Below are 122,495 nucleotides of genomic sequence, written 5' to 3'. Positions count from 1 at the left end.
GGATGTATGGGACTGATCATGACGCAGGAGTGTACAAGACGGATGTATGGGACTGATCATGACGCAGGAGTGTACAAGACGGATGTATGGGACTGATCATGACGCAGGAGTGTACAAGACGGATGTATGGGACTGATCATGACGCAGGAGTGTACAAGACGGATGTATGGGACTGATCATGACGCAGGAGTGTATAAGATGGATGTATGGGGACTGGTCATGACGCAGGAGTGTACAAGACGGATGTATGGGGACTGGTCATGACGCAGGAGTGTACAAGACGGATGTATGGGGACTGGTCATGACGCAGGAGTGTACAAGACGGATGTATGGGACTGATCATGACGCAGGAGTGTATAAGATGGATGTATGGGGACTGGTCATGACGCAGGAGTGTACAAGACGGATGTATGGGACTGATCATGACGCAGGAGTGTACAAGACGGATGTATGGGGACTGGTCATGACGCAGGAGTGTACAAGACGGATGTATGGGGACTGGTCATGACGCAGGAGTGTACAAGACGGATGTATGGGACTGATCATGACGCAGGAGTGTACAAGACGGATGTATGGGGACTGATCATGACGCAGGAGTGTACAAGACGGATGTATGGGGACTGATCATGACGCAGGAGTGTACAAGACGGATGTATGGGGACTGATCATGACGCAGGAGTGTACAAGACGGATGTATGGGACTGATCATGACGCAGGAGTGTACAAGACGGATGTATGGGGACTGGTCATGACGCAGGAGTGTACAAGACGGATGTATGGGGACTGGTCATGACGTAGGAGTGTACAAGACGGATGTATGGGGACTGGTCATGACGCAGGAGTGTACAAGACGGATGTATGGGACTGATCATGACGCAGGAGTGTACAAGACGGATGTATGGGGACTGGTCATGACGCAGGAGTGTACAAGACGGATGTATGGGACTGATCATGACGCAGGAGTGTACAAGACGGATGTATGGGGACTGGTCATGACGCAGGAGTGTACACGAGGGATATATGGGGACTTGACGCAGGAGTGTATAAGATGGATGTATGGGGACTGATCATGACGCAGGAGTGTACAAGACGGATGTATGGGGACTGATCATGACGCAGGAGTGTACAAGACCGATGTATGGGGACTGATATAACACAGGAGGGTACAAGACGGATGTATGGGGACTGGTCGTGACGCAGGAGTGTACAAGACGGATGTATGGGGACTGGTCGTGACGTAGGAGTGTACAAGACGGATGTATAGGGACTGATCATGACGCAGGAGTGTACAAGACGGATGTATGGGGACTGGTCGTGACATAGGAGTGTACAAGACGGATGTATGGGGACTGGTCATGACGCAGGAGTGTACAAGACGGATGTATGGGGACTGATCATGACGCAGGAGTGTACAAGAGGATGTATGGGGACTGATCATGACGCAGGAGTGTATAAGACGAATGTATGGGGATGTATGTACACGGGAGATACAGATGTACAGAAGATGTGTGAGTACTCTCACGATGGCAACATTCATACCAGATGTACTCACACATATGTACTAATATAGCCATGTGTTTTTGTATTTGTTTACCCTAATATGTAAGGGAGTGTCAGCAAGTATACTGCACATTCTTTTGGATAAATTGAAGCGGTACATGGCTGGGCCTGGCACGCACTCCTGCCGCCAGAAATGTACACTTTCTTTCAGGTCTTGGTGTCGCTATCCAAGTGACCGTCGTGAGCAGGTATGAGAGAGAGAGAGAGAGAAGAGGTATGCGAGTGGGGGAGAGAGAGTGTGTGTGTGTGTGTGTGTGTGTGTGTGTGGTGCTGTCAGGAAGAGAGACGAGAGTCACTAGCTCTCCTGGATCTGTGGGTGTCTCCTCATCCGGCCAGGCTGGTGGTGTTTATTTACTCTGGTTTGAGTGAGTTTCTCGCTGGATATGTTTGATTGTCTGTGCTGTGTGTGGCGCGAGCCGTCTCAGCTGCTTGCCGCGCGCCGGCCGCACGCTGACAGACAGACAGACGCCTCGCCTCAGCCCTGGCCTGTGTTATAGGCAAAAAGAAACTCGATTGTGAGGCGGATTCGACTCTCCTTGAAACGAAACTTGACGTTATGACGGAATAGGGATCACCCTCACGGATTTCCGGTCGTCATAAAGCCGTTAAAAATCGGCAAGGTCGTTTTAGAGCCGACAGACCGGCAACATGAACGAAGAGCAAGGTGTATTCTTTTAAAGCAAGACGATAGTTTGAGTCCTGTTAGCGTGTTGGCGTGTCAGTGGCGTTCCAAAAGATGATACGGTGTTTGTTATTCCCTTTTAGCGTAAGGCTTGAGCCAGAGGTTGAAGACTCAGGCGGCCCCAGGTGCTCGCTGGCTCCTGAACGCGCGTCAGGATGCTTCATGCCGTGTGTTGCACGCTGTCCAGCTGACGTGGACATCATAAAGCAGTAGTATACTAGTATACCCTGTCCCGTGGCGGGTGGTGATGAAGGGCGTATTGGTGGTGCTCCCGCCGCCAGCTCTGGCCCGGCTACTGTCGCCAGAGCGCAGTTCCCGCCTTTACCTCCTCCCGTCAGGTTACTGGTGCCCAGGAGGAGCTCTTCAGGTAACCTTTGTGGTGGCGGAGTCCGTGGACGGCCGCCCGCCTCACACCTCCACGGGTCGCTCCTTACCTGTGGTGGGTGCCGTGTCCTCACCACGTTATGACAGAATTGAGGGCATTGCTCAAACGTGTATTGCGTTCCCGTCGCGCGTGCCTCAACCTCCCTACAGAGGTGTCAGCGCGTGAACAACGACCAACATGTAGAAATACTGACCTTCTGTAATGTGGTCATCCTGTGGAGGACCTCCGTCGTGATCCGTCGGCTATATCAGCGCCGAAGCTTATCCTCCAACGCTAGCTAGTACGTCGTCCAGAAACCTACTCCTCACCCAGCACCATCGTGTCTCAGGCGACGACTGCAGGAGCGCTGAGGTAATCCGTAATTCGTACAGCCGGCCACTACCACCAGCCCAAACAATGGTTATGTGTAACAGGAAATTTTTCTTGGATCCTCTGGTTCTCCCTGTATGGTGCTATGTCAGACCAGGCCATGCACCGGTAGTGGTCGTGGTTATGGATATACATGGTCATGTCTTGTAAGGTGGAGGACATGAAGGACAATAATGAATTATGTATGCGATTTCGGGCTTTTGAAACAGCGTGTTATATTCTGCTTAAACAGCGCATCGGTAGTCATAGGAACAGGGAGAAGTGAATGTAAGTTGAAATAGTTTTAGTGGCATTGAGGAAGACAACAATTGATGTGTGGCCAAACCCGGCCTTCTCCAGGGAGGGGGTTCGACCAGATGACTCCAGGTGTGTGTGTTGGATTGGCCAGAGGGACCCAGCTTGCCCTGGGTTGGGTAGTTTGATGAGCCCAGCCCAGCCTTCCCCTTGGGTGTGTGTGACCAGAGGGGCCCAGCCTCCCTCTGGGGTAATGTGGCCAGGTGGGCCCAGCTTGCCCCTGGGGTGTTTGTGACCAGACAAGCATAGTCTCCCTCCGGAGGGGTGTGGCCAGATGAGCCCAACCTCCCACTGGGTGAGCGTGGCCAGATGAGCCATACCTCTGCCAGTGGTCTGTGTGGGCAAAGGAGTTTAGCCTTCCCCTTGAGAGGTGTGTGTGTGTGTGGCCAGTGGATGCCTTGGTAGGGTGATGCCCAGCCCTCGCACGGAGAGCAAGACTGTGGCCGCAGAAGAGGAAGATCGTGTGTGTGTGTGTGTGTCAGAGTGACGACTGCTGGCCAGAGGGACAACTCGCCTCAACCCTCTCACATCACTTCGTTCCGGCCTTCGTCTTATAACTCTGGCGTAAGTGACGACACGGCTTTACTTCTTTCTCCGGTAACTTGGATCTGTTTGTTAATTAGCGCTTCATCTTTGCCTTCTAAAGATGACAGTAGGGCTGGTGTTTGGGGGAAGGGCTGTATTGGAGTATGGTAGTGACCTGGGCGATAGTGAGGGAGAGAGGACGATGTGTGGCGGAGCTGGGGGGGCCATGCTGGTTTACGAGCCATTCCGTGGCTGGTGGCCGGGATTAAGAGTGAGCAGTGCGGCCACCAGCTCCACCGCCACTCTTTTGACTGCCATTACCCATGCTTAGTGGTCCTTAACCCCTCTCACTAGCACAAGGGTCACCTCATAAACAACTCCATCACTCTTGGTGGCTGCCACCTCTCCAGCGGCGGCCTGGTGCCGCACCGCCACACACTTCCCGCCGTCATCACCCCTCTACCCACCATCCCTTCCGGCTCTCCGTTTTACGGGGATAAGTCACTATTTCCAGAATGGGAGTTAACCTGAGACAAGATGAATATGGGGTGGTGAAGGAGAACGACCGTAGTAAAGCAACTTCATGTTGTTAAGGAGACTGTGAGCAGCCGAAGGAGGTCGTATAACGCAGTGGGCGACTCGGTACGAGCTAGGCAGCGAGTCTTTGGTGATGGCTCCTGGACGGGGTGACCTCAGGTCGTTGTCAGTTCGTAATGGTCCTGAGTGCCTCAGTCCTGAGTGTTGGCCCTGAGTGCCTCAGTCCTGAGGCCTGGCCCTGAGTGCCTCAGTCCTGAGTGTTGGCCCTGAGTGCCTCAGTCCTGAGTGTTGGCCCTGAGCACCTCAGTCCTGAGTGTTGGCCCTGAGTGCCTCAGTCCTGAGTGTTGGCCCCTGAGTGCCTCAGTCCTGAGGCCTTGCCCTGAGTGCCTGAGTCCCCAGTTCTGACCCAGAGTGCGTCCTGAGTCCTGGCCCTGGGTGCTATCCCTTAAGGTCAAGAGTGCTGGGCCATCGTACCTCATGGTCGCGTCATCATGCTCAAGGAAGTCGAGAAAACGTCCAGACAGACATATGCGGACAAAACACTTCATTGTCTTGTTTCTCGCCTAGATCGTAGGGTAACTGTTACCTTAATCAGTCATTGATTAGTGGTTCCAGGACCACTTTCTCGAAGGACGCTGGATTTACTTCAGGATCTCTTTTCCAGTAGCTCCTGCACCGCTAAGACGGCGCTACTTCCCGTCGCAAGGAAATGACGGACTTCTTCAGAGTGTGGAGTTCTTTGGCAAGAATGTACTTACTTCCTGTGATAACAGTTCTCACCAAAGGTCACTCTCACGGGGTAACGTCGAGCTGGCGGAGAACACACACAATGTGATCAAGAACTTCTAAGACTTGGCTTTTCTTTTATAGAATAGAGTACATACATTTTTGTCATGGTGCAGAAACCATCGACCCTATTTATACAGCTGATTGAGGTTTTTTTTTCCTAACTTAATCCCTCAGTTTACTGTCAGACTTAGTTTACTGTCTGACCCTTCGTACAAATTGCGTGCAGGTGGCGCCACTTGTAATTGACACTCATCACTCGACCCATGTCAAAACCAGGCCATAACTAACCACCAACCTCCAGGTAAGAATATAATGCTTACCCTGGACTCATATTGCAGCGACCTGTGCTTGCAGATGCCCCAGCCCCAAAGAAACACAACAGTGACAGAACATGTACCCGCCATAATGACCCGACAGGCACATAACAACCGCCCTCTCAACACGGTTTTAAGCAGTCACCCCATATATCCATCTGAAACTCCATTCCCCAGACATATACGAGTTATACTTTCACTTCTACTCTCAGGACACCATCCATATGTATTAGTAGTATTATATAACCCCAGGACCCACCATCCAGGGGCTCCTGCAGCTTCAGCGCTACGCCACACTCAGTAGCAGGGAGAGGATGGACTCCTTTGAAGCGTTTGACGCGACTGTATTTTGTTCAGCTGACAGCTTTACAGCCTCGCTGAAGAAAACCTCACTCGCGAGGTGATATCAATTAGGGATAGTTCGGTAACACCCTCCCACCCACACCCACAACGTAAAACACGGTTCATTATATCTTGCCCAAGACGGAGCTGCACACTGAAGACACAGAACACTTATTGACCTGCAGTCACCCATACACAGACGTTCACAACACCACGCTCCATGACCTGTTGTGTCACACACACACACACACACACACACACACACACGATAAAATGGTACTAATTACTGTTCCAAATAAATAAATGCAATGAACTTGCTCTTGTCATTTCCGTCCGGATAAAACAGCATTATTTACCGGTCCCCGAATAAAGTGCCCGTTAGTTACTGCTCTCCGGTTAAAACGACCGGTAATGACCGCACATCGGATAGAGCGTTAGTTATTGACAGCTTTTCCGGATAAACTGCTAGTTACTGACCAGCTCCCGGGTAATTCGCCGTATGATTAACGTTGGCCAGAGAACAGGCTACCCTGGGCGATGATGCTGGTCGGTACGTATCCTAGGACGATGATGCTGGTCGCTACTCCCTCGTCCAGTGAAGGATTGTGTAAATGGTATGGATAAAAAAATATATGGTCTGTTGCCTGAAAGGGCGAAGGTTGGTAGCTGTTCGTCTGCCAAATCAAAGCTGTTATAAAGGAGGAGAAGAACATCTGTAAGGATGTAGGACTCGGTTGTGTGGTAGTGTGGTGGTCAATGCCTCCTGGCTGTGGTATATGCCCGGCTGTCATATACGTGTAAGTCAGCGGTGGCAGGGGAGCTAACCCGTGTAATTTGCCACGCACCACCACTGCATGGGAACTGCCTCCTTACTTTCCCTGCCCCACGCCCAGCCCCACATGCCAACACTCCACGCCCGGTATTACTGCCAGCACCCCACGCCCGGTATTACAGCCAGCACCCCACGCCTGGTATTACAGCCAGCACCCCACGCCTGGTATTACAGCCAGCACCCCACGCCCGGTATGACAGCCAGCACCCCACGCCCGGTCCTTTACTGCCAGCGCCCCACGCCTGGCCCTTCTACCAGCACTTCAAGCCTGGTCCTTCTCAGCATTCAACGCCTGGTCCTTGTACCAGCACCCCACGCCTGGCCCTTCAACCAGCAACCCACGCCCGGCCCTCTACCAGCACCTCACGCCCGGTTCTTCTACCAGCACCCAATGCCCGGTTCTTCTACCAGCATCCCACCCATTCTGCCACCGCCCCACTCCTGGCCCCAGCCTTCTACAAGAGCCCAACACGTGACCCTCTCACCATTGCCCCCGTGCTTGGCTTTCGTCGCAGCGCCCCACTACCAGCTCTCCATTCCTTTCCTTACAACCAGCACCTCGCGCCCGGCTCCACAAGCACCACCTCTACGCCCAACCCTCCTATCTGTGCCCTACGCCTCGCCCTTGAACAGTGCCCCATGCCCGGCCGTTATACCGGCGCCGCACGCCTGCTGCCACTACCAGCCTTAAGGTCCCAGCTCAGCCACCAACTCCCCACCTATCACTGACAGTGTCACAGTTATTCATCATCCTTGACAGATGAGGCTACGTTGGTTATGAAGACTTCATCAGTAGACGACTCAGAGAAACTACAAAATGACATAGTCTTCCCGTGGGCAACCGAAAACATGCTTATCAACTCCTCCGGTAGGAGTGGAATGAAGAAGTTAAAAGCCTTGAATCCTGGACGGACACAGGCTCTTGTCTTATGGCGATATGTTGTGAAATGCTTTTGGGGAATAATGTTTGACGACCTTACCCTCAGCAGCAGTTGGTTCTTTCAAAAAGATGTCAGGGTGGATCTTGCGGACTTTCAAGACGGTAGAGGAAATACCAGTGATGACGTGCTTCAAGGCGCAAACACTCTAGCGAATAGAATACTGCTGCTGTGTACTGTACTGACATCTTCCAAAGCTGGCGATGTTGCAGTTAGAAAATATTCAGAGTTCATTCACGGTTCGTATTGACGTGATAAAGGAGCTGAACAATTGGAAACGACTGAAGTCACTGTGGCAGTACTGTGTGGAACGCAGACGGGAGAGGTATATCATCATTTACTCTTGGAAAATCGTAGAAGGTATGATACTCAATTGACACAAAAATTAGTTTCCTGTTGACTAAAATATTCTCCCAGAAAATCAAAAGATGCGATAAACATAAAGGGGAGAGTCAATTAAGCATGCGGGGCCCAAGACTATTCAGCAGTGCCTGACGGACATCATAAACACTTTGGCATGCACGATGGGGTAAAATAAGAAGGTCTTTGAGAATTGTTTACCAGGTGCACCAGACCAGCTGGCCTCTGATAATAAAATGTGCCTGCGGGCCGCTGCTTCGAAGACCCTAGGCGATCAATGTCCCAACTCGCAACTTTGGACTCAGCTTGAGCTGTACGGGTCAAAGACCTCCGAAGTCTACGCCTGCTCTTAATCCGTATAGTCGAGTCTTTCTCACCGGCAGGACAGTGTACCATAGCAGAAAAATCCCCTCCCTTCCTCCCCCGGCTCAGAGTGATTATGCCCTGTATTCTGGAGAAGCAGTGTCTCACCCCAGGCCCATGGGTATGCTCCCAGCAACAGATTGCCCCGCTCAGCACAGGTGTGTCCCCATAGGAATGAAGTGGCCCCTCCTAGCACTGGGGTAGTCTTGCCAGTAGGGTATACCTCCCAGCAGCGGAGGTTCCACCACCTCTTGCTCCAGGGTTGGCCCTCCAGTGGCACCGGGCTATGACTCCAGCAGTGGTGTGGTCCGGCACCAAGGCACACGCCGAGAGCGAGAATGCCCTACCTGCTCTTAGATAACCCTAGTGATAGACTGACTTCTCTGGTGCTCCAGTAACTTCTTGAAGCACCGGATTCCGTGGCATTAGTACCTCCCAGTCCCCTGTTGTTAGGGCTTGTTCTCCAGTGGCAAGATAGCTTCTCAGTGTGAAGATGATCCCCTCCACAGCGCGAATTGGAAGACTGGCAGCCCAGTATAAGGGGATCCCTCCTGCAGAGCGAGAGTCCTTCAGCGTGAAAGTGTTCCTCAGCAGGGGAACTTATCCCTAGCATAGAGTGTTCCTCACCGGGGGGACTTACCTCTGCAGCAGGTTGTTCCTCAGCAGGGTTACGTCCCATGAGCTTGTTCCTCAGAATGGGGAACGTGCCGTGGGGGTGTTCCTTAGCAGGGGAGCGTACCCTAGTATGAGTGTTCTTTGGCAGCGGCAAGAATCCCCTGCAGAAGGGTAATCCTCCCCAAGGGGTACGTCGCCCCAGCAGGAGGGAGGGAGGGTCTGTCCCCGGCAGAGGGACGACCCTCAGTAGGAGGGTGAGGAGGGCAGGAGACAGAGGCGGCCGGGGGGACGTATTGTGTGGTCGTTTATGAGAGTGTCCGGCGGGTTACGAGCCATAACCTCTCTTACGGCCTCCTACACCACCTTATAAAACCCACAATCTTCCCCACCACTGCTGCCCGCCCTAGTCTATGCACACTTTCTCATCACCTTGGCAGCTGACTCGCAACACTTGGGACAACGACGCTTGTCTGGAGACGATGTACCTCCCGCCCATTAACTCCCTGTACACATGAAGGGCTCCCCCAGCCTCCAAGAGATGTACAAACTACCCCATGAAATTCATCGTACGCTCTATTCTCCGCCACCTGACGCCGATCTCTCGTCTGATTTGCCTAAATTTACGCATCTGGGGACCTGGTGAACGATGCATATGTGGGGGTGATCCGTCTCCGAGGGCGGGTTGGAGGAGACAAGTGATTGGCGGAAACCAATACGGCCATCATGTATTTTATCCTGCAGCGGGTGTCATTGGGGTGATCACGCCCTGATTCATGGCCTCCCCTCGCCTCCCAGCCTAACCCCCTTCCCCCCCTCTCCGCCTCTCGTCCATATCAACCGACTTTTACCCCGCCATGGGATAGCGGTGGGAGCGTTCATGTTGAGGTAGGGACGCCAAGCCTTTTACACCTGACACTTGTTGGAGTTGAGTCAAGTACCTCACGCCTCGCTACGTATTGTTCCGTGGGGGGGTCCAGTTCCTTGGGTGTGGTGAGTCTCGACCTGCTGGAGACGTTGTCATCGGAACTGTTCTCGTCTTTAGATCTCGTCTTTAGATAACAGCCGGCGCTGTGGAGGTGTTTGGAATGGGACGTGTGGATAGACTCAAGTATTTGATCGTCATATGGTCGGTGGTCGTGGCCGCGTATGTCCGGCTTCCTCAGCCAGTCAGCCAGGGGCCTCTCCAGTACCCCCCAGCCACTGATGATGACGCCGTTGTGACATGACTTTGCGTTGTATTTTTCCTACACAGTCCTACTCATGCGACCCGAGGGTCAGATATGGCGAGCGTGCTTGTGGACGTCAGAGATTTGCACACCAGACCCATACTCTTCGAGCTCCCTCCGAGTGACGGGCAATAGCCCGTGAACTGGGGGCTCAGGTAGGCCTTAAAAGAGAAAGGAAAAAGAGGCCTAGGCTCCAGTCTCATTCTGGAGAGCTGGTAGACTACTGAAAGACCCGGGCGATAGATGCTTCCCCTTCAAGAATGCAGAGAATATACCACAAATTTATCGTTATGATTTTTTTGACAGAACATTATCGTATACCTGGGCGTATGTAAGGCATCATCCGACATAATTCAGGCCAACATGGCTATAGAGTACGACAACTTTTATTATTATGAAGATTTTTATTGTAATGGGAGTTACTAAGCCGGTTCCAGATGAGGAAAATGTAGACGTTTGTGGAAACAGACTTCGCAAGGGGCCCTCGGCAAACATGACCATCTTGTGAGTCAGGAGACACGAGATGTTAGCGATCATAATATCTGGCAGTGTTGTTGGCTGGATCCCACGTACCTCAGTAAACAAGCCCCACACACTTTGAGTGTTCGTCACCGAGGGGTCAGGAGGAGCCTTTTGCCAAAGGTGTTATTTCGCGTGCTCCTGAGGGTGAAAGCGTGTCTTCATAAAAGACGGAGTGGAGCTGAATTCGTCTGTCAGAGATACAGAACAGCTCCGCTTACGTTGTATAGTGGATTTATCGGTTGTTGTCCAAGTGAACAGAAATTTCCGCTTCCTCCAACGAAAGAAATTGGATATCTGTGAAGGCAGTCGACCCCGAGCGGAGTATTACACACGTATATGATTACTATAAAACAACCGTACCTCATCTATGTCATGCCAGATTGGCCACAGTAAAGCCATATTAAGATGCCACCAGTGTGAGTGATGCGTGAGGTGGTGTCGTGAACCAGTGCAGGAAGGTCGTGAGGCAATCCAGGCGAGTCTTTAAGAAGGTGTTAGTGCACCTGTCCATGAAGGTCATGAAGAGGGTGTTAGTGCACCTGTCCATGAAGGTCATGAGGAGGGTGTTAGTGCACCTGTCCATGAAGGTCATGAAGAGGGTGTTAGTGCACCTGTCCATGAAGGTCATGAGGAGGGTGTTAGTGCACCTGTCCATGAAGGTCATGAGGAGGGTGTTAGTGCACCTGTTGCATGAAGGTCATGAGGAGGGTGTTAGTGCACCTGTCCATGAAGGTCATGAGGAGGGTGTTAGTGCACCTGTCCATGAAGGTCATGAGGAGGGTGTTAGTGCACCTGTTGCATGAAGGTCATGAGGAGGGTGTTAGTGAATGTATGAAGGTCGTGAGGAGGGTGTCAGTGAATGTATGAAGGTCGTGAGGAGGATGGCAATGAATGTATGAAGGTCGTGAGGAGGGTGCCAGTGGTTGTATGAAGGTCGTGAGGAGGGTGCCAGTGGATGTATGAAGGTCGTGAGGAGGGTGGCAGTGAATTGAGGTCGTGAGAAGGGTGTCAGTGAATGTATGAAGGTCGTGAGGAGGGTGCCAGTGGATGTATGAAGGTCGTGAGGAGGGTGCCAGTGGATGTATGAAGGTCATGAGGAGGGTGCCAGTGGATGTATGAAGGTCGTGAGGAGGGTGCCAGTGGATGTATGAAGGTCATGAGGAGGGTGTTAGTGAATGTATGAAGGTCGTGAGGAGGGTGTCAGTGAATGTATGAAGGTCGTGAGGAGGATGGCAATGAATGTATGAAGGTCGTGAGGAGGGTGCCAGTGGGTGTATGAAGGTCGTGAGGAGGGTGGCAGTGAATGTATGAAGGTCGTGAGGAGGGTGGCAGTGAATGGAGGTTCGTGAGAAGGGTGTCAGTGAATGTATGAAGGTCGTGAGGAGGGTGGCAGTGAATGGAGGTTCGTGAGAAGGGTGTCAGTGAATGTATGAAGGTCGTGAGGAGGGTGGCAGTGAATGGAGGTTCGTGAGAAGGGTGTCAGTGAATGTATGAAAGTCGTGAGAAGGGTGCCAATGAATGTATGAAGGTCGTGAGGAGGGTGGCAGTGAATGGAGGTTCGTGAGAAGGGTGTCAGTGAATGTATGAAGGTCGTGAGGAGGGTGCCAGTGAATGTATGAAGGTCGTGAGGAGGTTGGCAGGGAAGCACTTAACAGGTGAATGACCAGTGTATGTACTGTTGCCTCGTAGATCTTCTTAAGACGTCATCATGACCCGGTTCGGACACTTGTGTTTGAAGCCTGGTAGGTACGTGTGCTGTGTTATCTTGCTGACCTCCCTGAGTTAGGTTAGGCCGTTGGCTCTAGTGGTTATTAGACATGAACCTCAAGTGATATTTATGATAATCATCTCAAGATAAATCATTCTTTTTGTGTCTAGCATTGACATTGTTGACTGTGTTTGTTGTTGCTGTGTTAAAAAAGCTTATCATACCATATTTATTCCCTCGTGAATTATGTTGTTACATATTAAGTAGTTTTAGTGTTAAGTAGTGTTAAGTATATCAGTTTATAAGTTTGAGGGTTTTTTTTTTGGTATGTGGCAGGGAGATGATGGCCAGTTCTGGTTAATGATAAAAGTTCCTTCCCACCCATGTTCTTAATGTCTTATCATATTATTTTGTTATTTTATCATCTTCCTGCCATTGTACCTCAGCCTCTTGTCTTATCACCTGACGCCATCATTATTTGATAGTATATCCATGATGAGATGTGTTCTTCCCCCCCATCTGTACAGCCTGTTGGGCACCACTCAGTCCACCAGGGTCGACGTCAAGAGGTTTGTGGTTGTAGTAAGTAGCTAGTAAAGTGGTGGAGGCAGCGAGACGCCTGGTGGACTGAATTTCAGTCCCGAGGTTGCACAACTGCCAGGTCACCTGCTCTATCCCGCTGTTATTTACAGGAGACGTCGCCGAAATTTCAGCAAGCAGGCTTCTGAAATTCTGAATGAATATTTCTACTCCAACCTGTCAAACCCGTACCCCTCTGAGGAGGAAAAAGAGGCCCTGGCACGTCGGTGTGGCATTACCGTGAACCAGGTACACCTTTCAACACATCACCAGCATCACCCACCCACCATCACTGTAGCCACCACCGTTCTGGCCGCCCCACACCAATCACCCCCACCCCGTCACTCACTACCGCCCCACAACCAGCTACTAGCACTCATGCTAAGTGAATCATCCGGGACGGAATTTCTTGTTTTATCCATTACGACTCTCTCTGTTATTTCCATGTGGTGGGGGTGGGCATGCATGGGCACCTGGATGAAGGGAAGGGGGGGAGGGTGACTGGCTGCCACAGCGGCCCTCACCTGCCCCCCCACTGTGTCCCCTGGCCCATACCTGCCTCCTGCCGCTCACCGCCTCATACATGCACGACATCCCTTTCAAGTGTCACATCACCTGTTGTTTGTTCGGTGACGTTAATAATGCTCCCCAGCGGGATATAGTGTATGGTGAGGGTGAGTGTGTCGGCAGTAGCAGGTGTGGTGGAGGGAGGGTGTTGGGCGGTGGTCTCCGGCATGCGAACACCACCACCTGCCGCTGGCCGGCGTGACGGAGACATGATGATGACTTGATGCACTACCGACCTGGCTGGGTGTAGAGCTTGAGCAGCCCCGGCCGCCCTCCTGCCGCCGCCTCCATACTGCCTTCAGGCTGCTGCTCACTAACTCACTCTGCCCTTGGCCAGCGTAGCAGCTGGACTTGAGCAGCGGCAGTAGCAGCAGCGGTAGCAGTAGCAGCAGCAGAAGCAGTAGACGCAGCAGCAGTAGCAGCAGCAGCCGCTCCCCCCACACGCCCCGGTGTGGGCGTGAGTCGTGTGGGCGGCGGCAGAGGGGCGGCGTCGGAGTAACGCTTGGTGGACGGTGTTGTGGCGCTTTGGTAATTCGTTGTCACCCTTCCCTTAGCTTTTTATTTTTTTGGTCAAGGTGTTTTTTTATGGCTGTTCTCTTTCAGGCGCAAAAGACGCAACTTTTCCAAACAAGCTACAGAGATTTTGAACGAGTATTTTTACTCGCACCTAAGTAACCCCTACCCTAGTGAAGAGGCCAAGGAGGAGTTGGCACGGAAGACCAATATAACAGTGGCTCAGGTAAAGAACGTAACGTTCCCGTTCACTCTCTTGCAGGAAACGAAGACGAAACTTTAGTAAACAAGCCACTGAGATCCTGAATGATTACTTCTATTCCCACTTGTCCAATCCCTATCCGAGCGAGGAAGCCAAGGAGGAACTGGCGAGAGCGTGCGACATCACGGTCCAGCAGGTATGCAGCCGGGCCCCTCTGACACCCGTGGGCAGCGCCGCCCCAACACCCGTGCTGTCCAGGTGCTGCACCACCTCTACCTTCAGCTTGTAATACAAGGCAACCCACGGGTGTTGGAGGGGGACCCATCCAGCCAATCGGGCAGCCAACAGGCTCTGGCAATAGAACCCTCCACCACTGTCACTTAGGCACAGTCATGCTCGGACCATTCTATTTTGTCAGCCAATACCCAGCTACACAAGGTTGAGTTATTTTTGTTTTACTTAAATGTTTGCCTGATGCACGCCATGTGGAACAACTCATGGTTGAGTGTTGGCCGTGTCCTTGCTCGTGTTGGGTGCTGGCTTGGGACACATTTTCCGCCTAACAGCGCCCCAACAAGAGAAAGGTCTTACCACATGGAAAGAGGAAGCTCTGGTGTAAGGCTGCCGTTTGCCTCTCCTATTTGGCATTCAGTTCATATCCTGCTGCGTCGTGATGCCACGTCTCAGGTGAAGGCGTGCCGTATCCACCTTCACTAATCCACTAACCCGCGGCACGCCTGCCCTGCGCCTGCTCCCGGAGTATGCGTTTTCCAAAATTGTCCGCACACCCGTCGACGCTCACTCAGTAGATGATCAGCCACTCAGTCTGCCACCCACTCACACCCCCCCAGCACGCACGTGCCAACCGAATGTGGGTCGCAGGCAGCTCTTCATGTTCAGACTGTTACCACGAAGGTGTGAATGTGGGCGTGGATGTGGAATGTGGGCGGATGCTTTTTGGGAGCGCACTGCTCCGCCTGCTGGCTGCTCATGTGGCCTGTGCGTCCAACCGTAGTGTGCTGTCAGTGTCTCTCTGTGCTGGCAGTGGCACACCCCCTGCGCTGTGCTTCATCATGTGGGCTGCCTCCTGGATGTGGCTGGCCCTTCGCTGTGCGCGGTGTTGGGGCCGGCGCACTCACTCGCTGGTGTCGCAACCCGCCTGATGCCCCACACCTGCAGGTTCTCCTCTACCAACACTACAGTGTCAATCTGTGATCGCTTCTGCCACTCCCGTTTTCCTAATGATGGCCGAGATCGCTTTTTTTTAGAGCTCCTGCTCAGCCAACTTTCTCAGCCCTCCTGTAATCGCGCGACAACTCGCACCTTCACTTGTCCCTCAGACAGTACTCACCACCTCATGGGTGTGGACGCCGGAAGTCGTGGCACACCATCCCACTCGCCTCAGACAAAAGAAATAGAAAACAAATATGCTGTATAAAAAAAAAAAAATCTCTGTAGGTTGGGAATTCCAGCCAGACTCCTAGCTTGTATGTGCCTGAGTGCTAGTGATAATATGTAGTCTCGTTTTGCACATAATGATCAGGCTTGTTGTTGTTGTTGTTTTTGTGTGTATATGCTTACCGCTGCTTTCATTTTGGTGCTGCTGCTGCTGCTGCTGCTGCTGTATTGCCATGCTACAGCCTCTGCTCAACTTTTCGCCCTTGCCATGACTCCCATCTCATTTTGCCTCTCTCAGTACCTTCCACCTTCCCTGTCAACTGACAGTGTGTGTGTAGTTAGTTGTATACCATGCATGCCAACACTGCACCTGACATTCATTTGCTGTATTTGTAGTGATCATTTAGTGTTGACTAATCTTGTATTAACACCCTTCATTTTGTTATTTAATATGGATATATTGTTCATTTGGTGCGTTTTAATGATGCAAACAGATGTCTAAAGCTCGGGTATAATGGTTTAGCAAGAGCATGACTGTAACCTAAACTTGTTTGTATAACGGTGGCTTTCCGGTGGAGTGTCGAGTGTGAGCTATGACCATCCGTGTACCCTCAGGTATCCAACTGGTTCGGTAACAAGCGCATCAGGTATAAGAAGAACATCGGCAAGGCTCAGGAGGAGGCCAATCTGTACGCTGCCAAGAAAGCTGCCGGTGAGTATTCAATACGTGTCGTTTGTGCTCTTTACTTTACTCTCTTTATACGTGTGTGTGTGTGTGTGTGTGTGTGTGTGAGAGAGAGAGAGAGAGAGAGAGAGAGAGAGAGAGAGAGAGAGAGAGAGAGAGAGAGAGAGGTGATGTAAGCTAGCTCAGCTTGCTCTTTGAAGTGTATGACGTGGTCTTCGAACTCCTGTGAGATACCTAGAATATAAGCACTACAGTGAACGGTTATGTACACCCTGATCAGTGTGTGGTAATGAGAGTTTATGTGAGTACGCGGGAGCCCTGATCTAACTGGTCAGCACCACGGGGGGCGTTCACAGGCAGTAGAGGTGTTGATGTGTGTCACCGGTACCATTTTCTACATCATTAGATATTGTTTAGATGCGTTGTGCCCAGCCAGCTGGTGTGGGCAGGAATGCATTTTTATACATTTCCAACATCCTGTATTTTGCCCAACCGGCTGGTGTTGGCGCGAATATATTTCTTATATATTTCGAACATCGATCCCACATCTTGACAACCTTCCCAGAGATTTTACCACAGTTTTTGGGCAGAGGAAATTTGAAGGGGAAAAAAAGAGAACATTCCTCCAGAATTATGTCTTGAAACTTCGTGTAGCGGATCACCGATCCTTTAGAACGTATCCGAAATCAAATGTTGACCGTCATGTGAAGTCATTTCGTTTTTGGTTCATAGTGGATGAGAGTTGCAGTGTTAACGGGTAATACAGGAGGTGGTGCACCTCTTTCTAGGGTGACGTAGGGAGTAGAGCAGTGTTATACAGTATCTTCCTAGACAGTTCTCTCTAATAACGTGTCCATGTTGGGCTGTTTCCTCCTCTCGTTGCCTAAGGCAATAATACAGTAATGTGTTGTGATTTTTATACTCGGCTTATCCCATTTTATGTCACGGTGAGCTCTGAAGTTAAAGTACAGTTATTGAAATTCCTTGTGTGACATTTACGATTGGCAGATTTAACGAGACGAGAGAAATGTTCGTACAAGGTATGTGTACCCAGGTTTGGTATAAGTCGTAAAAGATGAAAGAAGTAAAACATTTCATTCACCAAAACGACTGTTTTATAACAAACAACACATGTTTATGTTGCGTATCTGTTTTACAGATAAGATTATTGTGAGGTAGAGAGAGATTTTTGTTTGTATTTAGTTTTTAAAAAGCCTGGATCGTGAGTGGTGGTCCTCTGGTCTGAGCAGCTGATCACTCTCCCAAGCAATCATCACCTACTGACAGGTACTGGAGGAGGTGGGTGAGTGATGCCGGAAGGACTCGAGGGGAGGGGGGGCCACGGTTGAACAAAATTATTTTTAAATTTCAGGTGCAGCTACCAGTCATCAAAGCACCTAGGCATGGCGGGTTTAAAAGATAATTTATTTAAAACGAACGCCTCGACCACGTAAAATAATCTTGATGTAATGGCACAAGGTATGAAACATCTGAGGGAGTGAGAAGGGAAGGAGAAGGAGGGTGAGGTGGGAGGGAGGAGAGGAGAACAGCCGCGCCTTCCTTGGTGCGCCTTATGAGTTGGGGCCGGGCGACAAGTGCATTCAATGGTCGGGGCGGCGCTCCACACGGCCCCACCGCCGCCACCCTCGCCACGCGGTTAGCGCCACTAGAGCGTCCTCACCCACGGCTCTTTACGGAGAGACAATCATCCCCGAGGGGTTGCCTTACGCCGCCCTCACCACTTCAATTATTATACTGCAGTAACTCGGACGGCAGAAATTAAGTCCACGCTGCAGTCGTAGGCATCTTCAAGAGAGGCATCATTAAGACAGTTTTTTCCATGTATTTCCCGCATAAGGGATGACCCTTGTCTGCCGAACAACTGGGCGCCAGTTATTAACTTGTACGATTTAAGGTAATACCAGAAACGTTAAATAGCACAGGAGGTGACATGGGAATGTCTGAAGCAGCAGTTAAGGTAGTGGTTCCCTTAGTTGTGTTTGGGAACGGCACCTGTTGGCGGCCGCGCCCGTAAACCACATAGCACTATTTACACAACATCCTGGCGCGGTATTTTTGCAGGGCGCACTAGTTGTTATGTGTAATGTATTTCCTGCGACGGTGGCCGTGGCTGTTGTGCAGGTGGAGTGTTTTTGTGTGGGAAGGTGAGGGGAGTAACAGCGGTCCGGGTGCCTGGCTTAGGGGAGGAAAGATCTATATAACATACGGTGTTGTTTAGTGTTACCCCGTGCAACATGGCTACGCGGGACACAGCGAACAGCGATGAAGGAAGGGTAGTAGACCATGGGTCCTGTCGCGGGTAGATATCCTCTTCTAGGCCAGGTCCTGAAGAGAAAAATAAAAGACAACATAAGAGAGAGAGAGAGAGAGGGGGGGTTCGAAAAACGGTGTGAAGACAAAATAAAAGGGTTGCTATATGGTTATGTAAGGAAGATGTCAGGTTTAGTTCGCCAGCTTAGTTGAAACTGAGACAAAATAAGGCCAGCTCTCATGTCATAAAAGTTTATATTTAGTGTTGAAGTTAATTTAATTCTGTGGTATTTCTAAAGTGCTATAACCTAGCGGTAATTGAGCGCTTTTTACCATGAAAGATATGTATAAAATCTTCAAACTTTTCACACACACACACACACACACACACACATATTAGTTCGTGCTACCGCATTGAAGCCTTCCTTGTTGATGCTTCATCTCTATTGCGAAGGGGTTCAGCTCTTCAGCAATATTGCAATACCTTTTTGCAAGCCCTGCCTACTGTAGACAGGAGTCCACAGAGGCTTGCGGACAAGTGCAAGCAGTAGGACAAAATTATCATGTATTGTCTACCAGTTAATAAGCAATCGAAAATGAAATGACAGTAGAAATTATGACAATTTTCAATATCAAAATCGTTTATACCGGAGTATTGAGGAAAATATTTCACATGGTACAAGACTTACAAAAGACCAGCCTCTTTCCTGGCTCATTTACACTTACTGGCGAATCTCTTCCAATCGTGGAATCTTGCTTTAGCAGCTAGAAGCTTAGTTTTGCTGTACAGTGAAATGCGTCTTTGACCTTTAAGTACGACTTACTTCTCTGATATTTTTTTCTTTTCCCACGGAACTTAAGATGTATTACACCTTGTTGTAAAGGATTTGGGAAGTGGGCAGGGCTCTGGCAGACATTTGTCTCCGCTGAGATCTTAGCTGTTGAAGTTGATCTTGTAGCACTAAGTATATTTATTTGCCCATGCTAGAGAGGCCTTCCATATAAGAATCTAAGTCTCCCTGAAGATTCTCATAGGAACCATATCGTTAAGAATGTATAAATTTAGTTCGATCCTCATATCGAACAACAATCGGCACCAGTGTCACGATGTACCCGCCGCGCACATCCACAGCTGCGTTTGTTTGTATCCTGGCGACCAAATCTTTACTTTCCGAGATTCAAGCATAAATCATGCCGCGTATTAAACATCTTTACCCATTTCTCTTCTAAAGTCGAGGAAAAGAATGAAATAAAAAAATGCAATTTTTCAAATCCTCTTTAATGAAAAATTAAATGGAAGTACGTAATTCTTCTTCGCGATTGCCAGTCGTTCATCTTGATACTTCCTCTCTTCAGTAGTCATCTGTATCCGAGATCTGTCTGTGTATGTCTCGAGAGTGAGGTTATAGACGTCATGGCTGCTTGTGCCGTGGGGCTTGTCTTTCCAAGACAAGGTGTTCCCTCTCCCTTAAAATCCACATTGCCGAGCAAGGTTCCCAGGTTACGGAAGGTGCACCTTCTGAAACAAGTCGTGTTACGCTTCCAGGCCATTCTGTTGACGGCTGTTTCCTGGACAACTCGAGTCGTCTCATGAGCTCTCGACATTGCTTCATGCCTGGAAAATTATGAAGAGCCAATTTTCATGCCTGTGTAATGTTAATCACTTTATATGCATTACATGGTATTACTTTGATATGATCTGTAATGGTGTTGTCAAAATTCTGACCCTGGCTACACCGGGAAAGGCAACATGTTCCTAAAGTGGGACTAGGCTTTCTACCTCGCATCATCACACCCTAGGGTATAACGCTCGTATAATGATTGACATACTTATTTCACTCAGCGATCCTGTCCCTAAAGTTTTATATTTTGTATTTCAACAAGAAGCTAATTAATGTAGGAGTCTGCATTAATTTAGATATGTTAAAAGGTGTATTGCTTACCTTGTGGTGGTTAGGACGTGAGACCAGAGGGTGCAACTGGGTGCTGGCCTTCATGAAGTGCCTGGAATGCTGGGGCCCCTCACCCACACCCACCTCCACAACATATTACCATCCACAACTAAGGGTGAAGATGAGAATATGTGTTTATAACAGTTGTGACTACACAGATATGTTCACACAAATGTTGCTGTGATAGATAATTGAAAATTTTTAGGTGTGTCGTATATATTTGGGACCGAGCACGTTTAATGCTGTCATAAAAACGTATAATCTGTCATGAAATTATTAAACTTGTAACTATTATTGCGGTATCATTTCCATGGGTGCTTGAATTGATGTGCGAATATGTAAAGCGTTCTCGTTTTACAGATTTACATAAAGTGCCTTTTAAGTTTGTTGTAAGTGACTAGGTTAACATTTGACATTTTCGTGGTTAATTAAGCACGCGCTGATGGTGTGGGAAGAGATTGCTTGTAACGTCGTAATGTGGTTCAGCCTATATATATATATATATATATATATATATATATATATATATATATATATATATATATAATGTGTGTGTGTGTACCACATACATACATAGTGCCTGACGTTTCAGTAATGCTACCATTCCATAACTGTATTCACTTCGACGTTATCATCTAATATGATTGCTTCATTCACTTCGCTGGGGTTATTTTTTCCCCCAGCGAAGGCTCCAGACTTCTCCGCAGACAAGTTGTCCTCGAGGCCATGCCTTCAGTGAAAAACGAAACACATTCGAATGCTCTCTTCAAGATTGTGCGTACACTTGTTTTGGCGTTTCATCGTTAAAACAAAATCTCTCAGACATAGACGCTTGAGTTCAATGAGGTTATCGCTGTACCAGGCTGCGATTCTGGTTTGCGGGACGCCCCATCCTCGTCTCCGCCCGTGAGTCACATTGGCTTTTTGATTTCCTTCACATAAGCATACACATTCCTTTTTTATTCTCACGTGGGCTCAATATACGGCGGGATATTACTGCGCGTTCCATATTCCTCCGGCGCGAGACGTTCCCATCCATCTCACCCGAACGTCTCCATCCCCCACCACCACCTCAGCCACAGCTGTTTCCACTATCACCATTACCAAAGCTCCGTACATAACTCCCACTACCACAGTCTTTTTATGATCGCCACTACTTACACAGCTATTACCATTAGCACCACGGACATCGCCCCATTGACCCAGTGTTACCTGTTACCTCTACCAGATGTCAACACAATCACAACTATCACCATTACGAGCTATGTCGTATGACCATAACACCATGAGAAGCATCATTGCTATCACCACTACATCTGACACCATATCATCAGTTGATACCAGACACCTCATTTCATTGTCATAGTTAACAGGCACACTGCACGCTGTTTATGGCTAGCAGTAATAGAGGATTATGTAGGAATAACTTAGTAGTGACACAGATCAGTGTACCACACGAGAGTGAGCAGAGAGAGTGACGGAGGGTGGGAGGCGTTGATGACTCCACAAGCCCAGCAGACACGCTGGTCTCATGCGATCCGCTGGCAGGTGGGGATCCCCGGCCAAGTCCTTGACATGCAGCAGTAGGGCAGAGGCACCGGAACGCTCGCTTCTGCCACACAAGGAACCACTGCACGCTGGAGTTCCTGTAGGCCTAGACCGACTCCTTGGCAAGGACATGTGCTTAGCTTCGCGTGCGTTTAGAATAAGAATGACTTACGGCTTCTATTCTTGGTCATCCTCCTTACGCAAGAACTACTATGTTTCCTGAGCTGTGCAAGTATGACAAACTTAGTCATGTGTGGCTTTTGTGCCAGTTTTTGTTGCACGAGAATTGAATATTTTCCCGTGGTCTCCTTATTTATATATGGTAAACCCTGAAGTAATCACGGGAATGCCGCGTGATTAGAATATAAAAAAAGATCTTCCGTCTTTTTTTCGTTGTAGACACTGGCGCCAGCCGGGCGCCGGACAAACCCTGGTGTTAACGGGAATTGCAACCATCCTGTACGGGATTACATAACTCTGACTAGCCTCTACTCCACGAAGTAAAGACATGGTATCTGGGGAGGACAGAAGCTGGTATCTGCCTCTCGAACAGGAGCAGCACCAAAAATTTGTGAGGTTGAGTGAAGAGCCCTGGCCAGGTTACAGCAGTTCAGTCGGACAACGTTTCTGCTTGTGCTTATCAGAATTCGTCCTCGTGCTTCTAAGACGTCTGTTAGTTCCTTTCTGATTACAGTTTTGAGGCTTCTTGTTGACTTTCCAATGTTGTTTTCAGCATCACCTTTACAAAGTGCAAGTTTGGCTAAAGCATCAGCTTTGTCCTGTTCACGGAGGCTTGTATGAGGGAATTCATAAGTTTGATTTGAATCCCTTGACTGATAATGTTTGAGTATTTTTCTAATGGCTTCAGAAACCAACATATAATATTCTTATCTCAGGATGTTAAGGACAAGTAGTGAAGGTAAAGAATCGGAGATAATTAGACTACCTTTGGCTGTGATTTCTACCAGCTCAAGAGCGATAAGTATAGAGGGCAATGCACTGTGTAGGGTAGATACCCAGTTTATTTATCCTAACATTTCTTCAGATCTATTGAAATTGGGCTGGATCGCGCTGGGAGCGCTACCTCCCCTCCCAGTGGCAAGAGTTAAGAGAGATGTCTATAGATGCGCTGGGCTGTTATTTTTATTCTTGAATTTCTGTTTATGTTCGAGAGTATGGTTTTGGCTATGTATTTATTGAAAGTGAAGATTGTGAGTAATGAGTGTCTTCGGTGGATAAATAGGTGTAGTGATGTCAAAGGGAGTTTTGTGCTAGGGAGGCAGGAAATGTTGCTGCTTCCTAATTTTATACAAAAAATGTACACCAAACATTGTCATGTGGTTGGCTGTTATTTGGATCCAATTAGATTCACTTGTACCATGACATATATGGTTTAACAATTCTCTAGAGACAACACTACCTGAATTACCACACAGAAGCCTCAGGCATATCATAAGCTTGATTTCAAATATTGTGTCCTCAGTACTAGGAGTACCCAATTCTTTCCGCATGTTAATTAGTGGCCTTCAGGCAACCATGTTTGCTTCGTAAGGCTTCATTTTGCATTTCTTCAAGTCTGTAGATAACTTTGCTGTTCATATAGGACCAAAACTGGTGCGTGGTAATCTGATATTTGCATCTTAACCAGGAATGTGTCCTGCAACAACAATTTAAATGTTCTGAGTCTATATGTGGATTGACGATTTAGTTTTTGCACACTAGCTGCAGTACATGGGACTGTGACGCCAAGATATTTGGTGGAGGCATAGTCGTTGGATTTTCCATCAGTTTTCAATTTACATTGTCCACTCCAACCGTTACCAGTTCGTTTATTGAAGACCTTGGTTGTATCTGCAGAAATAATGAAGCTAAGGCTTTCACAGGTTGTGTGTATGAAGTTCAGAACGGTTGGCATTTCACGAAATGTTTTGGTACTTACAAGAATATCACCACCAGAACTAATAGTGATTTTCCTGGGACTTTCTGGAATTGATTTCTGTAATTCGGTGATTAGTATATTGAACAAGGTTGGGCTAAGCGCTCCACTTATGGAGTGCCATGTAGCGTGTCTCTACCTTCACTTTTATATCATTGAAACAACACAACGGACATTCCGTGAAAAAGATAGCCGAGTATCCAGTGCAGGAGCAGACCACATACATCCATTTTTCTGAAAAAATAACTTGCCTTTTAGCAATATCAAATGCTGCTTATAGGTCAAGAAATGTGGTGTACTTGCGCGCTCTGTCCCTGTGAACTGTTATGGAAGTAGTGATATAGACGTGTACACTTTTGCTATGTGTGAAACCATTAGTATTAGGTGACATATGGTCTTTGATTCTATATAGTAGTCTGTTGAGCACCATCCTCTCAAAAGTTTTGCTTCCATCAGGTTGATTGTGTGTAGGTGTCGGTACAGTTAGGCTATTGGTCAGTGAGAAGGGTAAATGACCCGTGGCATAATTCGTATTATACATCTTGAATAATGAGTTACCAGGTACACGTCTTAGAAGTATGTTAATGTCATAAGTGATACCATCCTCCCCATGGCCACTGCCCCTTCCTCCTGGTTAGGGCTGCACCAAGTTCTGGCTCCTTAAATGGCATATCACACTTATCATGTTGCTTGTTTAGCATTCGAGTAAGATCCTTTCTTTAGACTGTAGACCCACCCCACTCAACATCTAGTCCTTCAGGAAGTAAAGCCAACTCCTACGATACAGATTAACAGTAGACATTGTAATAACAACAAGGGAGCACGAGGGTTGACTTGAGGAAGGAGATACGAATGGGTGGTGAAATATTAAAGTGGCCGGGAGATGATTGACAGGCGTGGCGGGAACACACAGCGGCGGGAGGACAGCCATCACGGCCGCGCCCGTTAAACGCCCTGCCTGCCCCCTGGCCACAACCCCCCCCCTCCCCGTCACTCGTCTTGGGGAAACATCATACTGCACACACACACACACACCAAGGCCATTAGTATTTATATATATATATATATATATATATATATATATATATATATATATATATATATATATATATATATATGCCACATTATCCCTGGTTGTAATGGATTGCAGAGCAGCGTAACGTAGCAACACCATCCTCCCAGCGGCGCTCGTCTTCAACAGGTCAGACTTTGTAATCCCTGGAGCACGATTGTACAACCTGTGGGTGTGATGGCCATTGATCCAACCCTTAAGGATTAAGACTTTACCCATCGTCCGCCATCGTCTTCGAGGGGTCAAGAGCAGGCAGCCAGACGGGAAACTAGTAGTACACTTAAACCAGCAGAACGGAAGATTAGTATTGCACTGTTAAACCAGCAGGATGAGGGACTTAGATTGCATCATTAAACCATCAGGCTTTACCCTCTTACTGCCGTCGCCCTGGCAGGTCTAAGATAAGGAGCAAGACGGGGAAAGTAGGATTGCACTATTAAACCAACCGGACGGAAGATTAGTTCTGCGCTGTTAAACCAGCAGGCGAGACTAGAAATGCATTATTAAACCAGCAGGGCGAGAGAGACTAAAGACAAGTATTATACTATCAAACTAACTGGCTGAATACTATTATTATCATTATTATTATTATACCAGCCGCACGAAAGAACAGTAGTGCACCATTAAACTTTTTTTTATCTAGAAATTAACATTGTATGAATCTGAGGATATAATTTTTCGAGTTTGAATTATCTGCTTGCCTAGGCTGATGCGGCAAAAGTCTGGTATTCTAGTAACAAAACGTTTGATACCGTAACGCCGTGTAAGTTGAGCAGAGTAGCTCGCCCTATATACGTTTAACGAAGTGACAGATTTAATGGATAATTTGCCTGAGCCACGTACCCCTTACGCCCCACTTTACGTTCTCACCAAGGCTGGGCGGGAGTGGTGCGTGACGGTCACTGTACTGGCGGCGGACTGATTGACAGGCGGCGGTAGGGACGAGGGAAGGGAGGAGGGAGCCGGGTAGGTTCGGTGGGAAGCGCAGCAGAGGGAAACGGCTGCGTTATTAAGGCTCGTGCTGCCATGTGCTCCTCATCTGTCACACATCATGGGTCAGCCTGCATTGTACTACGTACCACATACATTCTGTTAATGTACTTGCAAACAGCCAGTTAACGTTTTCGTAGCAATTGAAGCATTATTTCATTGCTCCCCACTTTTTTTTTTATACGCTGTAGGAGTTATGTGTCTGTTACCCCAAATAAAGTATCACCCGTTACATCTCATTATCATTTCATTCCTGCCCCAGGAGCTATGTAGCGTTACGTCAGGTCTTGCAGAGCAAACTTTAGTGCTACTTCCCTGCTACGTCGTCTTAATATTAGTGATTTCACCGATCTTAAAGATACACATCAGATTCGAACATAGAGCGTCCTTGCGTTCATTTTCTTATATCAAGCGATACCTATGGATAGACTTTGGGTACTGGGTGTTGCTTCTCAGTACATGGTGTATAATAGATTATCAGGAGTCTTAAATAGAATAACGCAGTACAACGACCCATTTACCGAACTAAACATGTATCGAATACGTTGTATTCGGTAATTTTTTTATGATTGAGTATGAATTCCTGTAACGTTGGTGATGATGAGATCCTTACTATTAGATAATATACTTCATAAAGTGAATAAAGTATTTCCTTGCCGTATGCTTGAGGGTGTGGATAAACCCTCCGCCCTCCCTGCCCTCTCACATACCTTACAGTCATTGCAGACACGCTAAGCCGGAGAGCAATGAAAATGTAGGCTTTGAAACACTTGCTTTAGACGTTACACGATGCCTTTTTGAGAGTTTGGATGGATGGGAGGATAGCCTTGTAGAAGCTTATAGACGTTACACGATGCCTTTTTGAGAGTCTGGGTGGATGGGAGGATAGCCTTGTAGAAGCTTATAGACGTTACACGATGCCTTTTTGAGAGTCTGGGTGGATGGGAGGATAGCCTTGTAGAAGCTTCACTGGGCAATTCTTAGACTGTGAGGTTATATGAGCAAGTTAAGCAGGGGGCAGCTGAACACCACCAGACATACTGGGTTGTACTGCATGTCGGACGGGAGTTGGAGTCAGCAAGGGAGACTTGCTGTCCGTCATCATGTTCTGGATTGCGGGTTGTGTTCCTGGTGGCATGCTTAGTGACAGTCATCATCATGACCAGGTGTGCAGGTTGTGATCAGTGCCAGGTTTGGTGGTAGTCATTAGGGGTCTGAGTAAATAAGTGTTTGCTTAGATGTGATGAAGATTTAGCAAGCTAACAATGGTGGAGAGTTAAAATTACAGTCGTCTATACCTGCAGAGTTTGTCCTGGTCTTCCAGGGCTTGCTTGATATTTTTCACAAACAGTGTGCTCTTTACGTGCTCATGGTCGAGACAAACTTATTAATGAAGTAAATGTGTACAACGTCTGTGAACACTGGAGGAAGTTGCATGCTTCACCTCCCAACACAATCCACATGCCTTAGTCCCCCTTTTATTGTTCTGTCTTCCAACAATACATATAATTCATTCCCCTTTCTCATGCCTCATCTCCCAACATGATCCATATAATTTCATCCTTCTCTCACCTTTCCAATACTATGTACTTTCGTCATCTCCCATCTCTTGCTCCACCTCCCATTACCCTCCATGCTCATCAAGCACCCCATGTTATACTCTAGCTTCTAGGACACTGCACATACATCAGCCCGTTTTCGCTTTCCCCTTCAAACACTCTTAACCTGTTTCAGCGTGCCATTTCACCCTCCACCTTCCATTGCACTTATTCTCCATACCCCCTTCTCACACCACTTCCATCATGCTTACCAAGCTTCACTTCACCACACCCCACAGAATACAACAGTGCTGTAGATGCTTTAACCTTTGTCTCATCTTGCTTCCAACGCACACATCACATCCTTCTGCCGCATTGTTTGGTCTGCATGATAACACACACTGCATGCTTTGGTTCCCTTATTCTCAATCTACTTTCCAGAATTTATTTGCTATAGATATTCCTACCTTCATTCTACCTCCTAATACTTGAATTCTCCCTATCCTTGCTTCACTTCCCAACAGCGCAGGTGCTTTAGATCCTGGACAATCATTTTACCTCCCAACGCTTAATAATGCTTTAGCCCTCTACCCTTGCTTCACCTCCCAACACTCCAGGTGCTTTAAACCCTCTACCCTCACTCCACCTTCCAACATTTCAGATGGATAGACCCCCCACCCCTACTCCATATCCTATCATATGCTTAAGTATTCCTGCTCTTACTCCGCTCTGTAACTTTGATCCATCTCACTCTTCAAGTGTTTTAGACCAACCCCATTCTCATTCCACCACCCAACACTTCAGGTGATTTAGACCCTCTACCCTTAGACTGCTTCTTAATTCTTCAGTCTCTCTCTCTCTCTCTCTCTCTCTCTCTCTCTCTCTCTCTCTCTCTCTCTCTCTCTGTCCTCTTCTCTCTCTCTCTCTCTCTCTCTCTCTCTCTCTCTCTCTCTCTCTCTCTCTCTCTCTCTCTCTCTCTCTCTCTCTCTCTCTCTCTCGCCTTCCCAACACTTCAAATGCTTTAGATCCCTTACTCCCACTCCACTTCCCATCACTTTAGAAGCTGTGGACACCCTACTTTCACTCCACCACCCAACTCATAAGGTGCTTTAGATCCTCTGCCCTTGTTACACCTCCCAACACTTCAGCTAATTTAGTTCCCCACTTTCGCTTCAGCTCTCCATACTTCAGGTACTTTATTGCTCTTTCTCATGCTCGACCTTGCAACGCCCTTTACATATTTTTACACCCTCTTTTCAGTGCACTTTACATGCGTGAACCCTTCTAATCATATTCTACATTCCAAAACACTCAACACACATTTCAGCATCCCATCTTATGCTCCATTTTCAATGTCCTACCTCATACACGCTGTACTTGCTTTCATTTTGCTGCTTTCTCAACATTTTCCAGGTATTACATACTATTACTTATAACATTACATCTGTTTCTCTGTGTATGACAAAGGAGCAATATTTCCAGTCTCTTCATGGTAGTTACATGATAGGCGTGAAGGGTCTTTAGGTTATGTTAAATCAGTGTTTGTAGTGTTATGGGGATGGGAGAAGCCGAGAGCATAGACTAAAAAGTGTAACTTATACATGTCAGATTGTGGCTTCATACAAGTGTATGAGTGGCAGGGTGATATTCAAGACTGGGTTGGAATGGTAGTTAAGTAGTGCTTGCCAGGTTTTTCAGAGGATGTGTTTTTGTCAGTGTTGTATATGTTAGGGATAGGGGGATCCGTAAGTATAGGTTTCTGAAGCATGAAACAGGAATAGGCATTTTGTATATATTTTGGGATTGGTGGTTTGTTGTGGAGTGATTTCAGCTGGGAAGGGTCAAGTACAGATGCAAAGAACAGAGTGTTGAGCATAATTAAGTAGGATTGTAGTTGGAGCATTTTTGTTGCACTGTGTTAGTGTTGGGTGTTCATGTTTTATATGCTTCCAGTTATTGCTCTGAGTGCTCTTTTTGTTTGGTTTGCTGCTTTGTTATATCTGCTCTTGATAGGATTGATGACCAGGTAATTGAGACATAGTTTAGGGAGGAGCATGTAATTGTTTGTGGGGATTCTTTTTCATTAACAGATGTAGTACCAGTGAATGATCAAAGGCATTTAGTTTGTATGGTGCTTTTGTGTTGATGTTTGAAGTTTAGGTAGTGAATATCATGATTAATCACATATGATGGCCGGAATAGTTGATGTTTTGTTGAGTAGGAATACTTGTCCATTTAAAGTGATGGGAGGGTACAGGTTAGATTCTTGTCTTTCTGAGGTCAAAAGGGTGACTTAAGACAGTTCTGGGCGAGTCGTTTTTCCAATGGTATAATGTAGTCTTGCATGTTTGTTGGTGCCTCTGTGTTGTCAGGATATTGTAGTGTGTTTAAAAGTTTAAAATTTTGTGCTGGTTCTCCCCTGTTCTTTTAAATCATCAAATCATCTGAAAGTCATAATGAGAAATGTGCTATAGAGAACATGAAGAAGTACATGAATAGTAATTGTGCAGTGGATGAATTGCAAAATTTGAGTGATGAGATAGTTAAAGCACAGTATATGGAATTTGAGAATGGGAATTACAGAAATTCAAGAGATGGGACCCTGTGAATATAGAACTCCCTCCATGTGCAGTACAGTTAGATAATTACAGCTAGGTAATTACCTGTTTGTACAGTACCGGGACAGAGGCTATTTATTTATACTCATACATCACCATACCATAAACTTTCTTTACTATCATATATCTGAAACTAAACAATCCCTTAACTAGTGTAATATATTCTTGAGAAAACATTCACAGTGATATTTTATGAAAATCATGTACAAGTGACTGTTTCTTAACTACAATGCACAGGGAAGTTATGCAGCTAGCATTGCTGATGTATACAGTATATCAAAAACATAAGATTCTTAATTGCTGAGTTTTTTATTGAGTAAGAAGTCATTAAGCATTGTAGGGTTAATGTGATATGAGCAAAATGCAAGATTGAATATAGATATCAGCATGTACTGGTATAAACTGTGAATGAGTCATAGCCTCGCCTTATCAAGTAAATTTTGTGCTGCACACATCCACACTAAATAAAAATGAAGAGGATCGTAACAACTTTGATAAACCCATAATAGCTTTCCTTAGGTATTACCAGACTCTTCCTGCACTAGGTTATTCCTCAAGTGAAAAGTCACCCTTGGCAAAATTGTATCATCGTCAGTGGATCATGAATTCATTCTTTTTAAGCAACTTCTTATTTTTTAGATGGTGATTTATTAAAGAATTATTTAGTAAACATGCATGCAGAGATGATTGATTAATATTATACATTGTACTGTACATAATACTGTTTCAAATGTATGTAAGTTAGCACTGTAGTAAGAAATTATCTTTTGTAAAACATAAAATTGGTGACTGTAAAAGACAGAAAAAACTGCTTTTCACTTCTTATTCTTTACTTTACTTCTTTCAATGTAATTTACATATTTAGTGTTTCTAAGTGTCTTTTGTCTTTAATCTCATTCCCAGATCCAGGTTGTAGATCCAGTTTGATATAGTGTCTCGAATCACACATACCTAACCCATCCTCAACCTTTGCCATGTCGTAAACTGAAACTATCTATATCTATCTGTATCTCTGACGCTTGTTCCAATGGAACTCCCTCAAAGATGCGGCCACGGCAATAGAGTCAGCATAACAAGTGAACTTTATTGCCACTTCCTAGCCTTTAGTGCCTCACCCTTAACAGGCCACTGGTAGAGGGCATCTCTACCACAGTGTTTGCTGAGGGTCCTACCTAATGTTCCTACTGACTGCTTCTGTCTAATGCTCCTACCAACTACTTGTACCAAATATTTCTACCTTCTACACTTGTAAAAAGCTTCTTACTTTTTCACTTTGTGCACTACTACTGTGCTTATAAAAAGCTTCTTTTTCACCTTGTGCACTAGTGGAATTCATCAGATAAGACCAGCATGTACATTTACATACAGAACTTTCATGCACAGAATGCCTCCTTTGTATTATATCTCTGTCTTTCCTCTAACATCTTCATCTGAAATGTCCCATGCTGGAAACTGTCCTCTATCAGCATCTATCCAATTCTTCCACAGTCTGCTTCTTTTACCTTCAGCTTTACTACTAAAACGTATGTAACATATCCATGATTTTGAGTAAAACTCACGGTTTCTACCCTTTATGCAAGAGTCTCATTTCACATTAACAAGAAAAAGGTATGAGAAGAGTACCCCTCACTACTTTATTCAAAGACCTCATCAAACTAATATTATTTATCATATTTCTTCCTCTGTGTCTTTATCCCCTCCCACCCACCCACACACCCACACACACACACACACACACACACACACACACACACACACACACTTCTCGGACTTTGCTGTCCTAGGGCATTTGCCTGGTTACAAGGGAAGGATGCCAATCACAGGCCACATTGTATTTTGTCATAGACGTGCTTAGTTTCCAGTTTTTGTATATGTTTGTTGGTCAACACTCCCTTACTGACACCTGCTATTCACTTGCCACTGAATGTCACCATTTATTCTCTAAAAAAATGTATACTTAAAGGCTACAAACTAGCTTTAACCCATTCCAGGCAGCCATAGCCACACCCACCCCTTCTGCAGTGCAACTAGGGATAGAAATGTTTGTTCAGATTTTTGCAGAATAATGTTTGGAAAATATGAAATACTCCTCAATGACTTTGAAAATAAAGATTATGTAAAAGAATGCTGCCAGTATGCTATGGAAACATTCACAAACTCACTTTAAATGATGGCCTTGTATTGGGGTTTTTGCTTATTTGCACCCACTTATGAACATTAAAGCCCCACACTCTTTTTACTACTTGGAAAATGAAACTTACATACCTACAAATTTATGCAAAGTAAACTAAATTCACCTTACTTAGAGGCTGGTTTCAGATGGTGTTTTAAGGCCACCCACATACACATGTATATACATACACGTCCACACTCGCAAATATACATACCTATACATCTCAATGTATACATATATATACACACACAGACATATACATATATACACACATGTACGTAATTCATACTGTCTGCCTCTATTTATTCCCATCGCCACCTCGCCACACATGGAATAACAACCCCCTCCCCCCTCATGTGTGCGAGGTAGCGCTAGGAAAAGACAACAAAAGCCCCATTCATTCACACTCAGTCTCTAGCTGTCATGTAATAATGTACCTAAACCACAGCTCCCTTTCCACATCCAGGCCCCACAGAGCTTTCCATGGTTTACCCCAGACGCTTCACATGCCCTGGTTCAATCCATTGACAGCATGTCGAGCCTGGTATACCACATCGTTCCAATTCACTCTATTCCTTACACGCCTTTCACCCTCCTGCACTTCTCCTCGTTCCCTTCACCTCTGACACATATATCCTCTTGGTCAATCTTTCCTCACTCATTCTCTCCACGTGACCAAACCATTTCAAAACACCCTCTTCTGCTCTCTGAACCACACTCTTTTTCTTTCCACACATCTCTTTTACCCTTACATTACTTACTCGATCAAACCACCTCACACCACATATTGTCCTCAAACATCTCATTTCCAGCACATCCACCCTCCTGTGCACAACTCTATCCATAGCCCATGCCTCGTAACCATACAACATTGTTGGAACCACTATTCCTTCAAACATACCCATTTTTGCTTTCCGAGATAATGTTCTCGACTTCCAAACATTCGTCAAGGCTCCCAGAATTTTTGCCCCCTCCCACACCCTATGACTCACTTCCACTTACATGGTTCCATCCGCTGCCAGATCCACTCCCAGATATCTAAAACACTTTACTTCCTCCAGTTTTTCTCCATTCAAACTTACCTCCCAATTGACTTGACCCTCAACCCTACTGTACCTAATAACCTTGCTCTTATTCACGTTTACTCTCAACTTTCTTCTTTCACACACTTTACCAAACTTAGTCACCAGCTTCTGCAGTTTCTCACATGAATCAGCCACCAGCACTTTATCATCAGCGAACAACAATGACTCACTTCCCAAGCTCCCTCATCCACAACAGACTGCATACTTGCCCCTCTTTCCAAAACTCTTCCATTCACCTCCCTAACAACCCCATCCATAAACAAATTAAACAACCATGGAGACATCACACACCCCTGCCGCAAACCTACATTCACTGAGAACCAATTACTTTCCTCTCTTCCTACACGTACACATGCCTTACATCCTCGATAAAAACTTTTCACTGCTTCTAACAACTTGCCTCCCACACCATATATTCTTAATACCTTCCACAGAGCATCTCTATCAACTCTATCATATGCCTTCTCCAGATCCATAAATGCTACATACAAATCCATTTGCTTTTCTAAGTATTTCTCACATACATTCTTCAAAGCAAACACCTGATCCACACATCCTCTACCACTTCTGAAACCACACTGCTCTTCCCCAATCTGATGCTCTGTACTTGCCTTCACCCTCTAAATCAATACCCTCCCATATAATTTACCAGGAATACTCAACAAACTTATACCTCTGTAATTGGAGCACTCACTCTTATCCCCTTTGCCTTTGTACAATGGCACTATGCAAGCATTCCACCAATCCTCAGGCACCTCACCATGAATCATACATACATTAAATAACCTTACCAACCAGTCAACAATACAGTCACTCCCTTTTTTAATAAATTCCACTGCAATACCATCCAAACCTGCTGCCTTGCCGGCTTTCATCTTCCACAAAGCTTTTACTACCTATTCTCTGTTTACCAAATCATTTTCCCTAACCCTCTCACTTTGCACACCACCTCGACCAAAATACCCTATATCTACCACTCTATCATCAAACACATTCAACAAACCTTCAAAATACTCACTCCATCTCCTTTTCACATCACCACTACTTGTTATCGCCTCCTCATTAGCCCCTTCACTGAAGTTTCCATTTGCTCCCTTGTCTTATGCACTCTATTTACCTCCTTCCAAAACATCTTTTTATTCTCCCTAAAATTTAATGATACTTTCTCACCCTAACTCTCATTTGCCCTCTTTTTCACCTCTTGACCTCCTGCCTCTTTCTTTTATACATCTCCCACTCATTTGCATTTTTTCCCTACAAAAATTGTCCAAATGTCTCTCTTCTCTTTCACTAATAATCTTACATCTTCATCCCACCACTCACTACCCTTTCTAATCACCCCACCTCCCACGCTTCTCATGCCACAAGCATCTTTTGCGTAAGCCATCACTGCTTCCCATATACATCCCATTCCTCCCCCACTCCCCTTACCTCCTTTGTTCTCACCTTTTTCCATTCTGTACTCAGTCTCTCCTGGTACTTCCTCACACAAGTCTCCTTCCCAAGCTCACTTATCTCACCACTCTCTTCACCCCAGCATTCTCTCTTCTTTTCTGAAAACCCCTACAAATCTTCACCTTCGCCTCCACAAGATAATGATCAGACATCCTCCAGTTGCACCTCTCAGCACATTAACATCCAAAAGTCTCTCTTTCGTGCGCCTGTCAATTAACACGTAATCCAATAATGCTCTCTGGCCACCTCTCCTACTTATATATGTATACTTATGTATATCTCTCTTTTTAAACCAGGTATTCCCAATCACCAGTCCTTTTTCTGCACATAAATCTACAAGCTCTTCACCATTTCCATTTACAACACTGAACACCCCCATGTATACCAATTATTCCCTCAACTGCCACATTACTCACCTTTGCATTCAAATCACCCATCACTATAACCCGGTCTTGTGCATCAAAACCACTAACACACTCATTCAGCTGCTCCCAAAACACTTGCCTCTCATGATCTTTCTTCTCATGCCCAGGTGCATATGCACCAATAATCACCCATCTTTCTCCATCAATTTTCAGTTTTACCCATATCAATCTAGAATTTACTTTCTTACACTCTATCACATACTCCCACCACTCCTGTTTCAGGAGTAGTGCTACTCATTCCCTTGCTCTTGTCCTTTCACTAACCCCTGACTTTACTCCCAAGACATTCCCAAACCACTCTTCCCCTTTACCCTTGAGCTTCTTTTCACTCAGAGCCAAAACATCCAGGTTCCTTTCCTCAAACATACTACCTATCTCTCCTTTTTTCTCATCATGGTTACATCCACACACATTTAGACCCCCTAGTCTGAGCCTTCAAGGAGGATGAGTACTCCCCGCATGACTCCTTCTTCTGTTTCCCCTTTTAGAAAGTTAAAATACAAGGAGGGGATGGTTTCTAGCCCCCCGCTCCCATCCCCTTTAGTTGCCTTCTACGACACGTGAGGAATGCGTGGGAAGTATTCTTTCTCCCCTATCCCAGGGATAATATATATATATATATATATATATATATATATATATATATATATATATATATATGCTACAACTGTTATAGAATTTTCATTACATGAGTTGGGATTAGAGTATAAAACATAAGCGATGGAGCACAAGATGTGCTTACCGTGACCAAGAAATTATAGGTAAATGTATCATAGCCTTTGACATCTTATGGTAACTATTGTAACCTCACTGGTGTGCTTGTAGAAGCACCAAAATTGAAACTACAAAGCCATACCCTGTACATGATGGGTAAACCTATGAAAGTTGTGTCTTCTCACACTATGTCATATAAGGACATTACATATATCATGTGACACAAATCATTTACATTATAGTATTGTCATGTTACTTGTTACATCATTTCTCACTTTAGCAAAGTAGTGCCTAGAACTGACAGAGAAATGGCCTCATTTGTTCACGTCCACTCTCTAGCAGTCATATCCAACGTGCTGAAAACAGAGCTCCCTGTCCACAGTCAGGCCCCACAGATCTTTCATTGGTTTCCACCTACCATTTATAAGCTCTAGTTCAGCACATTGTCCCCTGTAAATCACATTGTTCCAATTCGCTCTGTCTCATGCATCCTTATTCATGACTCTCTCATGCTGTATACCTCTCCCACCCAAACACTCCATATCTCTCACCTTATCATCACCCACATTCACCAGTCCTTTTAAAGTACATACTCCATCTCCTTTTCACCACATCTTAGCATGTTACAACTTATCCATTTGCCCTCTTCACTGATGATCCTGTTTGTTCTCTTGTTTTTCTCATGTCCTTAACCCCCGTCCCCCCTAAAGTTTGCTTTTACTTGTTTGACCTTCTCTTATTTGTCCTCTTTTCAGCCCCTAAACTCTCATTTGTCCTCTTTTCAGCCCCACTTTTGTTCATCTCCCACTCACAGGCACTCCTTCCCTTTAAGTAATACCCATACACCTCTCTCTTTTATTTCACTTTCTACTTAACTGTTCATCCTGCAACTCACTACCATTTTTCACATATCCATCTCCCATCCTCCACATGCCACACACACCTCTCCTAATTGTCAGCTTTGCTTCCCCAAATACTTCCCATTCGTTACTCTCTTCCCTAGCCCATTTACTCTTATCTTTTCCTGTTCTACATTCAAGCTATCTCAGTATCTCTTCACATAAGCGTCTTTTCATAGCTCACTAACTTTCACCACCCTCCTCACCCTGAGCATATGTTCTTCCCAAGAGCCTCTACAGATCATCACCTTTGCCTCCACTTAGCAAGAATCATACATCCCACCAGCTTCTCTCAGCATATTCTCACCCAAGAGCTCTCTTTTGCACACCTTTAGATAAGTACATAATCCATTAAAGCCTGCTTATCACCTTTCCTACTCACTCGCATATACTTATGTATGACCCTCTTTTAATCAGGTATAATTTTTCTTGTGTTGCAAGTTAAAGCTAAGTGACAAAAGTTGATACAACATATCCTTATTCTAAAGTGTTTTATGTCAAGACATCTCAACAAACACTATTGTAACTCTAGACCTCCTGGTGAGGTAGCGCCAGGAAAACTAGACAAAAAGGGCCACTCAGTCTCTAGATGTGATGTGTAGTGCACCGAAACCACAGCTCCCGATCTTCATCCAGGTCCATCAGACCTTTCCATGATTTACCCCAGACGTTTTACATGCCCTGGTTCAATCCATTAACAGCACGTCAACCCTGGTAGACCACACTGTTCCAGTTCAATCCATTCCTTGCATGCCTCTCACCTTTATGTATGTTAAGGCCCCATCACTCAGAATCTTTTTCACTCCATCCTTCCACCTCCAATTTGGTCCCGCAGTTCTCCTTGTTCCCTTCACCTCTCACACATATATCCTCTTTGTCAATCTTTCCTCGCTCAGTCTCTCCATATGTCCAAACCATTTCAACACACCCTCTTCTGCTCTCTCAACCACACTCTTTTTATATCCACATATCTCTCATATCCTTTCATTACTAACTCAAATCAAACCACCTCACACCACTTATTGTCCTCAGACATTTCATTTCCAACACATCCACCCTCCTCTGTACACCCTTATCTATACCCCATGCCTCGCAACCATATAGTATTGTTGGAACTACTATTCCTTTAAACTTACCCATTTTTGCTCTCCAAGATAACGTTCTCTGCTTCCACACATTCTTCATTGCTCCCAGAACATTTGCTCCCTTCTCCACCCTGTGACTCACTTCTGTTTCTGTGGCTTTTGCTGCTAAATCCACTCTCAGATATCTAAAACACTTCATTTCCTCCAATTTTTTGTCCATTTAAACTTACATCCCAATTAACTTGTCCCTCAACCCGACTGAACCTAATGAATAACCTTTCACACACTTTTCCAAACTCATTCACCAACTTCTGCACTTTCTCACTCGAATCAACCACCAGAGCTGTATCATCGGCGAACAACAACTGACTCACTTCCTGGGCCCTCTCATCAACAACAGACTGCATACTCGCCCCTCTCTCCAAAACTCTTGCATTTACCTCGCTAACCATCCCATCCATAAACACATTAAACAACCTTGGGGACATTACACACCCCTGCCACAGACCAACATTTATTGGGAACCAATCACTCTCCTGTCTTCCTACTCATACACCCTCTGTACATCCTTGGTAAAAACTTTTCACTTCTTCTAGCAGCTTACCTCCCACACTATATACTCTTAAGACCTTCCATAAAGCATCTTTATCAACCCTATCATATGCCTTCTCCAGATCCATAAATGCTATATACAAATCCATCTTTTTTTCTAAGTATTTCTCATACTCATTCTTCATAGCAAACACCTGATCCACAAATCCTCTTCCACTTCTGAAACCACACTGCTCTTCCCCAGTCTGATGCTCTGTACATGACTTCGCCCTCGCAATCAATACCCTCCCATATAATTTCCCAGGAAAACTCAACAAACTTATGCCTCTGTAATTTGAACACTCACCTTTATCCCCTTTGCCATTGTGCAATGGCACTGTGCATGCATTCCGTCAATCCTCAGGCACTTCACCATGATTCGTACATACATTGAATATCTTTACCAACTAATCATCAACACAGTTACCCCCTTTCTTAATAAATTCCATTGCAGTACTATCCAAACCTGCTGCCTTGCTGGATTTAATCTTCTGCAAAGCTTTCACTACCTCTTCTCTCTAACCAAACCATTCTCCCTAACCCCTCTCACTTCACATACTACCCCGACCAAAACACCCTATATCTGCCTCTCTATCATCTGACACATTTAACAAACTTTCAAAATACTCACTCCATCTCCTCACTTCATCACTACCTGTTATTACTTCCTCACTTGCACCCTTCATTGATGGTCCTATTTGTTCTCTTACCTTATGCATGTTATGTACCTCCTTCCAAATTTTTATTATTCATTTATTATACTTGATCAGAATTTGTGTCAGCAAGGTAGCAGCGTGAAACAAACTAAGAAAGGCCCCACCCTTTCATATATACATATCTATACATACATGCTCATACATTCACATATACATACATATTCACAGCCATATACATTTATACTTTTTTTTCATACTATTCGCCATTTCCCACATTAGCGAGGTAGCGTTAAGAACAGGGGACTGAGCCTTTGAGGGAATATCCTCACTTGGCCCCCCCTCCTCTGTTCCTTCTCTAGGAAAACTGAAAACAAGAGGGGGTTTTCCAGCCCCCCGCTCCCTTCCCTTTTAGTCGCCTTCTACAACACGCAGGGAATACATGGGAAGTATTCTTTCTCCCTGATCACCGGGGATAATGCATATATATACACATGTACATATTCATAGTCACCCATCAGATTAGCACTCATTTAACCACTAAACAGTTTAGTCATCTAGTGCTAACTGTGAGTTTATACATTAACTGCCTGCACCTCTTCCCCATCTTACTGTGCTTTTAAAAGCCTGTTATCCATGTAGATGTGCATGTGAGGGTCACGGCAAGTTACCCAGCTGCCTTCATTTGCATATCACTGCACATTGTTCATACCTATAGCACTGTTTTAATCCATAAATGATGGGTGACTGGCTGAAAGTTGGTCATGATATGGGGGAAAAAAGAGATCCTCAAATATTATTCCTCTATCATGTAAGAATGAGATTATGAAAAAAAGTTGTAGCAAAGATGGCCATGTTATAATGCTGAAGTAAACATGTAGTTCCTTAGGGAAGTGGTGTAGATAGAAAGGTTGATTTGGAGGATAGATTCATTCAAATTATGCTTTCAGTGATGAAATCAAAGAAATGCATGTTAAAGCAAAGGATATTTACAAAAACTGAGCCAGTATATTTTATATGTCAGTGGTATATAGATTACCTAAAGGAATGGTGAAGGAAGGGTTTTAGAAGGTGTGTCATTCAGATTTTTTTTTTCCCACAATGAAATGAGAGCAATGCATGTAAAAGTAAGGTTTTATCAACATATTACAGCATGTGTGCAAGTAGGAGGAAAAGATGGTGAATGATTCCAGGTGAAGGTGGATCTGTTATAGGTTTTTGTGATGCCACCATGGATGTTTAATTTGTTTATGGGTGTGGTGATGAGGGAGGTGGATGCATGCAGCTGGAGAGGAGTATGAATGCAGCCTGTTGTGGGTAAGGGAGCCTAGGAAATGAGTCACTGTTGTTTGCTGATTACATGGTAGTGGTGGCAGATTGGAGTGAGAAACTGCAGAAGCTAGTGTCGGAATTTAGGAATGTGTGTGAAAGGAGGAAGCTGAGAATAAATGTGAATAAAAGCAAGGCTATTAGGTTTAGCTGTTATGAGAGGTAGGTTATTTGGAAGTGGAGTACTTTAGATATCTGGAAGTGGTGATGGCAGCAAACAGATCATGGGAGCTAAAATAGATTATCTGGTGGATGTTTGAAGATGCAGTTGTCCTAACAGTGATGTATGGGTGTGAGGCATTGGCTCTAGAGGAAAATGTATGGAAGAGGTGAATTTGTTCGAAATGAAATGTGTGAGGACAACATGTTGTGTAAGGGGGATTGAACAAGTAAGAATGACAAGGTAAGAGAGAGGGGTACAATTAAGAGAGGCAAACAAGATGTGCTTGAAATGGTTCGGATGTAAGGACAGAATAAGTGAGGAAAGGTAGACAAAGAGGAAAGAATTTTCAAAAGTAGAGGAGAAAAGGAGAAGGGGTAGAACAGATTGGAAATGGAAGGATGTAGAAGGAAAAGGCTTTAAGTGCTTGAGGCTTGAACAAGCAGGATAGTGCAAGGCTTGCATGGGATAGAGTGAATCGGAGTGATATGATATACAAGGGGCAACAATCTGTCACTGTACTGACCTAGGGCATGTGAAGTGGCTGGGAGGAATGATTGAAAAGTTTATGAGGCCTAGTTTTGGATAGGGGGCTGTGGTTTCAACCAGAGAATGGGTGTCAGTGAATGAGACCATTTCTCTGTCCGTTTCTGGTTTTACCTTGCCAATGTGGGAAACTGCAACAAGCACAAAAAAAGTATACGTATATAAATGAGTAGACTTATATATAAGCAATATAATGCTGAAGTTAACATGTAGTTCCTAAGGTGATTGGTGGAAAATTGGTGTAGGAGGATGTGTGATATCATCCAGCAGCATGTATTTGAATACTCTAGACCATTTTGTGGAAGTAAGCAGGCCAGAATTACTTACCATTCTGGATTATGATAATTTGATGTGATTTGTACAGGAATTATGATAGTATATAGTATTTAACAGTTAAGCACTGCTGCTAAAAGGAAATGTTTGCTGATAATGGATGGCATGAAGCTTGTCACATACCCAACAATGCTTTCTAATTATCTTTCAAAGATTTATGGGATGCTTCTGAGGGCTGAATCATTTTCTAATTATTTGAGTGTTTTGTGCATCATATCACTACAAATATCAGTTCAAAGAGGAACATCAACCAGATTTGTCTCTTATGTGAGTCTCTTTTTACTTGTAAGAAGTGAAAGGAAAGTAAAAAAAAAAGAAAAGAAAATTTCTTGGTAACCAGTACTTTTGGTGTCCATATGCATGTTGAGTTTTTGATGTAGATAAAGTATGACATCAAACCGTTACACCTTTTGATATACAGTAGTAGTTCTATGGCATAATGTTTGTTTTGCTGTGTGCACCTCTAGATTGAATTGTTTAGCTAATTGTCAGTGTTTGTATCCCACATTTGTTTGTTAACAATGCACTTTTAACCTTTGATATTTACCTTTTATACACATACTGTAGCAGAAGGAGGCTACACTGGGAGTTTATTTGCTGGTGAGTACAGAATCTATATATATATAGATTGAACATGTGTGTGTGTGTGTGTGTGTGTGTGTGTGACGTGCGTGTATCTTTTCAGTATACATTTCCACATTTCTTATTCAGTCAGCACCAAACTTGACATAGTATAGCAGAACATGAGGAAGATCATGGGGAATAAGGGGTTTTGGACTTATCAAATTACCTAAGAGGGGAGGGTTTCCACCACTGCCGTCTCCATTTTTTTGACAATTTCTGCATCTCTTGATCAACCAGCACCAGACTTGACAGTGTTGTAAGTTGATATAGGAAGGTTAATGGGGGTTTGAACCACCCATCTAATATGTTTCTGTTCCTTATGTCTCCACATTTCTTGATGAATTATCACCTTTCCTGACTCAGATGGCTTAAGTAAGGTAATGGGGATAGACACCTGGAGTGAGATTAAACCCTCTATCTAATCTGTATCTATTCTTTATACGTTTGTACAGTTCACAATCAGTCCACACCTAACTTTCCACAATGATACAGGACAACATAAGGAAGGTTATCGATGGGGAAATTGAACCTCTTTATTAAAAGTCTCTCTTGTTCCTTATGCATTTCCACTTTTCTTAATCAGTCAGCATCAACGTTGTCACAGTGATACAGGATGACATGAAGAATATCATGGGCGGGGGTGAGATCTCCCAGGGTGGTCAAACACCTCCATATAATGTGTACCTTTTCCTTATATATTACCACATTTCTAAACACTCTCCACTTAAGCTAACAGCATGACATGAGGAAGGACATGAGGGTGGACCCCGGGGGAATGAATCCTCTAACTAATATATATCTGCACTAGTGTGTTTCCACATTTGTTAATTAATCAGCTCCAGACTAACTCTGTGATACAGGATGATATGTAGAAGGTCATGGAAGGTGGCCTATGACATGAGGACAGTTACATTAGGGGGGGTGTAGGGAAGGAGTATTTTGCCTTCCCAACAGGGGTACTCCAGCTAGTATTTTATAAAGTACCGTACAACATATACAGTAAGCAGTCATGCAGTTATTACAGTACAATGCCCCTAATTGCCTCTTTACATTGGAAATGCATTCCTGGAAGCACAGCTCAGCAGATATCCCATAAATAATGGAACCCATTAGCTTAAAAGTTATTGGAATAAAAAGGTGGTTATGTTCTTGAGGGAGATTTCTCAAGCCTGTTTTTATGCCAGAATGTGAATAACATGTCAGGAAACAGGCATTTGATTAGTTTAAGTAGATGAATAGACACAGAAGCACATATTACTTCATTGTAAATTATGCACCTATTACATACTGTTAATTGTAAATATGATACACTATTTGCACAGTTACCATTCTATGAATGTAGTACAGTAGCTGGTGGTGGTAGGGTATTCGTTGGAATGTAAGGGTTATATTTATTGTGATCCTAGAAATCCCACAAATTCTTTGATATCTACCCCAAAATGTATTGAGGGGACCAGTACTACAATTGTGATCCAGCCCTGTGGTAGTAGATTGGAGAAAAATGTTAGAATTAATGAATGGGCATCTGTCCTACTGACTGAATTGTCTGCCATGCTCATCACTCTTAAGCTTATAGAAATCACTGTCAAAGACAATTGAATTATCTCTGATCCTTTATCCTCATCGCTTGCCCTAAACACCCTGAGTCAGGATGAACCATGTTGGTCCCTGAAATCAGAGACATATTCAGACATTACTGGCCAAGGAATTAGAATCAAATTGTTGTGAATTCTCTCTCATATAGGCCACCAGGAGAATGACGGAGTTGATTCTTTATCTGTACTTGATCTTTGTAAAGGCATCGTTGAAAAGAAAATTAGGTTATTAGTCAGAAGTCTCAAAGCTGTTATTAACCTCTTTGAAGCAAACATATAAGTACAGATAGGCACAGGTAGAAAATAAATTTCATCATATTGAAATGTGTAAAGTAAAACATGTATATAGAGAAAGTAATAAGATCAGCAGACTGAGGATAAGTTGTAGGTACTATTGGTACTTTGGCCAATCTGGAGATGTTAATCATGTGAATTTTGTAGCCAAATATTTAGAGACAAACTAGAACACTATGTCTTAGACGGAAAAATTATTGCACTTTAGTGGAAAGTTTAAACAAACCCTGCAAGAAAAGGCACAACACCTCACTATTAATAACAAGATACCTGAGATTCTAATATTGTATCCAATTTTTGTGTGTTCAGTAAAACTTATTATAAAGACCTTTAGCTTATGAAATGAACCCATTTGTAACAATATGTGTAATGTATTGGTAAATTGAGTCATTGTAGGAGATTCTTCCCAATCTCTTACTGATATTAATTCAGCCACATTTATGGTGAACAAGCAATATAGGATTTTAGTATTTTGCACCTGCTGAACATATAAGGAAAGGAAGGAGATATGCCCATTAAGAAGCAATCAAACACTTTCTGTTGCAAAGGTAGCATGTAAGGATGGAAGGGCTGCACAAGGGGTGATGAGCATCACTGCTCACCTGTCACATGCCTCCCCTCATTTCCTCTCACACTTCACCACCACAATCTTCAGCCTCACTCATGATCCATGTAAATCAATTGGGCTGATGTATTTCTCATAGGTGATTATATAAACTAAATTTGCTTTAGGGGAAGAAGTCTTTACATCAGGATAAATACTGCCTGAAACACAGACCCTCCTTCCCATGAGACAGGGTCCAGGCTATATATACCTTGATATAAAGCCCACATCCTCTTATGTGCAATTACAGTTTATAAAACCGCCTAAAAGAGATTTGTAAGACTAGTTCATTGCTTAGATTTGAGCATTAGAGTATTCTTAACTACAAGATTGGTGGATCCTATATTCATGTGGAAACATGACATGTTCGTTCATAATACATTATTTGTATCAAAAAAAAAAAAATGCAGATTTATGTTTATGATGTGTTGGTACAGAAATGAATTTTTAAGATAGACAATACATTGATATGCTAAAAATTACAAATAATCCATACAGTGAGGGTAAGATATCATAACCTAAAATCCATTAGAACACATTTTTTTAGTGTAGGAAGATTACTTGAATATCATTTATTTTCTGTTATATTTTCCCTGAAATAAGATGTTGAGTTGTGCCATACATTGATAAGATTTGGTGGATTCAATTTTTGAGACACCCTATGCACATAGGTATTTTTTCAAACTGTTCACCATATCCCACTTTTGTGAGGTAGTGCCAGGTGCAGACTAAGAAAGGCCTTACTTGCTCACATCCAATTTCTAGATGTCATGAGCACAACACCAAAACCACCGGCACCCACTGCCATTGCATGCACACAAATCTACAACCAGGCCCTACAGACCATTCCATGGTTGTCCCAGGCTGCTTCATATTCCCAGGTTCAGTCCATTGACGGCATATATACCACTTCACTCCAGTTCACTTTACCTCATGCATGCCTTTCAGACCCTGAGCATTCATAATCTTTTTCATGCCGTCCTTCCATCTCCAGTTTAGTCTCCCCCTTCTCCTATTCTCCTCCACTTTTGACACACATATCTTCTTTGTCAACCTCTCCTTTCTCATTATCTTTATATTTCCAAACCTTTTCAACACGTCATCTATCTCAACTATACTCTTCTTATTACCACCACACTCTCTAACCCTTTTTACTTCACCATTTCCTACATTAGTGTGATATCACCAGGAACAGATGAAGAGAGTCCTCATTTACTTACATCCATTTTGTATCAGTCATGTATAATGCATCAAAACCATAGCTCCCTATCAACAACCAGGCCCAACAGACCTTTCTGCGGTTTATTCCAGCTGCTTCATGTGGCCTGGCTCAGTCCATTGACAGCATGTCACTCCCTGTATACCACACTGTTCCTGTTCACTCTATCTCATGCATACCTTTTAACCTCCTGAATGTTCAGGCCTTGAGCACTCAAAATGTTTTTCACTCCATTGTTTCATCTCCAATGTGGTCTCCCCCTTCTCTTTTCCCCTTTAGTTCTGATGCATATATCTACCTTGTCAACCTCTCCATACTTGTCTCCATATGTCCAAAAAAATTCAACACATCCTCTTCAGCTCTAAACCTTGCTCTTCTTATTAACGTTCCTCTCTCTTACCCTTTTATAACTTACTAAGTCAAACCATTACACGCCACACACTGTGCTCAAACATATCATTCCCAACACATTCACCCTCTGCTCAATCTTAGCAGTAGCTCACCCTTAGCATCCATGCACCATCATTGGGAGTACTGTATCATCAAACACTCAATTTTGCCTGTAAAGGTAACAACCTCTCTTTCCGCACATTTCTAATGCTCCCAAAATCTTTGCTTCCTCACATACCTTGCAACTTCTACTATCATGGCTCCATTCACTGCCATGTCCATTCTCAGGTATCTGAAACACTCCTCTTCCTCCAGATTGTCTCCATTCAAATTCACACCTGAAATAACATGCCCATATGGACTTCTAAACCGAATAACTTTCTTTTTATTCACATTTTCTCTCAACTTCCTCCTTTCGTACATTCTTCTAAACTCAGACACCAGGTTTTGCAATTTCTCACTTGAATCTGCCACTAGTGCTGTGTCATCAGCAAACTGCAGTTGACTTACTTCCCAGGCCCCTCTCACCCCTACAGACTACAAACTCGTCCTTTCTCCAAGACCCTTTCATACATATTCTTTTTTTATACTTGATCACCATTTCCCATGTTAGTGAGGTAGCACCATGAATAGACAAATAAAGGCCACATCTGCTCACATTCATTCTCTATCATGTGTAATACATCAAAACCACAGCTCCCTCTCAACAACTGGCCCCATAGACCTTTCCATGGTTTACCCCGGATGCTTCACATGTTCTGGTTCAGTCCATTAACAGCATGTCATCCCCAGTATACCACATTGTTCTAGTTTACTCTGTCCCATGCATGCCTTACACCCTCTTGCATGTCCAGGCCCCAATCGCTCAAAATATTTTTCACTTCATTTTTTCATCTCCAATTTGGTCTTCCTGTTCTCTTTTTTCCCTCCACTCTGACACATATGTCTTCTTTTTCAACCTTTCCTTACTTATTCTCGCCATATGTCCTAACCATTTCAGTGCACTTCTCAAACACACTTTTTATTTTCACACTTCTCTCTTACCCTTTTGTTGCTTACTGGATCAAACCACTTCACACCACATATTGTTCTCAAACATCTCATTTCCAACACATCATCCACCCTCTGCTGCACAACCCTATCTATAGCCCATGCTTTGCAGCCATATAACATTGTTAAAACCATTATTCCTTCAAACATACCCATTTTTGCTCTCCAAGATAACGTTCTCGCCTTCCACACATTCTTCATCGCTCCCAGAACCTTCGTCCCCCTCCCCCACCCTGTGACTCACTTCTGCTCCATGGTTCCATCCGCTGCTAAATCCACTCCCAGATATCTAAAACACTTCACTTCCTCCAGTTTTTCTCCATTCAAACTTACCTCTCAATTTACTTGTCCCTCAACCTTACTGAACCCTAATTACCTTGCTCTTATTCACATTTACTCTCAGCTTTCTTCTTTCACATACACTTTACCAAACTCAGTCACCAACTTCTGCAGTTTCTCACCAGAATCAGCCACCGGTGCTGTATCATCAGCGAACAACAACTAACTCACTTCCCAAGCCCTCTCACCCCTACAGACTACAAACTCGTCCTTTCTCCAAGACCCTTTCATACATATTCTTTTTTTATACTTGATCACCATTTCCCATGTTAGTGAGGTAGCACCATGAATAGACAAATAAAGGCCACATCTGCTCACATTCATTCTCTATCATGTGTAATACATCAAAACCACAGCTCCCTCTCAACAACTGGCCCCATAGACCTTTCCATGGTATACCCTGATCCTTCACATGCCCTGGTTCAGTCCATTGACAGCACGTCCACCCCAGTATACCACATCGTTCCAATACTCTCTATTCCTTGCACGCCTTTCACCCTCCTATATGTTTGGGCACTGATTGCTCAAAATCTTTTTCACTCCATCCTTCCACCTCCAATTTGGTCTCCTTCTTCTCCTCTTTCCCTCCACCACTGACACATATATCCTCTTTGTCAATCTTTCCTCACTCATTCTCTCCATGTGTCCAAACCATTTCAATACACCCTCTTCTGCCCTCTCAGCCACACTCTTTTTATTACCACACATCTTTCTCACCCTTTCATTACTTATTCGATCAAACCCCCTCACACCACATATTGTCCTCAAACATCTCATTTCCAACACATCATCCACCCTCTGCTGCACAACCCTATCTATAGCCCATGCTTTGCAGCCATATAACATTGTTAAAACCATTATTCCTTCAAACATACCCATTTTTGCTCTCCAAGATAACGTTCTCGCCTTCCACACATTCTTCATCGCTCCCAGAACCTTCGTCCCCCTCCCCCACCCTGTGACTCACTTCTGCTTCCATGGTTCCATCCGCTGCTAAATCCACTCCCAGATATCTAAAACACTTCACTTCCTCCAGTTTTTCTCCATTCAAACTTACCTCTCAATTTACTTGTCCCTCAACCTTACTGAACCCTAATTACCTTGCTCTTATTCACATTTACTCTCAGCTTTCTTCTTTCACATACACTTTACCAAACTCAGTCACCAACTTCTGCAGTTTCTCACCAGAATCAGCCACCGGTGCTGTATCATCAGCGAACAACAACTAACTCACTTCCCAAGCCCTCTCATCAGCAGCAGACTGCATACTTGCCCCTCTCTCCAAAACTCTTGCATTCACTTCCCTAACAACCCCATCCATAAACAAATTAAACAACCATGGAGACATCACACACCCCTGCCACAAACCGACATTCACTGGGAACCAGTCACTTTCCTCTCTTCCTACTCATACACATACCTTACTTTTAATATTGTTATGATAATAATTATAGTACAGGTACACCACCAATTTTCTGGCACTCTTGGTTTCAAAGCCTTTTTCGGATTAACTATTTTGCTGGACCAACTGTGGTCATGTAATGATAATTCATCAACACACTTCTAACCCACTAATTATACATCTCCCATGAGTCTAAAGTATACCATGGACTGCTAGAAATTGAAATTAAACATGTATCTAGGGTATAGCAGGTAGGGCAGGTGCCCTGGGTGCCACTTGAATGGCAGCGCCAGTGGCATAATGGCGTCTTGGATCCAGACAATGATTCGGATCTTAAAGATTTAGATTTCATGACCATGAAAACATATCTTTGGCATTTGTAATCTCATTGATATCATTATTAGTTTAATAGTTACTCACAAACATTGATATTTCCATAATGGCTTCGTGGATCCAGACAATGATTTGGATCACTCCCAAAATCTAATCAGTTGGTCCATGTGTCTTTCTGTCTTTCCCTGAAATTTTCATCAAAATTTGTTCATAACTTTTGTTGAAAGTTGCTCACAGACAAACAAATGCCAGTAAAAACATAATCTTGGCGGAGGTAATGAAAATAAAAAATATTGATGTCATATGTTTGGACTGGGGTGCAATTTCACTGCTTGCCATAGGCGCTATTTCCCCTAGATACACCCCTGTTTGAATCCTGTGGGGTCTTCTTCATCTTCTTTTGTTAGTGTTTTCCTAGGTGTGCATTGCCAGAATAATGCAGTTTCGTATGCATTATATACCTGCTCAGGACTGAGGTGCTCATCAGATACGAGTTTCACAAATTTGTCCACATACTCAGCAGCTCCTGTGTAGTTTGCAGACTGTTTTTCTCCGCACACTTTTTTCATGGAAATTCCATGGTGCTTTTTGAATCTTTGAATCCATCCTTCACTATAGTCACACTCATGTTGTAATTCAAGTTCTTTATGGGACAACTTATCCTGGTCCATTATCATAATACCTGACAAGTCCACTCCATCACTCCGATGCTATTGAAATCATTCCATCATCACTCAATCGTGCTCAGTACTCTTACCATCTTTCATAATTTTTCTAATCGTCATTTGCTTCCTGGAATCACTGTCTGCATAGAATTTCAATATTTTCTCCCTTTGCTTCTTTATATCATAAACAGTTGATGAACCAGTACTGTAGCTGTCACACAGCTTATGCACTGAAACACCACGGTCCATTTTTTTCAACAGTTCTACTTTATCTTGGATCAATATGGACTGGTATTTATGTTTGACACCACAGCTGACACTCTCATATGCCTCAGAAGCCATATGGCCGCGGTAATTTCAAGTTCCGTCACGAAATTTTGTCTGGACTAAAGGAGGTGCTGAACCATCAGTTGGCGGAAAATCGGTGGTGTACCGGTAGGAATACATATCCCTGTGATAGGAGAGAAAGAGTACTTCCCACATATTCCCTGCGTGTTGTAGAAGGCAGCTAAAAGGGGTGGGAGTGTGGGGCTGGAAATTCTCCCCTCCACTTTTTACTTTTCCAAAAGGAACAGAGAAGGCAAAGTGAGGATTCTCCTCTAACCTCTCCCTCTAAGCCTGTCCTTTTTTCTTGGCACTTCCTTGCTAACATGGGAAGTGGTGAATATGTTTGAAAAAAATATGTGTGTGTGTGTGTGTGTGTGTGTATATATATGTGTATTTGAGTGGATGGGTCTGTATTCGTCTCTTCTTTGAAAAAAGAATGTAGTATCTATATACGTGTATGGGAGTGGATGGGTCTGTATTCGTCTGCTTCCTGGCATCACCTCACTAATGCGGGCAATGGCGATTTGTAATAGATGGTATAGGAAAAGGAGCAGAGCAAGGAGTGCTCATCCTTCTCAAAGGCTCAGGCTTCTGTTTCTGAGTGTGTTTGGATATGACCAAGATAAGTGAGAGATTGGTAGTCTATTTGAGTAAAGGAACCTTGATGTTGTAGCTGTAAGTGAAAAAGCTCAAAGTTAACAAAGAGAAAAGTTCAGAAATGTTTTAAGGGTAAAGTTAGTGTTGGCAAATGAATTAATAAATGAATGGTGTGTTGACTTTTGCATCTGTTTGGCTGAAGATATACAGTTGGGAAATTACAGAATGTGGGGGGGTCATAATGATGAAAATTAGTTAAGTAATCACTAAAGAGATTAAGATCAAATTAGGGCAGGATACTTGTGGATTTTGGGTAAGAGTGAGGTATATCTACATAATACACGAAGTTTTATGGTGCAGATTAATTGGTTTATACATTATGCATTAGGAGATGATTAGTTGAACATTATGTGATGAAAAGCTACACATTGGTAGAATCGCAGTGATATTTTGGTTGGCAAACATCATGTATTTGAAGGTGAGCGTTAATTGTTGAGCATTTTCACAGTGGTTGCATTACGGTAGGATAGTAGTTGGTATGCACATAACTAAGGAAGAACTAAGTGATTTGCTTGCTGATGAATAGTGTATTACATTCACAGTAGTAGGTAAATGGCTGTTTTTAGATGTTTTGTACAAGCACTGGTTGGTACAGTGTGATTGTAGTGATAGACAGGGCCTCTGAGAGGAATTTTATCGGGGTACAAAGTTTCTTTTGGGTCCCCTTTCCTTCTCCATTAGTCATCCCGTTTTTATCCACTAGGGTTTTATACCATGAGCTGTAAGGCCAAAAAGGGTATGGTAGATGAGAGAGGGGTGGATTGCTAGTCTTCAAGATATGCAAACATTTTCTGAGATTCCAGGAAATTCCTGGGCCTTTTTTTGGACCCCAGATCCCAGATACGATGTACCATGTGCACCCCTCCCCCTCTCATTGGATATGGTGACAGACATTGGTCAGTGGAGGTATCAGCGATGGGTGACACCAGACCCTCTGCTCAAGGAGATTCTCACCAAGTCACTGATTCAGTCATTTGCTGGTTTGAGTGTCAGAGTATATGTCAGTGTCATAATGTTTAGGTGAGGCAACTGCTGCTGTGACACAGACCCCTCAAGAAATGCTTATGGAGTCACTGGTTTCCTAGTTCAAATGAATCATTATCTTCAACAGTTAGAGTTACTGGAAGGAGAAAATCTTGTGTGAAGATAGTGGATCCAGTCAAGTGTAATCTAAGTGTGAGGGTGAGAGCAAGGGAAGGGGTAGCATTTCTGCCGAAGGAGGAGTTGTGGGAATGTATGAGAGAGTTGAAGAATGTGAGCTCCTGACTGAAGTAGGTAAATATGAAAGGGGATTATGAGAGATGGGTGATTACAGTGCTTAATGTACCTTGCCAGAAGGAAGGTGACAAATAGAGGCGAGTCCTTTGGAGCAGCCGAATGAGTGCATCAGCAGTTTTGATGCAAAAGGTTGAATATTAGCGAAGGGTGATTTAAGTGCAAAAGTTGAGGGTATAATTATGAGGCATGGGATATTCAGGGATGTGAATGTATATGGTGAACATCTTGTGGAATTATATTAGAGAAAGGATTTGTGATTGGGAATACCTGGTTTTAAAAAGGGACATACTTAAGTATATGTGGAGTAGGAAAGATGGTAAGTAGGCTTTATTGGATTGCATACTAATAGGTAAGTGTGCCTAGGGAAGAGTATTTGATTTAAATGTGCTTAGAGGGTCAGCTGGTAGAATGTGTGATTATTACGTGTTGGATGTGAGGGTAAAGCTTTGTAGAGACTTTTGGAAGAGAGGAAATGATGTGGGTGATGAAAAAAAGTCTGCTTGGAAAAGAGACTTGTGTGGGGAGGTACAGGAGAGATTGAGTGTAGATTGGCAAAAGGTGAGAGTAGATAAATCTAGGGGAGTGGGTGAGGAATGGGAGTTGTTTAAGGAAGCAATTGCAAGAGAAGTGTGTGGTATGTGAAAGTTGGGTAGGTGAGAATGGTATTAAGTGGTGATATGAAGTTAATCTGCTAGTGAAAGAGAAAATATAGATGTGTAGGGGTTACTTACAGTGAAGGAGTGCATATTAGTGGAAGATATACAAGGTAAAGCAGCAGCAAGTCAAGAAAATGCAGGAGTTGAAAAAGAGAGCAAAAATGAGTTTGGATGAATGATTATCAACAAATTTCAGGGAGAATAATAGAATAGTTTGGAAGGAGGTTGATATTGAGAAACAAGAGAACAAATGGGAACATTGGTAAGGTGAAGTGGTAGCAGGTAGAGATGAGGTGAAGAGATAGAGTCAGTACTTTGAAGGATTGTTGAATGTGCTTGGTGTCAGAATGGTAGATGTAGGGTGCTTGGGTTGGGGAGGTATGTGAAGTGAGAATGTCATGGCATGTGATGTGGTTAGGAAAGAAGTGGTGAAAACCTTGCATAAGATGGAATGTGACAAGGCAACTGGAGTGGATGGTATTGCAGAAAGGCACTGATTGCATTCTTGATTGGTTAATTAGGATTTTCAGTATGAGCATGGATCATGGTGAGGTGCCTCAGGATTGGCAGAATGCATATTTAATGTCACTGTACAAAGGCAGAGGGGAACAAAGGTGAGTGTTCAGATTCCAGAGGTCTAAGTTTATTGAGTGTACATTGTAAGCTTTATAGAAGAGTCGTGATTGAGAGTTTGTTGGCACTCACAGAGCTTCAGACTGGGGAGGAACAGTGTGGTTTCAGGAGTGATTAAAGAAATGTGGAAATAGTGTTTGCTTTGAAGGATGAGAAATACAAAAACATTTATGCATTTATGAATTTGGAGAAAACATACAATAGGGTTGATAGTCATGTATGCTGTGTGGAAGGTGCTACAAATTTAAGGTGTGAGAGGAAACTTGTTAGAGGCAACAATTTTTTTTTTTTTTTTTTTTTTTTTCCCCAAGAGAATAAGGCATGTGTGTAAGTAGGTGGAGATGATGGTTGGGGTTCCAGGTGCTTGGAAGGATATGCATGAGAAATACAGAAACAGAAGGATATATATATGGCATTTATGGATTTGGAGAAATCATACAATAGGGCTGATAGATATGTATACTGTGTGTAAGGTGCTACAAATATGAGGTGTGGGAGGAAGCCTATGAGAGGCAGTGAGGAGCTTTTATCAAGAGAGTAAGGTATATGCATGAGTAGATGGAGAGGAAGGTGAGGGTTCCAGGTGAATGTGGACCTGAGACAGAGTTGTGTGGTGTCACCATGGTTATTCAGTCTGTTTATGCAATCTGCTGGGATGGGACAGTCTGGAAGGTGTTAGTTGTTGTTTACTGATGATACAGTGCTGTTGGCAGATTCAGGTGGGAAATTGCAGAAGCTGGTGTCTGAGTTTGGAAATGTGAGAGAGGAAGTAGTTGAGAGTAAATGTGAATAAAGATAAGGTTATTAGGATTAGCAATGGAAAGAGGTTATTTTGAGTGGGAGTTAGCGTAGAGAGACCTTGGAGGAAGTGGAGTGTTTTAGACGCTTGGGAGTGATATAGTGGCAAATGGAACCATGGGAATTGAAGTGAACCATTTGATGGGTAAAGGGGCAAAGGTCTTTGGTACACTGGGGAATTTGTGGAAAGAGAGATCACTGTCTTTAAGAGTAAAGATGGCTATGTTTGTTGGTATATTGATCCTGTCAGTGATCTATGGATGTGAGGTGTGAGCCCTAGACAAAAATATAAAAGATAGTGTGAATGTTTTGGAAGCAAAATGTTTGGTTTAAAGAAGGTTGATTGAATAAATAATGATAGGGTAAGAGAGAGGTCTGGTAGTATGGCCATTGGCATTTCAAGGGGTTTGATGACTCCTTGGCTATGGAACTCTTTACCTTTTCAATGCCTTTCCCAACCACTGTGATCTGGCACATTTTGAAAGATGGGTTTTTCACTTCCTCCAAAATTCGTAACTCTTTTCCCATGCCTGCCCCCCCCTCATTAGCCTCTCTATATTTCACTTAAGACCTGGCCTTGATATGGACTTTATGACTGGAGCCTCCAACATAAAAAAAGAGATGAGTATATATGAGAGAGCTGAAGAGGGTTGTACTGTCAGAAGTTAGGGAACAAGCAAAAGGGGGAAACCAAGGAAGGGATGGAAGGATGGAGTGAAAAATGCTTTGAAGACTAGGAGCCTGAACATACATGAGGATGTAAGATGTGCAGAGAATAGAGCAAGTTGAAGCTTTGTGGTTTACAGGGGATGATAATATGGTGTCAGTGGGCTGTACTAGGGAACCAGGGCTTATGAAGTAGTCAGGGGAAACCACAGAAAGGCCTGTGGGGGCCTGATATTGGATGTGTTTTTTTTTTTTTACATTATACATGACAGCTAGAGAGTGGATGCAAACAAGGCCATTTCTTCATCTGTTCTTGGCAGTACTTCTTTTACATGGTAAATGGCAAATGTATGAAAGAATTATATATATATATATATATATATATTTTTTTTTTTTTTTTTTTTTTTTTTCATACTATTCGCCATTTCCCGCGATAGCGAGGTAGCGTTAAGAACAGAGGACTGGGCCTTTGAGGGAATATCCTCACCTGGCCCCCTTCTCTGTTCATTCTTTGGAAAAATTGAAAAAAAAAAAAAAACGAGAGGGGAGGATTTCCAGCCCCCCCACTCCCTTCCCTTTTAGTCGCCTTCTACGACACGCAGGGAATATGTGGGAAGTATTCTTTCTCCCCTATCCCCAGGGGATATATATACATATATATTTTTTTATTTATTTTTATTATACTTTGTTGCTGTCTCCCGCGTTTGCGAGGTAGCGCAAGGAAACAGACGAAAGAAATGGCCCAACCCCGCCCCATACACATGTATATACATACGTCCACACACGCAAATATACATACCTACACAGCTTTCCATGGTTTACCCCAGACGCTTCACATGCCTTGATTCAATCCACTGACAGCACGTCAACCCCGGTATACCACATCGCTCCAATTCACTCTATTCCTTGCCCTCCTTTCACCCTCCTGCATGTTCAGGCCCCGATCACACAAAATCTTTTTCACTCCATCTTTCCACCTCCAATTTGGTCTCCCACTTCTCCTCGTTCCCTCCACCTCCACCGACACATATATCCTCTTGGTCAATCTTTCCTCACTCATTCTCTCCATGTGCCCAAACCATTTCAAAACACCCTCTTCTGCTCTCTCAACCATGCTCTTTTTATTTCCACACATCTCTCTTACCCTTACGTTACTTACTCGATCAAACCACCTCACACCACACATTGTCCTCAAACATCTCATTTCCAGCACATCCATCCTCCTGCGCACAACTCTATCCATAGCCCACGCCTTGCAACCATACAACACTGTTGGAACCACTATTCCTTCAAACATACCCATTTTTGCTTTCCGAGATAATGTTCTCGACTTCCACACATTCTTCAAGGCTCCCAGCATTTTCGCCCCCTCCCCCACCCTATGATCCACTTCCGCTTCTATGGTTCCATCCACTGCCAGATCCACTCCCAGATATCTAAAACGCTTTACTTCCTACAGTTTTTCTCCATTCAAACTCACCTCCCAATTGACTTGACCCTCAACCCTACTGTACCTAATTACCTTGCTCTTATTCACATTTACTCTTAACTTTCTTCTTTCACACACTTTACCAAACTCAGTCACCAGCTTCTGCAGTTTCTCACGTGAATCAGCCACCAGCGCTGTATCATCAGCGAACAACAACTGACTCACTTCCCAAGCTCTCTCATCCCCAACAGACTTCATACTTGCCCCTCTTTCCAAAACTCTTGCATTCACCTCCCTAACAACCCCATCCATAAACAAATTAAACAACCATGGAGACATCACACACCCCTGCCGCAAACCTACATTCACTGAGAACCAATCACTTTCCTCTCTTCCTACACGTACACATGCCTTACATCCTCGATAAAAACTTTTCACTGCTTCTAACAACTTGCCTCCCACATATATTCTTAATATATTCTTAATATATTAAGAATATATTCTTAATACCTTCCACAGAGCATCTCTATCAACTCTATCATATGCCTTCTCCAGATCCATAAATGCTACATACAAATCCATTTGCTTTTCTAAGTATTTCTCGCATACATTCTTCAAAGCAAACACCTGATCCACACATCCTCTACCACTTCTGAAACCACACTGCTCTTCCCCAATCTGATGCTCTGTACATGCCTTCACCCTCTCAATCAATACCCTCCCATATAATTTACCAGAAATACTCAACAAACTTGTACCTCTGTAATTTGAGCACCCACTCTTATCCCCTTTGCCTTTGTACAATGGCACTATGCACGCATTCCGCCAATCCTCAGGCACCTCACCATGAGTCATACATACATTAAATAACCGTACCAACCAGGCAATAATACAGTCACCCCCTTTTTTAATAAATTCCACTGCAATACCATCCAAACCTGCTGCCTTGCCAGGTTTCATCTTCCGCAAAGCTTTTACTACCTCTTCTCTGTTTACCAAATCATTTTCCCTAACCCTCTCACTTTGCACACCACCTTGACCAAAACACCCTATATCTGCCACTCTATCATCAAACACATTCAACAAACCTTCAAAATACTCACTCCATCTCCTTCTCACATCACCACTATTTGTTATCACCTCCCCATTTGCGCCCTTCACTGAAGTTCCCATTTGCTCCCTTGTCTTACGCACTTTATTTACCTCCTTCCGGAACATCTTTTTATTCTCCCTAAAATTTAATGATACTCTCTCACCCCAACTCTCATTTGCCCTCTTTTTCACATCTTGCACCTTTCTCTTGACCTCCTGTCTCTTTCTTTTATACATCTCCCACTCAGTTGCATTTTTTCCCTGTTAAATAAAACAGAAACCAGTGTTCATTTGTCAAACTAGATAAATACAATTGTCATTGAACACAGAATTATAAGAGTGCTTTTTTCCTTATATCTATTGAAAAGAAAGAAAATTGTGCATTATGCTGATGTAATTCACATTCATTGCACTTCACTTTGGTATCTTAACTCAGAACATCCTTGAGCAAGGTCCTAGTAAATTATTCATGTCATATTAACAGCCTTCTAAGCTGGACCTCTCAGTTGATTCTTTTCTCGTTGAACTTTTCCCATAACTGTAACTAGCTCTCAACTAGACTGTGAGTGAGTGATATTTGAACCTAAATCTAACAAATACAGATAAGTTGAAGATATGCTAAGGTAAGTTCCAACACCACTTTTTTGAGTGCATCTTTTGACCTGTTGGATATGTGTATTTGGTTACATGCATCGACATCTCCCATCCTTTGTTGTACATTGTGAGGTGTGGTTGGTTGAATGTCTTTTTTTTTTTATTTGCCTTTCAGTTGCTTGATCTGAACTAACACTGTAGTACAGTACAGGAACCTCTCAATTTATGCAGCAGTTATATTCCTGAAAATGGTCGTGTAGATCAAAAACACAAATAATGTAAGTAGTGGATATAAGGGGGTTTTGTTATTGATAAGACAGTACCGAATAATAAGAACAGAGGATTCCCTCTAAGGCCCAGTCCTCTGTTCTTAACGCTACCTCACTAACGCGGGAAATGGCGAATAGTGTGAAAGAAGAAAGAAGAGTACCAAATAATATACCAGAGAAAAACTACAGTATACACATATCAGGAAATATGAAATTCTGTGAATTCTGTTAAGAAAAACAGAAAATAACAACCTTTGAATCCTGATGCGTCTTTGCTTTACAGGGAATGTATGGTTTTGAAGGAATTCTTTTCCAAAATATTTTGGTCTCATCCACTTTAAAGATCTGCATAGTAGAATAACTGCCTTCCTTATAAAATGGTTTTCAAGATTCCCCAGAAATTTTTGGCTCGAATGACATCAGCAGAAGCAGCCTCACCAGTCATCTAAAAATTTACAAACCTACTAGAACTTGCTTGAAATCTCTTTGCTGCTCCTTCTACCACTGCCAAGTCATTATATATACTCTGGGTTCTTTACTCTTTACTGTTTCATAAGCATGCTGATGGGAACATTTTCATACAGCTTAAGAAGGTGTAAATGGACTGTGCATGTTATCTTAAGAGTGATGTAAATCAAATATGTTTAAATCAAGAGGTCCCTGTAGTTACTGGCAACAGTTTGAGTGGTATTGTCATTTCAGTTAGCACACAACACTCTCTCATCTGACCAGAAATCAAATGATCCTTTTTCCAGTTTTCTGTTGGCTTCATTTACAGGTAATGGCAGTTCATTTCAGTTCTTGCAGGTAGTTCCTGTAGCAATAATGTCCTGCTCATTCATCTCAGTTGTTACCTTATAACATGTGAAAAAGATAATCAAAAAGACTGTTTTGGTTTGCATTCACTGCTGGTTGTAGCATTTCCATGACAGCATGGAATCCTAAAGTCAACATTTTGTTTCCCTCTTTTTGAACATAGATGGAAAAGTTGTGCAGAAAGCCATTTCCTCTGTGCAACATCCACATTCTATATCCAAATTTGACAGGTTTATTTCTTATGAATTGTTTTGCACTGTCCTGACCATGGTACAGAATCACAGCCTTGTCAGTATGAGAAGTTCATGAAACTTAGCATATTTTTGTCAGTTATTCTGAAATTTGTGAAATAGTGGCAGTGCTTTAGTTATCTTTGATTGAGCCAAGTTATAGCTATCAGCAACATTCAAGTTCCTCTTGATGGAAGAGAATCCAAATTTGAAGTGCATCATTGGTTGTCATTGTACCCTTATTGGAAACTTTGTGAAAAATGCTCTGTATTTATGTAGAATTGATAAGTATTTGAACATTTTACTTCATATGAAATGACTTATGGATTTCTGTACTGAAATGTAAATGCAAAATACAATTATCTTTTTGTTATAGTAATCTGAAGGTGGAAAAAGAAATACTGATGTGGGTGAAAATTAGCAAAATATGAATAATCAGAAAATTAATTTAGACCTAAAGCAATGGCAAAATATCATTGTTTGTGGTCAGTTAAACATTTAACTGCATAAATTTTGTACATTCTTATGAAACTTACAGATCAGGTGTGTTACAGCATTTCAGTTATATGTTCCCAAAGTGGGAATGTTGGCATGTAATCCAAACATTAGGCAAGAACCTCCTGAAGAGAATTATATAGAAAGATTATATGAAAATACAGTTTACAGTATAATTTCATGTTGATATGTTGAATGTTTTAAAGTGAATGGGATTGCAGGGAGGGAAGACTCATTTATTTCACCTACTTTCTCCTGCATTTTGCTGATTGTATATTTTATTATTAACGCGTAAAATAAGAACTTCTTGCAGAGTTGCATAGAAAAATATGATAAGAGCACAGTATCATTTTATCATTTGTAAGTTGACTGAAACAAAGGCCAACACACATTACCAGTTCATAAGAATTCCATTTCTTGTAGCTATTTTCCTTTTTTTGAAAATTCTTTCTGTCTCTCTGTGTGTCTGTCTGTCTCTCTCTCTCTCTCTCTCTCTCTCTCTCTCTCTCTCTCTCTCTCTCTCTCTCTCTCTCTCTCTCTCTCTCTCTCTCTCTCTCTCTCTCTCTCTCTCTCCCTCCCTCCCTCCCTCTCTCTCTCTCTCTCTCTCTCTCTCTCTCTCTCTCTCTCTCTCTGTCTGTCTCTCTCTCTCTCTCTCTCTCTCTCTCTCTCTCTCTCTCTCTCTCTCTCTCTCTCTCTCTCTCTCTCTCTCTCTCTCTCTCTCTCAGCTGGGCCTTAATTCAATGTTGACAGCCTGTTCAGACATTGTTTTCTGGTATGGATTTTCCTTCAGAAATTACTAACAAAGTACTTATATCAGTCTTGTAAAATACAAGTAAATGGAAAAGATGCTGATCGAAAATTAAACAAGGTTGAGATTCCAGCCAACACATCTGTTCACCATTAGATGGACAAGTAAGTGGATGGTGTTGCCTGGACGACTCAGCCACATTACTGTACCTCTGTGCTGTGACCTCACAATCCTGGGCAGGGTGAATGAGCATCTGCTTACCTTATAAATTTTATGTTGGTTGAAGAGGTGATAAACTTAGTGGATTCACCTTTTTTTAAGGCAATCCTTTTCTAATCCCCATCCCCATCTAGCTCATAGATCTCCATCTGTAGGTGTGAAGTGAACAAACGTCTGTTTTGTTGAAAGCATGTACCATATGCGCCTCGTTTTTGTGTAATATGTATTAAACTAGGGTACCCAATCGCCATGAGGTAGCAAAAAGGGAAAGCCCAACTCACTTGGGTTGACTTACCATCCTTCATTCAGAGGTGTGTATGAGTGATATGATAGGTTTTTTGTACCTGATTCATGCCATGGAAATGGAAAGAGTAAATGATTTTGGAATTGTGAATGAATGATGTTAGTAGCAAAGTCAGATGAGTTGTTTGATAGGTTTTGTGTACCAGATCCACCTCATGGAAAGAGTAAATGATTTTTTAATCATAAATGAAAGATATGCTAAACAAAGTCAGATTACTATTATTTAAATTTGCATATTTATTATAGTAAAAGTAAACTAAATATAACATGATATTTCCAGGATGTAATGACATTAGTGCAAAAACAATATTTGCCTTCTCTTCAAATTATTTGTTATTGAGATTGTAATAGATATACTGACCTGTTTACTGGATTTTGTTGTTGATAATCACTGTTTTCTAAATCTATTTCTATCATATCCTGTCTCTTGGTGGTATTTCTGCTTAGCTTATTGTAGACTATACATCAGCAGGAGCGTCGCCATATAGCATGAGTGGGACTCCAGGCCCCATGATGTCTCCGCCACCAGGAGAAGACTCCATGGGTTATGGCATACCAGGAATGAATGGTTCTGGATACTCAGGAGTAGGGGTAAGTCCTACCCAGTCTTTCTTATTCCAATTCTATTGCACATACTGCACATGAAAGACATTAAACACCTGCTGCTTCACACACACTTCACATTTTTATATACTTTTCACAATCACAGGTCTGAATTGATTATTTCAAATGCAGTTGCAGCTAGTATTTAAGATTTTTAGGGCAAAATCAATGAGAAAGTATACTATATATAATTCTTTGAAGAAAACTTACTGCAAATCATGAAATAGAATATGAACATATTGGTAGAATGAAAAAACATAAATTTGAAGTGTTACTTCCTTATATTTTCTATTTTTCTATGCCTCCCTCTTTGCCTCCCAGTCTACCTGCTTTTGGATCACCTTTTTTGCTTTACTCTCCAACTCTCACTATGTAGTTTCCATCTGCCTCCCTTTTTCTGCTTACTTTTTTCCTTGTATATTGCCACTCTGTCTCTCCCCTTCATTTTTCCTCTTCTTCTTTTCATGCTCTTTCTTCTTGCTGCCCCCCCCCCCCCCTCTCTCTCTCTCTCTCTCTCTCTCTCTCTCTCTCTCTCTCTCTCTCTCTCTCTCCATTACAATAGCAGTTTTTCTTTCATCATGTCTGTGCTCTCTTTTCTGCCTTTTTTTTTTCTTTTATATATACTTCTGACTGTACTGTTTCTCTTTCCTAATATCTGCACTAGTATCCCTATCACTATCCCCTGTCCCATTTTTACTTCCTCTCTTTGTTTCTCCACTGCCCAGTCCCATTTTCTGTCCATCCTCTCTTGTAGTACTTATTCATCTCCATCCCTTCTTTTTATCAACCACACCCTCTGTCCATTGCTCCTAACTCTCATACCTTCAGTTCATCCTCTGTCCACTACTGTTAAGTATTCTCCCTTCTTGTACCCTCTCCATCTTGCATGTCTTCTTTAGGCTTTTTTTCCCCTTTCCTCTGCTTTTCTGCTCCCTTTCTTGCATCGCCCATCCCCATTTCTCCTTTCATTTTTATTTCTAATGAGCTAAGGGCACTGCTACTCAGATGTGTTGTCCAATCTTTTTTTTTTCTATTAACAATTGTGTAATAAACCTTAGAAAGGTGTTGTGGATCCCACAAGCATCAGATATGACCAATCAAAAGTATTGAGCTGATTATAATATATGAATATCCATGTTGCTCCTGCCCTTTAATGGAGATCTGCCCCATACTTTTACAGCCTCTCTTCTCTAGTAAGTCATATGTGGCAGTTGAAACTTCTGTGAAAGGAGTTGTGAAAGAGGGCAGATATATTTTTCTCCTGTTTCTGTAAAATATAACTTAGCAATATCACAAAATCAGTCTGGCTTATCATATCTGTACAGATAGCTTCTTTCATTGTTTTTACTTCATGAAGGGTCTTTGTCGAGTGGAGTGAGATTTTTTGCTATAGTGTAGCTTCTTTAATCTATCGCTAGCTGAGATGAATTAAATTGAAGGTAAGTGATCTGAGTATAAAGTTAGCTTGCCATAATGAATAGCAAGCAGGCCAGCGATCAGATAGGTCCACAGTGAAGAAGGGATGCAGTCATACTCCATATTTTCTCATCATAGTCCACATCAGCAAGAGTACACTTATCCTGGGTTGTCTTGGTTGATATTGACCTGCTATCATACAATTTTGAGGAATTGAAGTGTTAGACATCAAGTTGCCCAGCCGTGGAGTGTGAGCATTTGGACAATAAGCCAACTTCATTGACAGCTATTTGGCAAAGGATAATGGGATGTACCAGTTTGGCTTTTCTTCACAGTTAGGCAACAGTATGTCTAGGATTCATACAGGTGATAAGCAGTTAGCTGGCATCATGTCTGGGATTCATACCCAAGAAGCTTTATGATTTATAGTTTGCAGGTTGCAGATTTTTGCACTGCTTTATGCAGGTTCTGTTAAGTTATGCTGCTTTGAACATTATTTATTTAAGGTTTAGTCATGTGATATTGCTTTCAGTAGCAGTACTCCATAAAAGGATAGATCAGTCCTTTTTTGTATATGGAGAAACTGTTCAGAAAAAAATAATTTTCAACATCTAAACATCACTCCCAGTTTCATAGAGACAGGTTTATCTATTTCCGTACTGTGGGGTTTCCAAGGTAGTGGATGTTATAGTAGTACCAAGTATGTTCATTAAGTGGAGGGGTGGAATTGCAGAACCTTCAAGGGAGAGAGGAAAGTTGTGAGTAATTTTCAGTTGAGAAATGGATAATAACTGGGTCCTGGAGACATTAAACAACCAGATTTAATCAACCCCACTGAGATGCTCTGTCCATGTCTGAATTTACTTAGGAATTTTGGGAAGACAAGATACAGATCAAGTGAGAGAAGGGGCAAAATTGAAGGATGTAGAGGAATACAGTGTTAAGGCATTAGTGTATGAGTGCCTTTGGTTAGTTTCGAATGAAAGAAAATCTTTGATGGGACAGAACCTTTAGGGACTGCTGTTAATGGCGGAAGGGGAAAGGTTGATCCATCAGCAACCACAGTGATAGATTGGCCAGAGAGAAAGCTAGATATGAGAGAGGGAAGCTTAGAAATGAGAACCTGATGCCACACCCTGTCATAAGCTTAGGATACATCAAGGGCAATTGCATAAGATTCCTGAAAATCTTGTAGGGATGATGACCAGATATTAGTAATATAGGAAGAAATATCGCATTAAGGAAGCCATACTGGTGATTAGAGAGAAGACTGGAGATTAGAGATCTGAGGATATGGAAGTTGAGGGATTCAGAGACTTTGGAAATGGTACGTGTCAATGCAACAAGATGATGGTTAGAGAGTTTAGAATGGTCATTCTTCCTATGGAAGGGCTGTACCAACTTAAGCAAGCACAGGTGCAAGTTCAGAGGCACACTTGTACAGTAAACTGGGAAGGATACCATCAGTCTTACTTCTGTCCAGATAGAGGAGTAATTTTTGGATAGTGCAAAAAAGAGATTACAGGGAGGGACATAGGCTTTGTAAGAGGAGCATCAGGGGATGAATGAATGTTACAGTCATCTAAGTTGGAATTAGAGGAGAAAGGGGAACCAAAGAGAGTTGCTTGTCTGTGGGCAAGACTGCTATAGCGCTGTCAGAAAAGAAAAGTGAAGGAAAGGTAGAGTGGCAGAGGTTATTAGAGGTGCCATCAGCTAAAGACCAGAAAGGGACCTGTCAGTAGATGACATGGAGAGCTTATCACACTTCCTTTGAGTAAAGGAATGCTTTGCCTCTTGGATTACCTACTTGCAATGATCACAGGTAGTGAAATTCAAAAAAAACTATTACGACGCAATATAGCCCAATGTTACTGAACATTGCCTGGCTTCTGCTCTATGAGCATTAGGTGACATCACCCACCTTTAATGGGTTAAAGCAAACACCTGATCCACACTTCCTCTACCACTTCTGAAATTACACTGCTCCGCAATCTGATGCTCTGTACATGCCATCACCCTCCCTTACAGCTTATCAGGTGCACTCATCAAACTTATACCTCTGTAGTTTGGACACTCACCTTTATCCTCTTTGACTTTACATAGTGGCACTATTTATGCATTCTATCAATCCTCAGGCACCATACCATAATAATCCATACATACATTGAAGATCCTAACTAACCAATTAACACAATCAACTCCTTTCTTAAGAAATTTAGCCTACTTAACCATATTTCATCCTGTGCAAGGCCTTCATTATCTCTTTTCTTATCACTAAATCATACTCCAAGATTCTCTGACTTTGCATACCACCCTGTTCCAAACACCCTGCATCAGCCACCCCGCTATCAAACTTTCGGAAGTTTTTCAAAATACTCACTCCATCTCCTTGTCACTTCATCACTGCCCATTATCACTTGCTCATTTGCCCCATTTACTGATGTTCTCATTAGTTCAGTTGCTTTTTGCCAACTATTAACCTCCTTTCAAAACAACTTCTTTTTACTTCCTGAGGTTTACAGGCACTCACTCACCCCACTCTCATTTGCCCTTTTTTCAACCCCTTCAGCTTCCTTTTGCCCTCATGCCAATTTCTCTCAGACAGGCTAAGAAGCAGTACTGGAGTTCTCTGGTTATGGAGAGTATTGCCATGGCCACCTCCTTGAGGGAGTTCCAATTGGGAACATGCATCAAAGATATGGATAGATACAGGGGGCAACCTACTGTCAGTGGACTGAACCAGGGCACATGGAACAGCCAGGGAAGCCATGGCAAGGTGTATGGTATCTGTTTATGGGTAGGGGGCTGTGTCTGTTTATCGGCAGGGGACTATGGGTTTGATGCATTACACATGACAGCTAGAGAATGGATACAAACGGTATTTTTTCCTCTACTTCACTAACACAGGAAATAGCAAACAAGTGTGACAGAAAAAGAAAACCGAGAAGCTTCAACGTTATCCACAGTTTGCATTGAGTCTAGAGTTACTGAACTATCCACCATCCCTAATGACATTGTAGACTCATTAAATTGCTTGTACATCTTGACATATGGCTTGATATGTTGGGTTGTAATGAGGAGGGTGGTCAGGGACTGATACATGCATACTGTGACTGATTGGTGTACCAGACTAGTTTGGTAGATGCTTGTGTGAACTAGAGGTGCATTAATTTATATCTGTAGGGGTAACAGTGTGGATGATACAGCATATGAAAAATGATGAGAGCAGTTTGGTAAGGATTAGGTTAGGTTGGGTATGAACTCACATTTTAGAGTTCAGGTTGGATAGATACAGTTCCTTTTAATGGAAGAGCTATATGCCTCCACTTTATGCGTGGGTACATAGTTGATTAGAAAAGTTCACAGTCCACTGCACAATATGTTTTGGGGAACAATCTGCTAGGCCTTGTTGTGGGAGAAGCAATTTATGCCTGCAGTATTGACCTGTATGTTTCACATGTTGAGAAACATGATACGTGATGTGAGAAGTAGTTGTTATTCTAAACCAAGTTAAAAAGGTAGTCTTGAAGATGAGTCCACTGAACCCATGTAAAGTGCTGCACTTGGTATTTGGAAAGGGATGTTGTTACAGATGTCACATTTTCAAGATTTTTCATCAGGAGATCCCATTTTGGGTAATGCTGCATGGCAAGTGCAGAGAGGGTTGGATATGAAAAAGTGATTATTATATTAGAGATTTAGTTATGATGAATGAGAAGATACATAAGATAATCTGGAAATATAGGTCTTGACATTAGGCATAACAATCACCCCTACTTATTAATAGCATTATTTGATTGATATTAAATCCAGCTCATCTTCCTTATAAACTCAGGATAATCCTTAGAACTTGTCAACTTATCTCATCCCATACACCATTCTCTTTGCAAACTCAGCATGTTAGGCTATTTCATAACATAATGGGTCTTGCTCAAGTCATAAGTTGGATATAATTCATCTTTGATACAAATGTAAGAAAATTCTGGTTATAAATCTTTTGCCAATGGAGAGCACACCTGTGGTGGTTCTTTTCCCAGACTGGGACAGAATACTTAGAGCTTCTCGAAGATAGCTTTAGAAAATACAGTCTGCTAGTCCTTAGGTCACACCCTAGGATTTTATGAGAGTAGGGCACAGTACCTCATCAGAAATGTAAAAAAAAATGTTTAACCTCATTCAACTTGGCAAGGAATTTTCCCGTTGCTTGATTAGTCTATGGCTCAAGTTCAGATACTCCAGAGGAGTTGGTATGAAGGATAATTTTGATTAGTTGGTCAGCTTAGGAAGTTCTTTGACACTAAATACTCTGAGTAGTTTGGCTTTTTGGACTTGGATCTAGTCACTTTGAAAAGATTAGCAATTTTTTTTTTTTTCTAGTAGTTGAGATGGCACAGGTAGCTGAGGTCCTAATCTAGGCCATCCCATTATTACTGTATATATTTATATTTTATTTATATATCATACTGAGTCGCTGTCTCCCGCGTTAGTGAGGTAGCGCAAGGAAACAGGCAAAAGAAAGGCTCAACCCACCCACATACACACACGCACATATACATACCTAAACATTTCAACATATACATATATACACATTTACATATCCATACTTGCTGCCTTCATCCATTGCCACCCCACCACACATGAAAAAGCACCCCCCCCCTCCCCCTGCGCACACACGAGGTAGCTCTAGGAAAAGACAACAAAGGCCACATTCGTTCACACTCCGCCTCTAGCTGTCACGTGTAATGCACTGAGACCACAGCTTCTTTCCTCATCCAGGCCCCGCAAAACTTTCTATGATTTACCGCAGACCAATCGCTCAAAATCATTTTCACTCCATCCTTCCACTTCCAATTTGGTAAACCAATTCTCCTTGTTCCCTTCACCTCTTTGTCAATCTTTCCTCACTCATTCTCTCCATGTGACCAAAGCATTTCAATACACCCTCTTCTGCTCTCTCAACCACACTCTTTTTATTACCGCACGTTTCTCTCACCCTTTCCTTAATCAAACCACCTCACACCACAAATTGTCCTCAAACATTTCATTTCCAACACATCCATCCTCTTTCCTCACAACTCTGTCTATAACCCATGCCTTGCAACACTATAACATTGTAGGAACCACTATTCCTTCAAACATACCCATTTTTGCTCTCCAAGATAATGTTCTCGCCTTCCACACATTCTTCAACACTCCAAGAACCTTCGCCCCTCCCCCACCTTGTGACTCACTTCCGCTTCCATGGTTCCATCTGCTGCTAAATCAACTCCCAGATATCTAAAACACTTCACTTCCTCCAGTTTTTGTCCACTCAAACTTACCTCCCAATGAAGTTGTCCCTCAACCAACCCTACTGAATCGAATAACCTTGCTCTTATTCACATTTACTCTCAGCTTTCTTCTTTCACACACTTTACCAAACTCAGTCACCAGCTTTTGCAGTTTCTCACCCGAATTAGCCACCAGCGCTGTATCATCAGCGAACAACAACTGACTCACTTCCCAAGCCCTCTCATCCACAACAGACTGCATACTTGCCCCTCTCTCCAAAGCTCTTGCATTCACCTCCCGAACAACCCCATCCATAAACAAATTAAACAACCATGGAGACATCACACACCCCTGCCGCACATTCTTCACTCCTCCCAGAAACTTTGACCCTCCCCTTCGTGTGACTCACTTCCTCTTCCGTGGTTCCATCCGCTGCAAAGTCCACCCCCAGATCTCTAAAACACTTCTTTTTCTCCATTCATACTTAACTCCCAATTAACATGTTCCTCAACCCTACTGAACCTAATAACCTTGCTCTTATTCACATTTACTCTCAACTTTCTCCTTTCACACACTTTTCCAAACTCAGTCTCTAATTTCTGCAGTTTCTCACTTGAATCAGCCACCAGGTACCCATTTCATTGATCAATCCCTATGGGGGATGAACAGCTGGGTTGATTGTGGACTGACTGCCACAACCAGGATTTGAACCCATGCATTTTTAAAAAAAGATACTCTTATACAGAAAATTTATTTTAAGAAATCACATTTCTCTAGGTATGGATAATGTCTGCTGAGCATATGCATTACCATCTCGCCCACCTTATTGGTTGACCAAATTTGGAATAAACAATTTATGCATATTTGATGTATTTGTGTGTGAAATTAGCTTAATGATCTTTTAGGTGCTGACAGCCATTAAATTCAACATATTCTTTGTATTACTTTTTCTAGACTTGTAGCACATGCTTAGGTGAAGCAGACCTTAATGCACATTGCTACCAACTAGTGATGGGCTTCATATTCTTTGTATTACATTTCTAGACTTGTAGCACATGCTTAAGCAAAGCAGATCCTAACGCATATTACTACCAACTAGTGATGGGCTTGGGTAATGAGGTAAATTTTTGTTTACTTAACTAATACAGAGGTAGGCTTGCCATATACTGATTTTTATAAAGGAATGTTTGGACAAGACTTCCTTGGAGCATTGCTATTCAGTTTGTCCTTTAGGCTCAGAAATTTCTTTTGTAGAATCCAGTTATGATGATCTGTTTTCATTTTTTCATGTACCCCTTGCTTAAGTATTCCATCAGCCTGTCTTTACTTTCTCCCCATGTTCTTTCCCACTGCCTGCTACTCTTATCATGCTTAGTACTCCCTCTTTTACCCACCTCTCCGATTATCTTGAAAACTTTTTCCCTCACTCATATCCAACTTTTATAAGGTGTTACTGTTCCAGTCCTTGTGTGGAAGATAGAAATTTTTTGAAAAGCATGTTTTGAGCATGTCCATTTGCTCATGATTTTTTTCCGAGATAACCAACAGTGCAACAGATGATCAGTTGCCTCTCCCACTACAGCAATGTAGCATCAGGAGTAGATGAACAGTTGCCTCATTTGCACACATTCAGTCTTAAGTTGTCATTTATAATGCACCAAAATATATGTAATGTACTAAAACATATATAAAGCACCAAAATATGTATAATGCACCAAAACCATTGTGTACCATCCACAACACAGCCTCTCATACTCCATGGTTTTCCCTGACCTCTTTGTATGCCCTTGTTTAGCCCATGGGAAGCACATCACCTTTTCTTTATCACATTGATCCTATTGATTTTGTTCATTTTATTCCATGTCCAAGTCTCACCCTCTTGATTGTTCAGACCTTATACTCCAAAGCCTTTTTCACTCCATTGTTCCATCTCCTTTTTGACTTACCTTTTCCGTTCCCTCCTCTCGTAACATATAGATCCTTCCTCCTTATGTCTGATTGATTCTCTCTCTCTCTCTCTCTCTCTCTCTCTCTCTCTCTCTCTCTCTCTCTCTCTCTCTCTCTCTCTCTCTCTCATAGTGGTACATTATAGCAAGAATGGAAAAGGAAGGTACGGAAGAGGGAGGATTAGCCTTCTGAATTAAAGACAGCTTGAAGTTTCAGAAAATGCATATGGGGAATAGTAACCATATAGAAGATTATTGTATTGTTATTATTATGTAATTCTCCAAAGAATTGCAATGAATTGGTTCAAATACACAATGGTAACAATAAATGAACAATCAGGATGATACAGTGAAACTCACTCTGTAGAGATGATAAAATACTAATGATCGAGGTTTTCAGTTGCAAAGAAATAGACTGGGAATTTATTTTCTCAAGTGATAGTGAATCATTAAGACACAAGTTTCTAGAGTGTTTACAGGAAACTCTGCACTAGCCTGTCCCAAAGCGTACGGATGAGAGGGACTGATTCACCTTTATTGCTGAAACTTACCTTCACTTGTACTAGCATGGATGTTAAGACCATTATATGCAATACACCAGTTGAAAGAAGTGATCATGTAATGCTTAAGTTTGAGTATGTGGTAGAAGTTTATATTAAAAGAAGAAAAGTGCGACAATAAAGAAGAGAGATAACTGTTGAAGCTACACAAACCTCAAGAATTTCTCTGGTAATGGAGATTGGGAAAAGGAATTCAGGAACCAGGGCATTGTGTTGAGAGGTTTTGTGAAGTTTAATGAGGGAGCAGAGGTACATCAAGCCTCAATTATAGAGAGAATGGCAAGAAAGAGGAAGGAATGATTTAACAAAAAATATCATAAAGCAGAGGAGCTTTGAGATGTGCAGAGGTGAAGATATAGAAGGCACCCCAGCCTGCTGGCATGGGCAAGGTACAATAAAGCAGGGAATGAGTATAGCAGGATGAGGAAAGAGGAACAAAGGCAGCTGAAAATCCAAAACTGTAGCAAAAATGTATCAGGAGTCCATTGTCAATAAGGGAGCAGCTAATCAGGCTCAGAGATTCAAAGGAAATATTGTAGAGGATGATGTGATTCTGTATAAGGAACTGAATAGCAAGTTCAGAAGTGTTCTCACTGTGAAAGACACTGTAACCCCAACACCAGTGAGATGGAATGGGAGAAGGTTTTGGAAATTGTTGAGATATTTAGAAAAGATATTAAGAGAATATTCAAAGGATTTGATCCATACAGTGCTCATAGTCATGATGGAACTTCATCATATGTGTTAAAGAGGTGTGCAGATATGCTTGATAGACCATTTGAATAACTGTTCAAGATGTCACTGGAGATAGGCAGAATGTCAAGGATATGGAAAAGGGCAAGCTCCATACCTGTATATAAGAAAGGAGACCAGAAATGGGTGCTGAACTGCAGACTAGTCTAGCTAATGAATATGGTATGTCAGCTTCTGGAAAAAAGAATTTTGAAACCAAGTGAATGAGACTCTAGAGGAGAAATTACTTAGGTGAGAGACAGCATGGTTTTAGGGAAAGGAAGTCATATGTAACTAACCTTGTAGAGTTTTACACAAGAGTGAGCCAATCCTGGACAAAAGGGAAGGCTGGGTGGACCGTCTATATCTGGATTGCCAGAATGCATTTAATACTGAACCACACAAGGAGTAAGAGGGGAACTCCTAGTTTGGATAGAAAATTATCCAAATTAGAGGAGCCTTGGGTAGGTTGGTTGAGGTGACCAGCGGAGTGCAGCAGGGTTTGGTTCCGGGAGCATTACTCTTCATCTACATGAATGACTTGCCTGAGGTTTTAGAATGATACATGAGCATGTTTGCAGATGATGCAAAAGCCATTAGGGAAGTGAAAAGCGAAGAGGACTTTATGACATGTGGTTGATTAAGTTCAATCCTAGCAACTATAAAGTAATGAGAATGGGACAAAGTGAAAGATTGCCTCAATATGACTATTACCTAGCAGGGAGGAAGCTTCAAGATATCTGAAGGACTTGGGAGTAGACATCATCCCTGACCTATTGCCAGAGTCCCATATGAGGAAAATATATAAGGAGACAAACTGTCTGCTAGCAGGTATCAGAATAGCTTTTAAGCACAGGTACACCACTGATTATCCAGCACTCTTGGTTCCAAAGCCTTGTCAGATTAAACATTTTGCCAGACCATCTGTGGTCATGTAATGATGATTCATCAACACACCTCTAACCCACTAAATATACATCTCCTATATGTCTAGAATATACCATGGATTGCTAGAAATTAAATGTTTGAGCACCCTAAGATGGTAAGTCTGTCCCTAGATTGTTTGAATCCAGTTGCATATCTAGGGGTAGGGCAGGTGCTCTGGGCGCCAGTGGCGTAATGGCATCCTGGATCCAGACAATGATTTGGATCACTCCCAAAATCGAATCAATTGGTCCTTGTGTCATTTTTGACTTTTCCTGAAGATTTCATCAAAATTTGTTCATAACTTTTGTTGAAAGTTGCTCACAGACAAACAAACAAATGCTGGTAAAAATTTAATCTTGGCAGAGGTAATAGAAAATATTGGTGTCATATGTTTGGACAGGGGCACAATTTCAGTGCTTGCCATAGGCGCTGTTTCCCCTAGATACACCCTTGTTTGAATCCTGTGGGTCTTCTTCTTGTGTTGTTAGTGTTTTCCTAGGTGTGCATTGCCAGAATATGCAGTTTTGCCTGCATTATACGCCTGCTCAGGACTGAGGTGCTTGTCAACTATGAGTTTTGCAAATTCGTCTACATACTCGGCAGCTCCTTTGTGTTTTGCAAACCGCTTTTTTCCGCACTCTTTAGTCATGGAAATTCCATGATGCTTCTTGAATCTTTGAAGCCATCCTTCACTGTAGTCACACTCATGTTGTAATTTAAGTTCTTTATGGAACAATTTAGCCTGGTCCATTATCATGCTACCTTACAAGTCCACTCCACCACTCCGATGGTGTTGAAACCATTCCATCATCACTCGATCATGCTCAGTACTCTTATTATCTTTCATAGTTTTTCTAATCATCATTTGCTTCTTGGAATTGCTGTCTGCATAGAATTTCATTATTTTCTCCCTTTGCTTCTTTATATCATAAACAGTTGATGAACCAATACTGTAGATGTTACACAGCTTATGCACTGAAACACCATGGTCCATTTTTTTCAACAGTTCTACCTTATCTTGGATCGATATGGACTGGTTTTTACGTTTGACACCATGACTGACACTCTCATATGTCTTAGAAGCCATAGCTAGGGTTAAATTTTAGCAAAATAAGCTAAGAATCTCGCAGAGTTGCGGTATCGCCACCAATGAGTGCAGTGTAAAGAATGTAAGTAAGCGCACCCTACACACAATGGCATCTGTGGCCGCTCAGTAAACTAGTCTGGTGGCTTGTTTCAAGTTCCCTCACGTAATTTTGTCCAGACTAAAGGAGTTGCCAAACCACCAGTTGCTGGAAATTTGTGGTGTACCTGTTTATGGTTAAAGAAATAATTAGCATGCTATGCATATTCTGCATAAGGCCAAAACTAGAATATGCTCTCAGGTTTGGTCACTGCACCTAAAATTGCACAAAGAACTCACAGAGAAGGTCCAGAGGAGAGATTAAAGATGGTACTAGATTTAAGAGAGCTAAGGCGCAAGGAAAGGCTGGTGGCTTTGAATTCACCTTCCTTGGAAGAGAGAAGATTGAAAGGTAACCTGATCACAACATTTGTTTTGAAAGAGATCAACAAAGTGGACTGTTGACAGTACTTAGAGAGATGTAGGGTTAGAGGAACTAGAAGACATAATATGAGATTAAGAAACATGTGAATCAGGATGTAAAGAAATACTGATGTAATATATGAGTGGTGGATGATTAAAACCAATTGACTGAGGATGTGGTTAATGCAAACAGCATACATAGCTTCTAGAGGTTGTATAATGGTAGAGAGTATTCAAAAATGGGTGCCCCATAAGTGTAGAACTCCTTCTCCATACAGTGCAAATAGGTAATTACAATAGATTTCATCCCTCTACCTTTAATCAGATAATGCAGACCCATCTTCATCTAAAAACCACTCACCCTTCTCCCTTCCTACTTGTACAGACTTCATTTTATCTCAGTGAAATACCCCTGCTGCTTCTAGTAGCTTTCCTCCCACACCATATATTTGGCGAACATACCACAAAGCATCTCTGCCAACCCTGTCGTACACTTTAAGTAGATCCATATATACAACATTCAAATTACTCTCTTTCTCAGGGTATACTCCTCCTGAAACATTCACTCTTTATCTTTTGTGTATGATATATTGAAACAAGTGCCTCCATTCATCTGCATTCATTCATTCATCCATTCATCTTATCCACTTTGGCTGTTTTGCCTTTTTTTTTACATACAAGGTTTTCAACTCTTCCATTCACCATGACTCACTCCCTCCACATCCTAAATGCCTAACATCTCCCACTCTTCCATCTGACACATTCACCAATCCTTCATCTGTCTTTGTCACCCCTTTCATACAATTCAAGGATATTCATAAATACCACATTCAAACTTCTCTCTCTCTCTCTCCCTAAGTATACTCCTGAAGCATTCACTCTCTAGCTGTCATGTATGATATATTGTAACATATGATTCCATTCATCTGCAATCCTATCCACTTCAGCTGTTTTACCATACTGTATGTACAAGGTTTTTGCCACCTCTTCACCATTAGCAATGACTCGCTCCCTCCACATCCTAAATGCCCATCTCCCATTATTCCTTCTGACACATTCACCAATCCTTCAACTGTCTTGTCAACCTTTTCGTACACTTTAATCAGATTCGTAAATACCACTTTCATGTTTCTCTCACTCAATGTCATGTATAATATACTGAAACAAGTGCCTCCCCCCATTCAAAACCAGTCCCCACACACCTCTCCATGGTGATCCCCTGGTTCAGCCCACTGACAGCATATCACTCCCTCTGTACCACATTTCTCCATTTCGCTCTGTCCTGTACATGCCTCACACCCTCCAGCATGTTTAGGCCCCAGTGACTCAAAGTTTCTTCTACTCCTGTCTTCCTCCTTGTTCCTTCCACTTCCACTTCTATATTAAGAGCACTGAATAGCCTTAGATGCTCCAGTACTTGGCTTATAAGCCTAAATTTTTTAATCCAACCCAGTCCAATCCTTCCGTTTCTGATGCATATATCCTCATAATCAGTCTCCTCTCTCTCATCATCTCCATATGTCCAAACTGTTTCAACACATCATTCTGCTTTCTCAAAAATACTCCACGTCACCACACTTTTCTCTCACAATGTTGCTCCTTACTCAGTCAACCTATGTGACATCACAAGCTGTCCTCAGTGTGCTTTTGAGTTTAGGACCCACAGCATACATCCATACTGCATCATCACGACTATTCTGCCATAAAACCTTTTCACCCATTTAGACTATAACTTTTTTGACACACTCCCCAACACACCCAGGATCTTTTTACTTTCATCTGCCCTGTGGTTCACAGCTCCTATAGTTCCATCCACTGCCATATCCGTTCATAGATGTCAAAAGCTATCCACTTCCTCCTGGTTTTCTTCATTCACATGTTAACTGTCTGTCTCCTTTGCTGAACCTCATTACCTTACTTTTATTCACAATAACCCTTAACTTCCTCCTTTCACACACTCTCGCAGACTCAGACACCACCTTTTGCACTTGGTCGTTCAAGTCTGCCACCAGAGCCATGTCATCTGCAAACAGCAACTGATTGGCCTCCCGGGATTCCCGATCCTTACACACTGCGAACCCAACCCCTTTGCCCAAATCCCTCAAATTTGCCTCCTTCCCAACCCCATCCTGAAACCGATGAAACATCCATGACGACATTACACACCTTTGATGCAAACACACTTTCACATGAAATGACTTGCCCTCTTCTCCTCATTCTTTCACACATGACAATCTCTTCATAAGAACTCCTTCATACTTCTCTAGGCTTTCCTGCCACACTATGTATTCATAGCACCTTATGCAAAGTGTATATATCACTTTTTTCATACTCTTTCTCCAGTTATGTGAATGCTACATACATATACATTACTTTAGATTTTCTCATGCAAATTCTACAAGGCATACACCTGGTCAACACATCCTGTACTGCTTCTGAATCACCTCTATAGATCCATCCAGAACAGAATGGAGTTTTGAAGGTGCAGAAGCTGCATAGAAGTGGTCCTAGTAATGATAATAGTAATGATAATGAAAAGAATAATATAATGATTATGATGATGACAATTTTAGTAGTAGTAATATTTTTTTCATATCCTGCATTAGTGAGATAGTCTTTGGAACAGACAAAGAGATGGCATAATTAACTAATATTTATTCTTTAGCTGCCATGTGTAATGCATCAAAACCACAGCACCCCATCCACAACCAGGCCCCTCAGAGCTTTTCATGGTTCCCCCTACCACTTTATATGCCCAGGTTTAGTCCATTGAAAGCACATCATCCCCTGTATGCCATGTCACTCCACTCTATCCTGTGCACGCATTGCACACTTCTGCATGTTCATGCCCCCAAACACTCGTATCTTTTCCACTTCATCCTTCAATCTCCAGTTCAGCCTCCCCTTTCTTTTTGTCCCCATCACTTACGACACATCCTCTGTGTCAACCACCCTTCAATCATTCTCTTCCTATGTCCAAACCATTTCAGCACATCCTCTTCATCTTTCTCATCCACACTCTTATTACCACATCACCCTCTTGTCAGTTCTTGCTCAATCACCTGTCTTCATACCAAATATAGTCCTTATACATTTCACTTCAAACATAATCACCATCTTCTGCCCCTTCTTGCCTAGAGCCTATGTCTCATGCTCATACATGCTAGTAGGAATACTATATCATCAAGCATGGTGATCTTCATCCTCCCAGATAGTAGCCTCTCCCCATCACTTATGACACATCCTCTTTGTCAACCACTCTTCACTCGTTCTCTCCATATGTCCAAACCATTTCAGCACATCCTCTTCTCTCTCAACCATACTCTAATTATTGCCTCGCCACTCTCTTGTCCTGTCAGTTCTTCCTCAGTCACTTCTCCTCATACCAAATATAGTCCTTAAACATTTCACTTCAAACACATTCACCATCTTCTACCCCTTTCATATAGAGCCCATGTCTCATGTCCATACACACCAGTGGGACTACTATATTGTCAAGCATGCTGATCTTCATCCTCTCAGAGAGTGACCTCTCCACATATTCTCCATTGCTCCCAGGCCTTTTGCTCCCTCACCTACCCTATCTCACTTCAGCTTCAACAGTTCCATTCTCTGCCATGTATACTACCAGGTATATAACATTTCGCTTTCTTCAAGTTCTCTGCAGTCAAACTCACACTCCAACTAACCTGTCTCTATCCTGTCCTGAACGTGATAAACATGCTTATATACACATTTGTTCCCAGTTTTCTCCTTTCAAATTTTCTCAAACTCAGAAACCAAAATCTGCGGTTTGTCACTCAAATATACCCCCAGTGCAGTGTTATCAACAAACAACAACGTACTCACTCCCAAGCACCCCTACCCCTGCCAAACTGCAGACCTACCTCTCTCCCCAAAACTTTGCATTCATTTCCCGCACGAATCCAACCATAAACACACTGAATAGCCATGGTGACATTACGTATCCTTTTCACAGATTCACTTTCATCTGAGACCACTCACTCACTTTCCTCTCCACTTACACATACACATACATTACTTTCATAATAAGAGCTCCTCATTGATTCTAATAGCTTTCCTTCCACGCTATATATTCTTAACACCTTCCACAAAACAACTTTGTCAGCCTTATCATATGATTTCTCTAGATCTATAAATCTATACAAATCCTTCAGGGTCTCTCAAGTATTTCTTGTAGACATATTTTAAACAAAACGCCTGATCCACACGTCTACCTTTTTTAGAAAACACATTGGTCCTCCCCAGTCTGATGCTCTGTGTATGCCACCACCATTTCAGTCACCACTATCCCATACCACTTCAATTTGTATACTCAATAGATTTATACAGCAGCAATATGAGCATTCATCTTTAGTCCTTGCTGTAATACAATGGCACTATTCAGGCATTCCTCTAGTCTTCAGGCACCTTATCCCCATGATCCAAACACTAAAAATCTTAATTAATCATTCAACAATACAATCGCCTCCTTTCTGAACAAATTCAGCTGCAATACAATCCACTCCAACTGCTTTGCCATGTTTTATTTACCACAAGGCTTTCACCATCTCTTCTCTTTTTACCAAACTACTTGCCATGACTCACTCACTTCATGTACCTCCCTAGCCTATGCACCTCACACCCCGTCTTTAGATTTATTCAACAGTCTTTCAAAATAATCATCCCATCTTTTTCACTATATCTCTACTTGTTATCACTTCCCCATTGCCCTCATCAGTGTTCCCATTTGTTCTCATGTTTTTCTCGCATTATTAACACCCTTGCAGAATTTTTCTTCAAGAAGTTTACCAATACTTGTTAACCCCAAACCCTCACTTCACCCCCTTTTTAGCTTGCACTCCATCCATGTAAAAAATACCCATGCACCTTGCTTTTTTCTTTCACTAGCAACTTTACCATGTCATCCCAACAATCACTACCCTTTCTCACATGCCCATCTTTCACCTTCGTCACGCTTCTCTCACACATGTGTGCACTGCTTTTCTATGCACTTTCCATTCCTCACCCACTCCTCTAGCTTCATTTACTCTCACCTTTTGCCATTCTACACGTAGTCTTTAATGGTATCACTTAACACAAGCCAGTTTTCCAAGCTGGCCCCCTTCACACCCATATCCTCATCATAAAGCCTTTACATTTTTTACCCTCACCTCCATCAGACATCCCACCACCTGCCCCTCTCAGCACATTCACATCCCTTTTTTTTTTCCCCCAGTCATTTAGTATTTAATCCCATAATGCCCACTCACCCATGTATACTTTTATATGTTCCCCATTTAAACCAGGTATTCCCAGTCACTGGACCTTTTTGAGAACACAGCTTTACAAGCTGTTCACCATTTCCATGTACAGCACTGAATGCCCCTTGCCACATTACCCCCTTTCCCATTCAGATCACCCATTACTGTACCTGATGTCTCCCATCAAAATTGCTGAAATGTTCACTCAGCTCCTCTCAATCCACTCGCCTCTCTTTCTCAGTAATGCTGAAGCCAGGTGCGCAAGTAGTGCTAATCGCCCACCTCCCCTGGTCTATCATATTTATCCACTTCATTCTGGAGCTCAACTCTGCCCACTCTTTCACACATTCCACAACCCCTCCCTTGTCAGGAGTGCTACCCTTTCTAGAGCTTCTGCCTTCACACTATCCCTGATTCACTTTTCTCCATACCCTTGAGCTTTGTTTCACTCAGAGTTAGAACATCCAGGTTTCTTTTCTCAAGTATATACTACTTATTTCTCTTTCATCCTCTTCATACTTACATCCACATGCATTCAGGCATCCCAGCCGGAGCCTTCGAGGAGGATGAGTACATCTCACGCAACTCCACACACACACACTCACCCACCCCCACCCTTACCCACCCATTTTCAGAATTTGAATTACAGGGGGAGAATTTTCATTCCCACTCCTAACCCTCTTAGTTGCCCTCTACAGTGTGCGTGGGATATTTAAAAAATTTTCTCTTTCCCAATTGCCTAGGAATAGTATTACAGAACCCGACACCATGCCATTGGCCAAACTTTAGGCAACTCTCAAACTTCTGTTAGACTGCTCAGAGAGCAATGAAATACCTTACATTATTATTATTATTACCCCAGATGCTTCACATTCCCTGGTTCAATCCACTGACAGCATGTCCACCCTGGTATACCACATCGTTCCAGTTCACTCTATTCTTTGCATGCCTTTCACCCTCCTGTATGTTCAGGCCTCGATCACTCAAAATCTTTTACACTCCATCCTTCCACCTCCAATTTGGTCTCCCACTTCTCTTTGTTCCCTCCACCTCTGACACATATATCCTCTTTGTCAATCTTTTCTCACTCATTCTCTTTATGTGACCAAACCATTTCAGTACATCCTCTTCTGCTCTCTCAACCACACTTTTTATTACTACACATCTCTCTTACCCTTTCATTACTTACACAATCAAACCACCTCACACCACATATTGTCCTCAAACATTTCATTTCCAACACATCCACCCTCCTCCGCACATCTCTATCTGTAGCCCATGCCTCGCAACCATATAACATTGTTAGAAACGCTATTCCTTCAAACATACCCATTTTTTGCTCTCAGAGATAACGTTCTCGCCTTCCACACATTCTTCAACGCTCCCAGACCCTTCACCCCCTCCTCCACCCTGTGACTCACTTCTGCTTCCATGGTTCCATCCGTTGCTAAATCCACTCCCAGATATCTGAAACACTTCACTTCCTCCAGTTTTTCTCCATTCAAACTTACCTCCCAATTAACTTGTCCCTCAACCCTACTGAATCTAATAACCTTGCTCTTATTCACATTTACTCTCAGCTTTCTTCTTTCACACACCTTACCAAACTCAGTCACCAGCTTCTGCAGTTTCTCTCCCGAATCAGCCACCAGTACTGTATCATCAGCAAACAACAACTGACTCACTTCCCAAGCCCTCTCATCCTGAACAGACTGCATACTTGCCCCTCTCTCCAAAACTTGCATTCACCTCTCTAACAACCCCATCCATAAACAATTAACCATGGAGACATCACACACCTCTGCCACAAACAGACATTCACTGGGAACGAGTCACTTTCCTCTTTTCCTACTCATACACATGCCTTACATCCTCGATAAAATCTTTTCACTGCTTCTAACAGCTTACCTCCCACACCATATACTCTTAATACCTTCCACAGAGCATCCAACATATGCCTTCTCCAAATCCATAAATGCTACATGCAAATCCATTATTGTTGTTATTATTATTATTATTATTATTATTATTATTATTATTATTATTATTATTTCATACTTGTTCACTGATACTTGTTTGTGGGAGGTAATGTTTGAAACAGATGACTGAGCCTTAGAGAAAGAAAATCCTTCCTTTGTTCCTTTGTTTGGAAAGTAATATGTTGAGGAAGGAGGATATCCAGCCCCCAACTCCCACTTCTCTTAATTGCATTCTTTAACATCTAGGGATGCATGGGCAGGAATTTTTTTTTCCCAACTGTTACTGTTGTTATTATTGCTATTGTTATTATTTTATTCCATAATTATTAGACAACTCAAGGACACCTGTTGTGGAGCTCTGGTAGCTTCAAGGCTGTATTCCATTCAGGAGTAGGGAAGTGATAGATTCCTATAGCAAGAGAAAGTCCTTGACAAAACTGTACTTTTTTCTAACTGTTGAATGATACAGCCTTGCCAAAGTGACTTCTCGCTCATGGTGTGATCAGTATCAGGCAGAGTCCAGTAATAACAGAATGATGATAATAATTGTTATAATATAATTAGAAATATATTTTAGAATGGTGAAAACCTTACTAATTTCAGTCTTAATGATGCAGATCAGATGATATGTGATGTCTTCCACCATAACCATTGTTCTTCCTCTTACCAATCACTCTCATGTCTTTCCCACTTTCCTTTTTTCTGCAACACTTTATCTCACTTTCTCTCTCAAGGTCAACTATCTGCATATATTATTCACTGCTTGTCTTCATGCTTCTGCTTCCATCCTTCTCCCTCCTCTAGTGTACTTTCAGTTTTTTCATTGATGAATAAGCTCATAGCTTTGATTTATGATTACAATAATGATAATGTGAATTTTTTATACCTCTCCTGCTTGAGTGAGGTAACGAATAATATAACTTTTTTGATTTGAAATGTGAGGTATTTTATTGCTCTTTGAGTAGTCTAATGAAAGTTTGGCAGTTGCCTCTTGTTAGCCCACCTCTTTGCCCTTGACACATACTCCTACACCATCTTCATATGGTGCAGGGTTCAGTAATTCATGTTGGTTAAACATAAGCAGTATATCTTAGCATTCATATATCTCTTAATCATACTGTGAGCATTACTGCATTTGATTTTTTCTTCTTTTCATTCTTTAGCTGTGTGTTACCCATAACACATTTGATACCATTGATAAAGTACTTTTTTGAAATGCCATTATTGTAATGTTACGTGAGTTATGTGAACACATTGATATATGGATTCTTATGTTTACAATGAATTATATTCTATAAGATTTTGACTAATGAATCGAGCTTTATTGTAACTTTCTCTTGTAACTGTTTAGCTTTGAATTATTAAAGATATGAAAACATGTTCAGTTGAAAGAATGTTGTGATTATGTTGATAAAAACATGGTCTGGTACATATACTGGTCAAGTAAGGTTTGCGTGGTTGCAGTGTAAAGGGTAATCCCACCTGCCGCTTTCCCCTTTTCCCTTATCAGTATTGACCTTAGGGTGTTCATTGCCAGGGCATGGGCTACGACCTCCACCCAGAGTCGCCTGATGTGTAGGCGGCACACATACATCCGCCCACGCCCAGCCCGCCCTCCACCCACACCTAAAGTTAGTTGATGGTATTTCATGACCCCTGGCTCATTGTTACTGTTCATAGTGTTTGACAACATTATTGGGTCATTTTTCAATGTAGCATAGTTAGTATAGTGTTTGAAGGGAGTAACCAACATTTTTTTTCTCAGAAATTCAGTTGTCTTGAGAAACTTTTACATTGCATGAGCAAATAAGCAATGTACCAGTGTGATGTACTTCAACAATTCACTGGCTTTTATGTTGGTAGTTACATTTTGGGATTAACCCAAAGCACCGTGGGACACTAGAATCCTTGTGGCGTGGTAGTCTAGATGTCGCTGTGGTCCCTCCCTGTAGAAATAGTTCCGTCGCATGGCCTAGTGTGCAATCTTCTAATTACTGTCTTCTTTAGGTGTTGCTCTAATGCCCATTGATATGCCTTTCTTTACACCAGGAATATAGATTGCACCATATCATTGCTCCTTTAAACTTGTTTTCTCAGCATGTCTACTAGAAACTTACCATCGTATTGAAGTGTTGTGCTTACAATTATTTTTGTTTTTTAGTGTTTGTATTGTTTATTTTACTAACTTTCATTGAGTAAATAGTCATGCATCCAGACACTTGCACGACAGATTGCTCTATTTTATTAAGAAAACTACATGTGTTGTTTTGTTTGTGTAATAATGCAGTAAAGATCTGAGCACGTGGACTTCTGCAAACACTGTACAAAACTGAGTTTTCCTGTATGGTGACTAATATTATACATTCTTTTGTTTCAGCAGCAATAAGACGCGTGGGCGGTTAGCGGGTTGTGGAGTCCGGGCCGGCGTGGTGGGGTGGCCTGGTGAGCCTTTCCACTAATCTTCCTGATGTGGCGGCGGCCAACCTCTAGTTGCCAGGCTGCCCTCCCCCGCCCCCACACTACCTCCCGCGGCCCACCCATCCTTCAGATACATAGTGCAGGCCGTGTAACTCCGGCTCACCAGCCACGATTGGGCTGCATGTGGCTCTTCTTGGCCTAACCACACTGTGGCATGTTGGCCACATGGGCTGCATGTGGCCCACCTCAGGCAACAGTGATCAGAGCTGTCAGCCCAGTGTGCAGGCAGCGGGCCGCCGCCGTGCGCCCTGCAGCTGAGCGGGACCAGCGGGGCCCGCCCAGCCCACAGTATACGAGAGCCGGGGCGGGTAGCCACCCACAGCCGCTCCACACACCACACTGCCGCTGCCAAGTGCCCACCACTCGCCCATGGGTGATGCTCTCATGACCCATAGCGCTACGCCATCTTGATATCCACTTGTCCACAATGTTGCCCAGCCTCATCCATCCATGGTTACATTTCTGTGAGCATACCCAACTATCTTGCATCTCACAAATGGACCAGTATCTGTATCAAGGGTCCAAGCCTGTTCAGCTAATTAAAAGAGCTAGTGATGCATTAATCTTGTTGTATACAATATGAAACCATGTAAATATGAATGAATGAGAAAATCAGCAAGTAGCACAGCATGTGTACAAGGCAATTTTGGATGTGTGAGACAGAAAGTGCCATGGAAGGAGAAGGTGGATACTGTGGTAGTGGACCCTCCCACTGCCAGGGAGCCCCAGAACCATGTATACGGTTGGTATGTGATAGTCACACTCGTGTTGCTTATATGTGTAGGCTTTTAATAAAGTTTCTGCTGTTTGAACATTCTTTAAAAAATACACACATGTTCCTCATTGGCGAGTGAGCCAGATATATTCTGCATCACCCACGGCGAGGTGGGCTACAGCGTGACTAGCGGCCCTCCCGCCCCGCGTGACCACCCAGGTTGGTGCGGTCCACCAGGCGGTCCGCGGTGACCCGTACAAGCCTCTGTATCCATGTAGCATAGGAGAGTGTGGCCAGTGAGGCCCGGCTGCCCCCCCGGCCCTGCAAACGCTCCACTGGGCGGCCCACCACACCTTGGCGTGGCTATAGGGCCACAATGCCCAGTGGGCCCCATCCAACCCAGTATACGTACTCTGGACGGCAGCAGCACCAAGACTGGAAAAAAGTAATGGTCAGACCGAACTGGCTCTCAAGATGTCTGTTTGTTGTTTCAACGCACACTGATTGGATGTTTCTGTTGTTTTTTGTTTGTGTTCCATTGTGTTCTGATGGGTTGTGTAATGTGTGTGTTTGCTGGTCATTGACTGGCCTGAGTTACTGTGTTCTTGATCTGGTGGAACTCTGAGGGTGTGGCCCTCCCTTGGCCATGGAAATACTTTTATGGTCTTGGGCTGGCCACACTTGGCCGAGAGGCAGATGACCAGACTTGCATTGCTGTTCAAGCCACCCATGGTTGCAGGGGCAAGTGATGTAGGTATGGTCGTAGGAAAACAACGGTGCGGCACCTCCCGGCCCATCCGCAGCAAAGCACAGTTGGTGGGGTAGTGCCCCTGTGGCACTGCCTGGTTGATGCAGGGTATTACTTAGGAGAAAATGAGACCACACAGATTATCTTGTGATACACTGGATAATGAACACTTAAGGACCTGGAACCTTGAAGTAGGTCTATTTTTATATGGATAGATAAGACTTGAAAATTGAAAAGGGAAAAAGTTAGATGGTCTTGTGTAATTGTATATTATTAGTATGGATAGAAAATTCTAATAATACTCTTTGCAATCCGTTTAACATTTGGTAATGTTAAGTCCTTTTCCATACGGTTTGTACGGTAGTGTAAGGGTGGCAACGGGTCCAAGTGGCGCACTACTGGTGGCCCATAGGACCCGTGGCTGCCAAGCGCGCATGTTTGTATGGGTAGTGCAGGAGTAGTGCAAGGTAGCTAGACCACAAGTATACAGTGATAATACTGCAGTATACGAAAAACAATGTTCTTCATTGACAAAAGTGTAACTACAAAAAATAAGCAGAGTAGCCTGCCCTCTTTTCATGAACTGTTAGCGTTATTTTGACTCCAGTAGCCATCTAAAGGGTCATCATCTCGTTTCCTGATTTTTCTGAGCTGCTGAGGTGTACCGTAGTTGTCTCCATGTAACTTAAAGCTCTCTTCTGTCTCTTCTCGCTGTTCGCTGTAGTGAATGATGCAAGAATAAACCTCCTGTATTGAATACTTATGAATAAATGTAAATGTACTGCCTAAGTGTACTCTCCAATACCGTCCTGTACCAAAATACGTAATTTTCTCAATTCTTGTAGAGATACTGTGTATTTTTGCTGTGTATTTGTTCCAGTTTTGTAATAGTATATGTAGTACAATCTTGCTACTTTTTCTCCCCCTTTAGGACGGTATAGGAAAGACTGCAAAATTGGTGCATTCTTACTTACACATTTTAAGGATATTTTTTCATGTAATCAATTATTGTTTTCATTGTTTAGCCACTTTATTTATGTAGGATGGGTCATTTTGAAGTACCCATCTCATTTCTAAGATGACATTTATTTCATCTGAGCAAGAGTTGTGTGCTTGTACATTAGAATCTACTGTGGAGGTGAAAGATAAGTGCTACTTATGTTTCCAAGTGTGGCAAACTGGGCAAGTAAAACTGAGTGCAAGGTACATCCCCATCATCCATATTCCCATAGGTAAGCTGTTGCCAATTGCCCTGCTCTCTCAACTACAACCCATTTTCTATGAGGACCGTTTTGTATATTGTCCATTGCCCAATTTGTCTCTTGCCTGGAAGCATTCCATTCACTCATTTCACTTAGTTAATTTAACCATTCTAACCTCTTTACTATGTGAGTGTGAAGTACATGTACATTACCGTCTTTTGTATTGTCATGCATTAGTTGCATTGTAAGTATTTTGGCTGCAAGAAAAGCCAGTCCTCATGATGATATTACCATGATGTTTTGTTAAATTCTGCAATGAGATGCAGACGTCTTTGTTTTTAAGGTTCATCTGAAAGCTCAAACTAGATTATTTTAGTGTCAGGTACAGGATATTCTTGGTTGCATTTACTAAAATGCTGTAGCCGCTACCCGTGACACTGACCCATTCCTGAAATGGCAGTGACCTAGTGATCGCTCAGTGTCACGGCTGCCTGCCATGGTCCCTCAGTATACCAGCAGGCCAGTGGTTCAGGGGTAGTGCACACTGCTGACGCTTCATTAGTAAAAAGTTAAAAAATTTTGGATGTACAGTATAATGTGCCCCTTTTCTGTAAGGTGTCTGGCAGCATGCACTACTCCCCTCCCGTGTGGCCAAAGGCAGGGAGGCTGACCCACTGTGCCAGAGACGAAGAAGCACTGTTTATATGTACTGTAACATACAAACTTTTACTATTAGGTATGAATGTTATCAAATAAATGATTTGAAAGGCTACACCATATCCATTTTCTATCCTTAGGTTATTTATCCCAAGATATGTGTTTCACATAACCTACCAGATATTGGGTACTGTATTCTGAATGAATCCAGGTTATTATTGATAATGCCTCCAACCTTGTGAAGGAATGCAAAGTAAGAGTTTTCTATTATTGTTTTGTCTAAAGGACATCTGCAATACTTGCATCTCATGATATTTTCTTACTGTGTCCAGTCAATTAAATTTATGGCTCTCAGTTTACTATTATCAGTTGCCTTGCTCCATGTCTTACAGTAATCCATATTTCTACAAACATATTTTTATGTTAAAAGTACAGTAGTGCCTCTGTAGTTCAAACTTAAGTGGAGGGAAGGTTACTGTGAATAAACAAATTTTGTTAATTAAATACAAAGTGCCACAATTTTATTTTTCCTGTTTTAAGAATACCTGCCTCTACTTTAACTTTTGGTAAAACATTCAGCAGTAGTGCAGCCAAATTTTTCTGAGAGAGTAAGGCCCAAGACCACATTTCTGAGCATCCTTTGGGGTTAGGAAATATATGCAGGGCAAAGCCTTGGAAGATGCCAGATGAATCGACTCCACCCCTTCAGTGAGACATCTTTTGAAAAAATGTGAAGATATATGCAAGTTTCCTATATTTTTATGAACTAAAAGCTGTTCATAAACTCTTTAGCAATGAAGTCCTCCAAATTTAGGGGGCCCTAGTATGTGGGTTTATAAAAGATATTTAAGATTATGTACGCTTATCTTCAGTGATATGAAATAAATGTTAAAAAGAGGATCAGGCAAATGTATCTAATTTGTTGCAAACATATCCAATTTGTTGATTTCCGGACCTTCAACTTCGTGTACCAGCCAGTGGTGCAATGCCTGGATTATTGCTGCTGATGACGGTGCTCAACCACCAAAATGCTTAGTTTGAAATTTCATGAATGCAATTGTTTTCATTTGTAAGTACACTGTATGTTACGAGACTTTGTGGAGAGATAGATAATTATTACATGAAATGTTTCAGTAAGTGTCACAGTGCTTTTTACGTGTGACATATTTGCATAATATTCTGATATATCACTTATTATGTTTTATATACATAATTTTCAGATATGTACATAATTCAGTTTTGTATATTGTACTCTTTTATTTACTGTACAATGCTATAAAACATCAACATGTATGCTTGCCCTTTATATCACTGTCAAGATCACTTTCTTATGATAAAAACAACATTCAGTATCTGCTAAATCATTGTCATAATCAGTGCCCCAGGCACAAACACCAGTTTGCTGGACTGAACTTGCACATTCATTCCAAAAACTAGCAAGGGCATATGTGGGATGGACAGGATCATACCTTCACCCTCTTATATTGGTAGTTGATACAGGATTTTTTTTATCCAGATGCTACACATAATTGAATGTGACACAAGGCATCTCTGTATACCAAAAATGCATGCCTGTGAATTTAAATGAGGACAGGAAGAGGCAACCATCCAAAAATGGTTGCAGTTCATACCATCTTAAATATAAGACATCTGTAGCACAGATACCGAAAAAAGTATGAGTGCTGCACAGATGGATAATTTTTCCAATTGCGATGATTTGTACTGCTCTTACTGGGTATTGCATTGTTCACCTCATTCTTATCATGTGAGCAGTGGTGCAAGAGCGTTACAGATGGTCGGTTAGATCCTAGTGGGTAGATGATAATTACAAAAATTATAACAGGTTGGTTTGATATATAACTTTACAGTGTTTCATGTCGGAAATTTACAGAGTAGATGCAAGAAGTAAATACAGATAGGCCAAAGCATCAATAGTAATTACACATAGTCCATAATCTAGCAGTGACATCTTGTTTCTTACCAATCATTACTTTCTCCATGAACATGTTTTGCATAGGTATTCTGTGATGGAAAATGCTTCTACTGGTGTGTATTTGCACTTGCGTATTTACCTCAGAGAGGTCTGTTGGTATCATCTAAATTACTTTACTATTATGAAGCAATTACTGTAAGGTTATTGCTGCTGCCATAGTGTAAATATTTATGATATTGTGGCATGGTCCTACACTTTTGTTTTTTTACATGTACATTTGTTCAGAAGTGATTGCTTTATAATGCTGTATACACCAAATCATGATTATTGTAAAAACTTCACTATTATGAAGCAATTATGTTGAAGTTCAAAGTACCTTCATTGTAAAAATATTTACAATACTTAATAATTTGCAATACTGTTCTTGGTTTTATACTTTTTTTTTTACATCCATCTGATAAGTGATTGCTCTCCAATACTGTGTTCATCAAATGATAAATCTTACAACCATCATCAATGCAAAGTGATAGAATATTTTCTGAATGATGTACTATATTGCATAGGAAAGAAAGAAGGAGAGATAAGTATTATGTTTGTGGAAAGGTATCAGTTGGTAGGTATATTACTGGCACTGCCTATCTGGATATTGGGGTGAATAGAGCGAGAGAGAGAGAGAGAGGGGTGGGGGGAATTGGCTTTATAGTGAGACACCACTATATTGGTTGTCAAGTTGTACTCCTTTGACCCAGCTAGCTGTCTTTTCTTTCTGCCTTACCCAAACATGGACTACTTGCACTCTTTCCACAAACGTAAACTCACACAACTCATTCTTTGTAACTTTGGATTTTCCTCTGGTTAGTGCTATGCACTAGTCCTGCCTTTTGGCAAAATGGTAGGAGCAATAGATGGAAGTAGTAGGTAAGAACATTAGGCAGGAGCATTAACTAGTAGTAGGTAGGAATGTTGGGTAGAAGTAGTTGGTAGGAACATAAAGTAGGGGCTTCTGGAAACACTACACTAGAGTTGCCCTCTACAAGTGGACTGTTAGGGGTAAGGCACTAAAGGCTGCTAAGAAGCAGCATAGGAGTTCACTGGTTATGGAGACAATGTTACCATGGTCATCCCCCTTGAGGGACTTCCTGGAGGCAACATTCATTAGAGATACAAATATGGATAGACATAGACTTTTGATTGACAACCCAATTCTGTTTTCGACAGCTTCTGAACTAAGTCCAATTTTGGCTAAAACAACTACTTTTCCATGCTCCCTGAGGCCCATGGGAGAGAGAATCTATAACATTCTCATTTGTATCCATTGACCAATCATGTATGAAGATCTGTCTCTAGCTTGAGAGTTGAACAAGTTACATTCTGTCCTTACAGTAGATAAGGTTAGTAGTGAGGATAAAGAACCATAGATGATCGAACTCTGTTATGTTGATTTCTATGAGAGTGATGAGTGTGGCAGACATTTCAGTTTGTATGGTAGATGCCCAGCTGTTTATCATGATATTTTTCCTGATATATTGCCACCGATGCAGCACTTTCATCCCTCTCCCATGGCAAAGTTCAGAGGGCCTTCAGTATAGATGCATTAGGCTGTATTTCCACCAGAGCTTTTGTGTGTTCATGAAGCACTCAGCTGTGGTACTTTCATTTTTGAGTTTTTGAATATGTTCATGAGCACTGGTTTGCCCTAGCATTGAAGCTGAAGATTGTGAATAATTAGTTTCTTTGGTGGATAAGTATGGTGATGTCATGGAGGCAGGAAATGCTTTTTTTTTTTTTTTTTTTTTTTTTACAACTGATGTACTCATAACGGTACCATGTGAAAGGCTGTCATTTGGATACATGTTGAGTCATTTGTTCCATGGCATATATGCTTTAACAGTTCTGTAGAGAAAATATGATCTTAACATGACATTAAAGTTTCAGTCCTGTTATAAGACTTATGTAGAGTATGGCCTTGTTCTATCCACATGATAAGTAAGATTGATTTAAAGTATACCCTTGTTCTTTCCACATGATGAGTACTTTAGTGGTCAAATATAATTCTTAAGGTTTCACTTTGCATATTTTTAAGTCTAATGTCCATATCCAGTCCAATAAATACAATTGCAATTCTATAAAAACCTTGTCAATAACAAATTTTTTCTTCATACTGGTTCGCTGTTTCCGGTGTTAGTGAGGTAGCACCACGAACACAGGAACAAAGAAAGGCCATGTTCACTCACATCTATTCTCTAGCTTTCATGTGTGATGTACTGAAACCATAGGTCCATGTCCACAACCAGGCCCCATAGACCTTAGGATGGTTTACCTCAGATGCTTCACATGCCCTGGATCAGTCCACTGACAGCATATTTACCCCAGTATACTGCATCATTCTAATTCACTCTGTCCTTTCACCCTTCTTTATGTTCAGGCCCTGATCACTCAAATTCTTTTTCACTCCATCCTTTCATCTCCAATTTCATCTCCCCATTCTCCTCATTCCCTCCACTTCCGACACATAAATCCTCTTTGTCAACCTTTCCTCACTTATTGCCTGCATATGTCTGAACCATTTTAGTATACCCTCTGTTCTATCAACCACTCTTTTTATTACCACATATCTCTCTCATCCTTTTATAGCTTACTTGATCAAGCCACCTCACACCATATTTTGTCTTTAAACATTTCATTTCCAACACATCCACCCTCCTTTGCACAGCCTTATCTATAGCCTGTGCCCTGCATCCACATAATATTGTTGGGCCTTCAAACATGCCCATTTTTGCCCTTCCAGGTAATTTTCTCTCTTTCCACACATTCTTCAGTGCTCTCAGAACCTTCAGCCCTTCCCTTACCCTATGACTTACTACCACTTCCATAGTTCCATTTGCTTCCATGTACACTCTTCACATCCTCCAATTTTTCTCCATTCAAATTCGCATCCCAACTAACTTTTCCCCCAACCCTGATAAACCTTGCTTTCATTCAGATTCACTCTTAATTTTTTTCCTTTCTTACTCACTTCCAAGTTCAGTCGCCAACTTCTGCTGTTTTTCACTCGAATCTGCCACCAGTGGTGTATCATCAACAAATAACAACTGACTCACTTCCCAAACCCTCTCTCCCACTGACTGCATACTCGCCCCTCTCTCCAAGACTTGTATTTACCTTTCACCATCTAATCCATAAACAAATTAAACATCCATGGTGACATCACTCACTCTTGCCACAGACCAACTTTCATATTTGGAATAGTTCACTTTCCTCTCTTCCTACTTACTTCTTTGATAAAAACTTGCTCTTTCTTGCAGCTTTCCTCCCACACAGTATATTCATAAGACCTTCCACAAAGTATCTCTGTCAAGTATATCACACACTTTCTCCAGATTCATAATTGCCGCATACAGGTCTGTGCTAGAGTTGCCCTCTGCTAGTGGCCTGTTAAGGATGAAGTACTAAAGGCTAAGAAGTGGGAAAGGGGTTTTCAAGTTATGGAGACTGTTGCCGTGGCCACCCCCTTAAGGGAGTTCCAATTGGAACAGGCATCAGAGATATAGATTCATCTGTTTCTTAAAGTATTTTTCACATTCTTTAAAGCAAATGCTTGATCCACATAATCTCTGCCATTTCTGAAACCACACTGCTCCTGACAATTTGATGCTCTGTACATGTCTTCACTCTCGCAGTCACTACCCTCCCACACAACTTAGCTGATATACTCGACAAACTTTTGCCTTTGTAGTTTGAACTCTCAACTTTATCTCCCTTGCCTTTTTACAATGGCACTATACATGCATTCCCTCAATCTTCAGGGGCTTCATCATGATCCATACATATATTGAAAATTCTTACCTTAAGAAATTCAACTTTGATTCCTTTTCCACTGCAGCCACCTTACCACATTTCATCCTATGTAAGGCTTTTACCACCTCTTCGTTCTTCACCAAACCACTCTCCATGATTCTATCACTTCACATACCACTGTAACCTTAACACCCTACGTCCGCCACCATGTCCTCATACACATTCAACATTCCTTCAGAATACTCACCCTACCTCTTCCTCACCTCATCACTACCTTTTAGCACTTTCCCTTCTGCCCCCTTTGCCAGTGTTCCTATTTGGTCTCTTGTTTTCACACATTATTATCCTCTTTCCAAAACATTATTATATGACAGCTAGAGACTTGAGTGTGAACGAATGTGGCCTTTGTTGTCTTTTCGTAGCGCTACCTCGTACACATGAGGGGGGAGAGGGTTTTTATTTCATGTGTGGCAGGGCGGTGATGGGAATGAATAAAGGCAGACAGTATGAATTATGTACATGTGTATATATGTATATGTCTGTGTGTGTATATATATGTATACGTTGAGATGTGTGGGTATGTATATTTGCATGTGTGGATGTGTATGTGGGTGGGTTGGGCCATTCTTTTGTCTGTTTCCATGCGCTACCTCGTTAACGCAGGAGACAGTGACAAAGCAAAATATATATAAATAGATAAATATATATATATATATATATGCGTATATGAGTGGATGGGCCATTATTCATCTGGTTCCTGCTGCTACTTCGCAGACACAGGAAACAGTGATGTATTACAATTAGAAAAAATAATAAAGAAATATTAACAGAGAGTTGCCTTATGGAAAGTCTTATGATTATGTGGTGTAAGAAGAAATATGCTAGATGCAGTGGGAAATTTTTATTGAGTGTCAGGCAAGTGACTAAGTAGGATTCAAGTAAGAAACTACAAAAGTTGGTGAATTAGTTTGGGAGAGTGTGTGAAAGGAGGAAGTTAAGACAAAATGTAAATAAAAGCAAGGTTATTAGGTTTATCAGGGCAGAAGGACAAGTTAGTTGGGGTGTAAGTTTCAGTGGAGAAAAGTTTGGGTTGGAGTCAAAATGATTTTGGGTGATTGGGGTTTAAACATGCAAGAGGGTGAAAGGTGTGCATGATATAGAGTGAATTGCAACTATGTGATATACTAGGGTCAATGTGTCAATAGACTGAACCGGGACGTGTGAAGCAGCTAGGGGAAACCATGCTAAGGTCAGTGGAGCCTTGTGTATAGGGCCTGTGGTTTCAATGTATAGCACATGACAACTAGTCAATGAATGTGAGGGAATGTGGTCTTTCTTTGTCAGTTTGTGGTGCTTCTTCACTAATGCAGGAAATAGCAAAGAAGCATGAGGAAAGAAATGTATATAAATACATTTTTTCTTTTTTCCTTACATATTCACCATTTTCTGCATTAGAAGGTAGCATTCAAGAACAGATGACTGAGCTTTATAGGGAAAACTCCTCTTATGGCCACCATCTCTGTTCCTTCTTTTGGAAAAGTATAGCTGGAGGGGAGTATTTCCAGCCCCTTTCTGCCAGCGTTGAAAAATGTGTGTAAGGCGAGAACGTTATCTCGGAGAGCAAAAATGGGTATGTTTGAAGGAATAGTGGTTCCAACAATGTTACATGGTTGTGGGGCATGGGCTATAGATAGGGTTGTGTGGAGAAGGTTGGATGTGTTGGAAATGAGATGTTTGAGGACAATAAGTGGTGTGAGGTGGTTTGATCGAGTAAGTAATGAAATGGTAAGAGAGATGTGTGGTGATAAAAAGAGTATGGTTGAGAGAGCAGAAGAGGGTGTATTGAAATAGTTTGGTCACATGGAGAGAATGAGTGAGGAAAGATTGACAAAGAGGATATATGTATCGAAGGTGGAGGGAACAAGGATAAGTGGGAGACCAAATTGGAGGTGGAAGGATGGAGTGAAAAAGATTTTGAGCGATCGGGTCCTGAACATATAGGAGGGTGAAAGGTGTGCAAGGAATAGAGTGAATTGGAACGATATGGTATACGTGCTGTCAGTAGATTGAACCAGGGCATGTGAAGCGTTTGGGGTAAACCATGGAAAGTTTTGTGGGGCCTGGATGTGGAAAGGGAGCTGTGGTTTTAATGCATTACGCATGACAGCACTGTGGTTTCGGTGCATTATTACATGACAGCTAGAGACTGTGAACGAATGGGGCCTTTGTTGTCTTTTGCTAGCGCTACCTCGCACACATGAGGGGGAGGGTGTTGTTATTTCATGTGTGGCGAGGTGGCGATGGGAATGAATAAAGGCAGACAGTATGAATTATGTACATGTGTATATATGTATATGTCTGTGTGTGTATATATATATGTATACGTTGCGATGTATAGGTATGTATATTTGCATGTGTGGACGTGTATGTGTATACATGTGTAGGTGGGTGGGTTGGGCCATTCTTTCGTCTGTTTCCTTGTGCTACCTCGCTAACATTTACTTTCAGCATTCTTCTTTTACATGCTTTCCCTAACTCAGTCACCAACTTATGCCGTTTCTCACCTGAGTCAGCCACCAGAGCTGTATCATCAGCGAATAACAACTGATTCACTTCCCAAGCCCTCTCATCCACAACAGACTGTATACGTTCCCCTCCCTCCAAAACTCTTGCATTCACCTCCTTAACAACCACAACCATAAATAAATTAAACAGCCACAGAGACATCACGCACCCCTGCCACTGACATTCACTGAGAACCAATCACTTTCCTCTCTTCCTACTTGTATATATACTTGGTTCTCAGTGAATGTAGGTTTGCGGCAGGGGTGTGTGATGTCTCCATGGTTGTTTAATTTGTTTATGGATGGGGTTGGGTTGTTAGGGAGGTAAATGCAAGAGTTTTGGAAAGAGGGGCAAGTATGAAGTCTGTTGGGGATGAGAGAGCTTGGGAAGTGAGTCAGTTGTTGTTCGCTGATGATACAGCACTGATGGCTGATTCATGTGAGAAACTGCAGAAGCTGGTGACTGAGTTTGGAAAAGTGTGTGGAAGAAGAAAGTTAAGAGTAAATGTGAATAAGAGCAAGGTTATTAGGTACAGTAGGGTTGAGGGTCAAGTCAATTGGGAGGTGAGTTTGAATGGAGAAAAACTGGAGGAAGTGAAGTGTTTTAGATATCTGGGAGTGGATCTGGCAGCGGATGGAACCATGGAAGCGGAAGTGGATCATAGGGTGGGGGAGGGGGCGAAAATCCTGGGGGCCTTGAAGAATGTGTGGAAGTCGAGAACATTATCTCGGAAAGCAAAAATGGGTATGTTTGAAGGAATAGTGGTTCCAACAATGTTGTATGGCTGCGAGGTGTGGGCTATGGATAGAGTTGTGCGCAGGAGGATGGATGTGCTGGAAATGAGATGTTTGAGGACAATGTGTGGTGTGAGGTGGTTTGATCGAGTGAGTAACGTAAGGGTAAGAGAGATGTGTGGAAATAAAAAGAGCGTGGTTGAGAGAGCAGAAGAGGGTGTTTTGAAGTGGTTTGGGCACATGGAGAGGATGAGTGAGGAAAGATTGACCAAGAGGATATATGTGTCGGAGGTGGAGGGAACAAGGAGAAGAGGGAGACCAAATTGGAGGTGGAAAGATGGAGTGAAAAAGATTTTGTGTGATCGGGGCCTGAACATGCAGGAGGGTGAAAGGAGGGCAAGGAATAGAGTGAATTGGAGCGATGTGGTATACCGGGGTTGACGTGCTGTCAGTGGATTGAATCAAGGCATGTGAAGCGTCTGGGGTAAACCATGGAAAGCTGTGTAGGTATGTATATTTGCGTGTGTGGACGTATGTATATACATGTGTATGGGGGGGGGGGTTGGGCCATTTCTTTCGTCTGTTTCCTTGCGCTACCTCGCAAACGCGGGAGACAGCGACAAAGTATAATAAAAAAAAAAATATATATATATATATTTTAATTTTCCAAAAGAAGGAACAGAGAAGGGGGCCAGGTGAGGATATTCCCTCAGAGGCCCAGTCCTCTATTCTTAACGCTACCTTGCTGACGCGGAAAATGGCGAATAGTTTGAAAGAAAAGAAAGATGTGTGTGTGTGTGTGTATATATTTGTATAGAATATGTATATTTCATACATATTTGCCATTTCCCTGGTTAAGGAGGTAGCATTAAGAACAGAGGACTGAGCCTTAGAGGCAATTTCCTCACTTGACTCCCTTCTCTGTTCTTTCCTTTGGAAAATTAAAAACGGGAGGGGAGGATTTCCAACGCCCTGCTCCCTCCCCTGTTAGTCGCCTTCCACGACACGCAGGGAATACGTGGGAAGTATTCTTTCTCCCCATCCCCAAGATAGAGGAGGAAGAATTCTGCTTCTATATTTCCTGCTTGTAGAAGGCAAGTAAAGGAGTGGGAGCAAGGGCCTGCAAACCTCCATTCTTATAATTCAATTTCTAAAAGTTGAAAGAGAAGGAGCCAAGCGAGGAGTGCTCAGCATCCTGGACAGCTCAGTCTTGTGTGTCTGAATGTGTGTGGATGTAACCAATGTAAGAAGAAAGGAGAGATAGGTATTGTTTCAGGTAAGAAACTTGGATGTTTTGGCTCTGAGTGAAACAAAGCTCAAGGGTGAAGGAGAAGAATTATTTGGAAATGTCTTAGAAGGTTAGTCAGGTTCGTGCAAGGAAAAGATCTAAGGAAGGAAAGGGTCGTGCCACTGCTGAAACAGTTATGGGTGTGGAATGGTGTAAGAAAGTGAGCTCTAGACTGGTGTGGGTAGAACTGAAAGTGGATGGCAGGAGGTGGGGGATCATTAATGTTTATATACCTTGCCGTGAGAAGAAAGATTATGAGAGGCAAGTGTTTTGGGAGCTGATGACGTAGTGTGTCAGTAGCTTTGATGCAAAAGACTAGGACTTGTGTTTGTTGAGTGAGAAAGATGTTCAGTGGGCATTATTGGAGCAGATACTAACTGATGGGCTTGGAAAAGAGGCTTTTGGATGTGAATGTGCTGAGAGGGGCAGCCGATGGGATGTCCAATCATTTACCCTGTGGAGGCAAAGGAGAAGATTTGTAGAGGTTTCAGAAAAGGGGAAACATTAGGAGTAAGAAGAAAGTGGTGAGAGTAAGCTGGGAAATGACTTGTATGAAGAGCCACGAGGAGATATTGAGTGAGTAATGGTAAAAGGTGAGAGTAAATGGAGCAAGAGGAATGGGTGAGAAATAGGAGATATTTTGGGACAGTGCAAGAGATGCATTGTGGCAAGCATGAGGTGGAAGATGGAATGATTATAAAGTGAAGTTGTTTGTGAAAGAGAAGATAGAGGTGGTATATGGGCATTACTTAATTAGTGAGTGCAAGTGACTGGGAGATGTATAGAAGAAAATGGAAGAATGGCTAGATGAAGGTGCAAGGAATTGAAGATGAGGGCAAATGGGAGTTGGAGTGAGTAACACTAAACTTTAGTGGAATAAGATATATGGAAAGAGGTAAATAGTGCTTGAAAATTAAGTGAACAAATGGGAACACCGATGAAGGAGGCAAATGGGGAAGTGATAACAGGATGTGATGGAGTGAGTATTTTAGAGAACTGTTGAATGTCTTTTGAGGTTGACAATTCATTTGTTATCTCTGAATTTGCCAGGGAAAAATGTCAAAAGTATGCAGTGTTCGCCAGCTTGTTCATTCGCAAGGAAGATTGATGACTGATGCTGAATGGTAATGTTTGAGAAAAATGATAAACCTGAACCTATCAGATGAAGTTTCAAAAGCTAACATGATGTTGAAGAACATATTTTCGGGAGAGATAGCTTCCCTCTTGTAAAATTGCTATGGACACTTATGCTATAACGCATTGAAATCTCCCTCCCTCCCCCTCCACATTCTACATATATTTAGCTACATTGCAAAAAAAAAAAAAAAAAAATCCACTCGATTTCTTCATTAAAATCTGGACCCGTCGTGACCCAACAGGTCTTTGAAGTTCAAGTAATTATTTTTATTTTTTTAATTACTCTTCTTGTCTGGGTTGCGATATGGGATATCTCAAGAGACCTGAACACGACCCAGAGAGGAGGAAGGGGCTTTGTCCCTCATCGATTATAACCTCCAACATGGCTAGTTGTCTTCTTCCCAGTATACTACACGTTTAATGGGGAAAAAATGATCACCCCAAAAGTTATTAACAATTTTGGAGGTCGTCCTCATCAGCCCCGGTGGTCACCAGCTGTGCCGAGTATATTCCCGTGGTGGTGCTACCGGGCGGCATTTATGACCAAATACAAGAGTTCCATGATATGTCTGGTATGGTAGGACTAGGAATATCCTGGTTTGTCTGTCATTATACTTAATTAAGCAGCTTAAGTAGAACAGTGTTTTAATTTAATTCAGTATGCTCGTTTCCATTATACAAGATGCAGCATTTTGAAAGGTCTTGTATCAGGGATCGATAGGAATGATAAGGAATAGATAGGAATATCATACAACAGACCTCTGTGGAGATTAATTAAATTCCTCCTCAATTAGGTTTCTTAGAAACTTAAGCTTGTAAAAAATAAAAGAATTATGGTCTAAATAGAAGTGATTCTCCCTCAGTCCAGAATATATCTAGTAGGTAAACTAGGGAGACATAGATCGTGGACAAACTTTTTCTTTTTTTTTAAGACAGTTATTCATCTCTTATATCTAGTTTGAGTAAATAAGAGAGAAAAAAAGAAATTGTTGAAAAGGGAATTCTTGACCCATGGTTGTCATGTGAACACACCCCATGGTGGAAATTTTGAGTGTTGACAGTAAACAAGCTTTGGAAGACAGTTAACACAAATTAAAGAAAATAGAGACAGTTTAACCCTCGTCAAAGGAGTAATATATGTGAGGCAATGGACAAATATGATTATTCTTTGTAAGGCACAAAAAACGGACGAGAGGGAGCCCACCTGAGTAGATACGAATCATATGATGGACGAGTGGCAGACCGATCCAGCTATAGTGTTATTATTTATTGTGTAATTGACCTCATATAACAAACAGGTAAGAAAGGAAGTTGGAGGAAACAATGGTTTGAATTGTTTCGATAATTGATGAAGCCTGAGGAACTAATGTATTCAGGGTAGGCGAGGGTAAACTACAGTAGTTGGACACTAGTTGGAGAGTGGTGGGGGTTATAGGGTAATGGCTAGACCCCATTTTGGTTTGCAGGGCGACACGTGATTCATGGGTCAAAGCTGTTTATAGCAGGAAATTAATCCTCCCACTCAAGTGGGACCCTATGCCACCCTATAATGGAAGTGGATAGCCTATCATTTTTTTTTCCAAAACCCTCAACTGCTTTTGGCTTATTGTGTTGGCATTTCTTGTTTGGGACAGAAGCAGTAGAGTCTTTTACAAAGTATATTGTCCTCTGGACTAAAAGGTGGCACTGTGACACTTGACGATTGAATTGAAAGTAAAGTATTCGCGGATGGATATATTTGTGCTAGTAGGTCAGGTGGTATTAAAGCTGATATTATTTACTTTCTTTGGGGTTTATTGATAATGTCAGCTTTTCTCTACTAGTTTAGGAGAGATTTATGATTATTTCATTATCATATATTAAGTAGAGGATGCATATGTTATAGTGAGTAGGGTATCGAAGTAGAAGGAAATCGTGGAGTAAAATCTTTTTATATCAGGTGTACACAGTGTAAGAAGTTGATGTACCACTATTGTTACCATACTTGTCATGTGAGGAACATTTAGGAAATAGGTAAATGTGTGTACTTTTATGAGCTGTCGTTTGTATATTAAGTATACTTACATCTTATGTATATTTACTTTGCCAAAATCAACTCATCAATTAGAACGCTAACAGGCAGGATGCATTTGGTGTCCCAAAGTAATTTGCTTAGGTCATGCTCTGGACAAGGCGCTTTGCAAATTACCATCGTATGGATGGCTCACAATGGTTATCCACCTGGTACACATTCCATAGAGCTTTCTTCAATTTTTAAATCAGTTTGTTAACCAATTGATGCTCTATAGAATCTCAACAAAGTGTCACGAGATGTATGTTGTGTGCCAGTATCCCTTCTATGGCTAGCTTGCTGTTACTTATAGAAATGACTGAAATACACCATATACCAGTAGGTTCTATTGTTCTTGGTTATATTGTGTTCATACGTTGATGAGAAGTTGGTGAAACCATAACTTTTAGAAACAGCACCTTGATTACAAAATAGCTACTGAAGTACTGCTATCTTATCCCATATTCAAGCATTGGTTTCTGTTATTTATGCCACAAGACATGATCAATTATTGTCACGTCAAAGCAATTTCTCAGACAGAAGTAGTGATATTTATTAGTTACAAGGAATCATCTTCCCTTATTCTCTCTCCAGACAGATTCCAAATCCTGTTGGACATGAAAGCCCTTTAAAAGTAAATTATTATTTCATTTATGTGAACAAGATACCTGGGAGCATTGAGGAATGTGTGGAAAGGGAGATCATTATCTAGGAGAAGGAAAAATTATTCTATTGGAAAGTATAGTAGTCCCAGTAATGGTATATGGATGCAAGGCATGGGCTATACGTGAGGGTGTTGGGAGGAAAATGAATGTGTTGGAAATTAATTATTTGAGGACAGTGTGTGGTGTGAGGTGGTTTGATCGAGTGAATGATTAAAGAGTAAAAGGACTGTCAATAAAAGCGTGTGTTTGAGAGAATGGAAGAAAGTATGCTGGAATGATTTCGACATATGGATTCACTGGAGAGTTCATACCTGTCTTCACCGTGAATGCGAGGAAAACATTTATTTAAGATTCAAACCAACTGACCTTATGTAACCCTCCAGCTGCTCCCAGCCCAAGTCTACCGTAACATAAATGACAGTTCAGTAGAAAGAGGGCACACATGTTCATACTATTATGGATCATTTTTTTGTTTTAGAATATAAAGTTCAAAATGGCTTTTTTTTTTTTACACTAATATTTCTTAGCTTTCAATAAAGAAATGACCTGATATTGAGGATGGCTATGAGAATAAGGAAAAAGTACAGTTAAATAATAAACAAGTAATGTAAATAATGATAGTGTTAAAAAGCAGTGTAACTATCATTATGGAGCATTAAACATTGAACGTCCAGTCTACTGATATTTAATCTCCTTTATTTTGGAAAACAAAAACTTTGTTTTTGTTTCCAGCAGTTGAACCCAAGCACCATAAGTATGAATGGAAAACGGTGGAAGATGAAGTAACTGATATTTTCAACAAATATAATAAGGAGTTGACACCTCTACAGACATAGTTCAATTCCTCTTTGATAGATTTTTGCACCTTCAGTTCATTTTTTTTTCATACTTGAACGCTGTGCCACACATTAGTGGGGTAGCGCCAGGAACATATAAAGGAAGGCTTTGTTTGGTGACATTCATTCTTTAGCTGTTATGAGCATTGCACTGAAACCTTAACCCCCTACCCACAACCCCTCCCTACAGACCTCTCTATGGTTTTGCCCAGCTACTTCAGATTCCATGGTTCATTCCATTAACAGCACATGACCCCCTGTAATGCCTTTCACCCTCCTGTATGTTCTGGCCCAAGTCACTTGGAATCTTTTTCATTCCATCCTTCCACCTCCCACTGGATCTCCCTGTTACTCTTGTCCCCTCCAATTTTGATGCACATAACCGTTTTGTCAACCTCTCCTCATTCCACGTCCTGATAATTTCAGCACACTCTCTTCTGCTCTTTCAACCATATTCTTCTTATAGCCCCTGCCCTCACAGATAATGACCTCTCTTTCCACGCATTCCTCAGTGCTCCCAGAACCTTCGCTTCCTCGCCCACCCTATGACTCATTTTCGCTTCCCTGGTTCCATTTGCTGCCATGTTCACTCCTAGCTATCTATTCTTCCAAATTTTTCTCCATTCAAACTACCCCAGCCAACTTGTTCCTCTGCCCTGCTAAACCTACTAACCTTTCTTTAACTCACATTTACTCTCAATGTCATACTTTCACACACACTTTCAGTTGCAGACACCAACTAAAGCAGTATCACACTTGAATCTGCCACCAGTACTATGTTGTCAGCAAACAGTAACTGACTTATTTCCCAGGCCTCCTCACCCCCTGTATACTGCATACTTGTCCCTTTCTAAGTCCTTTGTATGTACCTCCCTTACCACCCAATCCATAAACTAATTAAACAGCTGTGGTGACATTACACACTACTGCCACAGACTCAGCTTTCACCTGGAACCACTAACTCTCCTCTTTCTACTCATATATATATATATAAATATATATATATATATATATATATATATATATATATATATATATATATATATATATATATATATATATATATATATATATATATATATATATATATTTTTTTTTTTTTTTTTTTTTTTATACTTTGTCGCTGTCTCCCGCGTTTGCGAGGTAGCGCAAGGAAACAGACGAAAGAAATGGCCCCCCCCCCCCCATACACATGTACATACACACGTCCACACACACAAATATACATACCTACACAGCTTTCCATGGTTTACCCCAGACGCTTCACATGCCTTGATTCAATCCACTGACAGCACGTCAAACCCTGTATACCACATCGCTCCAATTCACTCTATTCCTTGCCCTCCTTTCACCCTCCTGCATGTTCAGGCCCCGATCACACAAAATCTTTTTCACTCCATCTTTCCACCTCCAATTTGGTCTCCCTCTTCTCCTCGTTCCCTCCACCTCCGACACATATATCCTCTTGGTCAATCTTTCCTCACTCATTCTCTCCATGTGCCCAAACCATTTCAAAACACCCTCTTCTGCTCTCTCAACCAAGCTCTTTTTATTTCCACACATCTCTCTTACCCTTACGTTACTTACTCGATCAAACCACCTCACACCACACATTGTCCTCAAACATCTCATTTCCAGCACATCCATCCTCCTGCGCACATCTCTATCCATAGCCCACGCCTCGCAACCATACAACATTGTTGGAACCACTATTCCTTCAAACATACCCATTTTTGCTTTCCGAGATAATGTATATATATATATATATATATATATATATATATATATATATATATATATATATATATATATATATATATTTTTTTTTTTTTTTTTTTTGCCGCTGTCTCCCGCGTTTGCGAGGTAGCGCAAGGAAACAGACGAAAGAAATGGCCCAACCCACCCCCATACACATGTATATACATACATCCACACACGCAAAATATACATACCTACACAGCTTTCCATGGTTTACCCCAGACGCTTCACATGCCCTGATTCAATCCACTGACAGCACGTCAACCCCGGTATACCACATCGCTCCAATTCACTCTATTCCTTGCCCTCCTTTCACCCTCCTGCATGTTCAGGCCCCGATCACACAAAATCTTTTTCACTCCATCTTTCCACCTCCAATTTGGTCTCCCTCTTCTCCTCGTTCCCTCCACCTCCGACACATATATCCTCTTGGTCAATCTTTCCTCACTCATTCTCTCCATGTGCCCAAACCATTTCAAAACACCCTCTTCTGCTCTCTCAACCACGCTCTTTTTATTTCCACACATCTCTCTTACCCTTACGTTACTTACTCGATCAAACCACCTCACACCACACATTGTCCTCAAACATCTCATTTCCAGCACATCCATCCTCCTGCACACAACTCTATCCATAGCCCACGCCTCGCAACCATACAACATTGTTGGAACCACTATTCCTTCAAACATACTCATTTTTGCTTTCCGAGATAATATTCTCAACTTCCACACATTCTTCAAGGCTCCCAGAATTTTCGCCCCCTCCCCCACCCTATGATCCACTTCCGCTTCCATGGTTCCATCCGCTGCCAGATCCACTCCCAGATATCTAAAACATTTCACTTCCTCCAGTTTTTCTCCATTCAAACTCACCTCCCAATTGACTTGACCCTCAACCCTACTGTACCTAATAACCTTGCTCTTATTCACATTTACTCTTAACTTTCTTCTTTCACACACTTTACCAAACTCAGTCACCAGCTTCTGCAGTTTCTCACATGAATCAGCCACCAGCGCTGTATCATCAGCGAACAACAACTGACACTTCCCAAGCTCTCTCATCCCCAACAGACTTCATACTTGCCCCTCTTTCCAAAACTCTTGCATTCACCTCCCTAACAACCCCATCCATAAACAAATTAAACATCCATGGAGACATCACACACCTCTGCCGCAAACCTACATTCACTGAGAACCAATCACTTTCCTCTCTTCCTACACGTACACATGCCTTACATCCTCGATAAAAACTTTTCACTGCTTCTAACAACTTGCCTCCCACACCATATATTCTTAATACCTTCCACAGAGCATCTCTATCAACTCTATCATATGCCTTCTCCAGATCTATTAATGCTACATACAAATCCATTTGCTTTTCTAAGTATTTCTCACATACATTCTTCAAAGCAAACACCTGATCCACACATCCTCTACCACTTCTGAAACCACACTGCTCTTCCCCAATCTGATGCTCTGTACATGCTTTCACCCTCTCAATCAATGCCCTCCCATATAATTTACTGGGAATACTCAACAAACTTATACCTCTGTAATTTGAGCACTCACTCTTATCCCCTCTGCCTTTGTACAATGGCACTATGCACGCATTCCGCCAATCCTCAGGCACCTCACCGTGAGTCATACATACATTAAAAAACCTTACCAACCAGTCAACAATACAGTCACCCCCTTTTTTAATAAATTCCACTGCAATACCATCCAAACCTGCTGCCTTGCCGGCTTTCATCTTCCGCAAAGCTTTTACTACCTCTTCTCTGTTTACCAAATCATTTTCCCTAACCCTCTCACTTTGCACACCACCTCGACCAAAACACCCTATATCTGCCACACTATCATCAAACACATTCAACAAACCTTCAAAATACTCACTCCATCTCCTTCTCACATCACCACTACTTGTTATCACCTCCCCATTTGCGCCCTTCACTGAAGTTCCAATTTGCTCCCTTGTCTTACGCACTTTATTTACCTCCTTCCAGAACATCTTTTTATTCTCCCTAAAATTTAATGATACTCTCTCACCCCAACTCTCATTTGCCCTTTTTTTCACCTCTTGCACCTTTTTTTTCAAACTGTTCGCCATTTCCCGCATTAGCGAAGTAGCTTTAAGAACAGAGGACTGGGCCTTTGGGGGAATATCCTCACCTGGCCCCCTTCTCTGTTCCTTCTTTTGGAAAAATCAAAAAAAAAATAGAGAGGGGAGGATTTCCCGACCCCCCCGCTCCCTCCCCTTTTAGTCGCCTTCTACGACACGCAGGGAATACGTGGGAAGTATTCTTTCCCCCCTATCCCCAGGGATATATATATATATATATATATATATATATATATATATATATATATATATATATATATATATTATATATATATATATATATATATGGATGTTAATGTACTGAGAGGTGCAACTGGAGGGATGTCTGATCATTATCTTGTGGAGGCTAAGGTGAAGATTTGTATGGGTTTCAGAAAAGAAGAGTGAATGTTGGGGTGAAGAGGGTGGTGAGAGTAAGTGAGCTTGGGAAGGAGATTTGTGTGAGGAAGTACCAGGAGAGACTGAGTACAGAATGGAAAAAGGTGAGAACAATGGAAGTAAGGGGAGTGGGGGAGGAATGGGATGTATTTAGGGAATCAGCGATGGGTTGCGCAAAAGATGCTTGTGGCATGAGAAGAGTGGGAGGTGGGTTGATTAGAAAGGGTAGTGAGTGGTGGGATGAAGAAGTAAGATTATTAGTGAAAGTGAAGAGAGAGGCATTTGGACGATTTTTGCAGGGAAAAAATGCAATTGAGTGGGAGATGTATAAAAGAAAGAGACAGGAGGTCAAGAGAAAGGTGCAAGAGGTGAAAAAGAGGGCAAATGAGAGTTGGGGTGAGAGAGTATCATTAAATTTTAGGGAGAATAAAAAGATGTTCTGGAAGGAGGTAAATAAAGTGCGTAAGACAAGGGAGCAAATGGGAACTTCAGTGAAGGGCGCAAATGGGGAGGTGATAACAAATAGTGGTGATGTGAGAAGGAGATGGAGTGAGTATTTTGAAGGTTTGTTGAATGTGTTTGATGATAGAGTGGCAGATATAGGGTGTTTTGGTCGAGGTGGTGTGCAAAGTGAGAGGGTTAGGGAAAATGATTTGGTAAACAGAGAAGAGGTAGTGAAAGCTTTGCGGAAGATGAAAGCCGGCAAGGCAGCAGGTTTGGATGGTATTGCAGTGGAATTTATTAAAAAAGGGGGTGACTGTATTATTGACTGGTTGGTAAGGTTATTTAATGTATGTATGACTCATGGTGAGGTGCCTGAGGATTGGCGGAATGCGTGCATAGTGCCATTGTACAAAGGCAAAGGGGATAAGAGTGAGTGCTCAAATTACAGAGGTATAAGTTTGTTGAGTATTCCCGGTAAATTATATGGGAGGGTATTGATTGAGAGGGTGAAGGCATGTACAGAGCATCAGATTGGGGAAGAGCAGTGTAGTTTCAGAAGTGGTAGAGGATGTGTGGATCAGGTGTTTGCTTTGAAGAATGTATGTGAGAAATACTTAGAAAAGCAAATGGATTTGTATGCAGCATTTATGGATCTGGAGAAGGCATATGATAGAGTTGATAGAGATGCTCTGTGGAAGGTATTAAGAATATATGGTGTGGGAGGCAAGTTGTTACAAGCAGTGAAAAGTTTTTATCGAGGATGTAAGGCATGTGTATGTGTAGGAAGAGAGGAAAGTGATTGGTTCTCAGTGAATGTAGGTTTGCGGCGGGGGTGTGTGATGTCTCCATGGTTGTTTAATTTGTTTATGGATGGGGTTGTGAGGGAGGTGAGTGCAAGAGTTTTGGAAAGAGGGGCAAGTATGAAGTCTGTTGGGGATGAGAGAGCTTGGGAAGTGAGTCAGTTGTTGTTCGCTGATGATACAGCGCTGGTGGCTGATTCATGTGAGAAACTGCAGAAGCTGGTGACTGAGTTTGGTAAAGTGTGTGAAAGAAGAAAGTTAAGAGTAAATGTGAATAAGAGCAAGGTTATTAGGTACAGTAGGGTTGAGGGTCAAGTCAATTGGGAGGTAAGTTTGGAGAAAAACTGGAGGAAGTAAAGTGTTTTAGATATCTGGGAGTGGATCTGGCAGCGGATGGAACCATGGAAGCAGAAGTGGATCATAGGGTGGGGGAGGGGGCAAAAATTCTGGGAGCCTTGAAGAATGTGTGGAAGTCGAGAACATTATCTCGGAAAGCAAAAATGGGTATGTTTGAAGGAATAGTGGTTCCAACAATGTTGTATGGTTGCGAGGCATGGGCTATGGATAGAGTTGTGCGCAGGAGGGTTGATGTGCTGGAAATGAGATGTTTGAGGACAATGTGTGGTGTGAGGTGGTTTGATCGAGTAAGTAACGTAAGGGTAAGAGAGATGTGTGGAAATAAAAAGAGCGTGGTTGAGAGAGCAGAAGAGGGTGTTTTGAAATGGTTTGGGCACATGGAGAGAATGAGTGAGGAAAGATTGACCAAGAGGATATATGTGTCGGAGGTGGAGGGAACGAGGAGAAGTGGGAGACCAAATTGGAGGAGGAAAGATGGAGTGAAAAAGATTTTGAGTGATCAGGGCCTGAACATGCAGGAGGGTGAAAGGAGGGCAAGGAATAGAGTGAATTGGATTGATGTGGTATACCAGGGTTGACGTGCTGTCAGTGGATTGAATCAGGGCATGTGAAGTGTCTGGGGTAAACCATGGAAAACTGTGTAGGTATGTATATTTGCGTGTGTGGACGTATGTATATACATGTGTATGGGGGTGGGTTGGGCCATTTCTTTCGTCTGTTTCCTTGCGCTGCCTCGCAAACGCGGGACACAGCGACAAAGCAAAAAAATATATATATATATATTTTTTTTTTTTTTTTTCATACTATCCGCCATTTCCCGCGACAGCGAGGTAGCGTTAAGAACAGGGACTGGGCCTTTGAGGAAATATCCTCACCTGGCCCTCTTCTCTGTTCCTTCTTTTGGGGAAAAAAAAAAGAAAAAAAAAATTTCTCTGCTTCCAGTAGCTTTTCTTTTGCACTGCATATTTTTAAGATCTTTCACAAGATATCTTTATCAACCTCATCATGTCTCCAAATCCATAAATGCCACATACAAATCTCTGCTTCTTTAAGTTTAAAGCAAATATCTGATTCACACAGACTCTACCACTCCTGAAATCCTATTGTTCCTCCCCAGTTTGATGTGCCCTACATGCCTTCACCCTCCCAATCACTCAATACTCTCCCATACAACTTACCAGGTGCACTCAGCAAACTTAACCTCTATAGTTCAAACATTCACCTTTGCCCCACTTGCCTTTATACAGTGGCACTATACTGTATTCCACTAATCCTCAGATGCCTCAACACATATATTGTAAATTACCAATGAGCAGTACATTCACCCTTTTATTAAGTAATTCACCTGCAGTACCATTCACTTCAGCCATCTTGCCACTAGATGTGGCCATGGTTTCTGCCTTATGGTAGCAGTATATATAGTGACTTAGATTAATTTTGTATTTTCTGTATTTTTTTTTACATTAGCTAAGACAGCATTGGCCACTGATACCCAAATCTAGGCCATTGCCTGAGACCCTCTTCTAACATATCTTTTGTTTCTGTTGGGGATCTATCTTTTAAATTCATCATTATGCCATGGACATATGAAATATGTTTGCCCACACTTTTGTGAATATCTTTTAATTTTCATGTAATTTTTTCACCTTATAACAGGAAACGGAAAAGTTGAATAATGCAAACTCTCCAGTACCCTTTCTCCAACAATCCCTTAAAGATTTACCCTTTAGATTTAGCTTTGTACCTCAGAAATATAGAATATGCTTGTCATTTTTATGTTCATATCCTTTGCTTTTACATGTATTTTTTTATATTATTATAGGAAGCATAACTTGAATGATGCCCATCCTCCAAAACCTTCCTCTGTATCTCTTGATCTATATTTTAACTATAGCATTATACCACTGCAACATATTAGCATTACCACAGCAATATGTATGTTAGTTCACTTTTTTCATATCCCATATATGTATTTCTCTGATTTTATAACGGGAAACAAAATTTGAAGACCTTATTTTTGTGCATATTGTGCTCAGTCCTTTGCAAGTCACCTCTTGGTAATTGGCTTGAAAAATGTATGTTATGAGGAATTTTCAACAGAGAGATAGATACTCAGTCATGGAGGCATTAAACTTAACCAGATTTGATATACCCCATTGAGGTAGCCTGTCTGAGACTGAGTTCTTTCGAGACGAGATGCAGTTTGAGAGAGAAAGAAGAAGGAGTGGAAGTGAAGGCTGTGGAGGAAAGCCATGTTGAGTTATGTGCATATGAGTACATTATTTTTTTTTGTGAAAGAAAGGAAACCATTAATAGAAAGGAGAAAAAGTGTAGGAGACGTGACAGAACTTTGAAGGACACCACTGTGGATGGAGAAAGGGAAAGAGGTTGATCCATCAACAACCTCAGAGATAGATCGGTCAGAGAGGAAGCTAAATATGATGGAGCAAAGTAAGGGAGGGAGGCCAAGAGAGGGGAGCCTAGAGATGAGACCCATATGCCACATCCTGTTAAAAGCTTTGGATATGTCAAGGGCAACTTCATAGGATTCTCCTAAATCTTTCAGGGATGATGTAAGATAAGGAAGGATTATCACCAGTAGGTCTTGCCATTTGGAAGCCATACTGGAGTAGAGAGAAGACTGTGAGACTCAAAATTTTAAAGATATGGGAGTTAAGAAGGGATTTAGACTTTGGAAATAGTAGATGTCAATGCAACAGGGTAGTAAGAGGGGCTAGAAAGGTCACCCTTCTTAGTGATGGGATGTACTAGACATGCTTCTAGTAAGAAGAAAAAGCTACAGTTTTTAAACAGAAACATTACAATATGCATTCTTTAATTTAAAGTAAGCCTATAGTACTGCTTAGAGATAGGATATCATGAAGCAATTCCACAAAATGGACCCTCAAGATAGACTATTATGGTTTATTAAAGTTTTTGAAATACTCAGGGTTGTTAGTGAATATTTGGTAGAACTCCCACAGAAAGTTGTACCACAGGGCAGCATGTAAAGTGTTATATACTTTATTGTTGCCAGTAAGAGTGTTGTAGACACTTGTTCCAGAGGATGTTAATATGGCTCACCTTCTGGAGGTATCTCTTTTCTGTGAACATCAATTTGTTGTTTATAGGATAAAAATATAACTACAAGTGTCATGAAAATAGAGCTTTGTAAGATATCTCTTCGTCTTACAACTCAGTATTTTTTATGAACCTGGTGCAATTAATGCTTTCTAGGCTGAGCACCAATCACATAGCAGGATTGTGATCTTGTGGCCGTGCTTGGCCAATCTTCACAGTGCCCTTTCCTCCAATGCTAGTTCAGTCAATATGTACTCTACTTCAGGGAACTTTTAGACATGCTTTTCTTTTAAGTAATGAGTGATAAGTTACTTCTACAATGGAATCAAGTTATTCTAGAGCTTATTTAGGATTTGTTTCATCATATAGTGCAGTCAGATGACCCAGGATTGTGTAATGGTGGAGGAGAACAAAGGTGTCCACCTCCACAGATCCCCAACAAGCATAACCATGACAAAATAAGTACATACTGAAATAACATGACAAGCACTGAACAAATGACATCCCAACTCAGTCTTAAACTCACCTTCACGAGACATACACCCATCAGCACCAAATTCCAGATAGATATGAGTCACACTCTCATACTTATACTGTGGACATCACCCATTATTACAACACTACAAGCACCATTTCACCACATCCCAAGACTTTTTGTTCACAGTGCAAGTACCATAAAGAAGACACCAAGAGCTTACTACTCAGTTGCCCTGCTCTCTCTGAACATAGACACACACAGCATCACAACATGCTATGACCCATGGTCTCAACTAGTGGACCTAGTCCAGCTTCTTGAATGCCTTATATGGACAGAAGTGATTCCTGGGGTTGGAGTTAATAAGGAAGTAAGTATTCTTGCTCTTAATCAAAGACCAGTTACTGGCTATCTCTCTTTTAGGATGACTAGCTTACTTTTTGTGTAATGTAATTGTCTCAAATAAGAAATGAGATTGCTTCAGGAGCTTTGTTCCTGTGCTTTGACATGTAGGGGCATAAAGCTCCCATTCCTTTTCCCCTCTGAGTACAGTATCTGCACATTCATTCATCATATGGACAATTCTTATGCAGTTGATATGGGGTTTGCTGTTAAGGTTAATCTTTGAGAGTTGGGTATAGGCAATTTGTTGTAGAGTGTAATCCTGACCCTTGTGATGATTTTCATTAGCCATATATTGTGACTGACTAAATATAACTTTCTTAAACCTATCACCTAAACTTGAAAGCCTGTCACACATGGATAACATAATCACTTTTATTTAGGGAGTCAGATTGACATAGGTTGTTAGTACAAGGCTGGACAGTGCTGATAGACCATCTCATGTTACTGCAGCTACTGCCTATGAAAGTATGGGCATGATGTAATGTCTTACAATTTTAAGGTTTTTCAAGGGTAGACATAAGGCCTAGTTTTCTTTTCCTTTCTTGGAGCTTTGCACATTTATCCCATTGCAGAATTATTGAGATCTTTTCTTAAGGTGCAACAACAGTACAAATGACAGAAATATTTGTAACTTAGTACTTTGCTTCTTGAACACCAGTTTAGCTGGTTAACCAGTATATCTCATGTTTGAAAGCATGTGTTTCTTAAGTACAATAGTAAGAGAGGTAAGTGATGCTTTGAGTGGGGGAACTGAATAAAGTGAGGTATATAGCAGTGGAGGATAGGATTATTTATGTAAGGTATGCTAGTGACACATGAGTCAACAGAAGAGTATCTGTAGATAATGTTAGTTTTAGAATATTTTCTGGAAAAGAATGTTTCACTTTGAATGCTGATAAGAACAGAGTTGTTGTATTTGAATGAGTTGAGTCATGTTAGTCTAAACCTCTGCGATTTTGGTAGACATTGTAAAGAATACATGATTAATAGTTTTCCTTTGCATTTCAGGGATGCCTCAAGTCTTTGATGATCTCTGAATGGTCGAAAGACAAGATTAAGATGGAACAAGAGCATTCTGAAAATTTAAGCATAAAGTAGTTAATAAACAGAGTACTTCAGGAGCTGATCTTTCAAAAGCTGTTCAAACGATGGAAAGAGATGAGGAGATTGGAAAAAGAGCCACTCCAGGGGTTATAGATACAGACAGGACCCAAGATTCAGGAGCTTGCTCTAACCCAGTTCCATCTACTTTTCAAGGAGAGACCTCTAGCAAAACTTCGTCAGTGCATTCTAACCAGGATAAACAAATCTCAAGTTATGTAACGTCCACACCAATAAAGGAGACTAGAATTTCAGATGGCATCAATGATTATGAAATTTTGCCCAGTCAGATGATTCTTGATGACCCTCTGTTGTCCTCTGTTGATGATCCAGGAGATATAACAGGTCACACTATTAGTGAAGTGTCTAATGATGAATGTGAAGATAGTTGTACAAGCTTATATGAAACTAAGATAAAAAAACATCATGATGATCCTAAAAGTTATCCCCCCATGTCCAGATCTATGAATGTTGTATCAACAAAACCCAGAATAGCTAGAAGCCAGTCTTTCTCAGGAACTGCTAAACAACATTCTCTTGAACCAGATCCAAATTTTGTGAAGAGGAATATTTTTGATATTCCTGTTAGTCCAAAATTGAAGAGTCGAGTACGTCAGCGGCTGTACACATTAGTTAATTCTATGGATGGATATAAAGGACAGGTCAGTATTGAAGAAGAAGAAGAAAACTTTAGAAAATTCAGTTTTAAGAGAATGCAATCTTTGTCAAGAAAAATTAAAGGTACTCAAACTGAAGCAAATATTGTTTTTGAATCAAATGGAAAGTCGTGTAAAAGTACCACTGGTCAGGATGATATTGGAGATCACATGTTGTCAGAGACAGATATAACTGATACCAAATGCTATAAATGCCAGTCACAAGAATTTAGCTTGCCAAACGCTAGTAAAGAACAGAAGCAACATGACAAGTCAAGTCTTGATCAGACCTACTTATCTACTCTAAGCAAGAGTATTAATGAGAGGTATGGATGTGCTATATCCAGTATGTTAGAGTCCCAAATGAAAGCACTTCAGCTACATCAGAACCAACTTAACCAAGAAAAACTAAGCCTTGCAATGCAGAAGAAAGATCAGGAAACTCATAACAAAATTTCATTTTTTCAAGAAAAATCACATCAAATGATTCAGGTAAGAGTATTTTTACTTCCATATTTATTTAGATTCAGGTAAGAGTATTTTTACTTCCATATTTATTTAGTGGTCATGTGAGGAGATGGAGTGAGTATTTTGAAGGTTTGTTGAATGTGTTCGATGATAGAGTGGCAGATATAGGGTGTTTTGGTCGAGGTGGTGTGCAAAATGAGAGAGTCAGGGAGACTGATATGGTAAACAGAGAAGAGGTAGTGAAAACTTTGCGGAAGATGAAAGCCGGCAAGGCGGCGGGTTTGGATGGTATTGCAGTGTAATTTATTGAAAAAGGTGATGACTGTGTTGTTGACTAGTTGGTGAGGATATTTAATGTATGTATGACTCATGGTGAAGTGCTTGAAGATTGGCGGTATTCATGCATAGTGGCTTTGCACAAAGGCAAAGGGGATAAAGGTGAGTGTTCAAATTACAGAGGTATAAGTTTGTTGAGTATTCTTGGGAAATTATATGGGAGGGTATTGATTGAGAGGGTGAAGGCATGTACAGAACATCAGATTGGGGAAGAGCATTGTGGTTTCAGAAGTGGTAGAGGATGTGTGGATCAGGTGTTTGCTTTGAAGAATGTATGTGAGAAATACTTAAAAAAACAAATGGATTTGTATGTAGCATTTATGGATATGGAGAAAGCATATGATAGAGTTAATAGAGAGGCTCTGTGGAAGGTGTTAAGATTATATGGTGTGGGAGGCAAGTTGCTGGAAGCAATGAAAAGTTTTTATCAAGGATGTTAGGCATGTCTACGAGTAGGAAGAGAGGAAAGTGATTGGTTCTCATTGATTGTCGGTTTGCGGCAGGGGTGTGTGATGTCCCCATGGTTGTTTAATCTGTTTATGGATGGGGTTGTTAGGGAGATGAATGCAAGAGTTTTGGAGAGAAGGGCAAATATGCAGTCTTTTGTGGATGAGAGGGCTTGGGAAGTGAGTCAGTTGTTTGCTTATGATACAGCACTGCTGGCTGATTTGGGTGAGAAACTGCAGAAGCTGGTGACTGAGTTTGGTAAAGTGTGTGAAAGAAAAAAGCTGAGAGTAAATGTGAATAAGAGCAAGGTTATTAGGTACAGTAGGGTTGAGGGACAAATCTATTGGGAGGTAGTTTGAAAGGAGAAAAACTGGAGGAAGTGAAGTGTTTTAGATATGTGGGAGTGGATTTGGCAGCGGATGGAACCATGAAAATGGAAATGAGTCGCAGGGTGGGGGAGGGGACGAAAGTTCTGGGAGCAATGAAAAATGTGTGGAAGGTGAGAACATTATCTCAGTGGATTCAACAACGTTATGTGGTTGCTATGTGTGGGCTATAGATAGGGTTGTGCGCAGGAGGGTGGATGTGTTGGAAATGAGATGTTTGAGAACAATATGTGATGTGAGGTGGTTTGATCAAGTAATTGGTTACATGGAGAGAATGAGTGATGAAAGATTGACAAAAAGGATATATGTGTCAGAGGTGGAGGGAACGGGGAGAGTGGGAGACCAAATTGGAGGTGGAAGGATAGAGTGAAAAAGATTTTGAGTGATCGGGGCCTGAACATGGAGGAGGGTGAAAGGTGCGCAAGGAATAGAGTGAATTGGAACGATGTGGCATACCGGGGTGGATGCGCTGTCAATGGATTGAACCAGGGCATGTGAAGCATCTGGGGTAAACCATGGAAAGTTTTGTAGGGCCTGGATGTGGAAAGGGAGCTGTGGTTTCGGTGCATTATACATGACAGCTAGAGACTGAATATGAACAAATGTTGCCTTTGTTGTCTTTTCATAGCGCTACCTCGCGCGCGTGCGGGGGGAGTTGGTTGTCATTTCGTGTGGCGGGATGGCAACGGGAATGAATAAGGGCAGCAAGTATGAATTATGTACATGTGTATGTATGTATATGTGTGTGTATGTTTCTTTTCTTTTAAACTATTCGCCTTTTCCCGCGTTAGCGAGGTAGCGTTAAGAACAGAGGACTGGGCCTTTTTTGGAATATCCTCACCTGGCCCCACTCTGTTCCTTCTTTTGGAAAATTAAAAAAAAAAAAAAAAAAAAGAGAGGGGAGGATTTCCAGCCCCCCGCTCCCTCCCCTTTTAGTCGCCTTCTACGACACGCAGGGAATACGTGGGAAGTATTCTTAATCCCCTTAATATGTATGTATACGTTGAAATGTATAGGTACGTATATGTGCATGTATAGATGTGTATGTATATACATGTGTATGTGGATGGGTTGGGCCATTCTTTCATCTGTTTCTTTGGGCTACCTCGCTAATGCAGGAGACAGCGACAAAGTATAATTAATATGAATAAAAATATTTATTATACATAATCGCTGACACCTGCGTCAGCGAGGTAGCACAAGGAAACAAACAAGGAATGGCCCAACCCACCCATATATGCATATATATACATAAATGCCCATACATGCACATATACATATATATACATTTCAATGTATACATACATATACATACACAGACATATACATATATACACATGTACATATTCATACTTGCTGCCTTCATCCATTCCTGTGGCCACCCCGCCACACATGAAACAGCATCCCCCCTTTCCAGTGAGGTAGCACCAGGAAAAGACAAAAATGGCCACATTGTTCCCACTCAGTCTCCAGCTGTCATGTGTAATGCACCAAAACCACAGCTCCCTTTCCACATCCAGGCCCACAGACCTTTCCATGATTTACCCTAGACACTTCACATGCCCTGGTTTAATCCATTGACAGCACGTCCACCCCAGTATACCACATTGTTCCAATTCACTATTCCTTGCACACCTTTCGCCCTCCTGTATGTTCAGGCCCCGATCGCTCAAAATCTCATCCACTCCATCCTTCCGCCTTCAATTTTGTCTCCACTTCTTCTTCTTCCCTCCACCTCTGACACATATATCCTCTTTGTCAATCTTTCCTCACTCATTTTCTCCATGTGTCCAAACCATTTCAACACATGGAAGGATGGAGTGAAAAAGATTTTGATACACCCTCTTCTGCTCTCTCAACCGCACTCTTTTTATTGCCACACATCTCTCTTACCCTTTCATTACTTACTTGATCAAACCACCTCATGCCACATATTGTCCTCAAACATCTCATTTCCAACACATCCACTCTCCTCTGCGCAACCCTATCTGTAGCCCATGCCTCACAACCATATTACATTGTTGGAACCACTATTCCTTCAAACATACCCATTTTTGGTCTCCAAGATAATGTTCTCGCCTTCCACACTTTCTTCATCACTCCCAGAACCTTTGCCCCCTCCCCTACCCTGTGACTCACTTCTGCTTCCATGGTTTCATCTGCTGCCAGATCCACTCCCAGATATCTAAAACACTTCACTTCCCCCAGTTTTTCTCCGTTCAAATTTACCTCCTAATTGACATGTCCCTCAACCCTACTGAACCTAATAACCTTGCTCTTATCCACATTTACTCTCAGCTTTCTTCTTTCACACGCTTTACAAAACTCATTCACCAACTTCTGCAGTTTCTAACCCTAATCAGCCACCAGTGCTGTATCATCAGTGAACAACAACTGATTCACTTCCCAAGCCCTCTCATCTACAACAGACTGCATACTTGCCCCTCTCTCCAAAACTTGCATTCATATATATATACTACCTCGCAAACGCGGGAGACAGCGACAAAGCAAAAAAAAAAAAAAATATATATATATATATATATATATATATATATATATATATATATATATATATATATATATAATCCCCTATCCCTGGGGTTAGGGTATTAAGAATACTTCCCACGTATTCCCTGCGTGTCGTAGAAGGCGACTAAAAGGGGAGGGAGCGGGGGGGCTGGAAATCCTCCCCTCTTTTTTTTTTCCAAAAGAAGGAACAGAGGGGGCCAGGTGAGGATATTCCAAAAAAGGCCCAGTCCTCTGTTTGTAACGCTACCTCGCTAACGCGGGAAATGGCGAATAGTTTAAAAGAAATATATTTTATTTATTTATTTATTTTGCTTTGTCGCTGTCTCCCGCATTTGCGAGGTAGCGCAAGGAAACAAATGAAAGAAATGGCCCAACCCACCCCCATACACATGTATATACATACACGTCCACACAAGCAAATATACATACCTATACATCTCAATGTACACATATATATACACACACAGACACATACATATATACCCATGCACACAATTCACACTGTCTGCCTTTATTCATTCCCATCGCCACCTCGCCACACATGGAATACCATCCCCCTCCCCCCTCATGTGTGCGAGGTAGTGCTAGGAAAAGACAACAAAGGCCCCATTCGTTCACACTCAGTCTCTAGCTGTCATGCAATAATGCCCGAAACCACAGCTCCCTTTCCACATCCAGGCCCCACACAACTTTCCATGGTTTACCCCAGACGCTTCACATGCCCTGATTCAATCCACTGACAGCACGTCAACCCCGGTATACCATATCGATCCAATTCACTCTATTCCTTGCCCACCTTTCACCCTCCTGCATGTTCAGGCCCCAATCACTCAAAATCTTTTTCACTCCATCTTTCCACCTCCAATTTGGTCTGTCTTGCTATATAGTTAGTGTATATTCATGTTTATATACTCTCTTTGTTATTCTTTTGTTTTTCTTCTTACACTTTTCCATGCTCCTTTGCTACCACACACACAGAAGCAGCCCTTATGTTTCCACCACACACACAGTAGCAGCCCTTATGTTTCTATTTAATATCCTTAACTAAGTCCTGATCTTGATTATGTCCTGGGGGTTGCATCTTTATGTTTTAGAATTTTGTATGTTTACAGTTCTTACATTTTCTTTCCAACAGATAATGGAAGAATTGGAGCTCAGTATATCAGAACTACAAAACAAGATAAAAGAACAAGCTAAGGATTATGAGGATAAGATAAAGAAGCAAGATGAAAGACATAGAGAGAGTTTGGCAGTGCTACAATTAGAATGTGATAAAAAGGTATTGCATATGTTTATCATATCATAGGTATGGATTCTTTGTATAACCCCTTGTAGTTAGATGTCCCTCATCCTTGTCATTCTTATGTAAGGTAAAAATCTTGTCATTGCTTCAGGGTTTAAACTTATTGCACTTAATAGTTGTCTTTGGAAAGTAATTGAAAATTCAATAACAATAGATTGGTGTAGTTATTTTTTTTTTATTATTATGCTTTGTCACTGTCTCCCGCGTTTGCGATTGGTTTAGTATCTTGAAAAATATATGTCTCACTCCATTCCAATTTAGTTTTAAAAACATTTGATCTGCTAAAGGCCCCTTGACACCTATATCAAGTGACTTTCAGAAAGGATTTGTTAATCATTATAGTACAGATCCTGTGTGCTTTGATGTGGAGAAAGCTAGTAAGACTTCCTGGGGATATGGTATCATAAGACAATTCCAAGAAATGGGTTTGAGGGAAACTATTAAGGTTTATTCAACAGATTTTAAAAGACAAAAGTAAAGGTGAAGATTGGTAATGAGTATTAAAGAGAATTCTCACAATAAGTTGTACTGCAGGGCAGGATACTTAGTGTTGCTTGCCTCATTGCTGTCGTTAATATTGTTGTAGATATTATTCCAAGGGGTATTAGATTATCCCTTGTTTTTGATGCTTTGGCTATCTGTTGCACATCATCATATCTTGAGGTTGCTGTAAGCTTCTGGTAATGAGATTACCAGTTGGATAAATAACTCTGGTTTGGATTCACTGAACAAAATATATAGCTTTACTTAAGATCATTTTCCCTGGGGATAGGGGAGAAAGAATACTTCCCACGTATTCCCTGCGTGTCGTAGAAGGCGACTAAAAGGGAAGGGAGCGGGGGGCTGGAAATCCTCCCCTCTCGTTTTTTTTTTTTTTTTTTTTTTTTTTTTTTTTTTTTTTCCAAAAGAAGGAACAGAGAAGAGGTCCAGGTGAGGATATTCCCTCAAAGGCCCAGTCCTCTGTTCTTAACGCTACCTCGCTATCGCGGGAAATAGCGAATAGTATGAAAAAAAAAAAAAAAAAAAAAAAACTTAAGATCATGTAAATAATCAGCATTTCTACTTGTATCACTGAAAGGCATTCTCATTTCATATGAAGAGGAGGCTATTTTTTTTTAAGATACTTCATACAGCCCCTCATAATAAACACATGAAAGATTAAAAATGAAGTTAGTGAGTTACTAAATATTTTCAAGGTAATCTCACTACTCTTGGGGAGGATTTAGAAAAACCATGTTCAGGTTATGTGATTCATTATGTAGACTGAAACAGGCCTATGGTTGCTAGATATATTTGTCAGCCATGGATGACATCCTATAATTGGTTGACATTGCCTATTATCATAGAATATGCTCAGGTGCATTTACATCCTGTAATATGGAAAGTCTGTATGCAGATTCTGATAGGCTCACTATGGGTTTAAGGCACAAAGAACTTGGCTTAAAGTACATCTTTAGGCTTAGATATACAGCATCTATAACCTTACATATGAGGATGTTTTACTGCTGAGAAGACTGAGGTGTTTGATTAACACCCAAGGGTCTCTAAACCTATCAGTGTAAGAATAAAAGATGCCATCAGTGAAAGTGATGTAGACATAAGCCCAAGTGAGTATTTAGGGTTTGCCTGATTCCTTTCCTGGAATGTTCCTGGGATCAGACTTTGCAGGGACTGGATGGAATTTCACAAAAGCAACATTGTTTCTGTAGTACTGATGAAGTAGATTCCTTCTGCATGATACTTTTCATGTAGATAGAATAAAGATACTCAAGTTGTAGGCTTTTTTGTAGTTATGGAAGAAATTTTTCAAAGAGCAAGACTCTTAAGAGTCTTCCATATTTACTGCAAAACAATAAGGTGTTCATGCTGCACTTAGCTCAATTGAGTAATCTCCAAAATAGAAATCTATTTGCACTCTAAGCCATATCACTTCTAGCTCAAGGAGGCCTGAACAAGCAAGCAACAAGTGCCTTAGGCTGAAGGTTCTGTATACTCTACAAATGCAAATAGCTGAAGGACAAACAGAAAGGAACTGAAATTCAAGGATCACACAAGTGGTTGTAACCCTGATGTTGTGGAAGTGCTGGAGATGAAAATTAGAATTGAAGTCTAATCTTACCTCTCCAGTGGGATACACAATAGGAAAAGGAAAATAAAATAAAAAAGAGGTAGAATTAGCCCTCTTAATAAAGGATTTTCTTAAATTTCAGGAAATATCAGTAGCTGGAGCCTTCAGACAATACATAATATGTAAGATTATTGTGGGTAGGAAATGTATATTATTGCTGTTAGTTTAAGACCTATCAAGGAACTGCAGTGACCCATACCATGTATACATTGTGACCTGTGAAGAACGATGAGGATGGTGAAGGAGGCAGTAAGATACTCCCTTCTCAGGGATGCTGTAATAATGTTATTTGGGGATTTCAGTTACAAGGAAATAAGCCTGTGGTGTTGAGTCATGAGAGACAAATTCTTCAAGATATACAGGAGAACATCTCCAGCATGTCACAGAGTATACATGAACTAGAGGAGATGATACACCATCTGTACATGCAGTAGCATGGAAATAGTGCATATGAAAAATGCTGTTGGCAAGGATGATCATGTTTTGCTTGATTTTGAATATGTGGTGTAGGATCAGACAAGATACAGAACCCATAGAGGAAATACAATTGATGAAACTATGTAAAACTTATCTGGTTCCTTAAGAGTATTGATTGAGAGAGGGAGGTCTGTAACAAGAGTATTGACTATTATCATAGAAGGTTCTATGAAATATACAGTGAAGAGGTTAGAACATGGGTACCCCCATTAGCAAAGAGGGGAGAAGGATTGAAATGGAGAGAAATATGGTTCAACAGGAAATGTTAGTAAATAAAAGAGCTCAGGGATGTACTGTGGGAGGGATATAAAAGACAATTAAGACAGCCAGCACATGTGAAATACATGAGAGTAAAGAATGCATGATGCAAAGCGAGGAGGGGGTAGCGGAGAGAT

At 42.1% G+C, this 122,495-nt stretch overlaps 2 protein-coding genes across 5 annotated transcripts in view; both read left to right on the top strand.

Annotated features, from left to right (window-relative positions):
* The first annotated feature begins 10,543 nt into the window (after positions 1 to 10,543).
* LOC139750065 (homeobox protein extradenticle-like) lies at positions 10,544 to 87,562 on the top strand. Its single transcript, XM_071664401.1, has 8 exons — positions 10,544 to 10,635; positions 13,054 to 13,167; positions 14,111 to 14,246; positions 14,278 to 14,418; positions 16,236 to 16,332; positions 61,876 to 61,994; positions 83,185 to 83,278; positions 84,028 to 87,562. Exons 1-7 carry the CDS (start codon positions 10,544 to 10,546, stop codon positions 83,224 to 83,226), a joined length of 741 nt encoding a protein of 246 aa, XP_071520502.1. The 3' UTR covers positions 83,227 to 83,278; positions 84,028 to 87,562.
* Positions 87,563 to 97,256: 9,694 nt separating this feature from the next.
* LOC139750393 (uncharacterized) overlaps positions 97,257 to 122,495 on the top strand; it is an 89,505-nt gene continuing 64,266 nt past the window's right edge. For 3 of the 4 annotated variants that reach the window (XM_071665133.1, XM_071665130.1, XM_071665132.1), the window contains exons 1-3: positions 97,257 to 100,200; positions 113,278 to 114,518; positions 119,328 to 119,471. In XM_071665133.1, the coding sequence (XP_071521234.1) occupies positions 113,418 to 114,518; positions 119,328 to 119,471 (1,245 nt within the window). In that variant the 5' untranslated portion in view covers positions 97,257 to 100,200; positions 113,278 to 113,417. Of the gene's footprint in view, positions 100,201 to 112,053; positions 112,235 to 113,277; positions 114,519 to 119,327; positions 119,472 to 122,495 lie in introns of all 4 variants that reach the window. The other variant, XM_071665131.1, reaches the window with a different exon arrangement.

Source organism: Panulirus ornatus, chromosome 9 (genome assembly GCF_036320965.1).
Source record: "Panulirus ornatus isolate Po-2019 chromosome 9, ASM3632096v1, whole genome shotgun sequence".
NCBI lineage: Eukaryota > Metazoa > Arthropoda > Malacostraca > Decapoda > Palinuridae > Panulirus > Panulirus ornatus.
Note: the sequence above shows the minus strand (reverse complement) of the source record. Positions and strands in the feature narration are given on the sequence as shown.

Excerpts from the sequence above, each read along its gene's own strand:
- LOC139750065 (XM_071664401.1), top strand. The coding sequence starts at position 10,544 with ATGGGAGTTACTAAGCCGGTTCCAGATGAGGAAAATGTAGACGTTTGT. Across the intron at positions 10,636-13,053 it reads TCGGCAAACATGACCATCTT|GAGACGTCGCCGAAATTTCA; the intron begins GTGAGTCAGGAG and ends TGTTATTTACAG. Across the intron at positions 13,168-14,110 it reads AAAGAGGCCCTGGCACGTCG|GCGCAAAAGACGCAACTTTT; the intron begins GTGTGGCATTAC and ends GTTCTCTTTCAG.